Source organism: Polyodon spathula, chromosome 4, assembly GCF_017654505.1.
Source record: "Polyodon spathula isolate WHYD16114869_AA chromosome 4, ASM1765450v1, whole genome shotgun sequence".
NCBI classification, from domain to species: domain Eukaryota; kingdom Metazoa; phylum Chordata; class Actinopteri; order Acipenseriformes; family Polyodontidae; genus Polyodon; species Polyodon spathula.
In genome coordinates, this window is record NC_054537.1 from 92236663 (window position 1) to 92355540 (window position 118878).

Sequence of the window (118878 nt, forward strand, 5' to 3'; positions counted from 1 at the left end):
AGGAAGAAGGTTCTGACTGTAGCTTTACAGTTACCAAATTCTCACAAAGATGGTGCGTGAAAACAGACAGTTGCCACAAGTTCTGTAAAATCAGATTCGGATCAAGCTGTTTGTGTAAATAACAGCAATTTGAATAAATGTAGAAATTGTGAAGAGGAAGTAACAGGCAAGGGAATGAGTGAAAAGGATTCAGAGTTTTCGTCGGCTAGCTCCTGCAGCGGTACGGGGGGGCTCAGATCGACGGGAAGAATGGATGCTAAACTAGCCAAGCGTGCTCAAATGACATTCATGGAGTTTCCATGCGGGTCAATTTACATATGAAATGGCAATGCGTGTGCACGTTTGGGAGAATTACTCCTGTAAATCAGGTTTAGGGTAACTCTCATTTACTCGTGTAAATGATTAAACACACAGGAAAATTCACTGTCTAGGCAGTTTACTAGTAGCAATTATCTTGCTTGCGACCAAATCCTGAAATAAAGGATGTCAATGTGCCTTATTTTTGTACCTGGCTCAGACAGATACAGGCTGTGAAAAGATACACTCCTCACTTTGACTCAAAGTAGCTGCCACTTTACAAAATAATCTGACACCACAGTGATTTTATAGGATTTGACAATCCAAATATGACTAGTTTTCTTGTAGAAAACCCTTACTTTATAGAACATGTTACAGAACACCTGGCTCTCTGTTCATAATGAAAAGGGACTTTGAAAAAAAATAAAACAACAACAGTCCTCAGCAAAACATTTAAAACAGTTGTGAATAGGGCCACCAGTCACAGGACAAACTCATTACTTTTCATTGCTGTTTTCCTGACCTGTGGTGTGCATATCCCTGCAATACATATCTGTATATAAAAAAAATAATAAACTATAGCATACAGCCAAACACATTTCACACTAGGAGTGTGGGCTATTGAGCGAAGGCTCTCTATTAAGACCATGTGTTTTTCAGAAAAAAAGCAACAACTTAAAAGGGGATGTTAGAATTCCATAATGGAACTTTGAGTTTGGCTGATCGGGCAGAAAGACATGGGCAGTCAGCCCACCAGGTGTCACTAGTGCTTCATGTACCAGATAAAGAAGGTGTATAAATATTCCTTCATCCTTGCTAACATGTAAATCCTGGAAAGTGGTGTTGTGCCTCTGAGGAAGACAGCACAGCACTGAGGCAAAATACCTCAACTGACTGGGGGCAGTCTGTGTTGGTGCTTAGGGGGTTCAACATACTAACACATTAATAATATATGGCTTGCAAAAGTGGAGCTCCAAACCGCATGTAGTTCTGTCTTTACAAAGCTTTTGAAGAGTAGTGGGCTAAGACCAACAGAACTGTTCACTTTGTATCCCCATGGGCCCTGGCCATAGGTGACACCTAAGCAAGGGACACTAGGGATCTCAGTAGTTACAATTAGGGTTTGAAAAGACCTCATAGAAACTGGTGTTCACAAAATGTTGTTCTGTTGCATATGTTGCTACGCGTTGTCTGTGTATTTTCTTTGGAAAGTTACTGATAAGACACATTATTTTGGTATGACATATAGAGGTTGTTGGTATCTTGTACTCTTCCTGCGTCTTGTAATCTATTGTAGTAATATCAGCAGGGTGTGTGTCTCAAACGTGAATTGTTAGTGGGTTATTATATGGACCAATAAAAGGTATGGAAGGATACAAAGCTATACTGGAAAACAGTTACAAAAAGAAAGAATCATTGATGAATGATGTACCCACAGGTTTGGTATAAAAAGACTTATTTAAACCCCATTGTTGTTTCCGAAATTGGTAATTATGCTCATGAATGCCTTTTTCGTACTGCATGCTGATCTAGCAGTTTAAGGTATTAGTATTAAAAATCCAGGTGTTAAATTTGACTCTGCGTTGTCTTTTAAGGCCCACGATAGAAATATCTATAAAGTTTCTTTTTCATATACAAAATACAGCTCGCCTTAGATCATCTTTGTCAGTGTTTGATGCGGAGAAAGTGATACATGCCTTCATTTCGTCGAGAATCGACTCCTGTAATGCCTTGTTTGTGGATGTTTCCACTAATGTTTTTTTGTCATCAAATATTTTTATTGGGGATATCAAAAAAATATGAACAAATGAACTCCCCCTTTTCCTTTTTTACTCACCCCCTGGACCGAAATTAATTTGGATTTAATAAAGGCTTAAGATCTGCTATCTTTCCCAGGCTTGGATCATCTTCTCCCTGGTACCATGGATCCAAGCCGTGTAAAGTTTTAAGTAAATAACAACAAGAAATATTAGGATCCATTGGTGCCAGGGAAGAGAGTGTGGCAGCTGCCAACGCAGAGCCATCATCTTTTTCACTGCAGTAAGGCCAGCTAACCAAATGTGTATCATATCGTTGTTCAATATGGAAACCAGAGCAGAGCAAGAGAACCAAAGAAAATTCAGAAAACTTCAATAACAAATTGGTCAACACAATAAAAAAAAAACTGTGTCAAAAATAGTTGGGGTGTATACTGAAACAAGCGCCACCTTTTTTTCCCCAACAATAATAGCTTTTAGGGAAGATATCCTTCCAGTCTCATTCCCCCTCAGAACCTAGAATCGTGATTCAGACATTGTGACGTAAAACTGCCAGTGTACCCTTGGTCTTATCAGCGGAAGAGGAGCCCTCTTGTTGCGAGGTGAGACTCCTGTATCATGGTTTTAGGTGGCCACTGAAGGACATTTACCTTTTTTTCCCCATCCCATTTTCAGCTTTCTTGCAGAGGGCAGCAGGTAATCCTCAAGCACTTCTCTGTTCTTGGCTCCATTCATTTCCCTTCTATCCTGACGAGTGGCCCAGTCCCTGCCAATGAGAAACATCCCCATAACATGATGCTGCCACCACCATGCTTCACAGTAGGGATGGTGTTTTTTGGATGATGCGCTGTGTTAGGTTTGCGCCAAACATAACGCTTTGCATTTATGCCAAAAAGTCCAATTTTAGCTTCACATGACTCCTGAGTGGTTTTTTTGCATACTTCAAAACAGGATTCAAGGTGGTCTTTCTTGAGTAATGGCTTAATTAGTAATTGCCATCCTACCATACAGGCCAGATTTGTGGAATGCTTGGGATATTGTTGTCACATGCACACTTTAACCAGTTTTGGCCATAAAAGCCTGTAGCTCTTGCAAAGTTGCCATTGGCCTCTTGGTAGCCTCTCTGATCAGTCCCGTCACCAGTTTGGAGGGACGGCCTGATCTAGGCAGGGTCTTGGGGGTGCCATACACCTTCCACTTCTTAATAATCGTCTTGACCGTGCTCCAAGGGATATTCAAGGCCTTTGATATTTTTTTATACCCATCCCGATCTATGCCTTTCAACAACTTTGTCGTCCCGGAGTTGAAAGCGCCTTGGTGCTCATGGTTGAATCTTTGCTTTGAAATGCACTACCAGCAGAGGGAACCAACATGAACTGCTGAATTTATCCTGAAATCAGATGAATCACTACAATTTAACACAGGTGGAGGCCACTTAACTTGGTATGTGATTTTGAAGGCGATTGGTTACACCTGAGCTAATTTAGGATTGCTATTACAAGAGGGTTGGACAATTATCCAACCAAGCTATTTCAGTTTTTATTTTTAATTTGCTACAAATTTCTAGAATATTTTTTTCACTTGGAAGTTGTGGGGTAGGGTGTATAGATAAATGAAAAAAAAAAAAACACTATTTTAATGCATTTTAATTTCAGGCTATAAGGCAACAAAAGGTGTACATTTTGAAAGGGGTTATAGACTTTGTTTAGGCACTGTATATAAGAGGCTAATTTGTTCTCTATAGTATTTCATGGACGGATCTAGGGCAGAAGTCATATTTCCAAGAAAGAGAAAAAAAACTAAACAAGAAAGACACGTATACAATAAAACCTGTATTTATTCAGCCAACTAAACAAAGTAGTGAACTGCTCGACAGGCAGAATTTAAAATAAAATAAGAGGGGGCGTGGGGGGGCTGAGACACTATGAAGTACCTACACATTCACAGAAAGTTGTTAGCTGCTTAATTCAGGTTTCACTGTATATAATTGACATCGTTATAAAAATACCAAACAATAAAAGACTATTAAATTACATATAACCCACATGTGGATTTTATTATAATCCATAAAATATACAGGAATCTCAGATATGTATTTAAAAGAGTGCAGGTAGGTATAGTATCCAAGCAGTCACTATTTCCTATATACATGCTATCATTTCATCTCTTCAAAATAGAATCACAAAGTGTATTAAAAACAGATGAAATTGTCCCGTCCCACACTTTCTTTTCAGAAAACCAGCTGATATACTGTACAGAGTTCCAGTTTAAAATACACTGAAAATAAGTTTCTTTATCGTTAAAAGGTGACATGCAAGACTGGCAATATCTTCCATATAAAAAGCAAAGCCTGTAAAATGCATACAAATGGCAATAAATGAGAATCAACAACAAAATACAACAGAGTAAAACAAGCTGTATTTGTTTTTAGACCGAAGATAAAAACCATGCAATCCTGGCATTGGTTTTATACAGTGTTCTTCATTTCAAAGCAAACTATTTCAGTTTTCTGTGCTAATGCAGTGTCTTGCTTTACATAAAATTAGTGTCAAACTTTAAATAATCTCAGGGCCAAGTCTTTAATGTAGCGTTTCTTAAGTTTGCCACCCATTGACCCAATGACCCCAACTATTAAAAACACGAAGGCACCAAAACAAAACAATACTAAGACCAACACAGATCATAAAATGCAGAGATATAGCACATAACTAAAAATGCACATGTGGGGCCATTATACTGAACAAGTGAGTTCATTCTGATGTGTTTCACCCACTTCACTCAAATGCTTATTTTAAAAAAAAAAAAAAAGCCATTACAATAAAACAAGGATTTCAAAAACTGACTGTAATTGACATTCATTTACAGTGTGAAATGTACAACCCTGACATCAACATATTAGCTAGTCAATATTATTTATTAGAAAAGTAAGACAATTTTGTTAAAATGTCTCAAAAGTAAGTTCCTCTCCCCATGTATATTGCATTTCTTGTATGCACTTGAGGCTTTTGGATTTACGCTCTTAGCAAAGTAATGATTAAGAATTACTTTATTGCCTTTCCATTATAATAAATTAATCAATCTTCTAATACATTTAACTAAATTGAATCCTAGACTTGCTCACAATAGGTTGAAAAAAGTTTAACTATTTGGTCCCTTTGGCAACTTACTGAGATCAAATGCTAACATCTCACACTGGTTTATTGCCAACAACAATGTTTTATATTTAGAGTCCCATTTTAAAATGTTGCTTCATTCTAAATAACACATTTTAGTAGCAGCGTACACTGCTGAAATGACTTCTGGCACTGGAAATTAAATATTAAAGGTACAGGATAATAAAGTAATTGGCTTTTCTTTTTGCCATCAGCTTTGATAATGAAACCCACTCAAAGCTCAGTATCCTTCCATTTTTACACACTTGAGGCTCATCTGATAGTCACTCAAGAAACAACAATGCCAGCCAATGAAATCTTGTTTGAGCTCTCCATGTTCGGATAGTCAAAGCTCTCCTTCAGTTCATTCCTCGGTCGTTCACACAGGGATTCATACAGAGTCCTCTCCAGCATGCTCAATAGGTCTCAGAGTCCGAGTCATTGAGTTCATCGTCTTCATTGTAAGGGTATCCGTCCTCCCTTCCAATGTTGTTGAAACTGCAGTAGGAGCCGTGTTCATTCCTCAAGATGGACAGCGAGTCGAAGGCGACGGTCTTGGAAGCGTTGGTGTAGTGATTAATGGCATTAAAACTAAGGGTGGGCAAAGTAGCGTTAGGAGACACAGGCATCATGGTAGCCAAGATAAGAGCGAGGCAGTCAGCAACGTCTTTGTTCGGGGCACATGCCAAGGCGGGTGTGTAACCTGCAAAGAACGTTCGTTCAGAAATGAAACATTAGACACATTAACCATTCAGGTCTTAATCTTGTTAACCCTCCCCTCCCTGCAGACCACTGCAATGGTATTATCCATGATTATTATCTGAACCTTGCCTGTTTGTATGATTTTCCCCTATTACCACACCACAAGGCTGGTTTTGTCCACTATCTGAGATACAAAGCTTTACTTTATATTTAAAAAAAAAAAAACACACCAACAAAACTAACTTCAACTGTAGGAGGTCCCCAGGATAAAAAGGGTTAAATATGAACTAAGCCCAGGTTATACAAAAATACCTTGGTTTACCTTTTATTAACGATTTCCCCCACTAGACAGGGTGTGTCTCCTCAACTACACTGAATAAAGATGCATTAAGATGCAGTCAAATCTATCCAACACAATGCAGTTAAAAAATGGCACAATAATTACACATTGTAAATATCATTCTGTACTTAATCTGCCACAGAATCAAGGGGAAATGTACAACATACTTGGTTAAAGATGGTAAAGATCATTAATTTGATGATTTTATGAGCTAGCTTTATCTTTTACTATAAAACCGATTTAAAAGGAACATGGGTCAACTCTTACCATTTTCATCTACAGCAAGAACACTAGCACCTTTTCCTAAAAGTTCTTGTACTACCACAGTCAGACCATGGCGGGCAGCCACATGCAAGGGCCTAGGGGAAATGAGAAGTCATTTCAAAACGAGGACATATGATATATATATATACACACACACACACACACACACACACACACACATATATATATATATATATATATATAATATATATATATATATATATATATATATATATATATATATATACACACACATTATACACACACATATATATATATATATATATATATATATATATAATATATATATATATATATATATATATATATAAAACTCAAAAACATTATCGTTCAGGAATTAAATCTGAAAGGAAGCTAAACCTGAAGCTAAATGAACCCAATGAAGGGTCTGACTTGGCATTGTATGCTGCAAAGCTGCCCTTCCGTTCTGAAAGCCAATGTCTCACTTTCCCTGCCTCTGCATACAATGCCAAAAAAAAAAAAATGTACACCTTTCAAAACTTAATGTGTTTGTTAAAATGTATCTATTAAGCTAAAATCAGAACTTTTTTGGGGTAAATCCAGGAAAGAATATACGATTTATATAAATGCAGGAAACACTTAAAATATTATAGGTTTATTATTATACTAGGCGCCCCATATATGGAAGTCCCTGCACTCGCCACTTCAAACAACATTGATCCAGTTCTACAAGTCCTAGAGTGATCGTCAATGGCTCGTTTGAAAGACAATAACTTGGACTAATTAGCTGTCATTTATGTATTTATTGTAAATGTTCTATCCTTTAAAAAATAAAAACACTTTAAAAATGTACAAGCTGCCCTTTAGTCATAGGCGCGCCCCACACTTTGCACACCACTACTCTATAGCAATACATTAAAAAGTAGCGCTTTGTGGTAGTTCATTTAATAGTTGTAGTCGACGCCACCTAACCAGGATCCTGAAAATCAGGATTGGTGATTAAATAGGACTGTTCTTCCCAATGCTATTTCTGTCAATTAACTGGTGACAACACCTCATTTTACTGGGGTACAGTATTTTCAAATGATGAACAGAGATCGCTTTTCAGAGCAAGACAGGTCACGTAGCACAGTACAGGGAGTGCATATAAAATACTGCTATACTTGTATTGCAAGTTTTACAGAGACAATTGATGATTTGTGGACAGCAATACTCAGCTAGTTAAATTAATCCTATAAAATCAAAGTAATAAAGCGTTATCATAATGTATTCCCCCCCTCAACAGTTTAATTAAAATTTAATAGAATGTTTTTCTTTTAAACAAAATGTTGATGCAGGTTAAGAACTTCCTAGAACAATTTTGGGCCTCACAGTGATTGTAGCAAACATTCTTTAAAATGATACCTGCTGTGCAGTTCCATTTGTTATAGAGGTCTCAATTTGCAGGTATGAAAGAAACAAGAATGCTTTCAGCTCCCCCTAGTGACCGACATGCTTTCAGCTAGACTTGACTTCAAAGCTGCTCATTTGAGAGCCATGTAGCTAACACAAGTGCAAAACAGGAAGGACTACGTTATTTATGGCATTCTGTTAGCTTCAATCACTTTACCAGGCATCTTCCTGGAAAATAATTGAATCAGTAATTTGAAAAGGGAACAACGTCAATAGGATGTTCTTTTTCAAATGAACGATTTATATAAACAAATGTCATAAAAGCAATAAGAGATTCATACGTTTGTAAAGCTGTGTTGGTGGAGTTGATGAGGTTCCGATCGGTTATCTTCTCCAATATTAACAAGGCACTAGTTTCATGGCCCTAAAAATATTTGAAAAGAATAGAGTTGAATAAAAATGCATTTCATTTAAACACTGCACATAATGCATTCAAGCACTTGACAAAGAATCATTGCACAGCTGTGTGCTGACTAAAGAGATCCCCAAGTGTGTGGCCTGGATTACTGCTATTCCCTGGAAATACACACCTTGCTACAAGCCCAGTGAAGAGCTGTGTTTTTGTTAGCATCTTGCAAGTTGAGGTCTGCCTTTGCGCTGCTCACCAAAACTTCTGAGGGGGGAGGGGGGAGAAAAAAATTCCAAATCATACTATGCATTTCAAAGAAACACCCTGTTCAGCTGCAGACATTATATATACAAAATGTAGGAGGTCTACTACTTAGACCTTGCTGAAGACCCTGCTCTACCAATTAGATCAAGTCAAGATCAATTATTACACACAACAAACGTGCAATATGGACCTCAGCATGTCCTTATATTGTGTTACAGTATTTTCTCATAATAAAACCTAAGTTTGGACACTGATGACAAAGAAAAAAAAAAATTAAAAAGGGGTCATTCGTACCAACGGCATTGGTCTGTCCATTTTCTGCTGCCATTATTAATGGAGTTTTTCCAGATGAATCAACTGCATTTACTTGAGCGTTGTGACTGAGCAACAGCTGCAAACATTCGACATGGTCTGTATAGGCTGCAGCATGAAGAGGCGTCCTAACACAAGGAATGGGGGGGTGAGAAACTCTGATTTACCAGATGAATAATGTTACATGCACAGTAACACTTACTGTGAGTTTAACAGACCATTACACTTGCTCCAAGAGTGACTATCGTCATTTAAGCAACCCGTAGTCACCAGCATCAATTAAAGCACTGAGACAATATCAGGGTTCATACATTTTTTCATCAGAAATTCCATACCTTTTCCACACTTCCATTTGTTTTTCCCAGACTTGTGTTTTAGTTCATTTCTACTAATTTTTCGATAGTTATCCACATAGGCGGGCAGCCGCAGAGCATTATAGCTTTTTGATCCAGAGCAGAAGTTGCATCTGGTTTTCTAAAAGTATTTGTCAGAATCTAGAGGTGCATATCTAGCAAGACACAATGCATGTATGCAAAAGAGAAGACAGAATCCAAGAAATGTCCAGTATTTGAGAACTATGTTGCATTATTTACAAAACAAATATAAAAAGTTGTATACTGCAAGTATACTTGTGCCAAAATAGGATAGTATATGGTACCAATAGTAAAACCAGATAGACAATTTTGGCACAAGTATACTTGCAGTTTATTAATTTTGTAAGGGATAATATTGGATTCTGATCCAAACTTCTTTATACCCTCTTAAATACTGAACACTATGGGAGGTGAAAAATAAATTAAATAACAAAATGTGCATGCATTATTGTCACAGAGACGGCCGAAGTGGGCGGTGTCAGAACCAGGAAAAGGAATGAATGACAGAGAGGTGTGGTTTGGTGGAGCTGAGCGAATGTTTCGCTCAGCATTTAATAAACACAACAGAAAATAAAAAGGTTATACAAACAAACACAGGACACGGCACACGTCGCCAAAACAAAAAGACAAACAAAACGGACTAGACAGACAAACACGGTGAGCAGATACGTTACGTTGTTATTATTATTATTATTATACTTATTATTTCCTCCGTCTCCAATCCCGTTCTCCACTCACCGAACACCCAACCGCGAGTATGTGAAAACGTGCCTCTATATACTGTTGTGCTGGGATTCAATTACTAATTAATTATTCACTTGAATCCCAGCACGTGAATTAATAAAGTGCAATTCCCCATGCTCACATATTATTACATTTTACTTGCATGTGAAGTGCTGTGCAATCCTCGTACCTAAATACACATATACATTTTAAACACTTGTGTTACACAGACCCGTTTATATCCCATGTACCAGTGTCTATACGCCAACATTTAAACACACCACACGCAACACATAACACATAACAGATAATATACACAGGGGTGGGCACTTTGTCACAATTATATATTCAAATGTGCAAGTGTCGTATATTAAACATATAAGTCTAAAACGTATTGACAATGTTGACCCAAGGGACTTTTTCAAGGACCAGGGGTCACAAGTGGAGATTACATAAAGGGGCATTCAGAACAGAAAATAGGAGGCACCTTTTTACACAGAGAATAGAGGGAATCTGGAATCAACTCCCCAGTAATGTTGTTAAAGTCGACACCTTGAGATCCTTCAAGAAGCTGCTTGATGAGATTCTGGGATCAATAAGCTACTAACAACCAAACGAGCAAGATGGGCCGAATGGACTCCTCTCGTTTGTAAACTATGTTCTTATGCAAGTCAAATACTAAATACAGCACACCCTCGCTATAACAACCCTGTTTGGGTCCAAAGCCTTTTGTTCACTACAGTAAAAGGACAATCCAAAACGAACAATATAAGATGCTGGAGTAAATTAAGGAAGTCACCTTGGATAAAGGCATTAGCTAAGTTATTATTAGTACTTTTTTATTCTTTGATTTTCTTTATTATTACGGTATTTGTCACTACCACTAACAATAATAGCAATGAGATTGTGAATAAAAGTAGAATTACAAGCACAGTACCAAACCAAAGTTTGTTTTGATTCACAGGATTTGGTCGCAAGCAAGATAATTGCTACTAGTAAACTGCCTAGACAGCTGCCGCTAGAGACGCTTTATATTAATTAATAATAATAATAATAATATTATTACAGTAATAATAATAATCGCAGAATTATTTTCATTCTCCCATGACACTAGTACAATTCCAGACTTTCATAATGAAGACATGGTTTTTCAAGCATTTTCAAGACCTGGAAAGCAGTTTGGCATTTTTCCATACTTTTTCCAGACTAGCGTACAAACCCTGGATATTAACATGTTCAAATATTCATGTTAAAAAGACAGTTGCTAAAACGTGTCTCCTTTTCTCTACGATACTGTAGCACACCATTGCTTGGAAAAAGGTTGCAGAACAATACAGTAGCAAGCTGCCTGGAAAAAGTTTCTTACCTCATTTTAGAATCTGTACAGTTGACAATTTTAGCACCCAGTGCATCTATTAACATTTCAGCAGCACCTTCATTGTCGTTTATCCTGAGAAACATAAAAATCCAAATTATAATTCTAAGTCTCATGTGAACATTTTCTAGAAAAGGTTCTCTTTCACGTCACTGAACTATAATGCTTATGGTCTTACACAGCACAGTGCAATGGGCTGAAAGAATTGCCATCCATCTTCTGGAAAATCTCCTGTTCCAGGAGAAGTTCAACACAGGTGTCATGCCCTGAAACCACAAGACAGTGTAGAGTTTAAAACAGATTCTTACTGTGTTCAATACAAGGGCACAGCAGTACACACTGAAATCGGTAAGTCAGTAGTATTAACAAATATGGTGGCTTTCCATTACAATCCCCTTAAAGCAGTGGTTCCCAATCACATGGTGTGCTACTACTAAGCAACACAATAAACAGCTTTAACCACATGATATATAACTGTACAATATGTATGAAGTCTGCATTTTTCCCCTCTATCTGTTTTTTTACGGGTGCGTTTATAAATTAATATGACAGCTCCCTTTGATGCAAAACCAAGCATTGCCTTGAAAGCCACCATTAACTGAAACAGTTTTCTAATGTTAAACAAATACTAAGGAAATAACTGCATTGAATATTCCTAACTCTGTTTGAATAACTAAAAAAATTAAAAAAGAGCCACACACTATGAAAACCTGTTTTAGTACTTTTCATTTTCAACAATATGTGCTAATGTGTTGCCAAGGGTATAGTTTTATACCATTAAATCAATACGTTTTTGGAGAGGTTAGCTGCATACAGTAAAATAAGTTAATTTGAAAACAGCCTATATTTGTTGCACGACTTGTGAACTCAACCGTAGTGTGAATGATCAATTTCAGCCCCATGTTATTATATGGGTTAATTCAGCCACATTTAATATCTCACAAGACTATATGCCAAAAGGAAATTCTACTAACACTACTTCTGGAAATAATGTGTACAGTCTGTTCCTGACGCCGTCATATTTAACCAAAACGCTATAAATCCTAGACTGTGTGCCAGCAGTCCCGTTTAATATATACATCACAGCCCACCAGAAGTGGTAACATCCTGTACACTCTCCAATCATTTTTTAATTTTTCTAACTGCTTCCCACCCACCTCATATTCATATTCTGGTGTTTTTTATATGTACATCAAGCAAAGTTGGCAAACAGTAAGCTGCATTAGAAATGGACAGATTAATTTACTACACAAGGTAACGGTTGCAGGGACTAGCACTGGTATTTACATTTACTGGATCCGAGGACGACCCAAGCCCCAGTGCCCCCTTATTTGGTCAGAAGGTTTTGCCAAACAAAACTCTAAAACCTGCAAATCTGAGACACCACTTATCTACAAAGCATTCAGAAGTGAAAAAAAAAAAAAAAAAAAAAAATTTTTAAACAAAAGCAGCAGGAACTTTGCCATCAGCAACTTACAAATGTGCAAAATGACAACATTCCTTGCTGACCTGGTATCAAAGATTCAAGCCAAGGGATTTCATTGTTAAATATAAATACTTTACTTTCTACATGTACTTGTACATATACACATACAAATTAGTTTCAAAATGCTTTTGTGAAAAAAATGGGTGGCAAGCGGTCCGTGGGAAAAATCCAAACACTAAGGTGGTCCCTAGATTGAAAAAGGTTGAATGAACCTGATGAACTTGCTTCTGAAAGCTGGTTTGTTATTTTAAGTAACTCAGACTCTTGGTAAAACCTATAATTACATTGTTGTTTATGTTTTAACAGAGCAATAATGAGATAATTTGATAAGATCTACACTAAACGAGCAACACAAACCAATTCTGACAAAATAAAAAAGTGAACAAATCCAATAAGCCAACACTCTGACAGTTAACCACCAGAAGGCACAAACATTTATGCCACCTTTTAAATTTATGGCAAGAACAGATATTACAATCTCATAACTGAACAGTATTAGTAGGCCTTAATATGCTAAATTTAAACAACAGACACCAGCCTACTAAAACGAGAGCAGTATGTACCATTGTAACAGGCCCAGTGCAGTGGTGTGTAGCCACGATGATCTGTTACAATGGGAAGGATCTCCATGGATTGAGCAGCTTGCAGCAGCCCGCCCAGCACGCCGATGTGGCCACAGGCAGCTGCTAAGTGCACAGGGGTCCTGCCCTTGCAGTCCCGGGTGAGGAAGCCAGCGCTGTGCTGCAGCAGAGCCTCCACACTTTCTTCATGACCAGTCACAGCCTGAAGGAAGGTGGGGAAACAAACAGGGTAAGGAACGTGTGCAAAGATTTTACAGAATATTGACTTTTTAAAAATACTTTCTAACAAAGTATACAATTTTTTGATAATTTAAACCCTATTAGTTTTTAGATATAAGCTACTGACAAGGTGTTCAACTGGAAAAATACAAAGGAGCAGTAAGATAAAAATGCTGCAGTCTTTGTTAAAAACTGTGGCACAAATCGGTAAGTAATTTTACTTCCTCAATCTGGCTATTGTAACGGATAAAGGAAAGGACATAGTTTATAAAACACTTTGCTTCCAAGGGACTGCCTATGTAACCCAAGTCAGATTATCTAAACCCAGGATCAAGTGGACAAACTACTGGCATCTTTCACGACGGTCTCTCAAAGAAGCCAAGTACTAAATGGTTGAGTGTTTGTCACTTCTAGATAGAGTGCAGCTTCTACTGCTGCCAGTAAGGCATATTTCACTAACTGACCAGCGGCTATGGTCTGTTTTAATGTAGGATCACTTAATGGAATTAGCTAGGCCTTAACAACTAGTCAGCATGCATTTCCTTTTCTGGCCTGTATTGAACCAAACCCTGCATGTGACAGTTTAAAATGATTTTTATTTTACCCCTCTGTGCAGTGCTGTCCTCCCCCACTTGTCTTTGGCATCCACATTTGCTCCCTTGTTAAGTAGGGAATAAACACAATCTGTATGCCCATTTAGAACAGACATCATCAAGGGTGTTCTAAGGAGAAAAAAATAAGATCATTATTCACACCTGAGAAGTATTTTTGGAGAACTGCTGCTACTGAACAATACAGCAAACATTTACCTCTGGTTGTACTGCGGTTTATATAGAAACATGACAAAACACAAGAGCTTTTGTTTGGTGTTTAAGATATACAGTACTTACTGTCCATTTCCATCCTGAATGTCAACAGCAGTCTGAAGGTCTGCACTGCCTATTAGCAGCCGCAAGCATTCTGAATGGCCATTCGTAGCTATGAGGGGAAAAAAAGGATTTTAAAAGCAAGTACAAGACAGGCCACCGCCAGTGGAAACACTACATCTTTAAAAACACGTGTGTGTGTGTTACTCTTTTTTTCCCTTAGCAATGGTTTAAAATCAAGGTACAAATGTATATTTGCTACTAGTTTTTTTTTTTGTTTTTATGCAGTAGCATTTTTCTAATACCTTACACTGCAGTTTATATGACCGACCCCGAGTGAACACATACATAAATAAATACTGGTATCAAGTTTTTTTTTTTAAAAACACTTACATTAGCCCTTAACCCTTTGAGTAGTACGAATGTACCAGTACGTTCTGCAACATTAACTTGAATTACTGAGCCTACAAAACCCCTGATCACATAATACTGTAACACCTTCTATTGATCTGACGCCCTCTGCCAGATATTGACTGAATTACATATAATAAACCCAGTCACAAAAATGTCAACAGTGTTTGTAAACCGGCGAAAATCTCTCTGTGAGAAAGTAATAATAGTGAATTCAGATTCTGAATTAAATTCAAATACATACAATTCTTCCACTGAATCAGATGTCAGCGAGTGTGTCAGTGAAGACATAAGACATTAACATCAAGTGACAGCAAAGAGGTGGTGCCAAGCTCTGTGCGTTGCTCTACGCTTCAAGAGTATCATACGCTATCATACTCCCTCTGCCCCACAACCTGTTTACCCAGATTTCTCTCTCTCTCTCATTTATTAGTTTTATTTATGGTAAAAATGATTTGTCTGTATTTCATTAGTATTCATTACATACATAGAAACATATAACTTCCAGCTTGTTGTACGCTGTACTTGTAATAATCAAGCAAATGCAGAAGAGAAAAAACAAAAAACCTCATTCCTGTAGGACCGGCAGTACATTTTAGAACTCACTACTAAAAGGATTAATATCCCTAAAATTATAGGCCTTATCATGCAAGAATGTGCCAATTACTAGTACAGAGATCAGGGATGAGAATGCTAAAAGCCTAGATCCATAAACTGGATAACACAGGTTTACATCACAAAAATAAAACTGGGGAAAAAAATGTACTCTACTAGGACATAAAATCAATTTTTGTAGATGGTGTTACAACTGTCCCCGGTCTACCATATATATTATATATAAAATCAGTCAAACTAACTTACACACACACACAGCTAGCTAATGTCACATTTAACAAAAACTAACCCAGAGTTTCATCTTTTTATGGTTTGTTTTTCTGTTTTTAAATCTTGGTTGATATCCCTTCTTCTGTTATTACTTTTTAGTTAATTTCTTCAAAATAGTACAGCATTTAAAACTGCAGTGAAAAGGCAGGGTGCGAGCATACATATTTATGAACAAACCAGTTAGTATAAACACGTTGCATTAATCTTTTTAATGTGCTGGAATTAGCTTTCATTTTCAAAACAGCTTGGTTGTGGTTGTAACCTTATAAATTTATAAGGTCATACAATGCAGGATTCAGCAATTATGTGGCACACACACACACTACATTTCTTTTTTTTTTTTAGTTTATTTATTTTAAGGATCATTTCGTACCACTTAATTTGCACCGATGAAACATAACCTGGTTAACCATACTGATGGCATATCAAACCCTTAGATGACAGATATTGTTGCACTCTTGTCGAACTTAAGGATAAAACAATATGCATTTAGACAAGGAATTGCATTAGTTCCATTACTTAGTCGAGTACAAGGTGGTTCATAGCCCTGGTTTAAATGTAGAGCACTCCTTGTACCTTTCAATGTTGCTCTTCTGCACCTCATTGTTCCTACTTTCACAGGAAGGAATTTAGATTTCAAAAGTATGTGAACTAACTTCTTGTAACAATTACAGAGTTTGTAAACAGTCACGAGCCAGACACTCAGTCCTGGAGCAAAGAATGTCTCCTGTTTAGGTAATTAACCATCTGCCAGGCCCGTGCTGAATCTACTCTGACTGCACTGATCACATAATCAATGTGTTTCATCAAAGTCTGGGTTTAACACAAAAAAGGAAATGTATTTATCAAGTCTGATTGCTTCTTGTTCCTAGTCATTCAATTAACATGCTTGTTGAGGGTAGTTCTGAAACCCAGGTCTCAGTGCAGGACTAGAAAGAGCAAGACACTGCTAATGTTATATTTGGGCTGAAGGTTAAATAGATATATCCTTCATTAAAGTTTCCAAGAGTATAATATGATGCAGCAGATTTAACTAGGAACACTACCGGTGAAAAGACAGAAATCAACATATTATGGTTTTCAAAGGTTAAACTGCAAAAGATTAAACTTCTCTAATTTGATGAATGAATGCAAAAACTCTTGACACTCAAATACAGTACCTGCAGCATGGATAGGTGTCCTCTTCAAGGCATAGTCTTTAACTAGGATGGTGGCTCCCTGATTAATCAGCACATCCACACACTCCACATGTCCCTTGAAAGCAGCAAGGTCCAGGGGTGTCCGCCCATTGCTGTTTCTGACATCAAGATCCAGCAAGGACTGGACAAGCACCTCCAAGGCTTGGTGATGACCATGGTAGGCCTGGAAGGAGGAAGAAAACAAAACAGGTATGTAGCCTTTTCTCATTACTTTTTGAATGAAGCGGTTCTTTGAACACACTTCAAAAAGCAGAAAGCAAAAAAATACAAATGACAAATGTATGTATACTCACAGCTAAGTGCAAAGGACTAATTGGTGCTCTTGCATCCGAGTCATTCAAAATGTCTGCACCTGACGTTTCCATTAACTGAGAAAATTAAAAATAAGACATTGCTCAAACAATTTTATATAAAATACGGTTATACACCAAGAAGCTTTTTTTTTTTTTCACACTTCAAAAATCAGATCAAACAATCTTTAGGTCTAAAACCTGTCTTGCAAGTGCCCATGTAATTGTATTAGACATTTAACAGATAGAATACTTGACCTACCAATTAGTAAATTAGATGGACAATACATTTAACAGGTTATAGGCACTTAATATCGATGGACCCATATCAATGCATGTAGCTCAGGACTGTAAAACAGCCACAAAAGCTGTTTATTGAGGCAATAGCTTCAAGATACCATTTCCAATAGGGAGCCACTAAACACCAAGATCAATACCATGACAACTGCACAGAGGGCAGCACCGTTTGCAAACTGTTCCCACTGAGGGACCTGATGAAACAATGTTGAACTCCATCAGCATCACAGCAGGAGACGAGGCGTGTGTACTCTGGTACACAGCCATTGATTTCCACAAATAAAAGAACTAATGAACTCAGCATGGGTCATAAGGGGGCAGTGTACTTGTATTATTTGATCAATATGGTTTTCATGCACTTCCATTTTCAACAAGGGGTTTTAAATCAATCATTCTAAAAGATGTAAGAATCTTTGCAGAAATATTGCATCACCCCATTATGATTTCAGAGCTTCTCTGTTCTGTTGGGGTACAGATTCCAATGAGAACTACAGGTATAGTATAGTTCAATGATTTCTGGACAGTTACCCTATGTTAAAGCAAATCCAAACACATTTTCAAATTAATTAGGCATAAGACACAATGTAATGGAATTAAGCACTTCCTCTTGCCTGAACCACTTGGAACATAAATCTCAATACATCTTCTGTGTTGAATTTCCCTCCATTCTACTGTGTAAATGTACAAAATAAATGTGTTTAAAACTGGACACCAATATCTTATTTGTCGATTAGACACTGTACTGCAGTGCTGTCAGTTGTCCAACCCTCCAATTATATCTTAAAAGGCATATTCCAATACTGTGCATTATAAATATTCAAATACTTACCACATCTAGCGGCGTTTCACTTGCAATCTGAAATTTATACAAATAAAAAAAAAAAAAAAAGGCAGGCTATTTAGACACCACATACAGATCCCCCTATTCTTTTTGATCAAGTCAATGCTTTCACTTGAGCAATACACAATTTTACATTCAAATTATATTTTATCAAAACTGAACATTCCATGCAGTTCAACAGCAGTTTTGTATCAGCCCCCCCCCCACCCAGCCCTCATCCCCACCATAGGGCTGTCACCACTGGAGCAGCATATCACTTACCAGTTCAAGACACAACCGATGACCAGAAGCAGCTGCATAATGCACAGCATTATAACCCTGCTTATCTCGAATCCCTGGATTTGCATCATTCCGGAGTAAATACTCCAGGCACCTGGGGAGAATAAAAGCATCTTATTAAGAAACCAAGTGACATCGGTGAACACCCACTGAATGTAATGAGCGAGTACTGGCCTTCAAATGTAGCTCTTCTATCATAGTGACCTGCTGACTCGCAGCTGATCCGTACCTTGGGTGTAAGCCTAGGTGTCTTCAAGTTTGGGACTGACACTTTCCTAGCTCCATCTTAATTTTTTCTGAACACTTGACTATCAACCAAGCTTACATTTTTATGACACCTTTTGCCTATTTTTGTTAGAAATGATCAAGTTTGATTTATTTATTTTTTTAATACTGTCTGTATACATAAACCCCTTATTTACCTTGTGGTGCATTACTGTAATGAACAAGTCTACAGCACTGTGTGAATCCTTGCTGAAAAGCAATGGCAACATCTGCTGCCTCAGCAACTCAAGTCCAGAGAATAAAACTGAACCAACTGGTATGTTAGCTCTGTGCCAATCAACTTAATTTGCTAATGAAACTTAGTCCCGGAAAAGAGTTTCAACACAGTGTTTCTGTACCCTTTGTAACTTGCTCTTAACCCATTTGCAACCATCTATGTTGGACTGATGCTAAACCCCCAGAACTATGTTAAACTTACTTTCCATCTGTGTCTGATGCAGCTGCATAATGCAGTGGTGTGCAGCCTCTCTCATCAAGGTCGTTGACACTGGCTCCAGATCCCACAAGGGCAAACAGGCACTGGTAGTTGCAGTTGGCAGCAGCATAATGTAAAGGAGTCCTAAAAGTAGAAACAGATTTGAAAATAAATACACAGTCAGAGAGTTATAATGCAGTGGTTGGCTATATACTGGCCACAGGAAAGTATTTGTAAAAAAACACTTTTACCTTCAAATACTTTACATTCCTGACTTAACAGTTTTGCAAGTCTGGAAAAAGGGCCATAGTTGAAACATTTGCCTATTCTTATGATTTTACCCAAGATCGAAACAATCAATCTTGCTATTCAAATCACTGTGTCCACCTCCCTCTGTCCCCAGTCTGATCTGAAAACCATGATGTGAATGTTACAGAAAGTAATTCCCTGTTACTGGACTTGTCTCTACAACAAGAGGGTTTTAATTAAGTAGCAGCTGTACAAGGCAACTGGAAAAGTGAGAATACAAAGAATAAACTTTACCGTCCAAATTTGTCTTTTTTGTTGAAGTCTGCTCCAGTGTTGAGTAGAAGATTCAAACATTCCAAGTTCCTAGAAAGCAATACAACAGTAATACTGCAAGTGTGGCTGGAAGGGGCAGGCATATGGGGAAAAAGGAGCAATATTTAATCTGTTTTTCTTTTCAGAACTCAATATTACTATACACATGCCAAGCAGGATAACTCAGGTTTACAGAAAGGCCTGTTACTCCTATGCAAATTGTAAAATGTGTTCACAGATGTATCAGCCCATGAGGTCTATCAGTGCTCACACCATCTGCAGCAAGAAAACTGCTATAGTTTAAGTTAAATTAAATGGAAGCTGGCATTTCCAATGAAATCCCACCTAAAAATGAGTGCTTCAGCAAATTAAAATATATAAAAACTGAGAACAGACCATCTTTCTGTCTAGCAGTAGCAATGCCAGTAGGGCAAGCACCTGACAAGTACAGACGCAAGGTAAAAGTAGGATTAATCTCCTCAAAAAGATGGGGCCAGTGCTTGGCTGTAAAACTGAGACAGCCGACGTATTTGACACTGTGCAAATCTATGCAAACAGACAATGAATGAGCAGTTTTAATAATACCAATAGCAAATCTTTAGGTCAGAGTTTCTCTCAGCAGAAGTCTTTAAACCACAAAAAAAATCCCCACAACATAATGCAGGAGGACATTGGGATTTAGAAAGAATGGCCACCGATGAAGGATTGTTTTTGCTCTACAATTTAAGGGTCTGATATGGTAAATTCTCAAGAACTTGGAACGAAAAAAAGATTTCATTATTGTATTTAAAAGGTTGTATCAAGGTGGCGAGACAAATTAGCTGTTGAGATGGTCTATGGAAATACTTTCTGATCTCTTACCCTCCAGCTGCAGCGGCGTGTAAACAGGTTCTCCCCAAATCGTCTGGGGTGTCGATGTCAAAGCCTGTGAAAAATAAATTGAAGGAAACCCTTTTACTGAAGCAAGGAATGCTCTATTTTCCAGAAATACTTTAGATGGGTAACGTGCTGGTGTGAAGGGAGGCATGTTGAAAAATCTGTGTACCAAATGAAAGAGTGAACCACCAACAGAGGGGAAAAAGTAATTTCCTTGAAGGCACAGTCAAAAGAGGAGGTAAAAGAAACTAAAAGCTACACAACCTGGAGTGAGAAATTCCACTCTCCAACTTGGAAAAAGAAGTGGGGAGTACATCGAAAAAATATCATTAAAACTAGTAATGACAATCTACCTTTTCCTGATAAAACTTATATGTATTGCATTTATATAACACATAATGCAACATGGAGGTAAAGTATTATTGTACCAGGGTATTACTGGGTTAAAATTCTTTGAACCAGAAACGGGATGCAGCGGATCTCTCAGGTTAGTAAGTATGGAGTTAGGACTGGATACTTACCAGAGGAAAGAAGCTTCCTACAGCAGTCTGAAAAGCCACTAAGTGCTGCTAGATGTAGTGGAAACATTCCGTGGATACCCCGTCTACAGTTGACCAGAGTGAAATGAATAAACCTCATTGTCAGCATTCATCATTTGTAATTGATACTGGACATAAAAGTGCTGCAGGGCAATACTAAATAAAAACTTGTGAAGTAAAGACCTACACTAAAAAGGTAAAAAGGTGGGGTTTCTGATGACACAACCCCCTAATAGCAGAACCTACAGCAAAATGATTAGCACTACCTACTGTAAAATATCTACTCTAGTACACAGTGCAGTAAGCAGTTAAACTGCAAGAACAGGTCCATCAAGGTTAATCCTAATTCCAGCAAAAGGACTGTCCCAGTAAACATTCCACCACATTACATTTAATACAATTATATTTATTTGTGGTTATGCTCTACTAAAACACTTTCTACAAAAATATTAACCCTTTCAGGAACAAGCATTTTTCAGTTGGATGCGCCCTCAGGGACCAGGTTTTATTTACATGATATTTTGTTTATTTTTATGTATAAAAACGTGTTAATGACCTGAGGAACCTTACCTTATAAATAAAAATAGTTCTTCATTCGATTATTATGAGAATTAATGAAAAAAAAAAAAACAACACAGCATGTACCCAATTGATTTAGTTCATGAAAAGTATCTGTTTATAGCCACTTGTTTCTTGATATGTATAGATGTTGGAAAAACATATATTAAAAACACATGACAGAATACACACGTTCTTATATAATAACAAGTCAAATACATCAAATTTACAGGGTTTTCCTGTTTTTTTAAACAAGTTCCTGTGATTCTTAGTTTCTGCGTGTTGCTGTAAACTATCTCCACACTTCAAAACTGAAATGCTTACAAGATCGCATGAAGAAAAAAAACCAAGCAGGCAGAGAAATTCAATCCCTCCCCTATATTATGATATGCGTTAACAAGCTGTACTACATGGGGTACAAGTATGGAGGCCCAGTAAGTCAAAGAAACAAAGTGCATTTTTTGTCGTGTTTACCTGATTGCCGGTTAAGAATGACACTTCAGTATGATAGTGTTTACACCATCACAGTCCTTAAAGGGTTAAAAGTAGCTAACTTGCATTTAACATTAAATTATACCCCTAATACAATTTAGGCATTTAACAATTGGATAACTTAAAAGAGAGATTGTAGGGGAGTACAAAAATAAAAGAACTGTACTTACACACATGTTCTGGATTTTTAAAAAACAACTCCCCCCAAAATGAACCTTAGTGCTGGAAGATAATTTCAATACAGTACTTTTGTACCCTTGGTAACTTGCTGTTAACCTGAAGCTAAACCCCCAGAACTATGTTAAAAAAAAAGTCATACAATGGTGTCACTGTACAATGGAATACATATTTGGTTTAGCATCTCACAAGGCTATATATACAACCAGTTTGACATGTACAAACAAGGGACTGCACTACATCCATGAGGCAGCCTCTAATGGGAAGGAGGAAAATTGTTTAAACCAAGCTTCTTGCAAAACTATGGCTCGCTAAATTAATGTAATCTATGCTGCGGCAATCTGTCAGAACCAATACAGTATGCTCTACTCACTTTGCAGTGTCAGCTCCGCTGGCAATTAGTGTGTTTATAAGAAGCTCGTGGCCATATCGAGCTGCTATGTGCAAAGGAGTATTGCCGTTCTTATCTTCACAGTCAATCTCTGCTCCTACACAGAAAAAAAACAAACTGTACTCAACAAAAAGTAGTAAATCTAATGTCATGTATGCATGTATCAAAATCACTAATCTACTAAAATGGACAAAAAAAACCCCCAAAAAACTACCCACCTTTAAATTTAGGTTTGAGATACACTGCAGTAGCCATTAATTTTGTTTTGTCATTGGACAAATCTTAGTAAAATGGATGGCATGTTCTTACTCCTACTAAAAAAGGGAATTCTGTAAACCTAAAAGCAATTATACTAATTGTTTATGAATGCTTACAGTTTGATCTAATTAATTTCAAAATTATCATACTAGGTCAACAATACAGTTATGAAGCCTGTCCCCTTTTGCTTGGTGATGAATTTCTAAGTACAGCATATTAAGATTTAATTGGATTGTCCTGGAATGGAATCACCCCCTGTTTTAGGCATGGCTGGTTTTGAATCTCTTACCATTCTGAATAATGGTCTGTGACCTGGAGAATCTGCCATGAATTGCTGTCATGTGCAATGGCGTTTTCCCATCCTTACTCTAAGAAGCAGGAAAAAAAATAAAAAGATGACAAGTTACATTGAGCTTCATTCATGTGTATAGAATTACTGCTTTTTAAATCAGTCTTTGGATTAAACCCCAATGAGATGTAAACGTGAACAAATTATTAGTAATGACTTATCCCCAAGCAGAGTCTGTGAGATCTGACATAATGCTAAATCTTCTGCCTGCAGTAATCAGTTTCTTACTCAACCTGGCATCCTACTGTCCTACAGCCCTGGGTTGTCCTCAGCTACCCAACCATAACAGAAATTTAGGAAAGTAGGTCAACCAGAACACAGGAATAAATTCACTAATGTGCTCCACAGCACTGCAATGATTGTCTGAGGTTAGTACTATAACCTTGCCAAGGGGAGCTTATGGAAGAGCACCGAAAGGCCAGCACACCAGGGGAGTGCAAGGCAAGACTCATTATTTATTGTAATTTAATCAGGAGAGTGTTATACCGCGTTTACAGTTGAACTCGACTGCCAATGCTATATACAGACTCAGTTCACAGCTTTCCACACTCTCCAAGTTTACTCCCTACAGCTGTTGGCACCATTTAAAATTACTCTTTAAATGTTTTAGAACCACTTCAGGGTATAATTGCTTTACATACAGTAAAATATATGCAGAGAATTAAAAAAAAAAAACATGAACATCTTCATATCTATGAATAAAGCTTACAAAGCCCCAAAATGTATTAATAATACCTGCAGGAACGAGCCCAATTGCAAATGCATCGCAATTAAGATTACTAAAGTAAAAATGATGTTAGATGAGGGAAAAAAAAAAAAAAAAGTGGGAGACACATTTGGCTTTCCAGTGACATTCTGCCAATGACAATCTTTTGACTGCTTAAATAAGACTACTGTCTACCAAAGCAGTAAAGAGAACACTATAAATCACATTATAGGTGGTGAAAAAACTAAAAACTCCAAGATCGAGCAAAACAAATCCATTACAACCACTTAAGAGTCCAATACAGTTTTACTGAAGATGCAAGTGAGGTTTGTGTCTCAATCACACAATCTAAACTCCATGTAATTGCTTGGGCAGCTGCTACATAATGTCATAATAAGTTGTTTAGCCATGGTTTGAAATAATGAAAGAATGGAGACACAATTCCTGCAATTGTAAGGCTCTTACTTTAAAAGTATGTGCATATTGGAACTTAGAAATATGAATATTTATTTCTCAGTATTTACTTTAACAGCTTGTCCTCAATATTTCAATTGGTAGAAAGCAAACGTGTCTATGCACAGCCCAGGAGTCTAATTCATTGACTGTTCTAGGGGAAATGTATTGCATTTCAATGTTTCAACATCCCTGCCATGGATTTGAACTACAGAGCTGAAGATCAGTTTAAAAGGTTATTTGGGTATCCAATGTAATGCAATACAATCTCTCGGCATTCTAACTTTGCAAAAAGGTCATTTTCTTTGTGCCTACGGCTCGACACAACAGCATGCATCTAATTCTGCATCAATGCCTTTTAATATGAAAAACATGTTTTTTTTTTTAAAAGGTTATTCCTTCAACAAGATTATATAGCGCCCAGACTATTTGCTGTGTGAGGAAAGCACGTCATTCTGCAGGCTTACCAAAAGATACCCCAGATAAGACAGGACAGAGTTTCCCAGTGCACATAAGAATAAACAAAAGCAGGAGCAAAACAAATTACTTAATTCTGAATTAATGATGTACTGGCTCGCTGCCCTTATATTAGTGCATCAACAAAGAAAATCAGCTGGGAAATGAACATTTAAAAAGCAAAACATTTTAAAATTGTTCCACCTTTAATCTCCATAAATGTGTTACATTTTAATAGTGAGGCTACAGGTATATATTCCACTGAATTATTCTTTCAACAGATTTGGCAACACAGCGTTCAACTCTCAGTCATGAAGTTTAATTGCTCCCAATCTGGACTGCCATGTAAAAGCTCCAAGCATGCAGAAAAGTTGCACTTTGTAGTAAAGCAAAGCAACAGATAAACTGATGCCTATAATAAATACATCATCTACATCTTACCTTGATATTAACATCTGCACCATTGCAGACGAGAAGCTCCAAGCACAGCGCTCCATGTCTAGATGCCGCAGCAAAGTGCAAAGGAGCAAAACCTTTTTCATTCACTTGGTTGACATTAGCCCCGCATTCAATAAGCTCATTCACTACCACATCCTGGCCATTGTAGCATGCCACGTGAAGTGGTGTGTTTCCATAGGCATTTGGTTCATTAATCTGCAAAATAAAAGTTGTACATTAAATACTGTATGTGAGTAAGTTTACTGTTTCAAAGTGGACACATTTTTAAAAGCATATCTACACACATTATTAAGCTAATATTACACATTAGCCCACAGGTTATAATTGTACAGTCATCTCAGTAATGTTATGAGAGCTTAAAACCATGACCTGGATAACAAACTGCAATCTTTTACTGAATGCTTCTCGACATTCCAGATTAGTTATGTTGACATCCTGGGTTAAATGCATCTTGTGCCCAGTTATCTCCAGTTTATATATATATATATATATATATATATATATATATATATATATATATATATATATATGTTATAGACACACACACATACACGGCTCGCAAAATCAATAGCCCGACGTTCCGGGACAACCAAAAAAGTCTGTCGGACGTGTTTTTTTTTTTTTTTTGCTGCTTGTTGACGGGCAATCCGATTTTTTTTACCCTACAGCATAACGTTCTGTGCTTCAATCAAACAGCGGTTTCTCAATCGAGATTCGTTTTTCATTGGTAATGTTTGAGTGATTTCGGGGGTGACGTACACATTGCTTGTGACCACACCCCTGACAACTCAAGCAATCCTATCTAGTCCGCGCGCTGGTGGTATATGACACATGACTGTCTGCTCCAGTAAAACGAAGGGTAAAATGGGCACTACAACAAAAGTATATACTTTTATATTGACGGCTATGTTTTTTTAAACAAAGTTACAGACTGGAATTACAAGCTACAGTACTCTGCTCACCAAGATTCACATTTTGTTATCTTCTTGTTATCTTTATTAAATCGTTAACATTATTTCCCAACCCTGGAAAAATTAAATAAATAAATAAATAAATAGATCGAATACGATAGTTACTATCACTGACTCAGATTTAGCACGTACCATGTTGACATCGCTTTTTTTTTTCATTTCTTTATTATTAATAAAAAGCACCGGTAATTTTATTTTAAATGTATTGTGATTGCTTGTAATTTACTTACAGTACCGAGTGCAGCAAGTCTCAGGTCTTAACTGTCAGCCGAGTGTAGATACACTATTTACATCCTCCCTATAGGCCTTAATTATACGATTAAATACAGAACAAAAACAAAAAAAAATCAACCTGCTGCTGATGTTGGCTCGTACAATTATCTAACCAGCACGGCATAGCAATATATATTTTTTTTAAATAAGGAACCAAGATTCAATTAACATTTACTAACAAACTGTTGCGCTTTTTTTTTTTTTTTTTTTTTTTGAGGGGGGGTGGTGGTGTTGTACTGTGTTCTTCAACGAATAGGACATAGCCAGAATACTGGATGCAGCCACAAACAGGTACTGTACTTGTAATTCTACTTTTTCTCACAATCTCATTGCTGCTATTATTATGATGCTAGTAGTGACAAATACTGTAATAAAGAAAATCAAAGAATAAAACAGTACTAACATTATTAATAGTTTAGCTAATGCCTTTATCCAAGGTGACTTCCTTATCTTACTCCAGCATCTTATATTGTTCGTTTTGGATTGTCCTTTTACTACAGCGAACAAAAGGCTTTGGACTCAAACAGGGTTGTTATAGCGAGGGTGTACTGCATTTAGTATTTGACTTGTATGTTTAATATGTAACACTGGAACATTTTAATATATAATGTGTGCACATTTGTTATTTCATTGTTATTGTTCACCTCCCACAGTGTTCAACATTTATCAGAGGGTATAAAGAAGTTTGGATCAGAATCCAGTATCATCCCTTACAAAAAAGTAACATACTGCAAGTATACTTGTGGCAGAATTGTCTGGTTTTAGTATACTATTTGTACCATTATACTATTCTATATATTCTACTTGCAGTATACAACTTTGTATATTCTTTTTGTAAATAATGCTCAATACTTCAAATATTGCACCTCCAGATTCTGACAAATACTTTTAGAAAACCAGGAGCAACTTCTGCTCTGGATCAAAAAAATACGCTGACATACCTGTGGGCTGCCCACCACCTATTGGATAACGATTTCGAAAAACTTAGTTGATTTGTCATAACTAAACCATGGCTGGTTACTTTACAATCTCATCCGGTCAAAAGGTATGTCATTAACTGAAAAAGTGTATTGAGTTTTCACATACTATGACCATTGCAACTTTGTGTACATTGTAACTTGTACAAATCAAAGTCCATAGGTCAGTTATGGGCAACTTGACTTTTTTTCTGTCTACAATGGACTGCCCGAAGGGCAAGTACCATTGCCAAAATTTTGCGAGCCCTCTGACCCAGATTATATATATATATATATATATATATATATATATATATATATATATATATATATATATATATATATATATATATAATTTTAAGAAACCTTATTCGTGTTGATTTGTACCAGTTGGGTACCAAAGCAAAATTGCAAAAAAAAGTTTACATCCATAACCAGTCAGAGTAACAATGAAATTGAGAAAAAAAACTATGCAGGATATTTTAATAAAACTCAAACAAATACCAGCAGACAACATTTCCCTTTTTCAACGCTATCCAATAATTTTGTTTATATTACAATGTAGTTTTATGCAATGAAACATGTAGAAATGGTTCCACTACTCTCTGCATCCTCTTTTTATACAACCATATATAGTTGTTCCACATTTCGGTTTTTATCTTTCAAAACATTTTTCCGGTAAGTTTTCAGAGTTTATTTTACATATATTAAAATAGGGGAATAATATGCAATAAACAGTTTTTAACTGAAACGTCTGTAAATATCATAGGGAAAAAAATCTCAGTATACACACTTTACACGTGGAATATGATGCGTAGCTGTTCTGGTTTCTGATTAAATTTAATGTCCCTGGCATGTAGTCGAAGCAGAATCTGTGCAAGTCAAAGCCATGCGTCAAAAGTCACACTGGACATTTCCATCAATGCGTTCCATAAGGTTTACCATCTAAAGCATCACCATTTTTTGTCAAATATTTACGATTAAGATTGTCTGCGTTAGGCAGTGTTTTAGCTGATGGACAGACAGTGCTGTCACACGAAGTCACCAATACATACCTCTCTGCAATAAACAGTGGCTGTCCAGCAAAGCACAGCGCTCTGACAAACTCATTAACAGTCATTCAGCACTCTCTTTATTAAAGCGAGTGTAAAAGCTGCATAAATGGATTGCTTGTCTCTCAGTTCACTTCATTGTTTGTTTGTCGTTTATTTTTCAGTATGTTCTTATTGTCAGCGCGAACATGTACCTCAATGCAGCAGTATTTGCAACGCTATGCATCCTCTGCCTCACCTAACACACTTCTGTTACTTTTGCTTTTTGTGTATTTTGAAACATTAGTTTTCTTTTGAATATGCATAAACTGATTTACGTTTTCTACCTATTCCTCATCCAGTAAACATATAATTTTCGTATATTTCACTTTAGTTTTTGATCAAGCAAGTAGTTACTAAGCCCAGCAATTGCCTCAATAATCAGACTTTGATTGGCCAAGACAGGTGATAATGTGTTTGTGAAGTGACAGAGAACCACGTTTGAACGTTATTTGATCCTCTGACGTCTAAACGTCTGCTGTATCCTAGGATACAGTGTAGGGCTGCTTATTACAAGGCCGGAGTCAAAATAAAACAGCATTTTAATCAAAATATTGTGCATTTCCTAGAAAATAATACCTGGGAAAAAAAAAAAAAAACCTGACCTCCAGTTAAAAAAAAATAAATAAAAAATACTCCTGTAATGTTTTGGTAAAATTCGGAATAAACCGGAAACGCAGAACACTACCCATATAGCACTGCTCACGTCCCTGGTATTACAGCGACTCACTAATCTGTATCAGAGCATCTTAGCTGTTGACTCTCAGCCAAGAATCTGGACAAGTAAAACACACTCAAAAATCATGGTTTCAAGACCATGGATTTGGCCTGCAGGGTTTTTGAGAACTATTCGACATCTTTCCTGCTTTTGCAAAATTTGAAACAATTGCAATTACGATACCTGTTTTTTTGTCTTAGGTGCTAAAAGGAAAATTTAAAGTTTTAAAACAACAAAACTGTAAATAGCTCTGATGTTGACATCTACTCACTGAGATATTGGTACATGTCCTACATCACTGATTTTTACGTAGTGAACAGGGGATTAGCAAAAGAAAACATTTCAGGGTGAGCTTGTCTTTATGCTTATTTCTACTACCATTATTTATACGATGTACTGTTTTGCATGTTAATTTCGTTAATCTGAAATAGTTACACTGGAAAATAACGTTGATACAATATGTAAAAACGCAGATGCTGTGGTTGAAAACGCAGATTTTGAGATGGTATGCTTTTACAAATGCACATTTGAAAAGGCTAGCGCAACCTCTGCATCTCTAAATGGTCACACAAATTAGTTGTGTTACCGGAGTATCCCAAACATTACTTTCATTGTTGCCGTCTTACTTTATAAAACAATTGTCAAACATCGAAAGGCGTTGTAGCTCGGTCGATACAGTATTTGTAATTCTAGCACAACGCTCTTCCAGCAGATCCAATCCCATCAGTAAACACTGACAGGGGGCGAGGCAGAGGATCGAAGATGAGCTCAATCGCATGCAGATTCAGTGAGTCAGATCTGAGGGGAGCAGAGAAGCTCTGCACTTAATGCAAAAAATAATGTCCGATTCCAAATTTAATAAAAAAATAAATAAAAGCTTCTCTTAAACCCTTTACACAAAAATGATTCACGGGCTTGACTACTGGTAGTTGTTAAACGATACGGTGCATCGATAAATCGACGCATCGCCTCAGTCAGAGTATATATATATATATATATATATATATATCTATCTATATATATATATATATATATATATATATATATATATATATATATATATATATATATATATATATATATATATATATATATATATATATACACACACACACACAGTGCTGTGCAAAAGTTTTAAGCAGGTGTGAAAAAATGCTGTAAAGTAAGAATGCTTTCAAAAGTAGACATGTTAATAGTTTGTATTTATCAATTAACAAAATGCAAAGTGAGTGAACAGAAGAAAAATCTACATCAAATCAATATTTGGTGTGACCACCCTTTGCCTTCAAAACAGCATCAATTCTTCTAGGTACTCTTGCACACAGCTTTTGAAGTAACTCGGCAGGTAGGTTGGCCCAAACATCTTGGAGAACTAACCAGTTCTTCTGTGGATTTAGGCAGCCTCAGTTGCTTCTCTCTCTTCATGTAATCCCAGACAGACTCTATGATGTTGATATCAGGGCTCTGTGGGGGCCATACCATCACTTCCAGGATTCCTTGTTCTTCTTTACGCTGAAGATACTTCTTAATGCCTTTCGCTGTATGTTTGGGGTCATCGTCATGCTGCAGAATAAATTTGGGGCAAATCAGATGCCTCCCTGATGGTATTGCATGATGGATAAGTATCTGCCTGTACTTCTCAGCATTGAGGAGACCATTAATTCTGACCAAATCCCCAACTCCATTTGCAGAAATGCAGCCCCAAACTTGCAAGGAACCTCCACCATGCTTCACTGTTGCCTGCAGACACTCATTCGTGTACCGCTCTCCAGCCCTTCTGCGAACAAACTGCCTTCTGCTACAGCCAAATATTTCAAATTTTGACTCATCAGTCCAGAGCGCCTGCTGCCATTTTTCTGCACCCCAGTTCCAGTGTTTTCGTGCATAGTTGAGTCTGGTCTTGTTTCCATGTCGGAGGTATGGCTTTTTGGCCGCAAGTCTTCCATGAAGGCCACTTCTGACCAGACTTCTCTGGACAGTAGATGGGTGTACCAGGGTCCCACTGTTTTCTGCCAATTCTGAGCTGATGGCATTGCTGGACATCTTCCAATTGCAAAGGGAACTAAGCATGATGTGTCTTTCATCTGCTGCAGTAAGTTTCCTTGGCCGACCACTGCGTCTACGGTCCTCAACGTTGCCCGTTTCTTTGTGCTTCTTCAAAAGAGCTTGGACAGCACATCTGGAAACCCCTGTCTGCCTTGAAATTTCTGCCTGAGAGAGACCTTGCTGATGCAGTATAACTACCTTGTGTCTTGTTGCTGTGCTCAGTCTTGCCATGGTGTATGTCTTGACAGTAAACTGTCTTCAGCAACCTCACCTTGTTAGCTGAGTTTGGCTGTTCCTCACCCAGTTTTATTCCTCCTACACAGCTGTTTCTGCTTCAGTTAATGATTGTGTTTCAACCTACATATTGAATTGATGATCATTAGCACCTGTTTGGTATAATTGTTTAATCATAAACCTGACTATATGCCTACAAAATCCCTGACTCTGCAAGTGTACCTAGAAGAACTGATGCTATTTTGAAGGAAAAGGGTGGTCACATCAAATATGGATTTGATTTAGATTTTTCTTCTGTTCACTCACTTTGCATTTAGTTAATTGATAAATGTAATCTATTAACATGTCTACTTTTGAAAGCATTCTTACTTTACAGCATTTTTTCACACCTGCCTAAAACTTCTGCACAGTACTGTGTGTGTAATATAAATATATACACACACATAATCATCAAGTTCCCTCTGAACATCTAATGAACAGCGCTGGATTAGCCTCTAGCACATAGGCGTCTGCTACAAAAATCTTCTTGTATCTTGGTAAGTAAATCCTTTATTATCAAACTTCAAATGCACACTGTGTAGGTTTTTAATTAAGGCACTCACGTCAACACCAAGGTCCAAAAGGTATTTGACAACACTAATCATCCCACTGGAGGCTGCAGCATGAAGCGGTGTGTAGGCTTTCTTGTCTTTGCAGGTCACTTCAGCTCCATGGGACACAAGGAGCTTAACAACTTCAATGTGGCCTGAATATTGAAGCCAGAGGCAATATTATATAAAAGAAAAAAAAAACATTTAATTGTTTTCAATTACTGTACTAAGACTTCGAGTTACAGCTCCTCCTCAATCCCTATGAGGAAAAGGAAAAATCTGACTGTGTAAACATACCCATATAAGCAGCCCAATGAAGAGCACGACGGTCTTTCTTGTCAAAGGCATTAATGTTGGCACCTCTTGACAGCAGCAACTTCACTATCTAACAAGGAATAAAATACATACTGAGAGGTTGCATATCATGCAAAATGTGATATTTAAAGCTTAACACACACACCTAATCTATGTATGTAGCCCCAGGACACTGGAAATTCCAAAGTATTCCTAAGTGTTGTCTTTAGAGTTCTGCAACACCAATGCCCAATTTAATACTGAAACAGTGAATAGATTAAAGATAAAAGGATATCAGGATCAAGAACTAGTTATCCTAAAAGAAAAGGTGTTTTAATAAATATCACACTTGAACCTACTAAAAGAGCAAAATTTGAAAAGTGTATAAAAATTAAGCATGTGTCATTTAACCAAAGAAACCCTCTGCATTTCTTTTTAGAAGCATGACGTAATGTAATATTTGAAGAACCATGAATCACCATTTATTTTCCCCCTGGAAAACCACAACAAAAAACAAAAAAAGTGACATTACATCACTGCTAAGATTGTCTGGTCGGTAGCTAGCTATCTAGCTCAATAAACACAAATATATCCATAGCAATTTCTACTGGCAATGGCCCATTTACCTCTACATGACCACTGAAAGCAGCGTGGTGTAACGCAGTTCTCCCTGCTCGGTCCGAGACATTGACATTGCTGAGAAGAGGCACTAAAGCCTCTGCACACTTCACAGCTTTGTTTGCAGCTGCTATGTGCAAAGGGGTTTGCCAGTTCTTATCACGGGCATTGACATCAGCCGAGTGTTTCAGCAGCACTTGAACAGCATCCTGGAAATGAAAGCAAAATATCATGAAAAGGTCCGCAGCAACTGAGCACCACTGATAAGACTGACAAAGACGTCAAAAAGATCCTGATGACCGCACCACATGGATCATGTGTGTTCCATACAACGTGAATAAATCTTAATCATTGTAATAAAGTTATTTGTTTTCAAGATCCCACCCCTTTCTGTATTGGAAAAAGAATGCTTTCATGAGCCTTATGTTTCACCCCAAGCTGGAATAAAACAAACTGGCACAAAAAAACTGCTGGGGGGAATGGATTCTGGTTAGTATAAACTACCCTGGCTGAGAAGTGCTACTATAATAAAGGAGGCAACAATCGGGTTCATGTCAAAGCCCAATTCGCACAAGACTACAGCTCGCCACATAAAACCAACTTAACAGGCTTTTCTTACACAAAGTTTTTTTTTTTTTTTTTTTCAATGGCACTTGTTGCTCTGAACGAAAAGGACAGTTCTTTGCAATCAAGTGCAGGATCAGTTAACTATGAACCTGGATATTTAATTGGTAAATAAAATAGCATGTCACAGCAGTCCCAGCTCCCCTACTTATTCTGATTTTAATTACCACCAGATTTCAGAGTTTGGAATTAACCAGAATTCAATTGAAAAGAACGAGAGCACACATGCACTCTAATCAAGATCAGTTTAGCTGTGAAAAAGCAAACAATAACATTAGAAAAATAGGCTATTAGAATGCGATGAAATATTAAAGGTTTATGATAGCATTTTGTTGATTAGCTTGTCTATTGTTCCCATAAAACTAAAACCTCCGCAGAGTTGCCTACCCAGGCATTTCCTCTCGGTATCAATATCATTCAGCAGCTGTGCTGAAGTTGCGCATGAAGCACAACACACAAACCATAGCTTTAGCAAGTTCTCAATCTCTCTTATTATGTAAGCATTTTGTTCTTCAGGAACACATGTAAAAACGGTCATTTAGGTTGATCATATTCAAAGTTACATCTACAGAAGTTGTAGCTATTCCAACAAGAAGCAAGGCATGAATATAAAAAAAAATGAAATAATTGACTTCAAGAAAAGAAATAATATAAAAACGCTCACCCATTTCAAAATAAAGGATAGTTCATAATATATGGTGCTTTAGATGGTCTGGATGAGAACCGCTTACTTTTTTAAATTGTCATTAACGCGAGTTTTCTGAACTTTGAGCACATTGATTATTATGCCATGCCAGCTAGACTATAGGCCCGCAAATAAACTTGTTTATATTGTTTTTATTTTAAACCAAACACATTTTTATAGATATATTTAAAAATGCTGTTATTCAAATTACATTTCAACATTAACTACAAAAGTATTAGATTCATAAATAGCAATGTTCTTATTAGCAGTTTTGAAATTCACTGCAGAAAACAAAGGGTTCATTGCACATTCATGACCAATTTCATAACTTTGCTTCAGTTTTATAGCTGGATTCAAATTAATCAATCAATAAAATAAATAAATACAAATAAATAAATTACACACAAGTGTGGTTTTCTGGTTTAAGAAAACAGTAAATGTGTTATGGAGATATGATAGGACTTCTTTCTCAAACAGAAATATAGGTTCTTGTTCCTTTAGGTCACACAGTGAAACCATGGTAGTAAATCACCTATTGGAAATTAAATGATACCTCTCTACTATGTTCAATGTAACAGCTACTAAAGCACCACATTAGTACTGCCACTGCTTCTGTCCATATTGGTCCCATTGCAGAAACCAGATGGGATTGTTTTTTTGACAACTGACATGAGAAACCCAAAGGTCAAATTATATCCCATTTCCAACCCCACCCCTCACACATTAAAGCAGTTTCCTTAATGAAATCCCACCAAGAAGCACAAACAGCTTTACCTCACTGCAAGAAGCAACTGCCCTGTGTAGAGGAGTCAACCATTTGCTGTCTTTGGCATTAACTCTAGCGCCTGAAAAATAAACAAAAAAGGAAAACAAATACATTTTAAATTAACCATGCACACTTGAATAGCTTTACTATTATGCCGAAAGTCTTAATATTAGTTTTGGTTTTTAAATTCTAGGCATGTGGCGGTTTGCTGAAGCTACAAGGAAACACACGCAAGGTCAAATATCCAGGATCCTAAACTGACCACAATTTGCAACCTTGCGTGATGTAAACTGAAGTCACACTTGCCTGTTTAACACTAAACCAACAAACTAAAATATATACTAATCACCAAAAGAAACTTCCCATTATAACACATTTTTGAAAAAAAGGTATATAAATGGACATTGACTAATTATTTTTGTTTCTTTTTAATCACTCGATCATTAATCCTTGACCATGACACACTTGACTGACTGTGACTGAAGCATATGCACTTAATCACCTAATTAGTGAGACAGTTGATTGGACACTGGATATGGAGTGAGTTCAGCTGTTGAATTGCAAGCTTGAATAAAAGCAATAAAGAAAAATCACTGAAAAAAACAAATAAATAATCTGTCAAGAAAGCAGCGCCTTTGTGCAATCGACAAGTTGGAGGCTGGACTAGGGTACTGTACTGTGGCTCGCCATCTAGGGAATAAATGCATAATGTTCTTTAAATACCGGTATTGGGATAGCAGCGCTACTGCTTCAGATATATACAGTGGTGGCCCCTGTAAGGGGTGCGTTAATCCATCCCTGGTCCTGGACAATTATGAGGTACGAAAAATGTCTTTCATAGAATAAATGTACTAGTTGTCTAACAATTGCACTGTTTATTTATTATTATAATAATGTACAAGTGAAAAGTAATGAGTATCTCAAATACACCAGTCATATCGATTTTGCAATAAAATATTGCAAATACATCAAATATATGTTTACTTATTTACGCTGTACATTTTAGTGTTCACTAAAGAGTACAGCGTAACTGTGTGTAGTAAGGTAATTTAGGTAATTTGTATTTTATTGCTTGACGAACCAAGTCGTTTTGGATAAAGGCGTCTTCTCAATGTCTAACAACAACAATAAATAGAGTGCATTTTTTAGACATCCAGTACGTTTATTCTATGAAAGGCATAAGTTCACAGAATGCTTGCATGCTCTTCAGGTAGACGGTGTAGATGCTCAAATGCATTACAATCATTTGTATGCAATGCTTGTTGAACCTGTTCTAAACGGTCACCCATCTAAGATATATACATTTAGATCCTCGATATGGTTAGAACAGGACAGATGGCACACGACAACAATATCACGAATAAATGCATAGCCATTTTTTTCTTTATGACGATATCATTGTTTTCGTACATGACCATTCCTAAAGCTGACCCCTCCTTCGCTGCACAGCCCGATTCCCTCTGCGCTGCACAAACCAGGTCCCTCTACGCAGAATTCTGACCCTTCACCTCGCCGTATGTGACAGACTTTCGTCCAAAATGGTGACTCATAAGCGAGATGGTCTGGCTGATGTTTCTGGACGTATGCCTCTTCGCACGCAGCGTTAATATATTTTCACGTTTTAACTTCTGGCTCCCTGTTAAAAATGCAGTCTTGCCTGCCATCAGTTCCTATGCATCCTGACAAAACGTGCAAAACATGGATTTTTTTTTTTTTTTTTTTTTAAAACAGTCAAACTAAAACCAGGGAAAACCTTCTCGCCACTGTTGGTTGAACCTGAATGTTCTTTTGCTACTTACAACTGGGAACAGGGTCGCTGGAACTAGAGGTGTGGCAGCACCCCCTGGATTTGCATGGCTTCCATCATATGTAGAGTTACAGTTTTGTTTAATGGCTTTCAGCACCCCCACTTAGAAATAGTTCCAGCTCCACTGACTGAACACTCTGTAACTAACAGCCCTTCTCAGTCCCCTATTCTCTCTCATCTTCTGACATACCTTTATTGCTCATTTCTAGTAAAGACGCCGACATGTGAATTTTGTTCATTGCAGTTTTCTTTTGAAACCTCTCCAATCACGTGAAAATTAATTGTTATTTTCCTCACCTTGGTTTGACAAGTTTTTCAAAACTTGCCTGGAAGAGAGTAGCCATCAGTGAAATTGGCAGGGTATGGGATTCCCACAGTACATTACCATTGAGCCAGAGTTTAGACGATCGCCAAGTTTTTATATATATATATATATATATATATATATATATATATATATATATATATATATATATTATATATGTGTTGTGATATATATTTTATATACATATAATACACACACACACACACAATATATATATTTTTGATGGCTTTCTGCATGAGGTATTAATGATGTTATTAATTGTATGTTTTACATTGTGTATGTGTGTCTTTCATAGTTAAGTTCTTTTTAATCACTGTTTAAATTGTGTGAATGTTTTTGTTAGTCGTTTCAATGTGCTTACTAATTCAGTTGCTTTAATATGCTTTTATATTAAGGTTCTATACAGTATTTTGTAAGTTTTGAGTTCTTTCATTTCCCATTGACAAAATCAGCTACGTGCAGTTTTGCGTAGCCTAACACAACTGAAAGTCACAGATGGGTGTCTGAGCTAAACGCCAGAAGGCAGGAGATTATCCGAGATAGTGTGAGATGGGGGACGGGAACTGAAAGACAAGATGGATGCACTCTGCTAGGTACAACATGGTATGCAGCCCCCCCTTTTCCCCTGCAGAGGGAATATGCAATAAAAGAGTTGAAACCCCTATCATTGGACAGAAGTAAGACAAATGGGAGTGGAGTCCACAGTTGTTTACAAAGGTATAAATACCCAAAATGGCAAAGTTGTCAGTCTTTTCATCTCTTTCGAATTGACTCCATGGATAGCCGTGCTTTGATACAAACGTATGCACTGAACTGTACCGACTCAGTTTAAATCTCGTGTTTATATGATTGTATTGGAGGTATACCTTTCTTGTATGTAAAGTGTTTTTGAATCAAAAACCATTTGTCAGCTTAATCTTTTTCACTACACATACACATCTATTTATATATATATGTACGATAATGTTTAGTGTAATTAGAAAAGTGATGTCTATGAATACTATCATTATAATATATATATATATATATATATATATATATACATATATATATATATACTAATATATCTGTGTGTATATATAGATTGTGATATATATATATATATATATATATATATGTATAGTGTGTTCAACCAATATATATATATATATATGTAATGTATTCATACATATATAATGTATATGTATAATACATATACGGATATATTTATAATATATAATATATATATATATATATATATATATATATATATATATATATATTATACCTTTAGGATTTCTCGATATATAAGATAGTCAACCTTTAGGATTTCTAGTCGCACATGTGCTCCTAAATTAAAACATACGTTCACACAAGCATTTTTTTTTTTGCCTCGTATGCAGAAACTGTCGGGACATTTTTATCTGTGCTACTGGACGGCACAGACGGCTATCCCTATCACCCATAACTGTTGTATGCGTATATAATTTGATCCACCAGAAATTTTTTGCGCAACACGTATGGGCTAACACTGCTGTTTTAGTTTTTAAAACGCACCCTTTTTGTAAGTCTACACATTGCTAGTATAAAACTATTACAGCTCAATTTTTCTGTTGATAATTGAAAAGATACAACCAATGATAATTTGTATTAATGTTAATATAAATGTTTGTATCAGTATATGAAAGTAACACTAATTTTTAAAGGTCAGAACAAAACAGCTGAGAGATGTGCAACATACCTGACAAAATAAGGAGTTCAATAATTTCTGCATCTCCTAGATAGGCCGCGGCATGTAGGGGGGTTCTCTTTTCATTATCCTGCAAGAATAATGAAAAAAAAAATAGTAACTTTGCAATGGGAAAGAATTAATCAATCAATCAAGGTTTGTATTTACATGCAGGAACATGGCTCTTGATATACACGCACTATTTCAGGCACCTCGTTCTACAGGATGGCTTTCTGCTTCAGCTTTTTGTTTTGTTTTTTTTTAAAAAGGAAGTTCCCTTCTCCTGTCTAGCAGCATAGCTATTACAGTATGTGGAAGCAGGTCAATAAATGGTAAATTTCAAATGCAACAAATGCAAAATAGCAGCATATTCACTTCTTGGCACAGATTGAAATTTTTCCAGGAGTGAACCTGGATCTCCTCCAACAGTCCAGCACCAGCGCTACTGTTACCATTAGAAGTGCAACCAAACTAAACTTTTTATGATCTGCTTATTTCAGATGGCAAGGCCCTTCTCAAAATTACCATGTATTCATTATTTCAAAACAATAAGGTCCGACACTAGCCATTAGGAGATTCTAGAACCACACTTAAATAATTTGTAGCAATGTTTTTGCCCTTTTCCTTGTTAAAATATATCCAAACTTTCTTGTGGTATATTGGTTTGCTAATTAAAGAACTATATTAAGCAGTGGCATTACTCTGCATTTAAACAAATGAAACAGCTGTTTCTGATACAGGGGTGTAGTTTGTGTGTAATCTGACCATTGCAATATAGTTGTGGCAAGATTGTCTTTTGCAGCCGTTTTTATCACAGCTAATAGCTGCCTGAATTTCAGTTCATATTACATCTATGTATGGAAAGGATGGAGTATCACAGTGGTGAAAATGTGAGAGAACATTACTTTAAAATGTGTGTTTAAATGTTGAATTTCATTGAGACACTTAAAATATAAGAAGCTGTTGGTCAGTTGTTGAATATACAGTACCAGTCAAAAGTTTGAGTACACCTCCTTGAAACCAGGTTTTTCATAATTATCTATGCTTTTAACTGTATAAACTTGTCTATAAACACTTAATATTTCATTATATGATACATGTACTTATATAAGCTGATAATCATAACTGAATTGCATTCAAAAAAATAGAATTTTTAAATGAAAATGTAAATCTTGTCAATTTCAATGAAATGGTCAGCCAAAGCAAGGGGATTTCAGTCTGAAGCCCAAGTCAGTTAAGTCTGAAATGTGTATAACACGGTGTTAGAACACTGGCCTAAGTATAAAAGTGTCTGTTAGATGTTCTCTGAGTTAACTAGCATGTTACCCAATTAACCTTTTGTCACCAATTATTGTTAACAGGTGAGAGGCCATGATTACTATAAACAGGTAGCATAGGCACAAGTTTGTCATTCCTGAATGTAAGGGAGCAGAAAATGGCAAAATACGCTCAGTTAAGCAAAGAAAAAAGTCTGAAATTACTTTAAGAAATGAAGGTCAATCTTTAAGACAAATCGTAAGAACTTTGCAAGTGTCTGTAACTGCTGTGGCCAAGACCATCAAACTATTTGAAGAAACTGGCACTCATGAGGACCAAACAAGGTCAGGCAGGCCAAGGGTGACCTCAGAATCAGAGAACAAGTTGATTAGAGTCACAAGTCTCCGAAACCAGCGATTAACTGCCCCTGAAATACAAGCTCAGCTAAATGCTACTAGAAGTACAGATGTTTCAACATCAACTTTTCAGAGGAGATTGCGTGAAGCTGGCCTAACTGGAAGAATTGCTGCAAAGAAACCATTGTTAATAGTGCAGAATAAGAGGAAGAGACTTGCCTGGGGCAAAAAAAACACAGAAACTGGACGTTGGTCTTATGGACCGCAGAGTCAAAATTTGAAATATGTGGGTCCAACCACCGAGTATTTGTAAGACGCAGAGAGGACGAGCGCATGAGTTCTGCATATGTGGTTCCCACTGTCAAGCATGGAGGAGGCAGTGTCATGGTCTGGGGTTGCTTTGCTGGTGACAGAGTTGGAGATCTTTACCAAGTCCATGGCAAGCTCAACCAGCATGGCTATCATAGCATACTTCAGAGCCATTCCATCAGGATTACGGTTAGTTGGGCAGTCCTTCACTCTTCAGCAAGATAATGACCCGAAACACACCTCAAAGTTGTGCAAGAGCTATCTGGCGAAGAAGGAAAGTGAAGGACAACTCAATCTAATGACCTGGCCTGCCCAGTCTCCAGGCCTCAATCCCATAGAACTTGTATGGGACGAACTGGAGTGTCAAAGCACAGCTACCCACAAGTGCCCTATATCTCTGGAAATTGCTGCAGAACAGCTGGGAAGACATATCGGGTGATTTCCTGCTGAAACTTGTTAACTGAATGCCTTGTGTTTGTGAGGCTGTTAAGGCAAATGGTGGCTATTTTGAGGAATCCAAGACTGAGACAATTTTCAATTTTCTTGAACATTGCTTTGATACTCCTTATGTTTTGTTGTATTGTAACATGTTTTCATTTTCAAGTATTTACAGAAACGTATATAAGGTAAAACAATCAATTATGAAAAAAACCTAGTTTCCAGCAAGTGTACTCAAACTTTTGACTGGTACTGTACGTTAAATAAATAATGATAAATACATTGAACAAATATGTTGCCTTTTATCAATATACAGTACCACAATTATCATGTTGTTGAGAACGACATAAATACCTATTTTCACCCCCAAACATCACTGACCCGTTTTTTTAGCCACTGATTCGCACAACTTTTTAAAATGTAAAAACAAACACTGAAAAAGTCCCAGGAAATTCTACAATAAATAAATAAAATGAAAACCTTATATATATGTTGAATTTAAGAGACGTGCAAGAAAAAAGGAAAAGAGAAGTCGCAAGCTTCTTCTTTTGGCTTTCAGATAAGTATAGTTTATTGAAGATAACAGTTCTGAGTTGCAAAGTTACAACCTCTCAGTGACATCATGATTTTTCCTTAAACCAATCAGAAAGACACAAATCTCTTCTCACTTGGTTAATTGCCCATTTGTCTTAACCCTAGCTTCAAAGCATCTGGTTCAATACAGTTTATCTTTGAAGTAGCCAGTTTTTATAACTCTCAAAATCAACAGTAATTTCCTAAGAAAATCTGAAAAACTTCGAGTTATGTTAACATAAAAACAATAACCCACCCTAAATGGCAAATGCCTTTCTAGTTAGAACTGTACATCACAGGAGAGGCCAACCACTATTTAAAAATGTATTGGAGGTCAGCCTTATCTTAGCAAGGATAAAGTGACCAGAAAGATCTTCATTAAATTACTGTCTAAGTAGGAATTTAACCAGAATCTGACTTAATCTTTAACCCATTCTGTGAGTTGTATTCCAAGACCAAAAATTAATTTATCTAAATAAAATGTTCCAACAATATACTTAAATGAATAAAACTTGGAAGACGACACATAAACCGGGCACTCCCTAAATAAATGTAACTTTAAAGCCACATAATGAATGCATTGGAACATAGATATGGTTTTGGAATCTGCTGATGAGCATACCCCGGCACAGTTTGTTACAATTCTTAGAGACAAGTTCCAGATCCTTAAAAGGCATGATTCTTGACAGCATGAAATTGTTAAAAAGGTGTAATATTTCATTTTGAATCTACTGTATTCTCAGAGCTGCTTAATGTGCTGTCACCACATCAGCTCTCTGTAGTCTTTTCAAATGTTAGATTTGACTTCAAGCCCAATCATGCTAAAAATAAATAAAATAAATAGAGTACAGTAGTAGATGACTGCACTAGCTCCTGTCTTAATACAGTACACCTGGCTCTTTCATTCCATTTCCATGGTTGTGAAATACAATAGGTTTAAATGTTGCTACCTTGGAGATTGTCAACAGACTAGTTTGCTATTAAATATTTGCTGCGTGATGTGTGACCCAGGGAAGCAACAGGTCATCTACTAACCCCTTCAGTGCTTGGGGGCGTACGCCCTAAAAATTTCCTCAAAGTGCTAGGGGGCATATGGCATAAGTCCTAAAATAAATCTCACTGTAGCGTTGGCTTTGCGCATCCAATCATTTAAAAAAAAAAAATAAATAATTATTTACAGAGAATGGTGTATCGGTCACGTCATTTAAAAGTGCATGATTGACGTGTAAACTGTCCTGTATACAATTTCTCCGTGTTATTCAATGCCGGATGCAGAAGTCAAGCAAAAAGGACTATTAGATTTTTTTTGTGCTTTGATTGGCGCAACTTTTGATGGATACAACATTTAGGGAATCCAAGGACCTATTTTTAGCAAACTTAATCTTACTTTAATTGGTTATTTTCAGAACTGATCGATCGCTATTGATTACTGTATGTTGTCTCTGTTGTACCGTGGCATATGCGGTAGTAACTCAGTGCTTGGGCACCCTGTGTTTGACCAATCGCTTCCGACATTTTAGTCTCTCAAAACATGTGAATGGTGGATTGATCACGTCAATCAAATGGTGAAAGATTGATGTCTAAACTGGCCTATAGGAGTTCTCCACGTTGTTCAGCAAGTCATGTAAACAAACAAAGAAACAAAACAAACAAACAAACTGAAGAGTTTTACATTTCGGATCGTGGTTTGATTTGAGTAAATCCTGACGGCTACAACATGTAGCAGACCCGCAGGAGAAATTTGTCAAATTGAATTTTATTTAAGTTATTTTCAGAACTGATCAATCGTTATTGATTGCTGCATCTGCAGTGATATTATAAAATATGTCGGTGTCCTAAAGGCTGCAAGCGAGTAATCGCTTACAAAATGTTAGGACATGGTGTTGGGGGATTTAGTCTTTAAAAATTATATTTGGAATATATTTGTCTACATCTAAAAATGTATAGTTTACATATTGACCCGACAATGTTCTGTTTTAAATGTTTATTATTATTATTTATTAATACAAATGCTGACGCAGCCATGACAGAAAGCACAACTCCTATTTGTTTTTCTCCATCGATAATATATTAGCAATGCAAGACACAGGCAATTTATCCAATTACCATGTTGGCAAATTACTTTAGGGCTTTAAAGTAGCACATAAATTGTATTCATTTCATTTTTTACCTATTTAATCTGCAATATCTCAATCAGCTGAGTAGATATGCCCAAGTAAATTATATCATTGAAAAAAAAAAAAAAAACATGTTTCCTTTAGAGACTTGTGAGAAATCTAACTTTTAAACAATTCAGTTCCAAATTCAAGAAAAACCTCTAGCACTGGGGGTGGAAAAACCCCTAGCAGCAAAGGGGACAAACAAAACAAACACAACATGAACACAATGCCGGGCAGCACCGTCAGGATGTTATTTTCATAATCACGAGTAACCAGTGATGCAGAGAATTCCCCTGTGCGACCATATATATCTCAGAACTTATCCTTCACAAAAATACCCATGTGATGTTTCACAATTCTGCCTAGTTTGCAGTTGCCGCAGGGGTCGATCTGAAGTAAGCCAATCTCAGAATCGGTGGCTGTTCGGTCTGCCACCACTTCCAGCAACAACGAACACTACTATTCAAATGAAGTATTCTGTTCATAGAAGTATAATTAAACCTATATTTAAAACAGCAGAATTTAGAGGATATCTTTCCTTAGATCAACCTCTGCACCCGTTTAGCAATGATGGTAATTTTACATTCTGGAACTGGAACAAATGAATGCAAGAGAGTCCAAAATGGGTGAACTATATACAGTACATATAAAGAGATACAGTACCGACAAATTACGGAAATAAATGATGTACAAGAAGACTAGGGGTTGGGATTGTATTGTTGCTCCCCCCTCTCCTAACTTCACTCTGACTACTTGCTCACTATATCCTTTGGGTTATCCAAGCAGAAAACTGTCCCCTCTAAAAATATGGAAAAGACTGTAATAAGCAGAATGGCCGACAAGTGCTGTGGTACCACAAATACAGTCCCACTTAATACCAATGCGGAATGACTGGGTATGGCATCTTCTCTTCATTTTACCTTAAATAGGTTTCCTAATTAAGACAATACTACATTGACAACTGTAGCAATTTCCATCACTCAGAAAAAAAAAATATTTGGGTAAGCAGAGGAGAGCAAATGCTCCACCCAGTGATTCAGCACTTTCATTAAAATTAGTCATTTAGGGTACCACTGAACTTGAGATGGATTGCTCATTAAAATCCTTAACCTATTTTTAGGGGTACCAAGATATTTAGCAAGCAGTCAGTTATTTTTTTTAGTGCAGCAAAAGATTTGGAATAAGTTAGTACATCTTTAATAGCTTCATAGTAAATCGAGGGTTCAAAAATAGCATGACGTAAAAATAAAAAACACCTCTACACCAACAAGTTCAAATCAAGATTATACATTTAAAACTAGTTCACAGAATGCAAACCACAGAGTTTGTCAGGATCCAGAACCAAGACACCTTACAAATCAAATGACTGTTCAATACTGCTGGTTTTAAAATTTAAAAAAAAAGTACTGTCCCTTTCAGCTTTAAATGCTGCCAAGATCTACAATATATTGGACAACAAGATCATATGACAACTCACATGATAAATGAGTAACACTGGAACCACAATCACCAGGCTAAAAGCTATTAATATCACCAAGTCAGATTAATGAATATTCATTTAAAATTAGCCACCACTACAACAGTGAGTCTGGTTGCATAAGATATTGTCATTCAAACCGCAGACCAATAATTCTGAATCCCCTTAAGATCACAAATAGAGTACCATCACAAAATCAACGTACTCTACAGTCGGATTCAAACATATATAGCAGGGCAGTCTAAATAACGTATTTTTCAGATAACTAAATAATTATCTGATGTGACTCAATCCTAATCTCAAACATGCACTTAATAAAAGAACAATGGGTGAAACTTAGTCCTCAGGGGGTGTAAGGAGTTTAAAATGAATACAATTTTGTAAACATTTAAATCTGTATGTGCTACTCAAAGAATGATCCATTAGGACTTGCATTGCACGGTGGGCGTTTAAAGGTTAATAACTAAGGCTGTTGAGCGATGTGACTGCTTTAGGAAATGAATCCCTTGTTCACACTGGTACCCGAATGTTGTTGAGTGTGCACTGAAGCAAGATTCGCCACCCGTTTTGCTCACACTTACCTTTTTTGTTCACATTAGTTTTACAATAAAATAAGTTGTGTCTTAGTTGGTGCTTCTCTTGGAGACAGCCGAGTCCAATATCAGCATGAAGTTTTAACACCTACTCTCATGTAATGGAAATCATAATGATCTGGATACGTCCAGTGACTGCTGTGAATAGTGCAGCTGGCGATGAGGGAAAAGACCTTGCGACAGCATAGAGAGACAGCTGACAGGGGGAAATAGACCCCATTGGGGCTGGCAGTATCCAGCTCTGTGTTTTCAAATGGAACAGGATGCTGGAAACACCCGCCCAAGGCTTCTAAGACATTAAAGAGAAATATACCCCTAGAGTCTGCGAGAGCGGGGGCGGAAGATGACTCAAGGTTTGACAACACTGTTAACGACTTAGGAAAGGAAAAAGATATGAGAACAGAGAGTACTTTGCAAAGAACTAGCTTAAGCTCTGCAATTAAACATGGAGTTCCAGGTTTGTGTCTGGAGCAAAGTGACAATGGTTAGGGGCTTGAAGATTCATCAAGGGTGAATTAAATGCTTGAGGGAGAAGAGACTAGGGCATCGCATTGATCAGTACGTTTTACAAAGTCAGCCAAGTCAGTCAAATGAAATCCAGCGTCAGGAAGCAAACCACAGTTCACAGGATATCAGCACCCCTGTCATAGGTGAGAGAAGGACTTGCATAAACACAACTGGGTTGAGTTAACTAGGGGAGGCAATAACTTTTTCACACCTGAAGATTGCATGTTTGATTACCTTGTACACCAAACAGACTCCCTCCATATACTACTACAACCCACAAGTTGAAAAATGCAGAATGTTTTGAAAAGTGACGTCTTTAGTCTGTCTCCCGTTTATGGAAAGATGCCGTGACACACCCACACAAATACTTTTTCATGGCATATATATATATTATATAATATCTATCTATATATATATATAATAATATATATATATATAGAATATATATCATTTATAATATCATTTTAATCTTGCTAAAATAAGAACTAAAAAACAAAGTCTGTAAAAAAAAAACAAAATGTGCCTTCATAATATTTAAGTTATTTAGTTAGCATTTGTTTCACATAAGAAAGCGGTTTCAGTTAATGGCGGCTTTGAAGGTGATGCAACAAAGGGAGCTGTAATATATAAATTTACACCTGTAATAAAAGAAAAAACACATGAAAGGGGAAAAGTCCAGTTTACATACACATCTTACAATTATATATCGCGTGGTTAAAGCGGTTTGTTGTGTCTCTTAGCAATACATATTGTAGTAGCACAACATGCGATTGTGTAGAAATGGGTTTTTGCAACAACTGCAAAACCAAATTATGGGAGTTGTTTGCGGACCACCTGGAGTTTACTCATGGACCACAGGTTGGGAACCACTGGTCTAGAAAAATACACAAAAGGCTACAACAATCGACACTAAAAAAAATCTGTTTTATTTTTAGTGCTGGGACGAACACAGGATTTTCATGTTTGGATATTCACTCAGTTTAAAATATTAATTTTGGATATTTGTTAGGTTTTCAAAAAGTAATAAAAGCCATTATATTGCTCCGAACGCGGTCAGAGACAGCACATCAGCAGGGGCAGGGGGGCGTGTGGATGCCAAATAGCAGTTCAAGTAAAACCTTGTTTTGTTTAGTTTATTCCCAAAATACAGTCCATAAAAGTTGACAACGGAAGTTTTTTTTTTTTTTTTACTTATCTTTTTTTTTTTTTTTATCATTCCTTGCCATTGTCGTATCTTTACACTAAACAGTGGCCATAGACACATTTTCATAAAACATCAGGTTTACTTGTGCCTTTTTGTAGCTCAAACAAATGAAAACTGAAATTTAACTTTAAACACTTCAAATAAAACAAATGTGGAAAAAGCACTGTAAAATGAATGGGACAAATGCTCACCGTTTTGATTTACATTCCACATAAAGTCACAACAAAAAATAAATATATACAATCTATATAAAAATCACTGCATAACGTTTCCAGCAAGCTGGTTTAAACGAGGCATTTCACAGCAATGTGGTTGCCTTTTTTCTGTCCCATGAGATTCTGACTCGCTCTAAAGCAGCACAACGCTGTTTTTGACCCAGATGGCCTTCCATAGAAATCACTATACATGTGCGTGGATAATGTGGTTTGTTTGTGTTTTGCTATCTACAACTTTTTAAATAGACTTTTAAAAAGGACTGAAATGACTGTTTATATTTATATATATATATATATATATATATATATATATATATATATATATATATATATATATACACACATTACAGTAGATGCTGGTTATTAGTAACCTTGATAAAGACAACTTTCAGTTATTAATGACATTTTCACAGGAACCAATCCCTTCCCATAGATTGACAACTCTTTTTTTTTTTATAACAATATATATGGCTACGGCATGCACACGAAAACAGTGCAAGCACACATAACATCGTCTACTTATGTATCAGTTTTCATAATGCAGCTGTACATTTATTGAGTGACTGTCGTCTGTAAATCATGGCTTCAAAACGTGTAAATTCTGTTGACCTTTCTAAAGCCAATAAAGTTCGGATTCTGGAGGCACTATGTGACCCTGGTGCTAAACAAGTAGTGGTAGCAGAAAAGTTAAATGTCAAAATCTGCTGTATCCCGCATTTTGAAATTGGCGACGAAGCTGCAAGCAAAATTGAGAGCGACTTACAGCTGGAAGTGGCGAATCGTAAAAAACAAACACTGAACAACCACTTCTTTTAAAATAATGTTTCTGTATTAAATGCAATTACTGAATACTGTTTTTAAGGCTATTGACAGTACGTTGTTGTAGTACTGTGTGTACAATACACTACTGAGCTTTTTTGTTTTACACATCCGTGTAGTATTAGTTAACAGTTTGTTCTAATATTTGGTGTTTTTCGTGTTTATTTTTTAACACTAATGAACCAAGACGTGTATTCCTGGGTCTGTTTCTACAACTGTGTATACATCGTTTTTCAATATACATACACTTGAAAATGTGGTTTTTCGCTTTATAACGTTCAATTAATAACTTTTTCCAGGGAACCGAGAGGTTGCTACTAAGCGGCATCTACTGTATTTATTTATTTTATTTTTTTTAATTGCTTGCTTGGGACCTTACGCAATGCCCAAAAAAGAATAAAGGACTTTATTCTGCAGCATCAGCAACAGCAACATTTGTGTGGTCAATTATTTTTTTACAGATGGAAGAGTATATATAACTAGCTGTGGGTATTGTACTAATTACTGGAGATGTGCGCAAATGAAAGCTTGTATAAAATTCGGAAGCTTGGAACTTATTCAAACATATCCCTTTAAAATCTGCAATAGCTTTACTATACTGTTAGAAGAAACTGATAAAGTGTTTGATTCAAGTTGTACTCCTTGCCTAAATTTGATTTATATACAGTTTTAGAAAGGATGTACATATGGAGCACCTAAATGAGATGACACGTTTCTTTTGAATGTGGGTCTCATTAAATACACAGGATCCCACTTAAAAATGCGAGAATGAAGGGTGCACATCACTTCAGACCAGATTTTAGGATCATTTCTATTTTCCAGATTTTGTCCATGCTGTGCCCATGGGATTTCATACAATATTCAGCTCCACAGTTGAATGAGACCAATGCACATGGAAAGATGAATGGTCTGCCTTAGGGTACACAGTCATTGAATGAGCCAGGATTTGTAAACAGAAATTACAACCTATAGTAAACTTAAATTGTTGCATAGTGAATTTCCCAGATTATTTAAATAAGCAGGTAATAGCATGTTTGTTCAATAATCCAAATTACTTTAAAAAGACAGCTTATAAATAAAAACATTTTAAAATAATGTATTAAGTATTACCTGTGCATTTACATCTTCCTTTTTGAAAATGAGGGATCGGACTTCATCGGGATCCACATTAAATATAGCTTGCACCAGCGGTGGCTGAAACATAGCAAAAAAAGAAGAATAGCGAGCATTATCCTCATTAACAATGAAATGAAATACAGGGGTGTGCAATTTTTTAAATACAAACTTGTTATCCAAGGGACAAAATGCTAGAAAAAAAAGAAAAAAAAACCTACTTGTCCCCTCCCTGCCGCACCAAACACACAAAAAAGCAGAGATGCCAACTTATGAAAGTAGAAAATAGTAGCAGAAATATAGTAGCACTTTTTTTTTTTTTGTTTGTTTGTTTTAAAGGCCATGGGCTGCTAGCCCTAGAAATTAAAAGGTTCTTATGGTCTGACAAGCCAATCACCTCATTTTTACTGTTCAATCCATCACTTTGGTAACATGGCATTTAGAAATTAACCACCCTAATAAAAACAGTTTTTTTTTTTTTTTTTTTTTTTTAATTTGGAATTCTATTTAATTATTCTGGATTTAAATATTAGAAATGAAGACTAAGTGCTATCAAGCCTGGTGTGAAATATTCAACCTCAAAACGTTATAAAAACAACACCACCTCAAGAAAGGTTTAACAGTTTATTTACATTTTTACTAGGCTACTCTGTGAATATCAAAACACAAAATGCAATGTAGTATCTAATTATTAATTCATTATTTAAAGAGTGTTAAACCTCAAAACCCATTTGCACAACACAGTAATGGGGAGTGTCAGATTTTGCTTATTGCTGGTGTATCTTCGTACCTGTGAGTGATAGTCATGACACCCACCATGTTTCACAGAGAAGTCTGTCCAGCAGTATTCACTGTAGACATGAGATTGAGACACTCGACTTCTTAATTCTGTGGTAAATTCCTCTCTCTATTTCTGACAAGCCAACCTCAACCTTTTTGATTGAGGAGAGTGACATTTTTGTCTGATTTGTGATTCCTATTTTAATAATGATAAGTAAGACTGGGATTTTGTCACAAAAACATGTACTAAAAAATCAAGGAGCAGTCACAGTAATTTGTTCAAAATCACAGAGGGTGGGGGAAATGGTGTGTGAAGTCATGGAGATGTAAATTCAACAACTTTTAATTATATATAGGTCTGTCTGTAGAAGTAGGAAAAGTGGAAAATTAATCTAAATATTTATTTATGATTTTCACAACATCAGGTTCAAGATTTAACCCTGTAAAATCAGTAAGCGTCACAGTGTATACAACTATAAACAAAAATGTTTGTTTTACATAACATTTGGTGGGGTTTTTACAGGATAGCAAACAAAAACTGTAGGTTTTACATACCTTTAAAAAATGACGTTTAAAGTTCAAAAAGAATGTCCGAGTGCACCTGTTGCTTCTGCTGTGGTAGTTTGCAGTTATTTTACATTTTGGTTTGTTTGTTTACATATTGTAGTGTCAATGGGGAAGGCAGCAACAGGGCTGGTAGGTGACGTAATCACACAGAGACAGATACAAGCTCCTTGCAAAGAAGCCGGCTCTTTTGTACAACGATATCCGTGCTATGCTTTAGTGCGAGAGATTTCGGTTTCGTGGCTGCCCTCTGCCTGTATATGGATGACCTCGCCCTGTGTGATGCGCCGGCCTGCGTTAACCGAGATAGCGACAATATTATTCTGATTCAACATGTTGTAGATCTTTGATGCCTTTCTGGAGCACCAGACATTCCAAAGTACATGATTACATGAGAAAATGATTATAGCAAGCAGTTGGGAATCTTGTTTCTATGTTTTTCTAGAACTGGAAAACGTCGCATTTCACTTCACTGACAATTTCATAGTAAGCACTGTATTCAGGCTATGCTACACATTTGTCTTCAAACAGTAGAATGGTCTCAAGAACACTTCTCAGCTATGCTGAAATACTTGGCTTGATTTGGGTCAAAGACCCTATAGACACTGAAATGCAGAAGCAGGTTGATTAAAAAAAAAACACAAAAATTGGACAGTAGTTTTACACCTGCATGTATCAACTGACAGCGCTGAAAATCCAAAGTGTGAACGGCTGCATTGCAAAGTAAAGCAACTGAGCTAGTTCAAACATCATTAGCTAAACCGTGAGTTGTTGTTTTACTTTTTTTTCCCGTTAAGGTGGAAATTCAAGTTGTGTTGGTAAAGTTCAGTGTTCACCATGACTTAATCACAGCCTTACTGACAAGCAACCAAGTAAACGTGTGACTGATAATGATAGCAAGGCGACATTTGAGCAGCGGTTTCTGAAGGACCCCTAAACTGGTTGCTATATAAGCAACCCAGATCAGAACCTTTAGTATGTCATTTAAAATGCCACAATAAACTGTCAGTGAAATACAGCATTATTTAAGAACCATTAATTTGTTAAAGGAAAGACACGTAGTATTGAAATAATACTTCATAACCGTTCAGGGACTATCCATTTATTTATTTATTTAATAAAAATCGTAGCATTATACCCCTTGGCCGTAGTGGAACTTCCAAAACAGTAGCTGCAACAGCTAAATCGTAGTAGATGGCATGTCTGAAAAGGTAGGATTTGGTTCCATTTAACAGTGAACACAATCAGTCAATTAGTGATTAACAGGGGCGGATCTATCCTTGCAGCTTGAAGGGTTCACTAAATTCTTCAAGACAGACAAAAGGTTCCCTGTGACCCCACCTCAACAAATGTTTAACATACTTTAACAAAATGTTCCTTTCAGTGCAGTTTGGAACACATTTGCTCATTTTGCTCACACTGCCATGAAATGTAGTCTTATTTTTTAAAAAATTCAATAGAGTACAGAATCTCATTTAGAAATATTTAATTTATATCATTGTAAACATGTTTGTCAATCCTCACATTTTAATAGGTTTCACACATGGATTGTGGCTGTCCAATAAACATAATATTGCTTCTGTTCAACTATTTAAAAAAAAGTGTTTTATATATATATATATATATATATATATATATATATAAAAAAAAACTAAAGTTGGTCTTAAAATAAATATAAAAAATACTTTTTAGATGTATGTAAAACAATCCAACAAGTACACGCTTGACTATGAAGTGCTATAAAATTGCACAACACGATCAACAACTAATACCTTGCGATAGTGGTGTTTGTTTTACTATATTGCTGCATTAATGTCAGGTTTATGTATTTTAAGACAGGTTTAAGACAGCAGTATCATTTATTTGCTAAATTTACAAAAAACAAATACCTCAAGTTTAAGACTATTCTGTGCCTTGCCAGAGGCTGGCATGCAGCCATTTCTGGGTTTCTTTGTTACCTATAAAAGACCAGCTTCTTCCACAGCTAGCCAATCAGAAGTGATAGGGGTAGAACAAACACTTTAAAACGTGTATGCTTTGGTGCTAGACTTCTGCAATTCAGTTTTCAGAAACTTGTGTGGCTCTCTAGAAATATACCAGGAGTGATTTTTTAGCAATAGAAACACAGGAAATAAAAAATAATAAAAGTTAAAACGTCAAAACTTGTTGTCCCGGGAGTCGGGCAATACTAAAATCACACCCCTGTAGGTCACCAGAATTTATTCAAGAAACTAAATAACATGAGGAATAGGTGTCTGTTTTCAGAAAAACAGTTTACTTCCAATCTATTGCATTAACAGCATTTGAGCTTGCAACAGTTACATTTTATTGAGAATAATGTCATTTACATAAAACTATATTTTATCTTCTTACTACTACTTTTGAAAAACTAAGTAAAAATATGTCCTGAAATACTCAAGAAATGGTGTCAACATTCTGATAACTCAAAAAAAAAAAAAAAAAAGAAAACCAGGCCTTCCACAATACACCCTTTACTTTAAATACAAACATAAAACAGTTGTCAGTAGTCATATCATTTGAATTTAAACCGTAACTTGTTTTTTGCCTGCAGGAAAGAAAGGGTGGAGGCCGTTGTACAGTATGGTATATTAAAACATTGAACTGTACAAATTGTCACTGCATGTTACAATGCAATATTCCTTTATTATAATAATAATAATAATAATAATAATAATAATAATACACATAAGGCCTGCAGAAACCTGAGTCTTTGCTTAAGATTGACACAAAATAATTTAGGCCTAAAGGTCTTGTGCATTGAGAAAATTCTAATATTTCCAGCAAGGAAATAAGCCAAATCTCACCTTTACATCCCGAGTAGGTAAATGTGATGCATGTAGAAAATTGTCCAGAGGAACTTTCGAAACAAAAGTGGAGGGATCCTCTTCCACCTCCTCCAAGACAACAATACACACACGGCTCATCCGATCCCCTTTCAAAACAACCCTATTATATTCCAAACTTTCCGCTGCACTGCTCCAGCAACAAGGTACAAAAGGAGCCGTCAGACAGTTGCTTTATAAAGCCAGTGGGCATGATATAATAGAAATTCACATCACTGGTTTGAGTATACAGCAGTAGCAGAATGATTGAAGCAGAAACTCATTAAAATACACTCATTAAAATTCAGATTTTTAAACCCAAAGGGAAAACAAAAAACACACCCACACAATATTCCAATGCGCTGATCGTTTACTTGAGCCTGGTGAAGGCAATATTTAGAACCACTGAACTCCCCATTCATCCAGAGGCTGCTGAAACAAGCAATTTGGCTCACAATTATCTGCATCCAGCAATTGCGCAGACACCAACAGGCTTCCTGCTTACGTGTAAAAACCACGCAAGTTAAAATAATGCTAGACTCATCTGATCCTTTGCATACATTTTTCACACTGAGCGAGCACATCCGTACAAGAGCACACAGTGGCACTGCCGACTGCAATGCCTTTGAGAGGGCTTGCTCATCCACACAGACCAATCATTGTTGCAAGAGACAGGGTAGTGCTTTGCAAATAGCAGAGTAAAGCAGCAGTCCATGTGACACAGAATAAACAGGAGTGAAGAAAGGTGCTGGTACAGTAGTCTCACATAAGCAAAATAGAGAGGTCGTTCAGTCCTAGCCTGAAGAATTTTAGGCAAGGTCACTCCTAAAAGCAAACATTCTTCAGAGCTGCTCAGAAAATCAATCCGAGTCTTACTTAATTATCAAAGTATGGATTGTCCAGTGGCTTGCAGAGGGCTCTACTGTGTTACCTGGATTCAATTCACTCTTTTGTTTAGATGACTGAAGGCAAATCCCTTTTCCAGTGTTTTAGAGTAGAGCCCTGTACTGCTTCTGCTCTGCATGAGTTACCAGGCAACTGCAAGTGTTGTCATGAAGTACAGATAGGTCAGACCATGTGCTCCAGTGGGAATCACACTATAGAAGCACCATGTATGCAATTGTTCAGTCTCCAAGAGATTCTGACAGCTACACTACATGTTCAACAAGCCTATGCTGAAGCGACCATTTTCACTGAAGATGCAGTTACAGCAGCCACTGCAGGGGTCCACATGACAGGAAAGGAGGGGGAGGTGTGCACTACAGCACTATCATCCTAGCTTGGTATGCACTGCTTGAGCTGGCGAATGAACAGCCAAGTGTGAAAGCAAGAATTATTGCATCAGATCCTTCCCAGTTGAAGTCTTTTAATCCACTCTAATGCCTACATTGATGTGCAGCAATGGAACAAAAGTACTGTAGGCTTTCCCCTTCTGCTTCATTTTATGGAAATCAATCCTTTTACTTTATAGAATCCTCCTCTTGGGCATCCCCGTCAGAGCCATACAACTGTATGAATTCTCCACTTAGAATAGGAATCAGGCAGATCAGCAAAACACAAAATCAGCATCACTTCAGAAACTCTGCTGCACAACTCCATCATGCAGCAAGCAGCTCTCACCTCCACAATGAATCAGGACTGCCCAATAACACTTCCCTGCTATAACTCCCTCCCTGTCCCCCGTCCCAAAGAACAAAACTGCCTTTTGGGCAGGTTTCCCAGACACACACAATCTGTGCCAGCTAAGTGACTAATCAGCTTGACCATAAAAGACACTGAGCAAGCTTCAGTATTTACCCCCCCCCACCCAACCCCACCCACTGCAAGCCACAGAGAAATCTCTCCGCCGCCTTATTGGCTATTCTGACGCATAGAGCTCCTCTTTCTACGCAGGCTACTGACTAGCTCCAGCAGTTCTTAACTGCCTCACCACACACACAACCCATTGCATGCCAAGGTTCAAAAGGATAAAAACAAAAGTCTTAAATTGCAGTCCTCTACCAAATGTTTAACCTTTCACACTGTCCCAGTGTTTAATTACAGTACTGTCATGTATTGCAAACCGGTATAACTGAATAACGTATTAAATATATGAAATGAACACCAAAAGCAAAAACTGAAGATAAACTGAAAATGCATGTGCATATGAAAAAATAAACTGAAATACAGATTTACAGCTTTCTAATTTTACTATGGATTAAAACTGTAGCCCAAGAGATCAATACATTATATCAGGAAGAGAGCAGACAAAACTAGCATTCCGTGTGAGTCATTTAACTTTCCACAAATGCTTTCTCAGTTGTTGCATATGCTTTAAGTAACCCGCTTACAGCACTTTCTTCAGCATGCCAAGTGCAGAAGTGTATTATAAACTTGGTAGGATTAACATGCCAACAATTAAAATGACTGCACTTCACAAAATAGTAGCAGTGGGACAAAACTGAATATTCAAAACTAGTATTTTTTTATGCATCAGATGTTCGTATTCGCTAGAAATGACAAATACCTTGCACTTATTTACCACATCAGACGTTGCACAAGAGTTTAAAAAATGTCAAATAAATTCAGGAATGTGTGAGGATAGAGAAAGAGAGAGAGAGAGAGAGATAAGAACATAAGAAAGTTTACAAACGAGGAGGCCATTCGGCCCATCTTGCTCGTTTGGTTGTTAGTAGCTTATTGATCCCAAAATCTCATCAAGCAGCTTCTTGAAGGATCCCAGGGTGTCAGCTTCAACAACATTACTGGGGAGTTGATTCCAGACCCTCACAATTCTCTGTGTAAAAAAGTGTCTCCTATTTTCTGTTCTGAATGCCCCCTTTTCTAAACTCCATTTGTGACCCCTGGTCCTTGTTTCTTTTTTCAGGCTGAAAAAGTCCCTTGGGTCGACACTGTCAATACTTTTTAGAATTTTGAATGCTTGAATTAGGTCACCACGTAGTCTTCTTTGTTCAAGACTGAACAGATTCAATTCTTTTAGCCTGTCTGCATATGACATGCCTTTTAAGCCCGGAATAATTCTGGTCGCTCTTCTTTGCACTCTTTCTAGAGCAGCAATATCTTTTTTATAGCGAGGTGACCAGAACTGAACACAATATTCAAGATGAGGTCTTACTAGTGCATTGTACAAGTTTAACATTACTTCCCTTGATTTAAATTCAACACTTTTCACAATGTATCCGAGCATTTTGTTAGCCTTTTTTATAGCTTCCCCACATTGTCTAGATGAAGACATTTCTGAGTCAACAAAAACTCCTAGGTCTTTTTCATAGATTCCTTCTCCAATTTCAATATCTCCCATATGATATTTATAATGTACATTTTTATTTCCTGGGTGCAGTACCTTACATGTAATTTGCCATGTGTCTGCCCAGTTCTGAATCTTGTCTAGATCATTTTGAATGACCTTTGCTGCTGCAACAGTGTTTGCCACTCCTCCTACTTTTGTGTCGTCTGCAAATTTAACAAGTTTGCTTACTATACCAGAATCTAAATCATTAATGTAGATTAGGAATAGCAGAGGACCTAATACTGATCCCTGTGGTACACCGCTGGTTACCACACTCCATTCTGAGGTTTTTCCTCTAATCAGTACTTCTGTTTTCTACATGTTAACCACTCCCTAATCCATGTACATGTGTTTCCTTGAATCCCAACTGCGTTCAGTTTGAGAATTAATCTTTTGTGCGGGACTTTGTCAAAAGCTTTCTGGAAATCTAAATAAACCATGTCATATGCTTTGCAATTATCCATTATGGATGTTGCATCCTCAAAAAAATCAAGCAAGTTAGTTAGACACGATCTCCCTTTCCTAAAACCATGTTGACTGTCTCCCAGGACCCTGTTACCATATAGGTAATTTTCCATTTTGGATCTTATTATAGTTTCCATAAGTTTGCATATAATAGAAGTCAGGCTTACTGGTCTGTAGTTACCTGGTTCAGTTTTGTTTCCCTTTTTGTGGATCGGTATTACGTTTGCAATTTTCCAGTCTGTCGGTACCACCCCTGTGTCAAGAGACTGCTGCATGATCTTGGTTAGCGGTTTGTAAATTACTTCTTTCATTTCTTTGAGTACTACTGGGAGGATCTCATCCGGCCCAGGGGATTTGTTTATTTTAAGAGCTCCTAGTCCCTTTAACACTTCTGCCTCAGTTATGCTAAAGTTATTTAAAACTGGATAGGAACTGGATGACATGTGGGGCATGTTGTCAGTATCTTCCTTTGTAAAAACTTGTGAAAAGTAATCATTTAACATATTTGCTATTTTTTTTTCTTCCTCTACGATTTTGCCATTTGTATCTCTTAAACATTTAATCTCCTCTTTGAATGTTCTCTTGCTGTTGTAATATTGGAAAAACATTTTGGAATTGGTTTTAGCTCCCTTAGCAATGTTCATTTCTATTTCTCTCTTGGCCTTTCTAACTTCCTTTTTGACTTGCGTTTGCAGTTCTGTGTACTCTTTCTGTGTACTTTCTTTTTGGTCCTTTTTTAATGCTCTGTAAAGTGCCTTTTTTCGCTGAATATTTTTTTTAATTGATCTATTAAACCATTTTGGCAATTTAGTTTTACATTTAGATTTGTCTACTTTAGGGATATAATTGTTTTGCGCCTCTAGTACTACATTTTTGAAGAACAACCATCCTTCTTCTGTGGGTGTTTTCTCTATTTTACTCCAATCTACTTCTGTTAGTCTCTGTTTCATACCTTCATAGTTTGCTTTTCTAAAATTGTAAACCTTAGCTTTAGTCATTACTTTTGGGGATTTAAAAAACACTTCAAATGAGACCATGTTGTGGTCTGAGTTTGCCAGTGGTTCTCTGACCTCTGTTTTAGTTATTCTATCTTCGTTATTTGAAAAGACTAAATCAAGGCATGCCTCCCCTCTAGTGGGTGCCTTCACAAATTGTGTTAGGAAGCAGTCATTTGTCATTTCCACCATTTCTATTTCATCCTTCGCGCTACCCACCGGGTTTTCCCATTTTATTTGGGGGAAGTTGAAATCCCCCATTAGTATGGCTTCTCCTTTGCTACACACATTTCTAATGTCATTGTATAACAGATTATTTTGCTCACCGTCTGAATCTGGAGGTCTATAGCATGCTCCTATTATTATGCCCTTTGAATTTTTGTCTGTTATTCTGACCCATATTGATTCGGTTTTATTTTCTTTGTCCAGGTTTAACACCTGGGCTTCAAGACTGTTTCTTATGTATAGCGCTACCCCTCCTCCTCTTCTGTCCTGCCTGTCTTTCCTATACAGTGTATACCCACAAATATTATATTCGTCCCCATCACTCTCAGATAACCACGTTTCTGTAACACCTATCACATCATAGTTACCTGTTAGTGCAGTAGCTTCAAGTTCTAGAATTTTGTTTCTGATACTTCTAGCATTTAGATAAATACATTTAATGGTTGTCTTACCTGAGTTGTTGTTCTTGTTTTGATGTGGTCTCCCTTCTGTTTTTTTGTTGATTTCTCCCCCCTTCCTTTCTAGTTTAAATGCTTCCGAACCTGCTCGAGGATCTTTTCTCCGAGTAGACTAGTTCCCTTGTTATTTAAATGCAGTCCATCCCGTCTATACAGATAGTCCTCGTTGTAGAATGTGGTCCAATGATCAAGATAGGTGAAGCCTTCCCGTGTGCACCACATCTTCAGCCATTCGTTTTGATTAATTATTTCCAGCTGTCCATATGGTCCTTTGCAAGGTGCGGGTAGTATACCAGAAAATACCACAGTTTTGGTTTTCTCTTTTAATTTCCTTCCTAGCTCTCTGAATTTGTTTTGCAGGGATTTTGGTCTGTCTCTTCCAATGTTTGTTTGTACCGATGTGGACGACTACTACCGGGTCGTCTCCTGTTCGTTCTAGGAGCCTGTCCACGTTCTCAGTGATGTGCTTGACCGAGGCTCCCGGAAGGCAGCACACTGTTGTAGTAAGGGGGTCCAAACTGCGAATTGAACTTGCTGTGTTTCTCAATATGGAGTCCCCAACAATCATGACCTCCCTTCTTTTTGCTGTCTGGTCACCACTGTCAATAGGGTCCTGGATGTTGTTCCTTTCATTCTCTTGTTGTTGGTTCTGCTCATCACAATTCTGAAGTGACTCAAATCTGTTGGTTGTTTTGATTTCTGGTGGTTGTGTTTGACGAAGTTTCTTTTTTTCCCTGCTTCTGCCTACCTGAACCCAGCTGTTCTGACCTTCTATCTCCCTGGTGGCTTTCAGTCTGTTAGGGGCGATGCAGACTTCCATGAATTGTGGGTGTGCCAGTTCCTCAAGATCCTGTTGCTGTCTCACTTCTTCCAGCTCCATTTCTAGCATACTTACTAGTTTATGCAAATCCTGGATCGCGCGGCACTTTACGCACACTTGGTTTAGCTCCGCTGGGTTTTCTCGGATTTCCCACATCAAGCAGGTGCCACAGATTACTGGCTTGAAGACCATGTTGAGGTTTTTTTTTTTGAAGTTTAGTTTCTTCTGCAGCTGTCAGCCTTCTTCCAAACTGCTTCGAAACTGCTCTGTACTTTTCCACGCCTGTACTTCTCCCACTCGCTGTCGCTGGGAAGACTGCCTCGTTTAACTGCGTTGTTCTGCTGTGCTGTTGGCTCCTCCCCTCGCCCGTGTCTCAAAACGGCGCTGAATTTGAATCGGCTGCTCCGAGTTTCAGCTTGTTATCAGAAAAACACACGCGGCTGTTTGACTTTGAGCTGCTGCTGTGTTTCCCCAATGTCCTCTGTTTTCTGATTAAAGCAATTCAAGATGCAATTTCTCCTTTCTGCTTCGAAACTGCTCTGTACTTTTCCACACCTGTACTTCTCCCACTCGCTGTCGCTGGGAAGACTGCCTCGTTGCTTCCTTAATGATACAGGACCAACACAGCAGCTCTTGAGCCTCCATTTAAAAGTTGTAGACAGCAAAAACTAAACAAACCAGGTTATGCGCGGACACATACTGATCTATATGGAATGCCATCTGGGTCAAAAACGTATTGTGTTGCTTTAGAGCGAGTCAGAATCTCATTGGACAGAAAAAAGGCAACCACGTCATTCTGAAATGCCTTGCTTAAACAGGGCCCAACTTGCTGGGAATGCTGTGTAGTGATTTTTATATAGATTTTATATTTTTTGTTGCGACTGTTTTGTGGAATGTAAAGCGAGAACCGAAACGGTGAGTCCCACTCCCCCATCGACTCCTTCACTTTACAATGCCACTGCCATGTTTGTTTTATTTGAAGTGTTTAAAGTTAAATGTCAGTTTGTTTGCAGGTTCAGCTACAAAAAGGTACAAGTAAACCTTGTGTTATTACTTTACGAAAACGTGTCTATGGCCACTGTTTACTGTGAAGAAACTGCAATACTAAAGAATGAAAAAAGTAATAACATGCAGTGGCAACATTATGTACTATATATTTTTGGAATAAACAAAACAACGTTTAACTTTAACTGCTATTGGGCATCCTTTGTTTTGTAGTTAATTCACTGGGGTACAGTAAGTCCTCCACTTCTGGGATATTTTTCTATTTTAATGTGTTACATATTGTAAGGTCTTGCTGTAAAATAAAGGCACACAGACAGGTGCCACGGGCACACCCACTGCCCCTGCTGCTATGCTGTCTCTGCCTGCGTTCAGAGCAATATAATGGCTTTCATTACTTTTATAAATATATATATCACACACTATATATATATATATATATATATATATATATATATATATATATATATATATATAAAAAAAATTTTTTTTTTTTTTAAAACTGGAAATTCAATGTTGTATAGCAGGAAATTCAAATTACAGTGTACTGTTTCAAACAGGGTGTCTAAATGGGAAGCTACTTTCATTTAACTTAAATATTAGTGAATGAACGCACACACCAAAACGTCCCTGTTGAAAGCAGGTGGGCTAAAGTGCTGAAACAGTCTGTTCTGAACTATTGCTTCTGCACTTCAAACAAACATTCTTGGAAGAGTAAATGAGTGTGAAATGAGGCTACTGCATTTCTTTTTGATCCATTTAAGCCAACAATTTACAATACATGTCTCAAGATTGTACTGGCATGCTGATCTGCAATACTGGAACATGGTCTTTACAGCACCGTGTAAATACAAATTCAAGAGCGTGATTTTACACACAAAGAAAATAATAGGTCAGCGATCCATCACAGGATGTCGAATGTAAATCTTCAGAAAGTTATAGCAACTGAAATCTGTTTAAATGTTAGAAGCTAAAAATCCACAAAACAGAGAGCTTAGTTTAAAACAAATGACATTTTACTTGTATATTGAATATGCTTGCCCATTGTGATTTGGTTCTGGTCTAAAACTGAGAACTACTGTATTTCATTGTGTGATAAGATTATAATATCCTATTCATATTTGTATGCAGGCATTGACCAATAAAAGCACTTGGCTTATCTAATGCAATTTCAGATGCAGAATATTCTGTCATGTTTCATTGTCTGTTAATGGGCATTGATACTGTACACTTAGAAAATGCATTTAGTACACAAACATCATTATCAAATACATTTAAGTTTATTATTTTTATTTATTTATTTTTTTACTCAATTCATTTTACAATATTTTGACCAACATTTACCAGTCAATGTTCCAAAAGTAAGTAAATAAATAAACAGATCTGTTTGTCAAGACCAAAACATGTCAGGAATGTTTCAGGAATTTTACACATTCCTTTGTGGCCCACACAGCTAGACTGTTAAACAAAGAGAGGTCTAGCTACAGTAGCTACATTTCAAAATCTCAAACTCTGTCCCACATTACATATTCGTTAACAGTTCCCCATTTCATGTGGAAAAAAACATGTCACAGACTGAAATAGCATATTCTAGAATGGTGGAGTACTCGGAGGTACGGTATACTGGTTTTAAAAGGGAAGTGGATGACTCCTACAGCCCAGGGCATTTCCAACCACCAGATCTAACCGGACGATATAATAAATGCATTACATTTATTTTAGCACTTGCAAAGCTTTTGCATAAATTTAAAATAAGTCTTTCAGACTGCACAGTGCAATGTAGGTGAGTTGGTGACTATCAGGCAATCAGAACCCTGCGTACTGTATCCTACAGTTTATACCACAAGCGTGGGTAGATCTAGTGTGGGATACATTTTAACATCAGTGGGAGAACATGCTTAGTTTTGAAGGAGTCTGTTTGCATTCCAATCCAGTGGTGTGCAGCTGAAATTCAGAGTGGAGCTGTGTTTTGGTATTCAAAACAATAATACCAGCAATACGTGTTTTATAACAATTTAAAAAATATCTGAAATAATTTCAAATTTCTATTTAGTCAAGAAATGTCAGTTACAGATCTGCTGCATCCGACTTATCGAAACAGCCTGAAGCCCTTTCATTAAGGCCAGGAACGGTAGGAAACACAGAGACTGCAAACTGACAGACTGAACTCAAATTTCTACCTAAAATGACAGTTGCGAAGAGGCCAAAAACAGGGTTTGAAATTCATCTGTGTCGAAGCATAGTCTGTTGACAATAAAAGTAAAGATGCATCAGGTATAATAATCCCCAAATTATTTTTAAAAAACAAAACATTTTATTACTATTTATTTAAAAAATATATATTTGTGATATACACAAAATACTGAATGACAGTTAGCGTATATGTTTTATTCACCTAATTTTATTCAGCTGATCACTTAGTATCCCTTTACATATCACAAAAAACTAAATGTTCTGCTGAAGGTTCAACTAGCTTTCCTCACAACCACAGGACATGTGCAGCCGTAAACCTTTGTATTAAAACTAGTGCTGGGACGAACACACAGTAAACATATGAGCTGGCTGCATTACATGCTCTCAAATCAGGACTTCACTAACTAACACTGTGCATGGAAGCTGCAGCGAGCTATTTCTCCATATTACACTGTACACAACCAAAAGGTACAGTCACCAATTCCAACACAACACTTGCAAAATATCTAAAATAGAAAAATGCCGAGTCCATTGCATTCATCAGCTGCATAGATCAACCATTCAGCAGAATGAGGCAACAAACAAAAGGATGTATTTTAAGCAGTTGAATATTACAGCAAAACAACTTACTCCTGAAGTGGCATCCAATAATTGGATTTACCAATTTTCTTAGGCCTAAAAGCCACTGGCTCCTAAGGCAAAACTTGTGTCTGGAGCTCTGCTTGGAAAACAAAAAGTTTATAAACTATAGAAACAAGTAAAAGTTCAACTTGGAGGCCCCCTGGTGTTTGCAACGCTAGAAGTTTTCACAGGCACCACTTGCAGTACTTCACTCAGAAAGAGAAAATATCACAGACTGCACCAATAGAATCCTTCCCCCACTATTCTGAGAAATAGCAGGGCAAATGTGTTAACTCATCAACAGCCATAAAGTCTTGAAGCAGGACCCACATGCCACCAGTCCTTGTTATCATCAGGGCAGTCCCAATTCACCACCATGTGTCCCATGATCCAATGTATGAGAGGAAAATGATTTTCTGGGAATTCAAAGCTCTCTCTCAAACGCACTGCCCTTTCTGTGTCACTAAGATGCAGTAATGTGCATCTCCAGAAACTCAGTTGGGGCACCATGGTAAGGAACCAGAACGAGCTGGCAGATTCAGTCAGGAATTCAACAGATGAAAGCTTATTCAATTCATAAAAGTTCAATTTATAAAAGGGTTTGCCCAGGATTAACAAGCTGTAAACTGCATCACAGTTCATATCAATTCAGATGGCACTTGGTGAAGTTGCGCTATGCTGCTCGGAGAATATGTTTACATCTCATTGCCCTCCCTATTGTAGGTGTCCAGCCAAGCAGTTTCCAAATGTTGGCAAGTATGCACATATACCTGAACAGGGCTCTGGTAACTGAACTAGTGAAAGAATTGGCACAGCTGATAAATATTTACTATAAGCACCGATCAGACAACCGGTCACACAACAACAAAAGGGCGATACAAAATGTGCTTCATTTCAGAACAGAGACATAGTAGATTCATTATTATACAGCTAGATGAAGACTACTGTCCAAACAAGCAGGGTTACTGTTGCAGTATTAAATTTGTTTACATTTTTCAAAATAATTGCCTTAAGGAGGCCTGACCCATTGTGATGTCACGGTTTTGAAACAGCTTTGAAGAAAAAACCCTTTTCCAATATACAGTATTACAAGACTCAATCACTCTTACCAGTTCTTAAATTTGAGAAATCCTAGAATGCTGAAAATTTGAGAATCCTAGTCAATGCTGTATCCTATCGTGGTAGAATAGCCTGTTCAAAGTAAGGCTACTATGTTTTTCAACCCTACCCAGAAGGCAGCAGCTAGCTAATACTAATCGCCACAGATTCTGAGCCTCTACTGTGGTCATGACAGAATAATCTTCGGGGGGGGGGGGGGGGGACGGGACGGCCCATACACAACCTGAAGAGTTTACTCTTAAAATATAAAATATAAAACTAATGCTGGAATGCTTACAGTAGCTTTCACATTCCCCAAACTTGTTAGTTGTTTCACTGGTTAAAAAAAAAATATATATATACATATATATATATGATGCACCAAATCCAGGATTCGGCCCGAATACCTACTTTTGGAGCAGAATACTTATTAGTGAATCCTACATCGGCCCAGACGCACACCCATTTTAATATATCCCTCCAATGTAGTGGTCCTCAAAGTGGTGCCCGTGAAGCCAGGTCATCGTGCCCGCTGCAGCTGTTCTTAAATTATGGGTCATGAACACACTTCTGGCGGGTCGTAGCTGGGAAAATAAAACTTTAAACACGTTTTCCAACAAAAGCATCACAGCAGTGTTGACATGCTACTCGCTTATGCTGCGCTTGTATGTACTCGACATTTTTTCTTTTTTTCTTGAAGGGTCCCTGTGGTACAATCAACCAACTGAATATCTGCATTTTCACTGTGGTAGCCCAAACACAAGTTAGCTGGACAGGACATAAACTGTGTCTGTTTGTTTTAGCTGCAAGTACTGACTGACAGCAAGTTTAACCAATAGGAGAGGCAAATATCTGCCAAGTTTTACGCAGCTGTCCAATCTTAAGCAAGCAGAGGGGTGTACACAGCATTCTGCATGAAGAGTGAAAGATCTGACAGCTGTCCAACCATTCCTGAGCAGAGGCGGGGTGTTCCACCGACTGTTAGAGAAAAACAAGACATTTCAGTATTTAGAATTTAATTCTCTCTATTTTCCAACTGTCCAACAAACCTACAGAATAAGCCTGTCTATAATTGTATGAATTTTGTAAATACAGTAGTACACTGTTAATTTGACATAAGGAAAGTGTCATGAAATAGACCTTGTCTATGTACAGCTACAATAGGTGCTGACATGGTGCTTTGCCACATAACTGATAGTACTGTACGTTATGTCCCATGACTCGGTGGGAAAAAGAGATAGAAAGAGGAGCAAAGACTGATAGCCTGTATATGCCTGAGAGTGGTCTCTGTATGCTGGTTATCCTGGTCCAGGCTCTGTACACCTGGAGCACTCACTGATGTTAGAGGTGGAAAGGGGAGTATTAGATGGACCACATGCTGGTCCTTGGAATGTCCAAAAAATCAAACTAAAAATATAAAATAGTGAAAGAACTATAATCCACACAAACTAAAATCTTGCCAGAAATACAAAACACACAGAAATAGTAATTTTTTTTTTTTTTTTTAAAACTAGAAGACATAGTCCTCATCTTCATCAGTCCACCCAACAGTTGGGCAGGTGCTGCTTTGATCTTGCGATAGTGACGCTTTGTATATCCACTTGGTAAGGGTTAGAAGGAAGAAGCACCTTGCAGAAGAACTCTAGGATTTGGAAGGATCTCTCTGACCATCACTTCTGGGGACTGGAATGCACTCAACATGGAATCAAACGTTCAGGTGGGGAAATATCATTCACATCCAAGATCATGTACTTCACATTAGCGCTTCAGGTGAGATGTACACCTATTTTGCAGTGCTATGACACATACAAGTGTCCAGTGTTTGTTTCCTATTATGAAAAGGTGCTAGGGCTATCCATTTGCATCCAACTAGGCCAACGGTATTCAATTACATTCTCTGGCGTGCCAGACAAGGCAATATCCAAACCTTGGGGGGGTGGCCCCACACGGCGCTCATGATGTGCCTACCAGTGGGGGGTTGTTTAAACGGTCATGAAAACGTGACTATCCAAATCACACTTTACAGAACGTTGCAACACTACACTTGCACCAATCAACTAATACATGTCAGAAATTACTACTTACAATGATACAATGCCTGATCGCCATTTAATAGAGAGAGAAAACAAATAGAATTTCCTGACAATTCAAAAAGAGAAAACAAATATAATTTCCTGAGAATTCAAATGACATCTTGCAAACAAATTATACAAATCCCACTGTAATGCTATTAAAACAGCACGTTACTCATTTTAATTATTAAAACTAGAAATGTTGACACTCGCACAACCTTTGTTTTCAGAAAGTTACTGCACAGCAAGCATTCAAATTAAATGAAAGCACGTCAATTATTGATCGTTTTGTTGCATAAGCATCTTAATAAAAGTGTAGCACTGTGTCTAAATATACATCAACATGTTCTAACTCCAATGTTTTTAAATGTAAATGAAAGTTTCTAAATTAAATACACAGCATGATAGTAAACAGACTGGGGGAAAAAAGTGCATATTCAGCACGCCATCTTTGAGAGTTGGTGCATTTCTTACTGTTGCTAAAGAGGTTTTTTTTTTTTTTTTTTAGCCCAAATTAAAGATCTTTGACAGGCTCGGTTTCTCTGGATAATTTCCTGTGCTTAAACACTTTATCATGTGAAAAATAAAGAAAATAGACATATGCACTTCTAATGTTTTAATTTATTTCTATAATAAAACCAAACTTGCATTTAAAAATCACACAGCAGCAATTAATTATACACTTTCTTGTGTGTATTTCAGGCAGTACAAAAGTACACATCACTTTTTTTCTTTTAATCCCTGCCATTGTAGTTTCTTCACAGTAAACAATATGGCAAATTACACATTTTCATAAAGTAACATTACTGAGGTTAACTTCAGCTTTTTTTTTTTGTTAAAGCTGTGCAGACAAGTGAAAACTGTCAAATTTAACAAATAAAAACAAAAGGGCCTTTGTACAAAGAAAAAAATCAATTTATGTTTTTTTCTTATTGCTCTCCTTACAACAGAAAATAGGATCGCAAAACAAAACGTTGATCACTATATGTAACATTTACCTTGCAAGTTTGGCCAGTGTCTGGAAAGTGTGAAGCATTTAAGTGATGTGCAGTACCTGTATCCACCCCCCGATTCCCACTCACGTGTCAAATCTGAAGCATCACTTTGTTGATCTATATTAATCCCACGCATCACTTACCATATTAAAAGCAGTCACTCAAATTCTGACATGGTGGTAAATTGGTGCTCGGCAAAACATACCATGAAACGTGTTTCCAATATCTATCAACTACGTAATTTATGACGGATACAAACATGTGCAGCAATGTTTGTTATTCAGAAGGTTTCTCCGCACTAAAGAAAATGACATTTCTCCATATCGCTGTTTTGATATAACACTACCAAAGCCTTCACTCAATCAACCAATGAGCACTGACACGAAGCGAAATGGGCAGCGATTTGTGACGCATCAAATTTTATTTGATCAATCAACTCACTTGTTCAGTATTATGCCGTGTTTCCAAAAATAAATTATATATACACACAAACTACTACTACTAATAACAGTAATAATAACAACAATCAATCAAATAAAAGCGCTTGTTAGGAACACAAATGCCCTGTAGATAGCGGCAACCTTACAATCTTGCATATCAGCTTGTAATGAAGGTCAGCTGATGCTCAATGGGCAAAAGAAGGCGGCTCTCGCGGGCTGGACTGGGCCCGCAGGCTGCCAATTGAAGAACCCTGTACTGAACAATTATTTCCTCCCAATGGTATTATTTACCATTTTCTCTAAATAAGGATGTTGGACTTGGTTTAATGTCCTAAACATTTAAACTGTAGGATTAAACACAATTTAACTAACATATTTGGAATTTTTGTAACAAAAAAAGCCATCATGAGAAGCCCAAATCTGAATGCTTTTAATTTACAAGCAACATTAAAATGTGCATGAGACTACACATGTACAACATTTACATGTCTATGGGAAATTACTAATAGCTTTATTATGTCATGTTACACAATAGAAATGGTTTACAAAGCATCCCTGGGGGTATAACTTCAAGTAATGTTGCAGCATCTTTTCTGGGAAGTGTAGCAAAAACACATCTGGATCTGCACTATTAACAGCAAAGGTAGTTCCTTGTGCCAAGTTATCAGCGAGAACTGCCAGAGACTCTCTAAAGAGCAAGGACAGTTTACCTGTTTTCAGGGTATTGGCACAGCAAAAGTAAACCAGCCTCTTAATTTGTAGTTCCCAATACAAGTGAAATGCAGGAAAAAAAAAAGTCAATACCTGTCATACAGTAAGAGAAATAAGTCTCCAAAGGAAGGTAAAAATTCTCTTCTCCTCCTGCTGCTACTTTCTTTTACAGATTTTTGCAGAGCCCAGGCACTTTCATCCACACATATGTATATTACAGGAAATCAGAGTTTAATGACAATGAACTTGTTTTGTCAACATGGAGCAATACTAGGGAACACATTTATTGGAACATCTATATCATTTACATTAAATTATTTCTGTTTTAAAATGGAACATCTGCCTGCAAAAAAAATAATTATTTCTAATAATAAATTAAAAAAAAAAAAACAGTCTAGCATGCATTGGATTTGAAGCAATAACCATCAGCTTGCAAGTGTGTTATACTACACAACTAATTGAGAAAACAAGCAGTATTTTGAAAGATTAAGTCAGCCAGCTGAGAATTCAGGACTTATTTTTTACATTTTGGAGATTTTATTTTTATTTTTTTTTATTGTCATCTCATCAATCTGATCTTGATCTCTGAAAAATGCCCTGTCAGTGTAACACTCATTGTGATCCCTATTGGCGCAAGGAAGTATGGCTTTCCTCTCTGCTGATGAGAGAAACGCTATTTGTGGTCCCCACTGGACACAAAAAGGAACGTTAATTTCTGATAATTAGCTATGCTGAAGAATAGACTATATATTCGGTAAAAGTAAAATAAATACATTTAAAAATTAATATAAATCAATAGACGTGCATTTATTTTTCGCTGTAATAAACACTGCCATTTAATAATGTACGAAACAAAAATAAAGTATTTAAACAGTTCTCGTTCAATTGTATATTTGTGAAAATTTTTGTACATAAAGGTCATCATGCTTTCATATTTTTACTTTCAAATTAAAAAAACATATTCTAGCAATCCAGACAATTGCTTTGTTGCAGGACTTGTCTCGTCGGTCGTATGTTACATGTGTTGCAAGGGAAAACGGTCAACCCGTTACTTAGCATGGGAAGGGGGAGTAAGTAAATGAGTGGGGAGAATGTGTGATGCTGTTTTCGGGGGTTGCAGACTGGCTGATGAGCCGGACAGCAGCGGGAAATTATGGGAGATTATATAAGGGGGTGCATGAGCCTGGGGACTGGAGACAGTCCAGAGCTCAACTTGAATGAGAAACTGTGGGTGTGTCTGAGAAAGCGTGTGAGCTCTGACTGGAGAGAAGATGCAGTGAAAGTGCCAGGACTAAAACGTAGGGTTATTATTTTGGTGCAATGAATTCTGGCCTGACAGGAATTCTCAGTAGTCTCTTTCAAATAAAACAAACACTTTGAGAATTCAACACTGTCTACTTCCTAAACATGAAAATGTTACAAGATACTAAATGAACGGATCAAGCTTATACGATAGTTTTCAAAATCAGACGAAAGCTTTCAATACAATTGTGATAATACATAATCATTTACAAACTCTCGTTCGTCTCGTTACTTGTTAAAAACTATAAGGGTTTATATTGCAAACTTAAATTAAATGTATTTTCAATGAACATACATATTTTTGCACATATAACTAACGTGCAGTCTTGACAACCGTCAGCTATCTTGACAGGAGAATTATGCGGATGAATTTCAGGCCAGTATTAGGTCTCCATCTGAAATCCAAATACAGCAGTAACATGATCATGTGGCAGCCAAGCTTGATCAGAAATTAATGTGAAGTCCACCTACACATTTCATCCAGTGAGTTTATAACCATGATAATATGAATTTTCAACAAATGATTTCACTTTGAACATAAAAAACTCCACAAAACTCTTGCTTCATTCATGGCAAGAAAGAAAGAAAGGTTTCAGCAGTAACATTGTTACATTTTTTGCTGGCCCAGTGTTTATTTTCCCCCCAGGATCTTACAAGGCCTGTAAAGTGCCATTACCATTTCCATGAACTGCATAAATAAAACTTGCCCTTCAAAATAACCCCTGCACTTCAAGCAGTCTTCAAGAGATACATTTTGCATTGATTTGAAGGATGTCAAGTCATCCTTGTGTATGTCTTCACATATACAGTAAATGGATAAGAAAGAGAGAGACCAGTACAGACTGGTGAAGGGTATGCATCCCAGCTTACCCACAAATTATTTGTTTATTTAGCAGACGCCTTTATCCAATGCAACAGAGACATGGGTGTGTGAACTATGCATCAGCTGCAGAGTCGCTTGCAACAACGTATCACCCGAAAGAGGGAGCACAAGGATCTCAGTTCTCAAGCTGTTAAATTAAAACACAGGAATCTCAAGGGTATGTAAGAAAATGTGAAGTTATTTAAAAACTTTGCATTTCTCTTTGTAGAATGGACAGAACAGATTCTTCAAGTTTCGCAGTTCAACTTTCCTTGAGTTTTCACATAATAAAATCCTGATTTGGCAGACAAGAAGAAAGTAAAAAAACCTGTTGATTCTTAAAGGATATTAAGACTGGATATAAATTAAACTGATTAACATAAAATGTACCCCAATAAATTTCACAATGCTATACCTACAGTACATGTTGACAAGGCTACTATTTTGCAAATGTGAACCGATTCATTAACAACTTACTGCGCAATATGAGGCAAAAAATAAATAAATAAAAGCGCTTTGCTGAAAGCTGAGAGCCATAGTATACGTACAGAGTGTCATTTTGCTTTTAAAGAACACCTGTGAAGTAGGACAGCCTGTCTACACTGTTGACTCCTAACATATTGCAGGAACTAACCTTTATAATTCCTATGAAATTAAACATGTTCATAATGACCACTTTCATGATATCTCACCAACCAATTCAAATCAATCAGGATGTTAGGTATGCAGCATTATCTTGTCACAATTCAAATAACTGGTCACAGCATTAAATATTTAAATCAATCCAGAGAATAACCACAGTCACAAAAAATAAGGCATTGACAAGTTTTAAATAAATAAATAAATAAATATATATATATATATATATATATTGTCAGCTCCAATAAGTAGAACAGAGGGGAAAGATTTACCTGAAACCTATGTTGTGATGACAATGAAAACAAGTTATGCAGTAAATTCTGAGAAGACAATGTGCATTGTAGCAATTCACTGAATTCAGTCAACAAAAAGCTATGTTTAACAAAAAGGCTGGACTTGTTGGCTGTGGGCAGCCCTTACTACAGGATGCAAGTTCACTGCCTTGTTTGTGTACATGAGCTAAAAATAAATCAATCAATAAATAAGCCATGTAAAAGTTTGCACTACAAACATTCACTGATATGCAAGAAATAGTGAAGTCCCCTTGATTTCCTCCAACAGCGTTTATGCTATTTTTGTGAGTTACTGTAATGGTTTGAAGGAGATACCACCATAATAACGTTCTGTGCAGAAGTATGTTTTACTATTTGCTCAAAGCCTTCCGATAAAAATTGGTAAAGAAGTTAACCTTATTGTACCTCTTGCTTACATTAGTGCTGGTGGATTGCAGAGCCGGTTGAGATCCACAAAAATGGAACACACTGAAGTATTGTCTCACCGCCCAATTAAGCATTGCGGTAAAACTTTCAAATAGTAAACCTACTTATTAAAGTGTACTTGTCAATGCTCTGAAATAGACATGAGCTTGTATTCTGTTCCAGCTAAGATCCATCTACCCACAAAGTACAACACTTGTAATAATATAAAGAAAGGGGTATTATTGGTGCTGCCTACAAAATTGTAATTCCAAACGTTCCACTTTTTAGGTTTCATGGTTGGTACTGCAATTTCAAACATATGCTTCTGTGCAACAGCCTTCTTTCTCTATCGCTCTTATCAACGGCACTACTTACTCAATCCCTGCAGATTAAATGGCATATATTACATGACTGTCACAGGCATGTAGTTTAGAAAAGATAATTTTCTAAAAATATCGCAACACGTTTTTTTTTGTCGTCCCCCCCCCCCGGAATTGGTATTATCGCGCTCGTTATTTTAACATACAGCAACCCAGCACCATTTCTTAGAAAACTCTTGGTAAATAAACGTAGTCTTTCCAAATGTTGTTAGTTTAGAGGTCATTAAACCACCCCCCCACCCCCGGCAAAATAAATATAAATAAAAACAATTCACAACAAGCCCAGACTACTACAGGCAATGCGACTTCTTGTTAAAAATGATTTATTTTGTTGAACACTTAAACTTAGGAGCACCACCCCTTTTTCATAACAGCAACACAGCATGACAGTCGCGATACATGCAAGCATTTCCCTTTTTTCGTCACAACATCAAACATAAATACATTCAGCGCAGCGAGGCCCAAAGGGCCTGTCTAGATATCGTCTGCTGTCGCAACAACGCTTACAGCAAGCGCTCAAGGCACAGCAATAACTTATGAATAACAACAACCCCAACAGCAGCAACGGTACGATTAGTTTCATCACCCTGGCACTACGGTTCTCGCAGTCTCACTGTGTCAGCATGACTGTAGATACGCGGACTAGAGAAAAAATACAACGTAAAATATACCTGGTCCCGGAGTTTAAGAAACACCATACTCTAGAGAGGACCCCTTCACATGAGGAATAAATTAAACCCCTTGTATGTGGGTGCGTTCCGGGACCCGTCGCTCCCGTGGGTTCAATTTCCCCCTCTTATTTCGGTTTGCACTTGGCCTGAGCTTCCTCTTTGCTTCTTGACATAGACAAACACAGGAGGCACAAACTCCACAACATTACCGCCACCGTCACTTAGCAGTTAAAGGAAGCCAGGTTGGACAGAAGAGGGGCTGGCGGAGCAGTAAGGTGGATCACGGTTGGTCCGAGGGCGCTCAGAAACGTCACGAGGGGAGGTTGCAACGGGAGAAGCACGGTAACCGTAACTAAGGGGGAGGTGGGGAGGCGTCAGGGTACAGATAGACATGCTGCTGAAGTGATCAGAGCCGCGCATTTGAGGAGCCAGAAACGCTTTTTGGCGCTGAGAAGTTATTTGAACGCCCAGAAGCCCGATATCCAACCACTATTAGGAAGAACGAAAGCACCGGGGTTGGGTTACAACAGACCACCGCTATGTTTTGTATTCTGACAACACCCAATCAAAGCGTTTTATGTCATCAACTTGCTGCAATATGCAGTGCGTATATCATTGTGCGAGGCTAGTGATTTGCTCAGGGTCACACAATGAGTCAGTAGCTGAGTCAAGACATGAACTGGGGACCTGGTTACAAGCCATTTCCTTTAACTACTTAACTACATATAGAAGTTGTGAAGAGATTGGGAACTTTTAATTATGTGGTACATGTGGGAGGTGCAAAGAACCTTGGTAGATAATAAAAATGAAAACTAGAAAAAAAATGTACCCCTCAATCTATCGAACATGGATAATACTGCTGTGCTGTAACAAAATGCTGTTTCACTTCACTCTTGAATACCACCAGCTCTCCAAAAATGATTTGGCGGATGGCGGTTATTGTACAGTATACTAAAGAAATAACTATTTCAGTGCTGGTATAATACGATCCCTTACTGTTTTCTCAAGTCTAAGTGATTAGAGTAGAATGTGCAGTACTATGTCCAGAACTGCCAGTACATTAACAAGGGTCAAGGAAAAGTTGACAAGAACAATATTGTGAGTCTATTTTTTCCATGGGGAAAGTTGCACAACAAGCATTGCATCATGTAATTGTTACTTCACGGAACAAAATGTCATATCCCTGGAGGACCTCAATCAAAAGTTTTGCTCACATTTGGAAATCTGTCTTGGACATTTCCACACAAGATGATTTGTATGCTACCATACTCCCTGCCCTGATGATTCTGTGTTTGCAATGCATGCTTTATTATTGTACGACACACCTATGGCTACAATAATCCGGTATTGGTTTTAGTTTTAGTGCTCTTTCAGACTATCGAATGCATAGAAACAAAACACAGAAAGGGTTATATTTATAAATTATTGGTAAATATTAAACAGACAGCATTTGGAGTCTTTAATTTTCCCATTTTCTTTAATTGCAAAATATCAATGCAGTACATATCTATCATTATTTAATTAATTTATTAGTACAAAAAAAAGAGTAAATTGCATTAATAACTCACTTTAAAAAAAAAAAAAGGTTTAGTTTATCTGGGTATTTAAAAATATTTTTGTTGTATATTACATGTCAATCGGCATTCTGTCTTTGTCATTTGCTTTCATTGGGATTCCAAATCCTGTCATCTTTCAATAATAACTGAGTAAATCTGGATAAACAGATGCCAGAAGGAGACCATTAACACAAGACTAATGAGTGATTCAGTTAGTCAGACGTATCCAACACATGTCATTAAACAGATATCAAATGTGCTTAGAGACAACTGTCATCCTGTCATGTATAAAAGCAACAACAGTATATTATCCAAGCATCTTATATCCTCATACACTAGATTTATGTGCCCTGCAGTTATCACCTCATTGTGGAGCTACACTATATAGTATCGGTGTAGGGATATCTTGTTGGCATGGCATAGACTCCATAAGATCTCTATCAGTGTCTTCAGATTATCACTGAAAAGGCCATTCTTGAAATCTGGATAAAAGACTCATTGACAATGGGAAAGATTATTTGTAACAGTGGTCTGTATGTATTCCTTCTTTTTCAACAAAATTGTATGGATATTTTTATTCGCATATACTTGGTCATAGATCAGATGGGATAATCAAGTTGAAATGTTTCACTGGACCATTACATCATCCACTGTTTACATCCAAAAAAATGGGTAACCCTTTAAAATAGTGACAGTGTCAGATCCTGTTGATAAAGGTGGAGGAAAGTGGCACCCTGACTTGTAGCAGGCTGCCCTGGTTCTCCCAATAGTCATGCCTGCTGGTTAACTGCAGTACTTGGACAGGCCAGCCTAATGGACCCCTAGACTCTAGCAACACTGCAAGAGCTGATGGGCAATTTACCTGGCAACCTCACCTTCCTCAAGCTATTATCATACATATGGGCAAAATAGTCAGACCTGTTTGCAGAGGTAGTTAATACAGTAGCATCTAGTGTATTTCAGTGGGTCACCATTATCTAGACATGCATAACCTAAAGCACTGACACATTCAATGTTTGGCAGATTTGGCTGCAATACCAAACGAGAGGGAACATTGTGAAACTGACAAAGGTCAGATAGGAGCATTAGTGAAGTAGCCAGGCACCCAGAGTACAACTGGATACAGGATGGACAACCTGCTACGGAACACTAGCAATAGGACAATAGGTCATGCTGGTGCACACATGTGGAAAAGTCCACCCTGACATTATGACCAAAGAAGGACTTTGTTGATACACCTGGCTTAGTCTCACAGCTTCTTGTGAATGAGTCTGCTGAAGAGTCTTCACAGCATGCCGTGGAGCACATCAGCTGGGACCTTGCTTTAACATTACCATGGAAGACCTTGCTTGTGCTGTACAAGCAATTTAAATGGTGCAGGGACCCAGCTTACAATGTCTGCTTACTCTCTTACCGGGTATCCGTTACTCAGGGAATTTCCCCCAGTGACATTGACATAATTTCTCAAAGTGTAACAGCAAGAGTCCAAAATATGCCGTTTACCCACTAATATAATACGATAGGCACTACTCAACTTTAATGTTTGGCATATGTATTCATACAGAACCATTCCTTTTGGACATGCAGATACTTAGTGATAGTGCCTGTCGATGAAGGCTCTACCATGTGTTAGTGGACCACAACTGGAGTTGTGTGTCCTGAGCCAAAGATGAGGGCGCTAACAAAAGTCAAGGCCAACTACCACACGGTACAGCCCTCATCGAGAGGGCACTGTCGCTATTAGAAAATTATGTTTCTTATTATTTTCTTTAAAAAAAACCCACTTTAAACCCTACATTTACCTTGAACTTGTAATGATTCGTCAGGTACCCTTCCGCTGAGAAAAGTCTTTGGAAAATAGTCCCCAAAAAATTCATAAAGAATGTGTCTGTGCGCCAGTCGAGTGGACAGGCTGTGATTGGCTGTCTCAGCAGTTGCAGGTACAAGATTGGTTGCTTTCATCAATGCAAAGTATTGATTGACTGGTTTTGGTGGATAATACAATTAATTTGGACAAATTGTGTCTTTGTTTAGTATTTACTTTCCAATAGATATGAACTGCGCTTAAAAATGCAGCATGTCAAAAAGAAAAAGCCAGTAGTTGTGCAGATTTATTTTAAATGTGATTCACAGGTGATGCGGTGACATTCCATTGGACATCTACTGTGTATTAATGCCCGCTAAAGCCGTAAGCTGATTGGCTGATGATACTGAATTGTTTTCTAATGTTCAATAACTAGTATTCCTTTCTATTTAACCCTCCAGGCATCATGGAGTCTATTCATCCATTTATTTTCCTTTATTCCTGTGTATTGTACATGATCTAAATTTATTTCTTCTAAAACTACAAATTGTGGGTCATTCGTGTTATGTTCATTTTTTGTAAAGTGTTGAACTAATGGTTAATTTATTTCTTTTTCTGCAAAAACTGGTATGAAGTTCTGCAGATACTGCTCATGTGTTATTTGAAAGATAAAACAATTGTATTTTATTCTGGATGAGGGGTTAAGCACTTGTGTGTGATGTATTGATGTGAGTACCGTGGTTTGCAAGGTGTGTAAATAGATTTGATATACTGTGGCAGAGGTGAATACGTGCAGGTGAGTGCAGTGCAGAGCGGATTAATCACACAGACAAATGATTCACAGGGGTGCAAGGGTGTTTGTGTTTGGTTATAATGCCCAGAGCCTTGTGGCAACAACCTGTAAACAATAATACAGAAGGAAGTGGTACAGCGGCGTGTATCACTCCCATTTGTAAAAACCCCACGGGTTTGACCCATAACCAAAAGTCCCGTCTTTCCTCACCCACACAAAACACAAACACAGACACAGTTCCGACAGTGCACGTGGTGCAAAGACAGTTCCGAAGTGAAAAGGTTAGTGTCGATGTCCGGGTTAATGCGGGCCTGCGGCTACAGCTCTGGATCGTGCTAGTATTCTTTAAAGACAAACAACACAAAACAAAGTGGGTTATGCAACAGAGGAATACACAGAACACTTACAGACTCCTTCTAGGTTTGTTTATTTATTTATTTGTTTGTTTGTTTGTTTGTTTGCTAACCATCTACAAAAGAATAGATCACTGAACTGAAGCCCCCCTATTTATACCCTCGCCCATGACCCCTAGGTTAACGAACGTATCCTCTCCTCCAATTCTCGGATGCCACGCATCTACCGTCTAGGCCAGTGAGTTTGGGTGCCTTAGCCCCGCCCCCCTCCTAAATGGTTGACTTCCACCCCCTATGGAATAAATTGTCTTGCCATTTGCTTAAGGTTACTCTGTTCCTTCTTTAAAGTGCCCTCACAGGTTGGGAAGGAGATCTGACACCAAGCGTCATTCGATCTCTGCCACACATACTCACTTAATTTTTCAAATTTGCGATACTTTTTGAAAATGCAGGTTTGTTAGTTGTTTCAGGAGTATCCAAAATTGTGCCTCAGCAATTATGAAAATTTGTAGTGTCTCCTAAGCGTTTAATCCTTTTGTATATATACAGTATATCTATATAGATAGATATATAAGGAAGAATATAAACTTTGCATACTGTATAAATATGTTGAGCTGCATGCAGAACAATATCAATTTGAAAAACAAATCCATTATATTTCTGGGCAGTACGATACAGTATATATTTATATCAGTAGTTATTACTATCTATTTGAACACACTGGTAGCACCATTCTTTTACCCTTTCACTATTCCTCTAGATTTGTTTCATTTGAAGGCCATACTTCTTGACAACTGGGTCGATGGTCGACAAGCTCACATTGTGTATTTCTTGAAACACGTCTTTATCTTCACTGATATTGTTCTGGATCTCGCTCATGCAAATGTCATTTTCTGCCTGGATCATATTGATCATCCTTTTATTTTGGCTCCCCTAAGAAATGGCTATAATAGATACATGATTCCCTTGTAAAGATGTTTATTAAGTGGTATTAAATGAGATTCCAGGTGTGGAGTATGTGTTTTATAAAATTAGTGCTGATTACCTGCAATTTGAGGAGGAATCGTTCATGCAAGAAACAGGTGCATGGCGTTCTCTTCACAGAATTAGAGTGTGTGTTTAAAGTCTTGCTATGTGTTTGTTTAGAAGAGAGATGTGTGATCACTTTTGCAAACTGTTAGTTTTAATATTTATCTAAACTGCTATACATATTTTAGTATTTGTGTTAAAGGTTTTGATTTGTGTGTTTTATCATTTGAGGTAAAAAAAAACCTTTACTTTATATAGGATTTAAAAGCATGGTCAATTTTACCAAATTAAACAAAGTTTAATAGTACCTTTTTTAAAATTATATTTGAACCCTGTTATTCTGCCCATTTTCAATGTTGCCACACCCCCAACAACTCACTTCAGGATGGGGAGTGCTGAAGATTAACATGTGACCTAAATTCCTGATGTCAAGCCACTCGCCAAAACTAAGCAACAGGTCTTAATAAGCTACTGAATCCTTTACCAGAAGGGATTGTGTGATGAGATGCAGAAAATAACCAGTCCCAATAAATATAACACAAAGAGTAGCACCTGCAACCAGCATCTCCTGATAATGCACACCTTGCTTAAATACCAACTGGCTTCTGCCTTTAATAGACCTACCTAAACTATTTAACGATAATATCCTTCACATTTAGATTTGCAGATGTTACAACCTTCATGTTTGTATCATTGTAGCTACTGGTGCCAACATTCACTTTTTATACTCCATCACTGACTTCCAACATCACTATTCTCTTTTTTTTTTTATTGAAAATGGATAGGAGATTTCCTTAAACACTATTGGCCAATACAAGGGCTTAAATCTCTGGTAAAGGACCTTGAATCTAATCTTTCAAACTGATGTAGAGATCCATGCATTTGTGTTTGTGTAGAGTACTCCCTGCTGTTAGCTTGTGTTTGCATGCTGTGTGTGTGTTATTCTCTCCCCGCTGTATTCCGCCATTGCTTATTTACCTTTTGTGTGTGTACCCCGTACCATGTGACCCGCTGTTTGTTTGACTGTCCTGGTCTGAGGTGACAACTAGGAGAACGTTCGCAAACTTTTTTTGTATTGGTGGTCTGTTCGCCTCAAACGTTTGCTAATTGAGGCACACACACTGAAGAGGTAGTTTGCATAAAACAATATGGCGACAGACTGGGAGAACATTTCTTTGGCTCTCGGGGATGTTTGTGAATTTATATGAAAAAGAGGCCAAAAGAGTTACTTCAGATATGTTTAATATTATAATGTGACTTATTTATAAAATACTGGTATTTTTTATAAAACTCATAAAATATGTATGCATTTATTATGATGATGATGATAATGATGATGATAAGGGTGTGTTTACTTTTAAAATAGCTAATCCAGCCTTTTGCTTTCGGATTTTAGGGCGTGTTGCTGATTTGAAATGTTCGTGGAATGTTCAGTAAACCATTCAACTAGCCTTAACAGTTTGTGGCCATAGTTGAACGCACCTCTGTTCTCATTGGCTGTTTTCTGTGCGTTCTCATTGGTTGTTGTTTGTATGTCTGTTTGTGCCCTTCCTGGTGTGCGGGTCTGGGCCAATGGCATGTGTCCGAAGCCTGGTAATCTATTTGCATAAGGGGCGGGCTAAGCTTATAAGAAGGCACTGCAGCGCAGTGACAAGGGGTAGATGTTGTACTGCTTGCCATGGTTGCTGTGGTCTTGTAGTCCTGTGTGTGAAACTTGTGTTGCCGACAGAGCTGTGGTCTCTAGTCTGGGTGCAGAGAGAGTGTCCAGAGAAAGGATTTGAAAAAGGAACCAGCGTCTCTCTGATTTCTGCCTCCTGCAAAACGTTATACTACGTTTAATCACTGTTCAAAATCAAAATACCATACGTAAATACAGTATTCGTGTTGTTGAAAGAATGTCTCTGTCCTTGTACACGCTGTATGAATGCTTCTGTCAATGTAGACTTTTCTGGTTTCCCGCTGTCCTATCTGTCTATTTAACATCAGCATAGCAAATAAAGTAAAATAAATAAATAATCGAGAATAGGGTTTGCTGTCAGCAGCATTACAATAACCACAACACTGTAGCAACTAGTCTCCGGCTTGAATGACGTGTTGAAATCAAACAATTCATGCAGTCTGATTACTTTCAGCAACTGTATGTCAAGCCAGGCTTTGACTTTATGAACACACACTGTGAACAAGTAACTGAGCAAACAGAATGATTGGGATGAGGAAAACATTTGTATTCGTTACTATTAGCAACAAATTCTAGTGCTGCATAAAAATAAGAAAAAACTAACAGAAAAACTGTAAATGTTCTTTTTTTTTAACGTATCCATTTTGTAATAGTGACAGGACCTCATAAGATGGCTTTATCGTCTGGTAAGGCCCTTCTTGTTATGCTACACGCCTGCTCTCGCCTTCGGCTCTGGACATTTAACAACATGAGACGGGCCTTACCAGATGGTAAAGCCTCTTCCGATTCTATTGCTTCATTTAATTAAAACGAGTTTCCTTGAAGGGACTGGTGATTAAACTTGTCAGCTTGTGATTAAAAACAGTGTAGTTTTGGGTGTAAAGACACACGCAAAGTACAATGCGTGTAGGTGATAGAAACCTTCGAATCTGGATAGTTCAGTTCTAAGTAATTTTAGACCTATTTCAAGCCTTCCTTTTGTATCAAAGGTACTTGAAAAAGTCATTTTTAAACAAATGAATAGTTTCCTTGGCAATAATAGCATCTTCGAGAAATTTCAATCAGAATTTTGCGCTAACCATAGCACTGAGACTGCACTTATCAAAGTGGTAAATGATCTACATATAAGAACAGATTCTAAGTGTTTATCTGTATGGATCCTTTTAGATCTGAGTGTTGCTTTTGATACTGTGGATCACAAGATTTTAATTAATCGTCTCAGAGAATGGGTGGGCCTTTCTGGTAGTGTCCTAAACTGGTTCATATCCTATTTAATGAATAGACAGTATTTTGTTGCCTTAGGAGAATCTGCATCTGGACTAGTTAATATTACACGTGATGTTCCGCAGGGCTCCATTCTTGGTCCCATGTTATTTTCTTTACACATTCTGCCACTCAGGGAGGTTATTCATAAACATGGGGTGAATTTCCACAGCTATGCAGATGACATTTATATATCTGTTAAACCAAGTGACACAACAGCTATCAATGCCCTTTTCAAATGCCTAGCCGATATTAGAAACTGGATGTCTCAGAATTTCTTACAGTTAAATTCCACATATAAAATACATTGCTAGAGTGTCCTTCTATCATTTAAGAAACATTGCAAAAGTTAGATCATTCTTGTCCTTGGTTGATGCAAAGAAATTAGTACATGCTTTTATTTTTTCTAGGTTAGATTACTGTTTAATGTGTATGGATGTAATTCTAACACAATGAGATGACACTGAGCTTCACTGTAACTCCAAGAGACAACCTTTTCTAAGCAGAACAAGAAGGTTGTTGAAGTGATATTTCAAAATATTACTATTTCCAATGAGAAAACGGGCGCTTTTGTGTCTTTTCGTTCACATAAAGTCAGAAAAAACAACATATGCATCCAAATTAACATGTATTTATACTAAAGTAATACAAAAATGACTACAGTATAATCAGTATGTAAATACAGTATAATCAGTATAATCATAAATCTCGAAAAACTACTCACTTCTAAATCTTTTGTAGTCATTTTTGTATTACTTTAGTATAAATACATGTTAATTTGGATTCATATGTTGTTTTTTTTCTGACTTTATGTGAACGAAATGACACACATTTGCCCATTTTCCCACTGGAAATAGTGATATTTTGAAATATCACTGTCTTGGTCACAAAAGCAAAGTTTGTGGGGAAAAATAGCCATTTTCTATACTTTTGAGGCATAAGCAATTAGGAAATAACACTTACTACCCAGGAACAAAAATTGTGTTACATAGTGTAATAGACAGAATAGAGCAATAGGGCATTGCTGACCCAGCTTAGGACAGCGGGCTTTGCTGCAGCACAGGCACTTTGCTGCATTTCTCCATTGTGTAGCATTGAGGAAGCTCAATTCTATGTGGGTTGTGTTTTCTTCAATTCAACTGTAGCTGTGGGCCATAACTTTCACTTATCAGTGTGTTCTAATACAAATGTGTACGTATTTTGATCAAAACAGCTTTTTCAGTTTATTTTCCCTTCAGAATATATAAACTGAAAGTACAGTTGCAGTGTAGTTGTGTTCTTACCTGCTAAGACATTGCATATAGATAAGCTTGTATTCCCCCTGCACATGTCCCCCCCTCCATTTGCTTAACATGTATGTAAATGTTAATTATAAAGGAAAAAAAATGTATTGAATATATTTACTGTTACAAATGTTCCATATCAATTAAAGTCCACAAGTGAAAACACACAATAAAACAGTGTAAATTGTCTTTATTTATTTAAAATGTCTTTATTATATGTAGTTATAGGAGCAATTGGAAAGTTCAGGAATTTATTTGGCATGTTTATTGAAAGGTCACCTAAGAACAAAAGAGTCGCTACGAGTCATTAAAATCTTGTCTCCTGTTGGCCAATAAGAGATTGAAAGGTTTGGACAGGTTTTGGTTGCACTACAGTGGAAGTTGTTGCCTACAGCTACAGCTGAATTGAAGAGAACCCAACCCTAATCTGAACATCTGCCTCCAGCACAACATTCATCAACAAAAAAATTAGCAGGTTAGGGAGGTGGTTTGGATTCAGAATGAATAAGAGGAACCTAGCTGAACATCATACAACAGCGGGCTCTAGCATATAAAGGAAAGCGCTACTATTTGTGACATACCTGAATCTAGTTATGGTTTATACTTTAATAAATGATGACATTTAAAGACTTCCTTATGTTTTCCAATTGATAAACTTCTAGATTGAACTTGATTGAACTTAATCTTAATTGTATGTCTGTGGTATCCAGACAAAATCTAACAGTAGATAATCTGTCTCAATAATTATAGAACCTTATTAAATATTGTTATGTAGGTTCTCGATAAGGATTGGAATGAGAGGAACTGGCAGATAAAAGGAACACGAGTAAAATTGATCAAAAACCTTCATTTATTAATAACGAAAATAAATCAAAGAACAAAATAAGAATACAAATTAAACTAGAATGGCCATTTCTAAAAAAAAAAAAAAAAACATTTGTCTAAGCTATAAACCTGACCCTTCAGGAGAGGTCAAAGTTAGGGCTATTTTTGTATAGATTATATATGGTTTATTAAAATATGTAGATTTTATTGTTACGTTTTCTCCCCATTCCTCATCCATTCACAATATTATATTTTCACTTAAGTATTTCAATTTAGTTTTTGATCAAGCTAGCTACTACGCCCAGCAGTTGCCACAATAATCAGACTTTGATTGGCCGACAGAATCAGGTGATAATGTGTTTGTGAAGCGAGAACCAATGTGCGACGTTTAAACGTCCTTACGTCTAAACGTACCTGCTGTATCCTAGGATGCAATGTAATATGAGAAGTCCCTGCAAATGTTGCCCCCCTAAACCACTAAAGGGAGCGTTGCACTGTCCTTCTCGACGAGCTTTCTGATATGTGCTGAGGACAGGGATGTGACTAAGTGCACTCCAGCAGAACACATGCCTCTTTTATATTGTTTTAATTATCTAAAACCGTGCTTTCCCTTTGCTAGGATCAATGGTAGTTTAAATGTGAAACCATGTCACCCCTAACAGGATGACAGAACTCGAGTCAGGTTATTGTGTAAAGGAGAACGTTAAGCAGACTGTTTTGAAGACTTGAATCATATTTATTGTGCAGTAATATTAAAACGCTAAATAGGATGTCGTATATAAGATCCCCCTCTCACTCTACACAAAATATCACAGCATGACTCTAAATGTATCCTTAACAATTACCAATTTTTTACCTTTCATCTATTTGTATGCATTAGCATACATTAGCACAAATAAGGAGGTACAGTCACCTCACGAGATCAATGTTAATTCACGTTTTCTATTGCAAGGCAACAGCATTGAATATTCTGTATTTGCAGACATCGCCACCTAGTGGTTTGAACATGACAGCAAAAACATGAAACAGCTGGCAGACATGCAAATCCAACATTCTAGGTGGCTTTCTCAGCTACAGATAATGCTGTGGTGCTGTTTGCAATACTGTGATACATAGAACATCCTCTCAGTGTGTGCAAAGTGATCTTTCCGCTTATTTAAGAGCGCCTCAACAATATCGTAATTGAGTGCTTGAGGGTGATAACAATGCCGCAGTGGTTTAAACGTCAGTATTTGAACCTGGTGCGTGTTTAGATTTTGTTTAGAAGTTCCTAATCTTTAATACTTAGAGAAAACAAGTTTAAACGATGTAACATTGACAAATAGAGTTTGTAACTAATCAGAAAATACCCCTAATACAGTGCTGTAACTTTGAATAAATACTTCATATAAAGTGAATTAGTACTAAATGCTAAAGCTAACATCAATACCGGATATAGTTTGGACAACATCCATGCAACTGTTATCACCCTTATTTTAGCCAAGCAAAGATGTGATATTATTCACATGTGTAGGATCAAGCTCTTTATAGAAAAACACTAACTATACATAATAGTTTATATTATTTCCAGCAGGGGTCTCCCTCTCCACCTTTTTTTGTAAACTTTTATGTGACAAAAATAGAAGCATATCTGAATTGGTTTAAAACCCTTTTTAAACATGCTTCATGGACTGTGGTTGGGTGATTATCTGGTTTTTTGCCCTTTGATCTGGGTTGGGGGTTTGGTAAGAGCACAACTTGTTTTGGATAAAATGTCTGTATATTGGCAAGTTCTGGACAGCTCCTAAAGGGAATGCTTTGGAGCCTTGCACACATGACAAGTCACAATATAAAAAATAAAAAATAAGTGTGCAACTACATCAGGGACATCTGGTCAAACAGAATTATTACGAGATGTCTGGCTTTAATACTTGCTTCTATTGATTTTTTCAGACAATCAAGATAGAATGACTCACAGGATCAACCCACAAAAATAACTTATTTGTGGGCAACAGCCTTACTGGAAGTGGTATAGCAGACCAGTTTTTTTAAACAAGAATAAACTGAAGAAAAACTGGTCACTGTGTTAAAAGCTACCGTTGGTTGATCATTACAGACATTACAACATGTATGTGGTAAGCAGCCTGTTGTTTCATTAAATATATAAACACATTAGAGCAATGGTTTTCAATCACAAGTGCACAGGAAATCCACTCCACATCTGGACAGTAAAACTGCCTGGAGATGTTCCAAGCTTGTCTGCAATGAAATCACAAAGATGATGGAAATAAGGGAAATCGTGCTTCTAGTTACTTTAAATCCTTACCCTCTCCACCCCCCATCAACTTGTACTGGTACCACATGGAATGTACTGTTGTCATTGGATGGCACTGTTAGTGTGCATTTTCTATTCAATTCAGATGGATGCCCCCCCCCCCCGAACTTGGAATTTCTCCTGTATTCCTCATTCTGACAATGTTATCTCTTTTATTGCTGTGGTGGACTATTTGGCTGTCAGTGTATTTGATGTTCTATCTCGATGGCAGTGTGCTGTGTTTATTCATTTTTAGAAAGGGAAACAGTGATGCAATTTGATTGCTGTTTTCTAATGTGACAATGTAGGTGCTGTGCAACTCAGGAAAGAACAGTAATGCAGCTCTCTGATTGGCTGAAACACTTTACAGCGCGTTGATGCAGAGTTGTTATCAGCATGAGATGGGATGTCGATGTGGTTCAGTTTTGTGTACCATGTGAAAGATTTCTGAGAGCGGTCCTGCATGAGCCTTCAGCTGATCCCTCTCAGGCTTGAAAAAGAACAAAAAATGTCTTTTACAGCTCCTTTTTAACGTGTAGCCAGGGTTAATTGATAATCAATAAACCAACCAACTCCCAGCCACATTCCACACTTGTCCTATTCAGAGAGGGGGTTGTAATGCAGGCCCTGCCACAGCCAAGCTCATTGTATGGTGGCTGTGTGGTCCAGTGTTTTAAAAAAATGGGCTTGTAACTCAAAGGTCCCCAGTTCAAATCCCAGCTTAGCCACTGACTCATCATGTGACCCTGAGCAAGTCACTTAACCTCCTTGTGGTCTTTTGGGTGAGACATTGTTGTAAGTGATTTGCAACTAATGCATAGTTCACACACCCTAGTTCGTGTCTTGTAAAGCGCTTGTGATGGTGGTCCACTATCAAAGGCGTTAGATGAAGATTATTATTATTGTGGTGTCAGAAGTGGACTCAGGTACCCCGGCACGCACTCGTCGGATTGTAGCCTGGTGAGTAAGTCCAAGGTGGACTAGAGGCTGGCAGGGGAGAGTGAAGCATGCACAGGGAAAGGCAGCAGCAGGGCTGGTAGGTGGCGTAATCACACACAAAGACATCAGCCCGATATACGCTCCTTGCAAAGGAGCCAGCTCTTTTGTATGGCGGTATCGGCGCTCCCGGGTTCATGCCCACCCTCTGCCTGTGTGTGGATTGCCTCGCAATATGTGATGCACCTGCCGTTGTTAACCGAGATAGCTACAATATGTTGAAAATAGTTACAGTGTTTATGGCTGGTAGCCATATGCATCTCAGCATGCAATACTTCACTTTTACCTCAGCATACATCTTTATACTGTAATTCACTGACAGTACATGTATTTAAAAAATCAGACTGGTACCCCGCTGTTAGTATGTAAGTATTGTTTTTAATCCAAGGAGATTATGTTGAGACAAATACTGTACCTTACTAAACATAAAGCATTTTCAGACCCTCTATAATTTTAAGTTGATCTGTTATCACAAACACTACACAAGTCTGCATGTGCAATGCCTGTGGTTATAAATACAAGAAGCAGTGTGGCTCAGTTTGTAGGGCTGAGAACTGGAAATGCAGTTCCATTTACTCAGTGTAAAAACAGGACACACAACATTGGACACCAAATGGGGTACTTTGTGCAGAAAACAAGGGTGCAATAGAATTGTGACTACTTCTAGAAAACAGAATAATAAACAAGGATGCAATGGAACTGTGACTACTAGAAAACAGAATAATAAATGTAATCCAATTATATTTGTAATCCTTCAAAACAAAAATATTTAACTTTTTTTTTTTTTTTTTTTAATGAATGTATGACAGCATACTCTGACCTATACATTTATCTATTTCATTCGGACCACCTCCCTCCATTGAAGTACACATATTAGGTTAAGCATGTCCATATGCATATATGTCAGCTGCAGAAGCTGCCAGGGTAATATATGTATCTTGCTGAACAATAGTACCATCTATCAGCTCTGCTTTTATAATGTTCTTGGATAAGCATGTCTACCCACATAGCTAACTGCTTTGACCTAAAGTAACGGGTCCTATAATGTTACAGCACTAATCTCAACAGACATTTAACATTAAAATATATTTTGTTTAAGAAATAAAAAATAAATAAAAATGCCATGTCTATTATTTCAATAATTACTTGAAAATACAAGTACAGCTATGGCCAAAAGTTTTACATCCCCCTATAGGATTAATACATTTTGCTTCATGAAGTTGAATGAAACCTGCTGAAAAATGTTACGGTAACATATTGAATTACACACCGCTTTGTAGTTTTCCATATACTTAATGAAAAACTGACAAAAATTGAAAAATGTGACATGAATTGCTGTACTACTATTATGGCTTCAGGTAGATTTTGAAATATCATTTTGCAGTCTCTTTGATTACATGATGTTAAATGAAAGATCTAAATTATGTTCATATAGTTTTTGTTGTAATTATGTCTCAAACCTAAAATTCTGGGTGATACTAAACTTTTGGCCACAGCTGTACATTCACGAATGAAGCTTAAAAAAAATGAAAAAAAACCACCCATTGTTCTCTTAAGAAACAGACAGCTTCACTCATTCAGGCCAAGAATCCAAACACACGATGGGAAGAGATAAGAGCTGCACTATTATCTCATGTCATGCTTCTAGACACACCTCTTGTTCATTTGGAGCTTCTAGAATGAAAATATAGCCTATGAGATCAGTACAAAGCTGTTGTTCTCTGTACCCCCAGGCCGCTCAAGGCTCAAACACTTCCAGAGTGATAACTCTCCCTGTCCTGCTGCACAGTGTGATCAGTGCTTCACAGATGCTTTGAATGCCAGCCTGAAGTCAGGTGCGAGGGTTTTACTGCTTGCACTTGCATGACATCACAATAAATTGAACCGGCATCTTGAGCCTGTCTTTGGGTCAACTTGGTAATATAAAAAAGCATGCTTTCGTACATCATGCTCCCTGTTCACATTAGACTGTAGAAGTGATAACCTTAGTAATTATATAGGTTATATATAAGTATATAATTATTTAGCATTCTGTAACCCTTTCATTTAGTATAACTGAATTACTGAAGGGCTGTTAAACAGCAATATATAGTATGTATACATTACTGAATTATCAGTCTCAGAGCTTGGTATTAAACTAATTGAAAAGTAAAAATATATTGCCAGCTATATTAATAAAACACATATCTGGCAAAATGGAAAATTACAGCTGAAGGTTTTACATGCTATCATACTGCTAAATAATACTAAGATGTGCCTTTGAACAGTATCTGTTAACAGCACACATTCCTTATTTGTTGTTTTCAAAACAGAGCTTACATTATACAGTAGTAATGACATAAAAAAAAAAAACATCAATGATTTATTTCAGTAGAGAAGTGCGTGCCAGTGCCATCTGTGAGAAAGATTTAGATACAGTTTGTCAGTGATGTCGAATTGCCTTGGATGCACAGGATTTCATTTTCTGTGAATTTGAACATTACATTTCATAACATTGCATTTCATATCATTGTGACAGGAAATGGCTGAGCGATGACGTCAGGCCAGAATGCAGGAACAGAAAAAACAAAGGTAGTACTGCAGGCAAAAAAGGCAGTGCGCGCCGTTTATGTTATATTAACAACACAAATAAAATAAAAGATTTAACAAAAATAAACACTCACAGAGCAAATGAAACAGGTAAACAAACACAAAGAAAATCAGGCTGGGCAATCAATCAATCAATCAATCAATCAATCAATCAATCAATCAATCAATCAATCAATCGTCTGTCCGTCCGTCGGTGTACACCCCACCTGGAGTGCAGAGAGCTGCGGGTTTATATACAGGTGGCCATCTCCCGATTAGCAACAATTACACAATTAATTAATTCGGGACATTGCCACCTTCTGCACAAGGTTTTTTAATTAGGGGTAGGCTTCCCATCATCACGCCGTCATTTTTACATATAACAAATAAATCATAACACAAACACAAAATAACACGATACAGGGGCGGAGTGGGAGACCATGTTCTAAAAATAAACAAATAAATAAATTTAAACAGCAGGGCTTTCCTACCACCCTGCTACAATCATTCTTATTCATTTCCTGTTTTCTTCAGTAGTTTTTAACATTATTATTATTATTATTATTTATTATTATTATTATTATTATTATTATTATTATTATTATTTTGTAATTTTTACTTCTTCTTGATATTGTATACTTCTTTCTGTTTTAATCGACATGTAAAGCGCTTTAAGATACTGTGGTATGAAATTTATAAAATAAATCAATAATTTCCCCTGGGGCACCCACTACCTTTACCCCACCACTGTAATGGACGTGATGTGTCAGTGTGTCGTTTTTAATTCAGAGGGTTGCACTTGCTTTTGTTCTGTGTTTACACTTGGCAGGTGGCATATAGGAGGCTGTGTGATCCACTGATTAAAGAAACTCGCTTATAACCAGGAGATACACGGTTCAAATCCCAGCTCAGCTGCGTGACCCTAACCAAGTAACTGAACCTCCTTGTGCTCTGTCTTTTGGGTGAGATGTTATTGTAAGTGACTCTGCAGCTGATGCACAGTTCACACACCCTAGTCTAGTATCTCGTAAATCGCTTTGTGATGGTGGTCCACTTCGAAAGGCGCTATATAAAATAAAGATTATTATTGGATTGATTTTCTTGGCTGCATTCCTCTTTATCAGAACAGGTGTTTTATTTCTTCACAGACTGCTGATCTGGTGCCAGGTATTAGATTAAATAACAAGGGCAATTACAAAACATAAGTTCCAACTCCACATTCCCCTCTCTGAAAATAGCACATTGTGCCTAAAAAAATGTACACTGTAGCTGAAAATGTAGCAAACAGATGTGTTGAGCTGATGGGCTGGTCACACTGATTTAGATCCAGGCCATCAAAACCTTTTATTTTTAAAAGCCTTAAAACCTTAACAAAATGCATATGTCAGAACAGGTCATCTTCACTGGCAAGTTACAGTTATTCTTCCTTGTATTTCTTTGAGATTTATGAATAATTACCTACGATAAACCCCAAAACCCAACTTTTCTTTCTGTACAGGATATGTTTTGTTTTGTTTCGTTTTTTTACTTTTTGGATTTTTTCCTTCACGCACTGACGCATGCCGACAACCCCACTCTGTTTTTTGTTCAATATTTTGGTCATAAATCATAATGATAATAGTACTGAACAGCAATTAATCATAATGATAATAGTTTGGAACAGCAATTAATCATAATGATAATTGTATTGAACAGTAATTCATCATAATGATAATGGTATTGAACAGTAATTCATCATAATGATAATAGTATTGAACAGTAATTAATTATGCGCTTCTAAGTGGATAGCGTAAGAGAGTGTTCTTCTGCTATTACAACCAGTTTTATTTAACCCTTTTCCGTTTGAGATCCAACTGACTGAAAGCTGTCATTTAGTTGACAACTAGGCATCAATTTACATGAAGGATGTTGCTGATATTAATTCATCAAACAAAGCTATAGCTGGGGCGTCTGTTTTTCAGGTTTTGTTAGTTGTATTTTTCGATACATATTTTTAGCTATTTTCAAGTTTTATGTAAATCGTTGTTTCGTGGCTTTCGATTTTTATATACTGTATGTAATTATTGTGTTCGGTTACTTCGGTTATGTTTTTTTTTTTTTTTGTCACAGTATGTATAGTAACTTGACAGTACTTGCACACTTAAGTTCCTTCTTTTCTTTCCACAATGGAATCCCTCTGGTCATGGGCACGTTCTTCTGGGGTTTTTGTGTGGAGGCATTTTTGTACATTTCGCCACAATTTTGTTTTAAATCCTCTGTGTCTTAACTGTAATACAGCTTGAAATCCGCAAACAAGCCTCCATTCCTGATTGTAATCTTATTTTAAATCTCGCAAGTGGAGTCTCCAATAGAAATGCAGGAATGTGCTGCCACTCAATAGTTGGGGCGGGATTAAAGTATTCAGAACGAATCAATGATAGATAGATATAGATAAGTCAGAAAGAAGGGCCCTGGCTCAACTGCACTGGGAAAGGCAGTTTTTTTGTAGTAGTTTTTTGATTGAGGGAGAGGGGTGAAGTCAATGTGAATTCAGTAGCCACTTTAGTGTTTTTCAGTGTTTATTGGCTTTACACCAATTTCATTATTTTTGTATCGGGATGTTTTTGTCATTTTTTTTACCGGTTAAAATCGAATACCAGAAGCCCTAGTTATAATATATGCTTAACAAACAGTTTAAAAAATGTATTTCAGAAAGTAAATTTCAAGCACAAGTACTGTATAAAAAGATGAATACATAAGTAAATTATACATGGCTAATGATAAATAACCAAAAAAAACAGCATATTTACAATTATGTCATTTTCATTTATTCAGCAAAGGCTTGCCTATTTTGCTAAAGGTGTTTAACTTCCCTCTGTTAAGATATTTGAAGATGTTCTGTGTTTAAAACATATAACAGTGGATTTCCATATGTAATAAGCCATACTTCTGACTTGCCATAGCATTGTGTTGTGATAAAATGTGTCATTTTTAAAGGCTGGTATATAGTTGTATGGCTAGTAAAAGGAAATGGTAGGGATATATGCATCATTGTGAAAGAATATAGATTATTAGGGGTAAAACCCAAAAACCTCTCAATGCTTGTTTGAATCCCGGGCTTTAAGCTTCAAAGCAGGCATAGGCAAATGTGGCACTGCTGATTAAACTGTGGCACATCCCCACCCCCATCTTTTAAACATTGCTGTTCAGTTTACTTTATGTGGTTTGCAGGGTTAACTGTGGCAGCCTTAATGAGTTATTCAGTATTAAGAAATTTCAAGTGATTTACATTCATGTGCTTAACATAAATTCCTGTTTTTGTTAATGATGAGTATTTAATTAATATGCTTCTTTGAGTGTGTCAATACAATGTAATTCTAAAAGAACAAGGTCACGTTTGTGTGCATGACTGATAATCACAATGTGTTTTTTGTTAAGCTTTTAAAGAGCATCATGTGCTCAAAATCCTTTATAAACGTGTCAAACTAATTTATCTAACAGGCATAGTTAAGACGATTGGCAATGGAGGAAAACAAAAGAAGAACGTATGTATATTTGCAAGAATATTTTCATCCTTCACTGGTGGCTTCAGTTCTGGTTGTCATGATAATAACAATAAATAGAAAGTCCACTGGTGCTTTTCTTTATAACCTGTGTTGATATGAGCTGAGTTCCTCAAGGCTCCTAACATCTGTGCCACAGAGTTATGTCAAAAAGTGTGGTAACTATGGCAACTGATTTCATACAAGGACCATGATTTTAAACAATCCAATGTTTATCTTCTGAAAATGTAAGCTTTCATCTGTCCCTCATGTGCGTGTTCTGGAACAAACTTGATAGCCCACAATTTAGTTTGATAGCCTTGCTGAATAGTACCACCCAAATGCAATATTTTCTGGGTTGGTTCCACATGTGGTTGTAAATTGTCAGGTTATTTTCCCTGAAAACAGTTCTTGATGGTAATATAAGCCAAAATTAGGTGAATGAAAATATGTCCAGATTTCTTTTTGTCTTTGCATTCTATTTCCTCGTTAATGCATCCATCTTTCATGATACACTGTGGAAGATTTCGACCACAAACAAAAGGGTTCCTATTTCACACTAATGTTTGTAAAACACGTATACTGTTGCCAGGGATGGCTCAAAGTAAAATGTTTTAAATGGTGGTTGTGTTTAAATCTTTCAGTGTAGATAACAAAAACATGGCTCTGACATTATATACTGAAAACAAATTGTGATAAAACACACATTTCTTGTGCTAGCTCAGGGATTCCACTGTACAAGGCAGCCACAGTTTTAGCCTACAGGTGTGGTTGTGTGGTGGGTACCTGGAGATCAACTGTACCGCGATCATGTTCCGTACTGTCTACCTGACGAGGAGACTGTCATGAAGAACAAGATCAGAGTGGCCGAGACTTGGCTTGACTCCTTTAAGAAAATCTTCTACAAGCAGGATGTGGCTGCATACCGAACAAGGTACACATTAAAAAAAATGCAGAATCCACTTAGGAGGGATTGTATTGTAGTTGTTATCTTGCCCATGTTATAGAAGGCGTAGTCTAATTATAATCCTGTGCAAGTTTATATAATTCTCGTCTAATTTTCACACTGCCAATAAGTGTACAGGGCTAGCAGTGTAGTGACTTGGGTATACATGCATGCTGTTGCTTATCAGGCTTATCAGGCTCTGTCATGTAGCAGCTGTCCTTTTTCCGAGAGAACTGGAAATGTAGCTTTAATTCATCCCACTGGTTTAGAATTCTGTTGGCAGCTGGCTCTATGGAGAGCCAACGAGTGAGGCACATTTTTGTTATTGTCAGGGGTTCCTCTCCACAATTAATAGTCTCTTATACCTGCCGGTATTCCTCTTGTCGACTGGGCGATAAGAAAATCAATTATAGGTCTCCTCAGACACGTGGGAAACCACTAGCTGTAAAGAGTAACGCACCTGACGAGAACAAGGTGAGGCAAGCCCTATTCCTCTTGCAATAGCTTAAAGATTCCTTTGTTTACCTGGGTCATTACTGATGCGTTGTCTGTCCCGATTCCCACAAGGTTTTTGAGAGTCCTGAAGTTCTAGAAATGTAGACACAACCTGGCCCCTCTTCTCACTGAAGTAATTTAAAACAATCTCCAATTGCTTTGACACGCTTATATCAGTTGATTCGTCCAGGATGACTCTGTATTTTTTGTCGCCTGTGTCACGCAGCTTTGCCTCTTTAAAATGTGGAGCCAGTACCTCCTTTATGATCTCTGTGCATTTGGTACAGTGCAGAGTTATCTCAGAAGCTGTTTTTGAGTCGGGAAATGCTTTTTTGGACACATCCGTCAGATGATCACATGTCAGTATAGAACAGTGGTCCTCAAAGTCGTGCCCGCAAAGCCAGGCCATTGTGCCCACGGCAGCTGTTCTTAAGTTATGGGTCATGAACACATTTCTGGCGGTGCGTAGCGTGGGAAAATAAAGAAAACTTTAAACACGTTTTCCAACAAAAGCGCCACAGCAGTCTGTTGACAGAGCTGCTCGCTTATGCAGTGCATGTACCTACGCGACTTTTTTTTTTCGAAATGATTTTGCGATACAATCAACCAATTGAGTATCTGCATTGACTCTGCCGTAGCCCAATCATAAGCTAGTTAGGTGGGACATAAATTGTGTCTGTTTCAAGTGCAGGTACTGACTGTAAGTTTAACCAATAGGAGAGTCAAATATCTGCCAAGTTTTACATACATAAGCAAGTTTTTATCATAAGCAAGCAGAGGCCGTTCACGGTATTTGCATGAAAATTCGCGGCGAGTGAGTAGCCAAATGGAAAGTGAAAGATCTGACAGCTGCCCAATCATTCGTTAGCAGAGGTGGGGTGTTAATATGCTTGGTAAGCACTAAATTTCGCCGCTGTTGAGAAAAATAATACGTTTCAGTAAGTAGAATTTAATTTTAATTTTTATATTTCACCAGACAAGGGAAACACCGTAGTCGATTTAGTTAAGAATCCACTTTCTCTGAATAATTGTACTGGAGAGAAGCGATCTTTAAAACAGTAGTGTTGACAAATTTGTCAAATTGAAACAAAGCAAGACGCTATCTACACTTTTTTGTTTTAGTTTATTCACGGTTATCTGTGTAAACATGCTATTTAAAAAAATATTTGCATTGCGTATTTTATGTAAATTATGCAAATAAGAAGCGCAGCACGCACAAGAACTGCCTGAGACTTGGCTTTATTAGAGTGGCTTCTCGCGACATTATGGCAAACAGCCAAGATCAATTTGTGCCCGTGCCAAAATTATATAGGTATAGAACAATGTTCTGCAATAAATAGTGAACGTTTGTAAAAGTCTGAGCCATCTGTACATGCTTAGAAGTAATGCTGTGTTTTTTCATGTCACTAACCAAGATTTCGGTTTTGCAGTAACTGCAGAAAGCCTATGGCGGATTTGCTTGCACAGGCTTCACCCAGCCCTTGTGACTGCCACTCCTCATGAAAACCTTGTGTATATGTGTTTTCTTTAGACATTTTTCTTCAGACCGAGACAGTTAAGAAAGTAAGAAATGTTAGAAAGCTAATGTGTTTTCAGCCAACGCACACTCTCTACCATACGTAGCTCAACTGCCATACGTTGTTGCGTACGTGACTACATTTAGCAGTCATTTCGCGCCTTGTAAAAGTAGCGCCGTACGTTCTGCCTAGAAACTTTACGTTTAATGACCATAGAATCTTTGGTATGAGTACCTGAGAATGTTTAATGATGCTGGGAAGGGGAGCATAGAATGCACTGGGTTTTTTTTTCTAGTTTGTGTTTCTTAAATCAATGAGTTTTTATTCACAAAACACTGCCTTAAGGGGATTATGGACAGATTCTTCATTTAGTTGATTTAGTTTAAAAAACAATGATCTGATCTGATCTTTTATTTTCTAAATCAGGGGATTTGGGAGGTTTTTTTTTTATTTTATTTTTAAGTCAAGACTGAAGCTCTTTTTGTACATGTAACATTTTCTAAGGCATGTATTGAAAATCTTCATAAGTGCAATTTTTTAGAATGGGAAAATATTAAATTTACCAAACCGGATTACCAAGAATAATTACTTTTTTTTTTATGTCACTCTGGTTTGGAGCAGCACTCTGAATACAACAGTATGAAGGAAATCCAGTTTGTCTCTAGAGGGCAGTTCTGTTCCGATGTCAGACAGGATCAGGTGATTGTGTCTCAATGCACCTAACAAGAACAACCCCACTTCACACAGCAGTGCGACAGGTATGTGTAAAAAAAAAAACAACAACAGAAAAAACCCAACAAAAAAAACAGACACATTGTTTATATTGCATTCGAGTCACTAAACCTTCATAGAGAAAGGCAGTCTGTAAAATAAATACATGCTTTTAAAAGGTCAACCCTCAAAGAGATGCACCTTTCTGTTTCGTCTCTGTAGATTCCAGGACTGAACGGCACTTTTGTGCAGGCGTCACCTGGGTGGTTATACTGCCACCAGCTGGCCATAAGGCTGTACTTCAGAGAACCTAATTCCTGAAACTGATTTCTTATAAACCGACCACGAGAACCAGAGTTGCAGTATTTTACTTAAACTTATTACAAATATATATAAGCACTTTTGTGTTGGTAATAAATAAATAAACAGTCCATCCTGAAAAGTGTTTTTCCATTTGTTTTTCAAGCGCACAGACAACACAACTTATTTCCACCTGCTAAAACCAGGGTTGGTCTTTGCTAATATTTTAGACATGCAGAAAGCATAAATAATGTATTTATTGTCTTTCTTAGATCCAGGATCCCATAAATACTGTACAATGGTCAGTTGCCCTCAGTGAATTAAATAAGAGTACTCTCGCCAAGGTAAGCACCAACTAAGACATAGTTTTGCAGTAAACTAATGTGATCCATCTGCATCTCCGTCCATTTGCGTTGTTTTCTATCTGATGATGTAGATATCCTTCTGACTGGTGTTGATTGCTGAAGTGTAATGCTGGCTCCAGGGATCAGCTCATTTTGCCTCCCCAGCTCATCAGCACACACAACGGCTGCGATGCTGGCTCCGGGGATCAACCCAGCGCATCGGTATGACAACCGTCTGGATTGAGCTAAGTAGGGTACATCTCTGGGGTCTTCAAGTGGGCACCTTCAATCTTCTGTGTTTCGTTGAATAGCCCACAGCACCTCAAGAGGGCTCAACAGTGATTCTGGCGTCCCAGCATCACCCCCCTCCATCCCCCACTCAGCTCAGCCCAGCTTACTTACCTGTACATCAGCATTGCTTATATACAAATGGAAATCAATAAGAGTACCATACTAGATTGAAAACACACATGTTATTTGAACATTATACCCAGCCCAAACTATGACTTGGGAGAGTTCTCAAATACAATAAGTACATCTGTCATAGATAATTAAAAATAATGCAGCTGTCAGACAGATCTGTTCTTAACACTTTTAAACAACACAAAGATAACACACAGATAAAACCATAGCTTTTTTTTTTCTTTATTTCTCTGTCATGAATTCAGCAACAAACTAGAATATTGAAAAGTTAGTTACTTGCAATAGTGACAGCACAAATAACTAAGTTCCTGGGAAACTTCCCAATCTGTAAGCAGTTATTTGAAACAGAACAAACCCCTCCTGGTGAAGTTTACACAGGTCAGATCACATTCCAACATATTTATTTGCAGCAGAAGAATTGCACATCATTCAGAGATGTATCATCCAAGCCTTCTTGGTAGGGCTCCTGCTTGGTTTTGATACCACAGATCCCTCCTTCTTTGCATTCATCGCTCCAGTTCCCGTATTCCCCCCAAGTTTCACCAAGCCCTTCTAAAACCGGTGAGCTGCTGCAGCGGAATTTGATGTTGTTGGCTGATGTGTCATCGCTAAAAAACCCTCCGTGTGGCTCTACTCTCAACTGGAATGACTTCAGCGCTCCGGATGGGCACCAGAAGGTCTGTGTCCACTCTCCAAACCTACGAACAAATACATTACATAAGCAATTTTTAAATTTATTATTATTATTATTATTATTATTATTATTATTATTATTATTATTATTATTATTATTATTATTATTATTGCAGAGGTTAATAAACTTCCAAGACAAAAAACAGAATAAAATGTTGTATGAATAATTGGATGAAACTATGGTGTACATCCTAAAAACTACTAAAAGTAGAACAATAACTTGTGTGCTAGATGTCAAACTTAGTTCTGCTTTAATATTAAGGATCATGTCACTCTTATGACATCTTTATTTATTAAATATAAAATAAAAATGAGCAGTAAAATGTGACTTACAGTCCCGTGTGCGACTCAACAGTATAGAGAATGCTTCTGTCCGTAAGTCTTGAACAATACAAGCGTATGCCGTTGAGAGCAGTGTCATCACCGCCTAGTTGAGGCCTTTCCACCTACGAGAAAAACAAAAAATAACAAATGAGTATACAGTCAGCATGCATACATCTATAATGTCTACAGTAATGAAATAGGTTTTTACCCTTAGACTAAACCCAATAGCGTAGAAGCCTTCAGGACACATTTCAGTCCAGGTCCAGTCTCCAAACTGCCCCCCATTGGTGACTTCAATTGTGGAATAGACAGCTCTGTCTGCAAACTTAGTGCCAGCTCTATGCACTATACTATTTGCATTTAGTTCACATGATACTGTGGAGAGTAATAAGAAGAGAGAAAGGGATGCAAACATATGTACATATTCCATCGTTGCTAGGCTGGTACCACAAAACAACCCTTATAAATATACTTCTACCAGTACACACCTTTCCGCAGGACTGAATACAATTAAAAATAGGCTGAATAAACACATCTAGGTTTATTATATCTTATCATTATTAATAATTGACTTGCCTGAGAATTTCTAAGGGAGAAACAGACACTGGAAAACCTTGTTATTGCTTTCAAAATTGATAAGGATGTTATAGATTTTAGGGTTTTAAACCCAAATCACGAGAATGGCGCACCTGCTGAAAATCCAACTTGGTTGTCTTTCTGGGACTTTTTGAAAGTGTGTTTTATTTGCTTTATATAAGTTGCCATTATTTCTGTAATCACATTATTACAGAATCCTTGGTTTAAAAACGTAACTCTTTAAAGTGTCTATGGCTCAAAACATCTTATTTAAAAACTCTTTTAATATCCCGAAAGAGCTGGTAAACAGAACATATCATTATTCTTTCCTCTTTTAAACTGTTTTAAATTATTATGTTGAAAACCGGTGTTGCTAGAGATAAAAAAAAAAAAAAAAAACCTGGGGTTTGTTTGCCTCACCTTGCCACAACATCATCTGTAACCTCTAATCAGACAGCAAACATTAACCCTTTAGGGTCCCAGCCATTTTCACCTGTTTTTTTTTTACTGTTGTTAGAGTTGTGGCTATAACTCTTTAACGATAAAGGTAACAATACAGATAACAATAACCACAGAAAAAGAGAGATGCTTTTTAGAAAAATAATATTTTAGCATGGCCAGCTGAAATCTGACAGTGTAAAATGAAACTTCAACATGTAGATAACATGGGGGACAATATTAACAAATTTGATAATAAATAAGGGAATTATGGCCATATACACAACAGAGGTCAAAAGCAACCCCCCCAAAAAAATGATTCATTGAAAATGTGCAAAAGAAAACAAAAAGGAAAAAAAAAGAAACAAAAACCCATTCAAATTATTTGTCCCTATGGCTTGAATGGTCAGCAAGGTAGACACCTGGGCTACATACCCCTAACAGTGCTTGTCTCATGCATCTGATCCACAAACACGAAAAACAAATATGTATATATTGTTGAGATTTGTTGTTGTTGGTTCATGTATAAGTGTTCACGCCATTAGGGCAGTGTAAAGGGGAGGGCATTGTAAGTGTGTGTATGGAGGGTGGGCAGGTCGTTTGGGGACCTTAGAGTAGTGTGGGGTTATTGTTCAGGGGAATAGCTGAGTGTTTAATTGGAGCAGCCCGTGGTTCCATTCAATGGGACCTGCGTGGAGGACAAACCACAGGGTAATCATCAAGTCCTCCAACAGTCCATGGACCTCACCCGTAGTTCTGGTTCCGAAGAAGGATGGGACGTGGAGGTTCTGCGTCGAATACCGCCAGTTGAATGAGGTGACTGTCAAGGACTCCTACCTGCTGCCAGGGATTGACGAGTCGCTGGATCTAATCGCTGGCTCCTCCTGGTTCTCCTCCCTGGACCCGACGAGTGGCTATTGGCAGGTAGGCCTGGCCCCGGAGGCCCGACACTGGCCTTCTCCACTGGACGGGTGCTGTGGCAGTTCCATGTGCGCTTGATGGAGAAAGTGCTGTCCAGAGTGCCCTCGACCCAATGCCTCGTATACCTGGACAACCTCCTGGTCAACAGTAAAGATTTCAACGGAGCCCTCGCAGTGCTGAGGGTTGTTCTGGCGTGACTGCAGCAGGCTGGCCTTAAGTTACACCCAGAGAAGTGTTGGCTGCTGCGCCGAGAAGTCTCTTTTGTGGGCCACGGGGTCAGTGAAGCAGGCATTGCTACTGACGAAGCCAAGGTTCTGACCGTGAGGGACTGGCCGCCCCCCATGGTTTAGCATCCTACTATCGGCGGTTCGTCGCCGGGTTCGCCTCGGTTGCTGCCCCCCTCCACATCTCAACACACAAGGGCATGTCCTTCGAGTGGAGGTCTGCACACAAGGAAGCATTCATTGCCTTGAAGGAGGCCCTGTGTGCTGCCCCAGACACTGATACCAGTGACGAGGCGATCAGTGGGGTGCATGCTCAGGATACCCAGGAGGGTGAAAGAGTCGTGGCCTACTACAGGAGGGTGCTTCCTCCTCCCCCTCCTTTTCTCCTAGCGGGAGAGGGCAGGGCCCTACCCAAAACAACTCCTTCCCAACGAATGCACGCCCTGCCCTGCATCGGAGACGGCCAGATTGCTACCGGGATTTCGTCTTTCCCTCGGGGGGGGGGCTGTGTAGTGATCTTGGCTACCCCATGGGACGGCTGTTGCTGCCGGACTGAACTATTATGAGCTTTGTTGTTGTTGGTTCGTGTATAAGTGTTCACGCAATTAGGGCAGTGGGGGGGGGGGGGGGGTGTGTGTATGGAGGGTGGGCAGATTGTTTGGGGACCTTAGAGTAATGTATGTATGAGTGTGGGTTTATTGTTCAGGGGAATAGCTGAGTGTTTAATTGGGGCACCCCATGATTCCGCTCCCCCAACCCCCCCCATCACCGTTTCTAGGGTGATGGTATGATTGAGGGGTTATAAGTAGCCGCCATTTTTTATAATTAAGTTAGATCTACTCGGGAGGCTGAGAAACAAACAAACTGAGTGGAGTGAGAGCGATAGAGGTTGGTAGTTTTTATTTATTTTTTTTGGGTGTGGACTCAGCTGACAGATTCCTGTGTTGTAGGGGCAAGAAAATAAAGTATGCCTGACTTATTTTGCTGAAGAAGACTACTGCCTCCAGTGTTTTATTCAAACTTTCTAGTAATGGCCCGTGGTCGTTACAATATATTTATCAGAAAATAGGTCCTTGTGCCCTTGATGTCACCATTTCTCTTATTTTGTAAAGATTGTGTGTGAAAATGTTCGTTTACTGCAGCAAGGTAGGTCTGTTATCAGCGCCGCGGCAACATTAAAAAACACTGGGATTCAAAGCTATTCTTAAGACAGTCATCTACCAGAAACACACACGTAGGATCTCGTTTGAAAGTCCTGAATCTCCCAAGAGTATATCTTTGCAGAACGAAGACTCGCACAGCGTAACTCTCGCACAAGGAGCTCACATAGTGTAGTTAGGGTCAGGTATTGGGTTAGGGTTAGGTTTTAGGGCTGGGGTTGGTTAATTTTGGTTTAGGGTTAGGTATTGGGTTAGGGCTGGGGTTGGTTAATTTAGGTTTAGGATTAGGTATTTTTACAGGCTTTTTAAATACAGGTGACATTAGCACATAATGTCTTGTACTGAGACAGCCTCATTATATATGAATAACGCTGGAACATTGGGCGGACCCTAAATGAACAGACATTGAGGAAACCAAGTTTAATAAACACAGCATCCGAAGAACGAGCCCTCACTGCTACCAATTAAAATCAATGTGACTAACTGTGACGGAAACATGAGTTTTGGTGATGAATCTTCCTGTGAGGGCGCTAAAGAACGAGAGTAAAGTATCTGGAAGGGCTGGCCTGACAGTTCGTTTCCGGGTCAGGGAAGTGGGTCAGCCCGGAAAGAAGCGCGACTCTGTTGTAAGACAGTATTGATTTGAAAGGTAAACGAGAGGCAGCTGCAAGTAATAAGGCAGCTGCAACCATTTACCTAGATATCATGCGGGATTACATATAGGGGCCAGGGTAACGCTGATCTTTTCCTTCGTTTGGGTAATGTGAGGAGAGAAGTACTGAGAGAGGAGCTCTCAGAGTGTATTACGTGTTGTGTGTTGTCTTTGTTTGTTTATAATTGTCTGTCTTTTTCGCACCACTAGACAGTTAACGCACACCTCCAGAGCTGTCGCCACGTAAAGCAATATCCGGAGCACCACTGCACAGAGCACCTGCACGTTTGAATATCACCCAGGACTGGTGACCGTGCCTTTGTTTGTGTGTGAGACTGTACTGTGTTCGCTATCCCCGCGCTTTACACATTGTTGTGTACGGCCGGGGATTTAATATTTGACGGTCGCCAGACCTGGAAACAGCACAAATAAACACTTGTTCACTGAATCACTGTTGTCTGTTCATCACTCCTGCATCGCATCACCGCTACACCTGTTCCCCTTACCAACCACTTTGCCACACTAACCTACAGCTTCCAAACCAATTCGCAATTCAAATCCAAATTCAAAAATAAAATGCAATATGAATTCAAAGATGAACTTAAGACAATATTAGAAAGTGGAGCTATGAATTCAGTTTGCCAGTAAGTAGTTATTGGTTAGATAGTACACTAAGGGCATGAACCCCAACCAAATAAGAAACTTGCAATTAAGTGAATAGATTTATTTTCATACTTTTACATGTTTTGCTTTTTTTTGTGAAGAAAAACTACTGTATATCATTAAAGCATGTCAACATTATGTATTTCAGCAATAATAATGTTATTAAATACAATAGGGAAAACATTTGTAGCATATTTGATTGCAAGAGAAGAAACACATCATTGATGAGCAAGAGGCCCTGCTAATATTTTTTAGGTTCGTAGCAGTCAACGTTAATAATAAACTACTGTCTATCTCTAGTAGGCCTACAAGTATTGAACTTTAATTCTTAATCCATAGAACAGAAAGAGACCTTGGCAGCTGTTTTAGAAAGCATGATTGCATGGCTAAAAAAAAAAGATTAGTTAGGTTACTAAGCCAAAAAAAGTTAAATATTGTGAAACAGTAAAGAAGCTGCATCTTACAAGTGACAGATAGTCAGACATTCTAATTGCATGCAGATCCTAACATTCAGACTTTCATCTATATGCAATTAGAATGTCTGAATATTCATCACTTGTAAGCTTCAAAATTACTGTTTGAGACACTTTTATTACTGTTTGAGTGTGTAAGAATGAAAAAGACAGTAAGATTATGAGTATCTCTCTTGAGTCATGTTTAGAAGTAATTAATAATGCAATAATTATGACATGGGTCCTCTTTTTTTTTAAGATTTATGATGTGGATCGTTAATAAAAATCACAGTGTGCGACCAAGTTTTGGCTCTACAGTCCTGAACCACAAGGAAATAAAGTTTGTTTGACCATTCCCGACTGGTTGGCGTGAATCGACAGAGACAATTGCATATATATATATATATATATATATATATATATATATATATATATATATATATATATATATATATATATATATATATGTGTACAGGGAGAGATCTGTGCTGACTCTGCTGGCGTGTTCACGGGCTGCAGGAAGAGGGCGGCAGTCGCCCAACAGCCGCCTGTGAGTCATGGCAATGACACGGGGAGGTGGGAAAGGGTGTGTGTGGACTTTCCCCCTCTCTGAATGGCTGGGAGGCAGGTCTTGGGTGATTGTTGGTCCTATAAAATAACGCTCTGTTGTTTCCTCAGGTCTGCCCACTTAGACGCGCTAAGGGTGCGGACGCTTTGATTCGGGACCGGGAATCAGCGAGACAGAGAGAGAGAGAGCGGGGAACCCTTGGGCAGACCCCGGCGTATTGTGAAAGAGCAGGCTAGATAGCCGAGAGAGTAGGACGGTGATCCGGGTCGTGCGGGTAGCGGCGACCGGGATAATGCTGCCGAGTGCAGCACCTTTTATTTGTAGTTTTATTACTGTTTTATTTTCCCTTGTTCTTTTCGCCTTCTGTTTTCATTATTATTTCTTTGAGCACCTGCGAGTGCATTTGCTGTTCGTGTACCAGCTGTGGTATTTCCGTGGTGCTGTCTATCATCGTTGATAGGCAGCCCACGGTCAACAGTGCCCTCTGCCGGAGAGAAAAAAGAACCGGTCTAAAATAAAACTGGGCACCTGTGTGGTGTTTCCCAAATACACCTGTCTGTCTCCTGGTCAGTGAATTACCCACACCCCTTCCACACGTGGTGTCAGAAGTGGGATTCACTGGCACTGCCCCAAGCAGTGCAACTATAGAAGGAGCAGACTAGCGATGGATGCGACTCAGTTTGCCGCAATGATGGACCTCCTGCGCCAGACGCTCACCGCGGCAGTGCAGGGGGCGGCTAGACCCGCAGCTCCAGACCACTCCATCCAGAGACCCACCAAAATGACGGCCGAGGATCGACCGGACGCCTACTTGGAGGTGTTCGAGGCTATGGCGATCTCGGCCGGATGGCCCCAAGCCCAGTGGGCTAGCTATGTGTTGCCCCAACTCACCGGGGAGGCTCAAGCAGCTGCGAGGACGCTGTCCCCGGAGCACATGTTGGATTACCCTCGGCTGAAGGCAGCCATCCTAAATCGTGTGGGGGCCACACCGGAGGGCTACCGGAAGAAATTCCGGGAGGAGCAGTTTGCGGCAGGGGAACACCCACGAACCATCGCCCACCGGCTGAAGGATTACGCCCTGGGTTGGTTGAATCCTGACCTAAACACCAAAGCCAGGGTGGTGGAAATGATCGTGGTGGAGCGCTTCCTGGAGTGTCTAGCCTCGGGACCTCGGCTGTGGGTCCAGCGGCAGGCACCAGACACGCTGGACCGGGCGGTCGAACTGGCCGAGCAGTACCAGGCAGCGGAGCCAACGCCTGCGAAACTGCCCGGGAGGAGTGTGGCTGCTGGATCGTCCCATCAACTGGCCCCGGAAAGGGCGAAGGGACTGGGGGGAAGGGGTAGTCCAGGATTTGGTCGGGGGGTGTCGGCGGGAGCTCCCGGCCCGGGTACTGGGGCAGGGTGGGGATACCCACGGGCTGCTGCAGTGTCGGACCGCGGTCTCGCGCGGACGCCTTATCGGCGGGCCCCTTTTATGGCTCCAGTGTTTTCCCCTCTTTCCAAAACTTCGGGGAGAGAAACCAGCCCACCGAGGTGTTGGACGTGCAGGGAGGTGGGCCACCTCTCCCGGGACTGCCCCGTGATGGAGTGTGACCTCAGCCGACCAGGTAAGCACGTTCAATTACCTCAGTCGCTTCAGCACACGGGTTTTGTTATTCCTGTGACAGTGGATGGTACAAAAACCCAGGCTCTCCTGGACTCAGGGTGTGGTCAGTCTCTAGTACAGGAGAGCCTAATCTCACCGGGGCATAAACGTATATTGGGACGGGTGCATATTAAATGTATTCATGGGGATGTCCGCTCCTATCCCAAGATAAATGTGTGTATGACTATTGGCCAGCAGGTGACGCAGGTGCAGGTAGGATTATGTCCTCGATTGCCGGTACCAGTAGTTCTGGGACGGGACTGTGAGCAGTTTAAAGATTGGTTGGCTGCTCTGACAGCCCCGTCTTCCTTATTGGCTAAGAAAGAGGAAGTAATTGGAGAGATTTTTCCCTTTCGCGATCCAGAATGGTTTTGCCATAAATTTAAACCCCGTAAAACTAAACGGGAGCGTCGGATCGCTAAGAATGAGGGCTGGCAATGGAGGGAGTCGGAGAAGTTTCAGGTGGGGGCGGTTGGTGAAGAGTCCGGGGGGGAGGTCGCGGAGCCAGCGCAGGGGTCTGGCTCGGCTGCCTCTGCTCGGGACCGACCTGACCCCGAGTTGGAAGCCATGGGAGCTGATTTCTTAGCTCGCTCCCGTGACTTCCGACTCGAGCAAGGGCGTGACGACGTGCTGGGCAGGCTCTTTGACCAAGCAGCGGTGGTTAATGGTCGGGTGGTCGAGCCCAGACGCGCCGCCACGTACCCCCACTTTGAAATTGATCGAGACCTACTGTACCGTGTTGATAAATTACCCCAGACCGGTGAAGTGCGTCATCAGTTGCTCATTCCTCAGCCCTTTAAGGAGGATTTGTTGCAGCTGGCTCACGCTATTCCCCTGTCTGGTCATTTGGGAAGGGATAAAACTAAAGCAAGGCTTGTGTCACGGTTCTTCTGGCTGGGGCTGGATGGCGATGTTAAGCGGTTTTGTGAGCGTTGTGGGGAATGTCAGAAGGCCAGCCCTAGAGCCGTTCCACGAGCCCCTCTGGTGCCTTTGCCCCTAGTGGAAGCTCCGTTTGAGCGTATTGGGATGGACATAGTTGGGCCACTAGAAAGGAGTGCGGCAGGATACACCCACCTACTTGTCATTCTGGATTACGCTACACGTTATCCAGAGGCAATTCCCCTCCGATCTATGTCCGCTAAGTCTGTTGCCAACGAGCTTGTGAAGGTTTTCTCCCGGGTGGGGATTCCCAAAGAGATACTAACCGATCAAGGCACCAATTTTATGTCCCGGCTAATCCGCGGAACATGTAAGCTTTTGGGAATTAAGACCATTAGGACCTCGGTGTTTCATCCTCAGACCGACGGTTTGGTGGAACGCTTTAATAAGACCCTTAAGAACATGTTGCGCAGGTTTATTCGTAGTGATGTGCGTTACTGGGACCAGCTGATTCCTCCCCTTCTCTTTGCGATCAGAGAGGTTCCCCAGGCTTCTACGGGGTTTTCACCATTCGAGCTGCTGTATGGGCGGAGACCCCGGGGCGTGCTCGATCTGGTCAGAGAGATGTGGGAGGAGCAGCAGGACAATTCGACCAATACCGTCCGGTATGTGTTGGACCTGCGCAAACGTCTTGAGTCTGTTGGAAAATGGGCGCATGACAATTTGCAGCAGGCGCAGCACAGACAGGAGACTCAGTATAACCGAGGAGCCCGGTTGCGCACATTTCAGCCGGGGGATAAGGTACTTCTCTTATTACCCAGTTCTGAGTCAAAACTCTTGGCTAAGTGGCAAGGACCCTTTGAGGTTACACGCCAGGTTGGGAAGGTGGACTATGAGATCTGCCAGCCGGAGCGACGGACAGAGAAACACATTTATCATATCAATCTCTTAAAGCCTTGGTTACAACCAGAGGCGTTGTTAGTGGCGCATGCAGATGACGTCACGGACCTGGGACCTGATCTTTCTGTGTTGGCAAGAAAAGGATCGGTACAGATTGCTGAGAATCTGACACCAACGCAGAAATGTGAGGCTCGCGGTCTGGTGGCGGAGTTTCCTGACGTGTTCTCTTCCGTCCCGGGGCAGACTCGAGTAGCCCATCATCACATTGATATTGAGCCGGGGGCGCTAGTTCGCCAGAGGCCGTACCGTATACCTGAGCGTAAAAGACAGGTAATAAAAGCGGAAATTGACGAAATGCTGAGACTGGGGGTAATAGAAGAGTCCCAAAGTGACTGGAACAGTCCAATCGTTTTAGTCGATAAGCCAGACGGGTCAACTCGATTTTGCATTGATTTCAGACGAATCAATGAGAAATCGAAATTTGACGCTTATCCGATGCCCCGAGTAGATGAGTTGCTGGAGCGTCTAGGCACGGCTCATTTTATGACGACACTGGATTTAACGAAGGGGTACTGGCAGATACCCCTGACTCCGGAATCTAGAGAGAGGACGGCGTTTTCGACTCCCTTCGGGTTGTACCAATTCAGGACCATGCCCTTTGGGTTGCACGGAGCCCCCGCCACTTTCCAGCGGATGATGGATCGCATCTTGCGGCCCCATCAGCAGTACGCCGCTGCTTACATAGATGACGTGGTTATCCACAGTGAGGATTGGCCGAGTCATCTGTGTAAGGTAGCGGCGGTGCTGCAATCCTTGCGGGAGGCGGGGCTCACTGCTAACCCAAAGAAGTGTGCCATTGGGAAGAGTGAGTCGGAGTATTTGGGGTATCGAGTAGGGGGCGGCCAGATCAGACCGCTAGTTGCTAAGGTGAAAGCCTTGGCTGACTGGCCGGTTCCTACAACCAAAACCCAGGTGCGCTCTTTCTTGGGACTAGCGGGCTATTATAGAAAGTTCATCCCGAGTTTCGCTACGCTCGCTGCTCCCTTGACAGACCTCACCCGGAAGGCTGCCCCAAATACGGTTCAGTGGACGGAGTCGTGCCAGAGGGCCTTTCTCGCCTTGAAGCGGAGGCTGTGTAGTAAGCCAGTACTATGCAGCCCGGATTTTGGTAAGAGGTTCACCCTGCAGACGGATGCGTCAGAGACAGGTCTCGGGGCAGTGTTGTCTCAGGAGGTTCGGGGAAGCGAGCACCCAGTCCTGTATATCAGCAGGAAGCTCCTTCCCCGCGAGAAAAATTATAGCACCATCGAGAAGGAGTGTCTCGCGGTAAAATGGGCAGTCGAGTCACTCCGGTACTACCTCCTGGGGCGACACTTCACCCTGGTTACAGATCATGCCCCCTTAGCGTGGCTTCACCGGATGAAAGATAGCAACGCCAGAATCACACGGTGGTACTTGGCCTTGCAGCCCTATGCCTTCAGGGTAGTCCACCGAGCAGGAAAGCTGCATCAAAACGCAGACTTTTTCTCTCGGGAAGGCATGGGGGTGTAAGATTTTCGAATGAACCGGTGGTGTCATTCTGAGGGGAAGGATATGTAACAGGGAGAGATCTGTGCTGACTCTGCTGGCGTGTTCACGGGCTGCAGGAAGAGGGCGGCAGTCGCCCAACAGCCGCCTGTGAGTCATGGCAATGACACGGGGAGGTGGGAAAGGGTGTGTGTGGACTTTCCCCCTCTCTGAATGGCTGGGAGGCGGGTCTTGGGTGATTGTTGGTCCTATAAAATAACGCTCTGTTGTTTCCTCAGGTCTGCCCACTTAGACGCGCTAAGAGTGCGGACGCTTTGATTCGGGACCGGGAATCAGCGAGACAGAGAGAGAGAGAGCGGGGAACCCTTGGGCAGACCCCGGTGTATTGTGAAAGAGCAGGCTAGATAGCCGAGAGAGTAGGACGGTGATCCGGGTCGTGCGGGTAGCGGCGACCGGGATAACGCTGCCGAGTGCAGCACCTTTTATTTGTAGTTTTATTACTGTTTTATTTTCCCTTGTTCTTTTCGCCTTCTGTTTTCATTATTATTTCTTTGAGCACCTGCGAGTGCATTTGCGGTTCGTGTACCAGCTGTGGTATTTCCGTGGTGCTGTCTATCATCGTTGATAGGCAGCCCACGGTCAACAGTGCCCTCTGCCGGAGAGAAAAAAGAACCGGTCTAAAATAAAACTGGGCACCTGTGTGGTGTTTCCCGAATACACCTGTCTGTCTCCTGGTCAATGAATTATCCACACCCCTTCCACTATATATATATATATATATATATATATATATATATATATATATATATATATATATATATATATATATATATATATATCACTTGATCATTCATCCTTGACCATGACATGCTTCAGTGACTATGACTGAAGGATATGCACTTAATCACCTAATTAGTGAGACAGTTGATTGGACACTGGATATGGAGTGATTTCAGCTGTTGAATTGCAAGCTTGAATAAAAGCAATAAAGAAAATCAGAAAAAAACAAACAATGTGCCTGTCAAGAGAGCAGCGCCTTCGTGCAATCAGCATGTTGGAGGTTGGACTGCGGCAGCGTACTGTGGCTCGCCGTCTTGTGTGCTCACCGCCAGCAATTTCAAACCTGGCGAGACGGTATAACCAGACATACTCTGTCAATGACAGGCCACGAACTGGGAGACCAAAATCATTTTTTTTTATCACATCTAGTGAATTTTATCCTAATATAAGTGATAAGTTTCTTTTAAAAGCTCAGTATATATAGTACACCCTCGATATAATGCCCTTCATTATAACAAACCTTTGGTCGCTGGATATCCCCCCCCCCACCCCCACCCCACCAAAAAAAGAAAAGATGCTATTGTAACATATGTGAGGTCTGTGAAGTGCAGGAACACTTGAAGTAGTAGGGGCCGTGTTTCACATCGGTCAAACAGGGTGACATGTGGGCGACTATGGGCAACAGGCACGGAACATGGGAGCTGCTATGATTGACCATGGTGGGATGAGGCGGGACTAACTAAAGACCAGTGACGGGGAGTGTTTGCTGTTGTGAAGCACAGAGAGAAGTTAATAAACCAGTAGCGGCTGCAGGATTTAATTCTTGGCTGGGCCCCAAATTTTCACGATTAGCTAGGAGTGACTATTCTCTGACAAAAGCTCTCAAAAATGTATTTAACTTCCCAGAGTAAGCTTAAAGTAAAAAAGCTCTCATACAGTCACTATAAAAGTGAATGTTACTTCCTTTATAGTGAGATTAAAAAAACTCCAATTCTGTGTGGACAAAAACAAAACTGAATTCAAGTTGATAAAATTACATGTAGGTACTGTGATGGAAAGATGAGTTCTGGTGATGAATCTTCCTCCCAACCTGTGAGGGCGCTAAAGAACGGGAGGAGAAGTATCTGGAAGGGCTGGCCTGACAGTTCGTTTCCGGGTCAGGGAAGTGGGTCAGCCTGGAGGGAAGCGCGACTCTGTTGTAAGACCGTATTGATTTGAGAGGTAAACGAGAGGCAGCTGCAAGTAATAAGGCAGCTGCAACCGTTTATCTCGATATCATGCGGGATTACATATAGGGGCCAGGGTAACGCTGATCTTCTCCTTCGTTTGGGTTAACGCTTGGAGAGAGAAGGATCGAGAGAGGAGCTCTCGTTGTAAAGAGGAATTACGTGTTGTGTTTGTTTATAATTGTCTGCGTTTTTCACCACCAGACAGTTAACTCACCTATCCGGAGCTGTCGACCAGGGTCAGCACAATCCGGATCACCACTGCACGGAACCGTCACGAAATACAGTGTCTTCACCCACCACAAGCACGTCTGCACTCACCCAGGACTGGTGACCGTGTGTTCGTTTTGTTCGGGACTGTGTCCTATTATTGCTATCCCCGTGCTTTACACATTGTTGTGTATAGCCGGGGATTTGTTATTTAACGGTCACCAGACCTGGATTATAAATAAAAGCACCTTTCCACCTGAAACTGTTGTCTGCCTGTCACTCCTGCATTGCATCACCGCTATACCTGTTCCCCTCCACTAGCCACTTTGCCACAGTACTTACAGTAGTTCATTTCAATCGGATGATTGCTTCACAAAATAGGCAGCGGGGCTTACTTTTGAAGATGGTGATGATTTCATTATAGTCCATAGAATCACACAAGTCTCTCTCAAATGATAGCACATCAGCGAATTTAAGCGAGCTGTAAGCATCAAGCTCCTGGCGGCTGATTTGATTCTGTTTACACTTGAGAAGAACCGTTCCACTGTGCATGTTGTCATTGGCAGTGTGAGCAAATTCTTTAAAAAATAATGTACATTTGGAAAAATATCTCTGCTGCAGCAATACAAAACTTCAGATATAGAAATTGGTTCCCCCGTTGCCTTTTGCCTCAATTGTTGGAAAAACACTGACACGTCTGCTTCCACCAAATTGATACCAAACAAGTTACACACTGAGTTGAGACTGTCTATGTGGCTGAATGTCTCGGATGTAGGGAGGAACATTCCAGTGGCTTTCATGCCATGTGACTCCAAATAGCATGCAGGTCATTGTCAAAGCGCACCCTAGTCGTACGTATCCCCGCTCAAGCTCAAGACACTGGTGACTGGGGTGCATCTCTTTCTGAACCTTTAAAAAATGAGCATGCCTGTATGACCCAGTCATGAAAGAGTGCAACGCATTCGTGCCCTCAAAAAAAGTGGTAACGTCAGCAGACGTTTTTGCAATCGTAGAAAACACCAGGTTCAGGCGATGAGAATCACAGTGAACATAAATAGCTGGTGGAAATTTGCCCAGACAAGACAGAGGCCCCATTGAATCCGAAGCCAACACACAACTTGGGATCCATCTCAAACCTTTCCAAAACTTTAATTATTTTGGCAGATAGTCCTTCTGCTGTCATGCCAGCTGTGTCCAGAATCTCTTTTATCACTCCTTTGTACACATATCTCAAGCATACAGCCACAAGCTCCCGTTTGGACTTGTCTTTGCATATGTGTTTGAGGTCTCGTGCAATTCCTGCCAGATTTTACGAAGAAGTAAAGAGGCTGCAGCTTCCACTAGATCATTTTGAATTGCATGACATAGTTGCATTTTTCGGAAGCGCTCTAGTCGGCTTTTGATTTCTAGGTCATACTTGCAGAGCGGTTGAACAAAGTTACCCCTGTTAAGAGTGTTATCATTCTCCCTGTGTCCATGGAGAGATATTTGTTGTTTCACACAGAACATTACAAGATCAAGCACGATGTTGATGTGCTGCCGGTTGTTTTCGATCAATCGAGTATTCACAGCCTCCCTATTTAACTGATTAAAAACATTTCCAAGGCCTGGCTGCTGGCACTGTTATTCATGCTTTGTACAGGTCTGGTGCATGTGTTTCCAGTCATTAAAACCACAACTGAACTTATCTGCAATTGATGAATCACCTCAATGTCTATGCATTTTACAGAAAATTGCGTTTTTTGAAATGCTATATTCCAGCAACTTGTGTGTTTTCGAATACCAATGAGCCGCGAAGATGCGGGACTTATTAGCAATGAGGGAGGTTGGATAACGCACTCCCCCAGAGGTTCCTGGAGTGAGAGGCATGACAGTGACCAAGTCTATGTTTAGAAGAGGCAGTGTAAGGGGAAACCTTAAAAGCCAGTTACTATTTCTGATGTCAGTGGAGTTTGACAGGGTGACGCATAAAATTGTATCTTTGTGCTACTCACAAAACACATCTTTTAGGTGGAATTACTATATACTGCAGCAGTAAAACCACAGGTGCAGACAAGCCCTGCCTTTTTGCATTGTGGTTAAGATGCTCGCTTGCGGTGTGCAGGGTTGCTGGTTCAAGCCAAGCCTCCATCCTGTTACAATTGCATACTTTACTTAGTCAGAAGATTTTGTTCAGTAGCTAGAATTGACAAATACTGTGTTGTATTAGGTTATTTTGTTTTGGCTTAAATGAGGTTGTAAAAGTGTTCGTTCGTGGTCTCCAGATTCTGCAATGGTGGTTTATTTAGGATCCAGGGTAAGTGTTTAACCCCACTGAAACAGAATTAAAATTTACATGTAACCGGTACTAGGACTCAGCAGAACAACACTAATTTAATATCGCTAAACCCTATTATAACTTCGATCAGAATTAATAAGACTAATTGATTACACTGATCCATTAACAGCACAAGCTTCAATATTTCAATATGAGCACAATCTAAATTTCACAGCATTACTGAATTGGTAGAGCATATCTTTAAATAGAAAGTCATTCAAGTTAGTCATTTGAACACATTTATAAATATCCCAGATTAGGAGAAAGAAAATGTTTCACATTTATTCTTCCCCCTGCCATTTCTATTATGTTTAAACCCAAAAGGATAACTAAGTAAATAACAATAGCATTTTATACCATCAAAAAGACAAATAACTAAATAAATACACAATACAGTTTAAAAATGTCATGGCATAAAAACAGTCAATATGCAAGGCATTGCATTTAGAAAAAATAATTCAGTAGCACAGCACTATACAATTAACATGGGAAAACATTTTAACAAACAACACGTGTGCATTTAAGCAAGGACAACTATAAATGCTGTATTAGCAAGTTAGCAACATAACACATTATAAATATGTGTAAACAGTTAATCAACAATAAGCTATTCACAACTAAGCAAAAACAATTACCAACGTAGGTTTGTCACCCTCCGATTAATAATGTGCAATAGTGCATATCCCTGACTCTTCAATACAGAGAATCAGATAAACACAAAACAACACGAAAGCTCATCACTTTCAGTTAGCAGCAGCATTAAAAAAGTAGTTAGTAATAATCAAATATTTGTAACTGCCATTGAACTGCACAGACAGTAGACATTATGGGGTAGATTTAAACTGTTTTTACTTTTTATATTTGAGTTGCAACGTTTTTTACATTACAGTGGGTTTTTATTCAGGAATTTGTAGACACAGCTATTTTGTGCTAAAATGTAAAAAGGCTTAATTGAAACTGACATGTAACTGTGTTCCTTCCACTAACAATAAAAGGTGTTAATATATTAATCCAATATATATCTGGATATATTCATTTTGAAAGCCAATGTAAATATGTAAGAGACACACAGCAACACATTACACTTTGATGGAAACTGAAGTTCATCACTCTTCATCAGGTAATAATTACATTTGACCAATCAGATTTAATCCAGAGCCGAAGTGATTTCCAGACACTGAAACACTCAGCTCAAATGTAGTATGTAGACAGTATTATGTTTTCTGCAAGCTGCCACATCTTGTCAAGTCTTTAATGCTAAACAGATTTACATTTTGCACGGCCATAAACCGGATGTCTGTGTGATTTTTCATTGCAATTACCACAAAAATATGCATCATACGTTACACATAAACTCTGAACACACGCTTATTCCCCCGATGCAATAATATATTTCCACGCTTTTAGGGTGGATTTCTTTGGCGCTCCGAAGGTTGATGGTTTTTCAATCTGCTCAACCCCTGGGCTGTTGAAAAGAGAGGGAGTCTTGGAGCTAGCTGTCAAGTACAGCAAACATTCCCCTGCTCACTGGATGCATACCGAAGTAACCAACTAGCTGAGAAAGAAGGCAATAAATCCTGCTTATTTAATCTTTAAACATTGTACCCTAAGACTGAGGTCTCGTTTAAACTAAGGTTCAGGGCCAAGAGAAAGCAAGAGCTAGGCTCTTAACCCTAATTGTAAGAAATGAACAATATACAAACTGTATACTACAAACTGTATACTACAGTTTCCAGTGGAAAACCTTGGAGGACGTTCTCTAATCACAGATGGGGTTTTTTGTTCTGGCATGAAACTGAACAAGAATATGAAGAAAAAAATATTTTTTTCTTAGACTTGCTTATTATAATGGATGTGATTTGGAAAAACTACACAGGGCCAAGTTCACATTAAACCTTATATACATTTTCTATAGTGTATTACGTTATCTGTGCTGTTTGCTGTACCTTTAGAGAACCGTGCAAAAAGCTAGTGTGCTCTTTTAATAAACTTGCATTATAAAAGGAGTGTCATTAAAAAGACAAATTAAGCTATATCTCAACCTACATTTTAGCATTCAGAAAGTATCCCTTTGGACAAGATGATAGGGTTTAACACTTCATTGGGCAGCCATCTTTACTCTTTAATAAACTCTCTGTGTGTGACATCAAATATAATTATATGATATATCTATCAGGCTATGGCATACCATGATTTCCAAGCTTTTGCAAGTGTCCAATGACTTGATCATTACACACCAGGGTTGCAGTCCAGCAGGACTTCAGCAGAACTGTAAACCGGCAAACAAATACAGATTTGGTTAATTTTTTTTTACTCTGAAATAATAATTAAAAAAAAAAAAAAATCTACTTCTGCAATTTTTTTTTTTTTTTCTGAGAATTTACAATGAAGAATTTTGTTATGAAAATTTTAAAATGTCATTACTTGCCATGGCACACACATACGACTTTTTTTTATTTTTTACATTTTCTGGCAAACCAATGGCAGTATGTCACAAAAGGCACAATTAAAGTACTGAAAGTAAGATTGAAATTACCTGTATAATGAATTACATCAAATGTTAACTAGTGTCTACAATGATACAAGAATGATCTTGCATTGAAATTTATAATATGGCAAAGCATTCTACTTACTGTGGAATTGCATAGGTTGAGGTAAGACCAGAATAAAAATAAGTAGGTTTGCTGTATTGTGCACAGTCAGTTTATTCTATCCATGCTTCCCACATGTATTGTAAACCACAGACATTCATGCATCCTCAGAACACCAGATGTATTCAAAGGGAAAACCCTGCAGCTATTGGGAATAAGTGTCAATCTCCTTGGAAACTCACAAGCCAACTGTTCCCTTCAGATTCAGCAAGAAATGTATTTTGTGTACTGTATCATTGTATTGTGTGCAGACTGCTGTGACTGTTATACAAAAAGACCCCAAAAAAGCTAATAAACTACAACTGCCAAAAAAGATGGCTGACATTTGGAGGATTTGTGGGATCTTTACATTTTAGTGAACACCAAAAAGTGTTTGTTTGTTGTCTATTGAACTTCAGATTCTAAAGGATGCTGTATGGGTGCTGAGAGTCCCAAAGAGCTCATTGGCCTTTCGAAGAAAGCAAAAACAATATTTTGACAAGAACAAGGAAGAATACTTGTGGATGCAAGAAATACAAAGCTGCTCATCCTGCACTTACTGTAGCGCTACTTACTTTACACTCAGAAGTATTCTTATTTATTTCTGGGACATTATTTTGTGAAGAAAGCGGACAGGCAAAATTTGTTTCCTTTTTTTTTTTTTTTAAATTAAGTAATCTGGAAAGGATTTTTTTTTTAAATTAAGTAATCTGGATTCTTTTTTTAAAAATAATCTGGAAAGGATTTTTTTTAAATGAAGTAATCTTGAAATTAATATTTTTTTTAATGAAGTAATCTCGAAAGGAATATTTTTATTCCGCTTGTGTCCTTGGGTTGACCTAGAATAAGGAAATTCCATCTTAAAATGTGTGAA

The 118878-nt window shown here is 38.4% G+C and overlaps 2 protein-coding genes across 4 annotated transcripts; both read right to left on the reverse strand.

Annotated features, from left to right (window-relative positions):
* Nucleotides 1-3873: 3873 nt before the first annotated feature.
* ankrd28b (ankyrin repeat domain 28b) lies at nucleotides 3874-74997 on the reverse strand. Of its 3 annotated transcripts, none has more exons than XM_041249051.1 (28): nucleotides 74522-74997; nucleotides 50396-50479; nucleotides 39391-39469; nucleotides 35547-35617; nucleotides 33472-33672; nucleotides 32849-32936; nucleotides 32564-32706; nucleotides 25655-25867; nucleotides 23539-23617; nucleotides 22974-23088; nucleotides 21356-21438; nucleotides 20820-20883; nucleotides 19941-20009; nucleotides 19401-19541; nucleotides 18680-18791; nucleotides 18407-18433; nucleotides 17284-17358; nucleotides 16952-17153; nucleotides 14520-14607; nucleotides 14234-14351; nucleotides 13393-13612; nucleotides 11522-11609; nucleotides 11335-11418; nucleotides 8854-8999; nucleotides 8477-8559; nucleotides 8228-8310; nucleotides 6516-6607; nucleotides 3874-5909 (listed from the first exon to the last, which is right to left on the reverse strand). In XM_041249051.1, exons 1-28 carry the CDS (start codon nucleotides 74546-74548, stop codon nucleotides 5623-5625), a joined length of 3162 nt encoding a protein of 1053 aa, XP_041104985.1. In that variant the 5' UTR covers nucleotides 74549-74997; the 3' UTR covers nucleotides 3874-5622. The 3 variants fall into 3 exon arrangements, with proteins under 3 accessions (XP_041104985.1, XP_041104984.1, XP_041104986.1); XM_041249050.1 differs by lacking the exon at nucleotides 74522-74997 and adding an exon at nucleotides 54568-54914; XM_041249052.1 differs by lacking the exons at nucleotides 3874-5909; nucleotides 6516-6607; nucleotides 8228-8310; ... (14 more) ...; nucleotides 21356-21438; nucleotides 74522-74997 and adding an exon at nucleotides 54568-54920 and having other exon boundaries at nucleotides 22970-23088.
* Nucleotides 74998-99520: 24523 nt separating this feature from the next.
* LOC121313889 (vitelline membrane outer layer protein 1 homolog) lies at nucleotides 99521-100688 on the reverse strand. Its single transcript, XM_041246674.1, has 3 exons — nucleotides 100445-100688; nucleotides 100246-100358; nucleotides 99521-99917 (listed from the first exon to the last, which is right to left on the reverse strand). The coding sequence occupies exons 1-3, from the start codon at nucleotides 100664-100666 to the stop codon at nucleotides 99620-99622; spliced, it is 633 nt and encodes a 210-aa protein (XP_041102608.1). The 5' UTR covers nucleotides 100667-100688; the 3' UTR covers nucleotides 99521-99619.
* Nucleotides 100689-118878: the final 18190 nt, after the last annotated feature.

Coding starts and splice junctions, on each gene's coding strand:
- ankrd28b (XM_041249050.1), bottom strand. CDS start 54,687: ATGAGCCGTGTGTGTATTGTTGTCTTGGAGGAGGTGGAAGAGGATCCC. Junction 20,884..21,355: donor TAGGAAGCTTCTTTCCTCTG/GTAAGTATCCAG, acceptor TATTTTTCACAG/GCTTTGACATCGACACCCCA. Junction 11,610..13,392: donor GCACTGGGCCTGTTACAATG/GTACATACTGCT, acceptor TTGTGGTTTCAG/GGCATGACACCTGTGTTGAA.
- LOC121313889 (XM_041246674.1), bottom strand. CDS start 100,666: ATGGAATATGTACATATGTTTGCATCCCTTTCTCTCTTCTTATTACTC. Junction 100,359..100,444: donor CTATTGGGTTTAGTCTAAGG/GTAAAAACCTAT, acceptor TTTTTCTCGTAG/GTGGAAAGGCCTCAACTAGG. Junction 99,918..100,245: donor GTTGAGTCGCACACGGGACT/GTAAGTCACATT, acceptor ATTTGTTCGTAG/GTTTGGAGAGTGGACACAGA.